This window comes from Salvelinus fontinalis, chromosome 18, assembly GCF_029448725.1.
Source record: "Salvelinus fontinalis isolate EN_2023a chromosome 18, ASM2944872v1, whole genome shotgun sequence".
In the NCBI taxonomy this organism is placed as follows: Eukaryota; Metazoa; Chordata; class Actinopteri; order Salmoniformes; family Salmonidae; genus Salvelinus; species Salvelinus fontinalis.
In genome coordinates, this window is record NC_074682.1 from 45,536,411 (window position 1) to 45,679,972 (window position 143,562).

At 43.6% G+C, this 143,562-nt stretch overlaps 7 protein-coding genes and 1 long non-coding RNA gene across 17 annotated transcripts in view; 1 reads left to right on the forward strand and 7 right to left on the reverse strand.

The window, feature by feature from the left end:
- Positions 1 to 11,607: 11,607 nt before the first annotated feature.
- LOC129815623 (uncharacterized) lies at positions 11,608 to 15,321 on the reverse strand. Its single transcript, XR_008753453.1, has 3 exons — positions 15,238 to 15,321; positions 15,040 to 15,142; positions 11,608 to 14,881 (listed from the first exon to the last, which is right to left on the reverse strand). It is a non-coding gene; the product is annotated as an uncharacterized LOC129815623 (long non-coding RNA).
- Positions 15,322 to 19,211: 3,890 nt separating this feature from the next.
- Positions 19,212 to 21,031, reverse strand: LOC129815994 (uncharacterized). The gene is made up of 2 exons (XM_055870193.1): positions 20,947 to 21,031; positions 19,212 to 20,710 (listed from the first exon to the last, which is right to left on the reverse strand). The coding sequence occupies exons 1-2, from the start codon at positions 20,958 to 20,960 to the stop codon at positions 20,101 to 20,103; spliced, it is 624 nt and encodes a 207-aa protein (XP_055726168.1). The 5' UTR covers positions 20,961 to 21,031; the 3' UTR covers positions 19,212 to 20,100.
- A 19,087-nt stretch (positions 21,032 to 40,118) lies between these two features.
- On the reverse strand, positions 40,119 to 55,055 carry LOC129815624 (transmembrane protein adipocyte-associated 1 homolog). Of its 2 annotated transcripts, XM_055869596.1 has the most exons (11): positions 54,647 to 54,894; positions 54,026 to 54,191; positions 53,489 to 53,621; positions 53,021 to 53,107; positions 49,750 to 49,822; positions 48,893 to 48,972; positions 48,618 to 48,728; positions 48,252 to 48,312; positions 46,824 to 46,926; positions 44,672 to 44,752; positions 40,119 to 44,330 (listed from the first exon to the last, which is right to left on the reverse strand). In XM_055869596.1, the coding sequence occupies exons 2-11, from the start codon at positions 54,175 to 54,177 to the stop codon at positions 44,069 to 44,071; spliced, it is 1,143 nt and encodes a 380-aa protein (XP_055725571.1). In that variant the 5' UTR covers positions 54,178 to 54,191; positions 54,647 to 54,894; the 3' UTR covers positions 40,119 to 44,068. The 2 variants fall into 2 exon arrangements, with proteins under 2 accessions (XP_055725571.1, XP_055725572.1); XM_055869597.1 differs by lacking the exon at positions 46,824 to 46,926 and having other exon boundaries at positions 44,089 to 44,330; positions 54,647 to 55,055.
- Positions 55,056 to 61,848: 6,793 nt separating this feature from the next.
- On the reverse strand, positions 61,849 to 68,082 carry LOC129816045 (E3 ubiquitin/ISG15 ligase TRIM25-like). The gene is made up of 3 exons (XM_055870226.1): positions 68,075 to 68,082; positions 67,503 to 67,615; positions 61,849 to 63,722 (listed from the first exon to the last, which is right to left on the reverse strand). Exons 1-3 carry the CDS (start codon positions 68,080 to 68,082, stop codon positions 62,173 to 62,175), a joined length of 1,671 nt encoding a protein of 556 aa, XP_055726201.1. The 3' UTR covers positions 61,849 to 62,172.
- A 1,954-nt stretch (positions 68,083 to 70,036) lies between these two features.
- Positions 70,037 to 97,610, reverse strand: LOC129815625 (phosphatidate phosphatase LPIN2-like). 2 transcript variants are annotated; one of them, XM_055869598.1, is made up of 19 exons: positions 97,532 to 97,610; positions 94,223 to 94,423; positions 94,008 to 94,103; positions 92,066 to 92,325; positions 90,160 to 90,267; positions 89,296 to 89,404; positions 86,983 to 87,994; positions 86,713 to 86,809; positions 84,869 to 85,056; positions 84,477 to 84,570; positions 84,288 to 84,357; positions 83,977 to 84,075; positions 83,331 to 83,425; positions 83,074 to 83,221; positions 79,838 to 79,986; positions 79,604 to 79,690; positions 79,020 to 79,287; positions 78,035 to 78,138; positions 70,037 to 77,766 (listed from the first exon to the last, which is right to left on the reverse strand). In XM_055869598.1, exons 2-19 carry the CDS (start codon positions 94,412 to 94,414, stop codon positions 77,619 to 77,621), a joined length of 3,324 nt encoding a protein of 1,107 aa, XP_055725573.1. In that variant the 5' UTR covers positions 94,415 to 94,423; positions 97,532 to 97,610; the 3' UTR covers positions 70,037 to 77,618. The 2 variants fall into 2 exon arrangements, with proteins under 2 accessions (XP_055725573.1, XP_055725574.1); XM_055869599.1 differs by lacking the exons at positions 92,066 to 92,325; positions 97,532 to 97,610 and having other exon boundaries at positions 94,223 to 94,309.
- Positions 97,611 to 104,053: 6,443 nt separating this feature from the next.
- On the forward strand, positions 104,054 to 110,370 carry LOC129815628 (myosin regulatory light polypeptide 9). Its single transcript, XM_055869610.1, has 4 exons — positions 104,054 to 104,142; positions 106,643 to 106,844; positions 108,855 to 109,016; positions 109,307 to 110,370. Exons 2-4 carry the CDS (start codon positions 106,661 to 106,663, stop codon positions 109,480 to 109,482), a joined length of 522 nt encoding a protein of 173 aa, XP_055725585.1. The 5' UTR covers positions 104,054 to 104,142; positions 106,643 to 106,660; the 3' UTR covers positions 109,483 to 110,370.
- A 2,644-nt stretch (positions 110,371 to 113,014) lies between these two features.
- Positions 113,015 to 120,913, reverse strand: LOC129815627 (homeobox protein AKR-like). Of its 2 annotated transcripts, none has more exons than XM_055869608.1 (3): positions 119,921 to 120,913; positions 117,841 to 118,091; positions 113,015 to 116,712 (listed from the first exon to the last, which is right to left on the reverse strand). In XM_055869608.1, exons 1-3 carry the CDS (start codon positions 119,937 to 119,939, stop codon positions 115,615 to 115,617), a joined length of 1,368 nt encoding a protein of 455 aa, XP_055725583.1. In that variant the 5' UTR covers positions 119,940 to 120,913; the 3' UTR covers positions 113,015 to 115,614. The 2 variants fall into 2 exon arrangements, with proteins under 2 accessions (XP_055725583.1, XP_055725584.1); XM_055869609.1 differs by lacking the exon at positions 119,921 to 120,913 and adding an exon at positions 119,192 to 119,910.
- Positions 120,914 to 128,709: 7,796 nt separating this feature from the next.
- The window catches only part of LOC129815626 (disks large-associated protein 4-like), a 224,167-nt gene continuing 209,314 nt past the window's right edge, over positions 128,710 to 143,562 (reverse strand). For all 7 annotated transcript variants that reach the window (XM_055869606.1, XM_055869600.1, XM_055869601.1 and 4 more), the window contains 2 exons: positions 133,324 to 133,488; positions 128,710 to 131,185 (listed from right to left, as the gene is read on the reverse strand). In XM_055869606.1, coding sequence (XP_055725581.1) covers positions 130,946 to 131,185; positions 133,324 to 133,488 — 405 coding nt within the window. In that variant the 3' untranslated portion in view covers positions 128,710 to 130,945. The remainder of the gene's footprint in view (positions 131,186 to 133,323; positions 133,489 to 143,562) is intronic.

Here is a 143,562-nt window from a genome sequence, read left to right on the forward strand (position 1 = left end):
CTGCTGCTCTTTAATTACTTGTTACTTTATTTCTTATTCTTATCCGTTTTTTTAAACTACATTGTTGGTTAGGGGCTCATAAGTAAGCATTTCATGATAAAGTTTACACCTGTTGTATTCAGCGCATATGACTAATTAAATTTCATTTGATTTGATTTGACACATTGGAAAGGTTTTAACAAAAAAAACTGTGCAAACTAGAATGCTTTTTGGCCCTGAACAGAGAGTACACGGTGGCACTGCGACTGACGCAAACTTAAGGAAAGCTTTGGCTATGTACAGACTGAGCATAGCCTTGCTATTGAGAAAGACCGCCGTAGGAAGACCTGGCTCTCAAGAGAAGACAGGCTATGTGCACACTGCCCACAAAATTAGGTGGAAACGGAGCTGCACTTCCTAACCTCCTGCCAAATGTATGACCATATTAGAGACACATATTTCTCTCAGATTACACAGACTCACAAAGAATTAGAAAACAAACACAATTTTGATTAACTCCCATATCTACTGGGTGAAATACCACAGTGTGCCATCACAGCAGCAAGATTTGTTTCCTCAAGAAAAGGGCAACCAGTGAAGAACAAACACCATTGTAAATACAACCCATAGTTATGTTTATTTATTATCCCTTTTGTACTTTAACCATGTTCACATAGTTACAACACTGTATATAAACATTATTTTGGAACATCTGCGAGTTTACTGTTCATTTGTATTGTTGTTTCACTTTTGTTTATTATCTACTTCCCTTGCTTTGGCAATGTTAACATATGTTTCCCATTTCAATAAAGCCCCTTGAATTGAATTGAAATTGAATTTACAGGGAAAGAGAGACAGGGAGAGAGACACAGGGAGAGAGAGACACAGGGAGAGAGACACAGGGAGAGAGACACAAGGAGAGAGAGACAGAGAGAAAGACACAGAGGAGAGAGAGACAGGGAGAGAGAGACACAGAGGGAGAGATGTCTAAGGTCTGAAAGTAAAATGTATATGAAAGAGGTTTTTGGGCTGAGCTTATAGTTCTTGAGTGCTTACCCTCTCCTGAAAATAACAGGTACCAGCCCCAGGCACACACAGACACAGTAAGCCCTGCCAAAAAACTCAGTCTTCTCCTTCTCAGTCTCACACACACATATACACCTCCTGTCAGTAAGGACCAGGCACAGCCTTGATTTGTGCTAACACACACACACACACACACACACACACACACACACACACACACACACACACACACACACACACACCGTGTGCACCAAGTCTGGAACCAACTGGATTGTGAACAGCTTCTACACCCAAGCCATAAAATAGTTAGTTAAATAGTTGACAAAATAGCTACCCGGACTATCTGTAATGATCGTTTTTGCACCAACTTTTTTGTCTCATCACATACGCTGCTGCTACTATTTATCATCTATCCTGTTGCTTATTCACTTTATTCTTAGTTGTATGTACATACATACAGTTTTCTTTATTTTTACTATTTTCTACATTGTAGAAGTCCATATTTTGGCAGAACAGCTCAAATAAGCAAAGAGAAACAACAGTCCATCATTACTTTAAGACATGAAGGTCAGTAAATACCGAACATTTCAAGAACTTTGAAAGTTTCTTCTCGTGCAGTCGCAAAAACCATCAAGCGCTATGATGAAACTGGCTCTCAAGAGGACCGGCACAGGAAAGGAAGACACAGTTACCTCTGCTGCAGAGGATAAGATCATTAGAGTTTCCAGGCTCAGAAATTGCAGCCCTGACCTGTTTTCTGTTGTTTTGTATGTGTGTGATGGTCAGGGCGTGAGTTTTGGGTGGGCAGTCTATGTTTTCCGTTTCTATGTTGGTTTTGGGTTGCCTGGTATGGCTCTTAATTAGAGGCAGGTGTTTTGCGTTTTCCTCTAATTGAGAGTCATATTAAGGTAGGAGGTTCTCACTGTTTGTTTGTGGGTGATTGTCGCTGTGTCTGTGTATTTTGCACCACACGGTACTGTCTCGTCTCGTTAGTTCGGTCGTTCCTGTTTATGTGTTCCTCGTTTCATGTAAGTTCATAGTTTAGGTCTGTCTAGTTCGTTTTGTTATTTTTGTTAAATATTTCAAGTGTATTTCGTTTTCGTGTTTTTCCGTCTTGTTAAATAAAACATTATGTATTCATCACCCGCTGCGCCTTGGTCAACTCACTCACCGAAAGAGAGCCGTTACACCAAATAAATGCTTCACAGAGTTCAAGTAACAGACACATCTCAACATCAACTGTTCAGAGGAGACTGTATGACTCAGGCCTTCATGGTCGAAATGCTGCAAAGAAACCACTTCTAAAGGACACCAATAAGAAGTAGAGACTTGCTTGGGCCAAGAAACACGAGCAACGGACATTAGACCGGTGGAAATCTGTCCTTTGGTCTGATGAGTCCAAATTTCAGATTTTTGGTTCCAACCACCATGTCTTTGTGAGACACAGAGTAGGTGAACGGATGATCTCTGCATGTGCGGTTCCCACCATGAAGCATGGAGGAGGAGGTGTGATGGTGTGTCGGTGCTTTGCTGGTGACACTGTCTGTGATTTATTTAGAATTCAAGGCACACTTAACCAGCATGGCTACCACAGAATTCTGCAGCAATATGCCATCCCATCTGGTTTGCACTTAGTGGGACTATAATTTGTTTTTCAACAGGACAATGACCCAACACACCTCCAGGCTGTGTAAGGGCTATTTGACCAAGAAGGAGAGTGATGGATTGCTGCATCTGATGACCTGGCCTCCACAATCACCCGACCTCAACCCAATTGAGATGGTTTGGGATGAGTTGGACCACAAATTGAAGGAAAAGCAGCCAACAAGTGCTCAGCATATGTGGGAACTCCTTCAAGACTGTTGGATAAGTAATCCTCATGGAGCTGATTGAAAGAATTCCAAGAGTGTGCAAAGCTGTCATCAAGGCAAAGGGTGGCTACTTTGAACAATCGCAAATCTGAAATATATTTAACACTTTTTTGATTACTATATGATTCCATATGCGTTATTTCATAGTTTTGATATCTTCACTATTATTCTACAGTGTAGAAAATAGTCAAAAAATTAAGAAAAACTCTTGAATGAGTAGGTGTGTCCAAACTTTTAACTGGTACTGTATCTACCTAAATTACCTTGTACCCCTGCACATGGACTCGGTACTGGCACCCTGTGTATAAAGTCAAGTTATAGTTACTCATTGTGTATTTATTTTTACTTCTATTATTACATGTTTTACTTTTTTTATTATTTCTATTTTTTTTTTTTCTCTACGTTGTTGGGAAGGGCCCATAAGTAAGCATTTCACTGTTAGTCTACACCTGTTGTTTACAAAGCATATGACAAATACAATTTGATTTGACCTGCAAGTTCAGACACAGTCACGCTTGCTTGCTCACACACAAACATACGCTCGCTTGCTCTCACACTCATTAAATGTGTGTTCTCTTACATTGCTCGGGATGCTAAATTAATTATCACTTCATCATCAGCTTATACTGAGAACAGACTGCGGAATAAAAGGGAGGGAGGGAGGGAGGGAGGGACAGAAAGCAAATGAGAGCTTGAGTGCAAAATGAAGAGAAAGAAAGGGGTGAGAAAGAGAAAGCAACAGAGAGCTTCAGAGAGAAAGACAGAGAGAGAAATAAAGGACTGTGAAGATAGGCAAACGACAAGCCTAACATTTGACTAGGTTACTTTCACTAGACAACTGGGTCTTGTTGAGTAGGAATTAAACGGTAGAAAACATTTCGATACTAACTGACATTGTCCAATGAGAATGCCTGTTTATGTTATGACATTTAAAAACATTATCTCTCGCAGAAAAATAGCCATAGGCTGCTTTTCATGGTTTGGGCTAGGTGCCTTAGTTCCAGTGAAGGGAAATCTTAACACTACAGCATACAATGACATTGTAGACGATTCTGTGCTTCCAACATTGTGGCAACAGTTTGGGGAAGGCCCTTTCCTGTTTCAGCATGACAATGCACAAAGTGAGGTCCATACAAAAATAAGATTGAAGAACCTGACTGGCCTGCACAGAGCCCTGACCTCAACTCCATCGAACACCTTTGGGATGAATTGGAATGCCGACTGCGAGCCAGGCCTAATCGCCCAACATCAATGCCCAACCTCACTAATGCTCTTGTGACTTAATGGAAGCAAGTCCCCTCAGCAATGTTCCAACATCTAGTGGAAAGCCTTCCCAGAAGAGTAGCAGCAAAGGGGTGGACCAACTTCATATTAATGCCCATGATTTTGGAATGAGATGTTTGACGAACAGGTGTCCACATACTTTTGGTCATGTAGTGTCTATCAGAAACCAGTTGTGACCCAACTGGGCCCCAAGTCGTCGTATTGCTTGCTTTAAACGGTGGCCATCACTCCACCTGGAGGGCTACTGGGTGTGCATTCCTGCTCAAACACAGCCTGATTCAGCAATCAAGTTCCTGATGAGCAGCTGATTAGTAGAATTGAGTGTATTACAACAGGGCTGGAAGAAAAGGCCACACACCTAGTAGCTCTCTAGAAAGACAGTTAGCTCTCTATGTGGACAGTTAGCTCTCCAAGAGGACAGTTAGCTCTCCAGGAGGAAGGTTAGCTCTCTGGGAGGACGGTTAGCTCTCTAGGAGGACGGTTAGCTCTCTAAGAGGACAGTTAGCTCTCTGGGAGGACGGTTAGCGCTCTAGGAGGACGGTTGGCTCTCTAGGAGGACAGTTAGCTCTCTAGGAGGATGGTTAGCTCTACAGGAGGACGGTTAGCTCTCTAGGAGGACAGTTAGCTCTCTAGGAGGACGGTTAGCTCTACAGGAGGACGGTTAGCTCTCTAGGAGGATGGTTAGCTCTCCAGGAGGATGGTTAGCTCTCCGGGAGGATGGTTAGCTCTCTGGGAGGACAGTTAGCTCTCCAGGAGGATGGTTAGCTCTCTGGGAGGATTGATTAGCTCTCCAGGAGGATGGTTAGCTCTCCGGGAGAATGGTTAGCTCTCAGGGAGGACGGTTAGCTCTCCAGAAGGACAGTTAGCTCTCCGGGAGGACGGTTAGCTCTCTGGGAGGACGGTTAGCTCTCTGGGAGGACGGTTAGCTCTCTAGGAGGACGGTTAGCGCTCTAGGAGGACGGTTAGCTCTCCAGGAGGACAGTTAGCTCTCCAGGAGAACAGTTCGCTCTCTAGGAGGACGGTTAGCTCTCCAGGAGGACGGTTAGCTCTCTAGGAGGATGGTTAGCTCTCTAGGAGAACAGTTGCCACTCCTACCACTACACCACAAACAGGAGCAAATACACATCACATTTATTCAAAAACCTTATTCCCTATCCGTCCCCATATTTGATTGCTATAACCATTGTCTCAGGAACAGAAATAAATTTGTCTAGAACACACAGACAGTGTCCGACGATATGGTTCAAAACGCTTCTTCTCATCCCACTGCCTCATTCAGTCACACAATAAGATCTGAGCCCACGGTATTCCTAGTACGTTTGCGCTGCCAGGATTACAACTCTTCAATAATTACAGAGGCTGTTGTTGGTAGGGGTGGGGGGAGTGGGGGGAGATGGGAGAAGAGCTGAGAGAGAGTGGAGCTTAACGGCTTTAACATGTACAAAATATGTCAAGTCTGATGATTACATAGACTGATAAGGCCCGGGTGGATCTGGAGACCCATTGGTGCTTTTCTCTTCTCTTCTCCTCGCAATGTAGTTCGGTGATGTGTGTGTCTATATGTCAATCGGTCAATCACAAATCAATCCCTGTCCCCCAAACATAGAAAGGATTTCACATACAGTACCAGTCAAAAGTTTGGACACACCTACTAATTTAAGGGTTTTTCTTAATTTTGACTATTTTCTACATTGTAGAATATTAGTGAAGACATTAAAACTATGAAATAACGCATATGGAATCAAGAAGTAACCAGAAAGGTGTTAAATATATTTTAGATTTTAGATTCTTCAAAGTAGCCACAGTTTGACAGCTTTGCACACTCTTGGTATTCTCTCAATCAGCTTCATGAGGATTACTTATCCAACAGTCTTGAAGGAGTTCCCACATATGCTGAGCACTTATTGGCTGCTTTTTCTTCAATTTGCAGTCCAACTCATCCCAAACCATCTCAATTGGGTTGAGGTCAGGTGATTGTGGAAACCTGCTCATCTGATGCAGCACTCCATCACTCTCCTTCTTGGTCAAATTGCCCTTACACAGCCTGGAGGTGTGTTTTGGGTGATTGTCCTGTTGAAAAACAAATGATAGTCCGCCTAAGCGCAAACCAGATGGGATGGCGTATTGCTGCAGAATGCTGTGGTAGCCATTGCTGTTAAGTGTGCCTTGAATTCTAAATAGATCACTGACAGTGTCACCAGCAATGCACCCTCACACCATCATACCTCCTCCTCCATGCTTCACGTGGGAACCACACATGCGGAGATCATCCGTTCACCTACTCTGCGTCTCACAAAGACACAGTGGTTGGAACCAACAATCTCTAATTTGTACTCGTCAAACCAAAGGACAGTTTTCACCGGTCAAACGTTTCTTGGCCCAAGTCTCTTATTATTATTGGGCTGCAATCTGAGGTGCAGCTAATTGACGATTTCTTAGGCTGTAACTCTAATGAACTTATCCTCTGCAGCAGAGGTAACTATGGGTCTTCCTTTCCTGTGCCGGTCCATAGCTCATTGATGGTTTTTGCGACTACACTTGAAGAAACTTTCAAAGTTCTTGAAACTTTCCGGATTGACTGACCTTCATGTCTTAAAGTAATGATGGACTGTTGTTTCTCTTTGCTTATTTGAGCGTTTTTTTGCGATAATATGGACTTGGTCTTTCACCAAATAGGGCTATCTTCTGTATACCACCCCAAACTTATTGGCTCAAGTTCATTAAGATGGAAAGAAATTCCACAAATTAACTTTAAACAAGGCACACCTATTAACCTGTCTAGGATGAGCGTGCCGCTAGCGGCACTCCCCCCCCACCCCCACTGAAAAGGCAGAGCCGCGAAATTCAAAAAAAATATTTTTTTTAAATATTTAACTTTCACACATTAAAGTCCAATACAGCTAATAAAAGACACAGATCTTGTGAATCCAGCCAACATGTCCGATTTTTAAAATGTTTTACAGGGAAGACACAATATGTAAAGATGTAAATCTATTACCTAAAAACACATTAGCATAATCCACCATCTTTTATTTGTCCACCAACACCAGTAGCTATCACCAATTCGGCTAAACTAAGATATTTATAGCCCCTAACCAAGAAAAAAAACTCATCAGATGACAGTCTGATAACATATTTATGGTATGGGATAGGTTTTGTTAGAAAAATGTGCATATTTCAGGTAGATGGCATAGGTTACAATTGCACCCACCGTCACAAATGGACTAGAATAACTACATAGAGCAACGTGTTTACCTACTTACTAATCATCAAACATTTCGTAAAAATACACAGCATACACTAATCGAAAGACACAGATCCTGTGAATACAGACAATATTTCAGATTTTCTAAGTGTCTTACAGCGAAAACACAATAAATCGTTATATTAGCATAGCACATAGCACATAGCAGCCCAGCATTGATTCTAGCCAAAGAGAGCGATAACGTCAACATCGCCAAAATATATTATTTTTTTCACTAACCTTCTCAGAATTCTTCAGATGACACCCCTGTAACATCACATTACAACATACATATACAGTTTGTTCGAAAATGTGCATATTTAGCCACCAAAATCATGGTTAGACAATGTGAAATGTAGCCCAGCTGGTGAGAAAATGTCCGTGCGCCATATTAGACAGTGATCTACTCTTATACATAAATACTCATAAACATGACTAAAAGACATAGGGTGGACAGCGATTGATAGACAATTTAATTCTTAATACAATCGCGGAATTACATTTTTTAAATTATCCTTACTTTTCAATACAGTTTGCGCCAAGCGAAGCTACGTCAAAAAACATGGCGTCCTAAGCCACTAACATTTTTCGACAGAAACACGATTTATCATAATAAAAATGTCCTACTTTGAGCTGTTCTTCCATCAGTATCTTGGGCAAAGGATCCTTTCTTGGGTCTAATCGTCTTTTGGTGGAAAGCTGTCCTCTTGCCATGTGGAAATGCCAACTGCGTTCAGCATGAACTGGAAGCGTGCCCAGCGATTCACAGCGTTTCAGAAATAAATGTCCCAAAATCGCACTAAACGGATATAAATTGCTATAAAACGCTTTAAATTAACTACCTTATGATGTTTTTAACTCCTATAACGAGTCTTAACATGACCGGAGAAAGATTACTCCCAACACTAATGCTTGGAACAGGTGCGGGTCGGTGTCCTCCAGGCGCATGACGCAGCTCCAAAAGAGTGACTAGCTACAGGGTTTTTTAATTTGTAGTGCCTGTGAACGCGCAATCGACCCCATTCAAATCGTCATCACGTAAAGGCATCCAGGGGAAGACGTAAGCAGTGTCCGTATACTCATAGCAATAACAGTGGCCTTTTAACTGACTCCAGATCAGGGGCCAACATTTCTGAAATCTGACTCCATGTCAGGGAAATTGCTGTAGAATGGGTTCTGTTCCACTTAGAGACAAAATTTCAACTCCTATAGAAACTATAGACTGTTTTCTATCCAATAATAATAATAATATGCATATTGTACGATCAAGAATTTTGTAGGAAGCCGTTTCAAAAATTACAAGATTACCATAAATAGTGACAACAGCGCCCCCAGCCTCAACAGGTTAATTGAAATGCATTCCAGATGACTACCTAATGAAGCTGGTAGAGAGATTGCCAAAAGTATGCAAACTGTCATCAAGGCAAAGGATGCAAAATATATTTTGATTTGTTTAACACTTTTTTGGTTACTACATGACTCCATATGTGTTATTTCATAGTTTTGACATCTTCACTATTATTCTACAATGTAGAAAATAGTACAAATAAAGAAAAACCCTTGAATGAGTAGGTGTGTCCAAACTCTTGACTAATACTGTATATATATAATTGATATAAATATACATACAGCCCAATTGCCACCAGGATCTCAATGGTGCCCTGATACCATATTTCAATACACTTAGCTTTCTCACCACCTCTCTCTGTCAATCTATTCCTCATCTCTCTTTCACACTATTCCTCCTCTCTTTTTCACTCTATTCCTCTCACTTTCATTCTATTCCCCCTCTCCCTTTCACTCTAATCCCTCTCTCTTTCACTCTATTCCTCTCACTTTCATTCTATTCCTACTCTCTCTTTCACTCTAATCCTCCTCTCTATTTCACTCTAATCCCTCTCTCTCTCACTCTATTCCTCTCACTTTCATTATATTCCTACTCTCTCTTTCACTCTATTCCTCCTCTGTCTTTCACCTTTTCTTTTTCCCCCACACTCTCCCATACCCACTGACAAGATGCCTCCCGTCCTCCCTTCCCGCTCAAGCCCGGAGCCGTCTCTCGCTAGTGTTCTTCCAAAGACACAGCTAACAAGGAGCGCTACTGCCTAGCGCCAGACGACTGAATGAATTCATTATCATATCGTCTGCAGAGTCTCCTGTAACCTCTTTTCTCAATATCGCTTACTAAACTGCAGTCACAATAATTCCACCATTTTCTTCACAACCGCTGTTTTCAGTCTGCCAACAACGGTAAACACCTGTTTCACTGTAAATGAGGGATTTTTCGTTCAGGTGGCACTCCACACTGATAGATGACGCTTGATATTGAATGGGTGAGGGAATTTCAATATGAGGATTCTGGCTGTACATATTGCAATGTAGTCTGGTCGACACAAAAATTACATCCAAAGCTCTGTCCCCCCATGCCACAAAGAATATGGCTTTTTTTGGTGTCGTCAGCCCTTTGTAACCAACCTACAACCTAATGGTGGAGATAGGAGGTTGGTTGTTATTGTAGGTTCCTTACAAAGGGCTGACGAAGTCAACATTTGTCAAAAAAGCTATATTCTCTGTGGTATAGGGAGGACAGAGCTATTCGATGGAGCCCGCTCCACCTACAGAACTATAAAGTTATGGGAAATCCTATTTTTTGTCATGTGTAGATGATGTAGTCATAACCGGCCCGTTCTCCAGCCTGTAGCAGGTGCGTTAACATGCAGAGCGTGAGCTGCTGATAGATGCCAGCCAGGGTGGGTGGGTCTGTCTGTGTGTCTTTTCCAGCCTTGAATTTAATGAACATTTGGCCTTTCATGACGGCTTTCATCATCATTCTATTGGACAGTGTCAGAAGCACTGCAGTGGCTCATCTTTAGCCGTCCATTTCACACACACACACACACACACACACAAGAGGTGGGGGGAATGAAAAATTAAGTCTGGTTAGCAGACAGCACATGTTGCTGTGTTGGGTACAGATCAATCCTTGCTCATATCCTGGATATGATAAGATCTACTACTGCCATCTAGTGGTGAAGAGCTTACCATTTTTTAAATATGTTTAAAAGGATCATGAGGATTTAATGGACTGTCAGTCCAACAATCACCATCTAATAGAATTGTTACATTTCCCCAGCCCAACCCCCAAACCACGTGACAGGACTGCTGTTGGGGTGAAACACAGGTCCAGGATTGAGGTGTTAAAGCACAGAAGGGAGGATTTTCAGGATTAGGAACTACTAGATAAAGTATACTGGAAATAAATTCATATGGATTACATAGTTATGTACACACACACAGGCATACACACACAGCCTGTCAGCACCAACTAGATTTTCAAACACTTAATGACTCCAAATTGAATAAACATGTGTTTGAAGCAGATGGTTATTCCTGTATGTGAGCTTGTAATGTATTTCCCAATTGTCAGTGTGTGTTTTTCTCTGTGTGTGTGTGCGCGCGCATGTAGTGTCTGTGCGTGTGTGCGTGCCTGCGTGTGTGGTGTCTGTGCGTAAGAAGAAGAGTTTATTTGCAGAGAGGGGTGAAAGGAATGAAAGCATGTGTTAATGAAAGAAGAGTGGTGGAGGAAAGAGGTTTATGCTAATGTACCTTTGTCGTATATTCTTAAAGTGCACTCCTAAGGTTAATATAGTTACATTGAAAGTAGACCTGCTATGCCTCCTCTTCCAATCACTATCTACCTTTCTCTATTCTCTCGCTTGCTCCTCGTCCTCCTCCACCTCTCTCCCCAAAGTGCCCTCCTGGAGTTAGTAAACTCCACTTACAATAAGATTTGCATTTGAACATGGAGGATGTTGTTGCTGACTGGATTCATGGTACAATGGGAGTCAGATGAGACTGAAACTTTGAGATGAGGCAAGAGAGCACCTAAATTATGCATATAGAAGAAATTGAATGTAGATGGGTCTCTTTTTATCACACGAACGTGCACGAACGCACACACACTCCAATTCCACAAACAATCCAAACCAAGAAGCTGTAAACACAGTGTAGTTGTGATAAGGTGAGAAAATGTTTAGAAGGTTTGGAGGTAACACCTTTCAGAAAGACTGCAATTTCCCTGGAGCAAAAGAGGCATGCTGTCAGAATCCCTCCTGTGTGTGTGATTCTTTTAAAATACAAATTTGGCACAAATTCTTACATAATTAAAACATAATTAAGACTTTATTTCATTTGAACAGACTAGAAAGCTAAAACCAAGCCCCCCTCATCCACCGCACAAAAAGAGAGAGCGAAAGAAAGAAAGAGTGAAAGAGAGTAAAAGAAAAACACAAAAGAAAGAAAGAGAGAGAGGGGGGGGGGTATATCAGTTTTCAGACTTTATGCCAACACTACTCTAGGATCTCTCACTTCTGTTCAAACTCTGAAAACAGCAATGGATAACACAACACCTGCTGTTTCTGCACTGAACAAAAATAATTGCAACAATTTCAATCTTACTGAGTTACTGAGTTAAATCAAATGTATTATAAAGCCCTTCTTGCATCAGCTGATATCTCAAAGTGATGTACAGAAACCAAGCCAAACTAAAACCCCAAACAACAAGCCATGCAGGTGTAGAAGCACAGTGGCTAGGGAAAACTCACTAGAAAGGCCAGAACCTAGGAAGAAACCTAGATAGGAACCAGGCTATGAGGGGTGACCAGTCCTCTTCTGGCTGTGCCAGGTGGAGATTATAACAGAACATGGCCAAGATGTTCAAATGTTCATAGATGACCAACAGGGTCAAATAATAATAATCCCAGTGGTTGTCAAGAGTGCAACAGGTCAGCACCTCAGGAGTTAGAGGCAGAGAATCCCAGTGGCGAGGGGGGAACTGGCCAGGCAGAGACAGCAAGGGCGGTACAGTTCATATAAGGAAATCAATCAATTTAAATAAATTCATTAGACGCTCATCTATGGATTTCACATGACTGGGAATACAGATATGTATCTGTTTGTGACAGATACCTTTTTGAAAAAGGTATGGGCATGGATCAGAAAACCAGTCAGTATCTGGTGTGACCACCATTTACCTCATGCTGTTGATTGTGGCCTGTGGAATGTTGTCCCAGTCTTCCTCAATGGCTGTGAGAAGTTCCTGGATTTTGGTGGGAACTGAAACACATTGTCGTACACATTGATCCAGAGCATCCCAAACATTGGGTGGCATGTCAATGGGTGGCATGTCTGTGGAAGAACTGGGACATTTTCAACTTCCAGTAATTGTGTACAGATCCTTGCGACATTGGGCCATGCTGAAACATGAGGTGATGGCGGAGGACGAATGGCACGACAATGGCCCTCAGGAACTCGTCACGGTTTCATTGTGCATTGAAATTGCCATCGATAAAATGTAATTGTGTTTGTTGTCCATAGCTTATGCCTGACCATACCATAACCCCACCGCCATCATGGGGCACTCTGTTCACAACGTTGACATCAGTAAGGAGGTCCTGGGCTGGCGTGGTTACACGTGGTCTGCGGTTGTGAGGCCAATTGGACGTACTGCCAAATTCTCTAAAACAATGTTGGAGACGGCTTATGGTAGAGAAATTAACATGGAATTCTCTAGCAACAGCTCTGGTGGACATTCCTTCAGTCAGCCTGCCAATTGCATGCTCCCTCAAAACTTGAAATGTGTGCCATTGCGTCACATTGGGAATCAATAAACTATGAGCGTCCGTTGCTTTATCAACAGTGTGATGGCCTAATGATTAGAATTTTGGAAATCATTACAGTGTAAAATACATTATTTTCATCATCGTTATGCAAACAAGGCTGAGTTCCACAAAAATGTCACTGTTTAAACAAGTTTTGTTTAGCTAACAAAATTGAAACATTACTTTGAAATACTTTTGGGTACCTTGTTAACATTAAAACATGAAATCCATGTCCTAAACATTGCTACTTTTCAGAAATAGCAAAGAAAACGAGTTATCAACTTAACACATTAATGTTACTTACCTTACAGATCACAAAGTCAGCAAATTGCCACTCCATTCATATGCAAATCCATTTGATTCATACACTGGCTTGTCTGGCTGTCATGTTCTTATTTTAACCTGCGCTTCCCTCATCTATACTGAAGTAATATCATTTCAGTAGTCCTCTAGTATGATTCATTTTTTTTCTATCTCGCATAGCTCATTAGTACACCCTACAACGATGCATCATGTGGAACAATTAAATACCATCAAAGACACCTTACAACTTACAATGATCACCTTGTGAAACAGCTGTGAAAACCAACCTGCCAATATTTAAGATTTTAATACATAAACTTTGATATTTTTTGGTACAGTCACATGGCAATCATAGACTAAAATACTAAATTCTGGTGTATGGAATATAGAGGAGGTGGTTGCTGTGTGGGTGGGAGGTTCTGCCTGTCACTTGTTCTCAACAGGCAGCCAGTCTCGGATGGGGTACTTGAAGAGGGAGACTGCAAAGTCCAGGGACTGCTGCTCTCTTTGTTCTGAGTGTTTGCAGTGCTAGTGTTTTTAGTTAATCAGTGGATCTCACATGATGTGCCCAGTATGATAGTTGTCTTGCTCTTTCTTAGCAGATAATGACATGACAATAACAGTAGCTGATGTAATGAAAAGTTGGAGGGTGGTTGGTAATGGAGGACATCAGGTGGATCCACGTCTGGGTGTTGGGCAGAACCCCTATAGGTCCTGGAGAACAGGTAGTGGAAGACATCAGGTGGATCCACGTCTGGGTGTTGGGCAGAACCCCTATCGGTCCTGGAGAACAGGTAGTGGAGGACATCAGGTGGATCCACGTCTGGGTGTTGGGCAGAACCCCTATCGGTCCTGGAGAACAGGTAGTGGAGGACATCAGGTGGGTCTGGGTGTTGGGCAGAACCCCCAGGTCCTGGAGAACAGGTAGTGGAGGACATCAGGTGGATCCACGTCTGGGTGTTGGGCAGAACCCCTATCGGTCCTGGAGAACAGGTAGTGGAGGACATCAGGTGGATCCACGTCTGGGTGTTGGGCAGAACCCCTATCGGTCCTGGAGAACAGGTAGTGGAGGACATCAGGTGGGTCTGGGTGTTGGGCAGAACCCCCAGGTCCTGGAGAACAGGTAGTGGAGGACATCAGGTGGATCCACGTCTGGGTGTTGGGCAGAACCCCTAGGTCCTGGAGAACAGGTAGTGGAGGACATCAGGTGGATCCACGTCTGGGTGTTGGGCAGAACCCCTAGGTCCTGGAGAACAGGTAGTGGAGGACATCAGGTGGATCCACGTCTGGGTGGTGGGCAGCACCCCTAGGTCCTGGAGAAGAGGTAGTGGAGGACATCAGGTGGATCCACGTCTGGGTGGTGGGCAGAACCCCTAGGTCCTGGAGAACAGGTAGTGGAGGACATCAGGTGGATCCACGTCTGGGTGGTGGGCAGAACCCCTAGGTCCTGGAGAACAGGTAGTGGAGGACATCAGGTGGATCCACGTCTGGGTGTTGGGCAGAACCCCTAGGTCCTGGAGAACAGGAGCAGAGTTAAAGGGAACAGGGTCGGAGACAGAGACATAAACAAGCAAACACACAGGTTACACTTACTGGGAGAAAAGTTGATGGATTAGTGCAGTGTTACAAATGGGAGATATGTACTTTAACACTTTTGGAAGGTATAGCCTACCTCAAGCTGTTCCCCCTCCAACTCAGAGCACAATCAGACTGATTCGAACTCACTGGTTCTGGTGGATGGGATACCTCCTGGGGGGCTCAGACAGTCAATGATCCTGAAGTAATTTGAAGAGGTAAATTGAAGAGGTACATTTTTATAACCTCAAGATAACTACCATTTCATGCTCATGTCAACCAAAGCTTAACATACTTTGTCTATTGGGCTTCACAGATGTGTAGGGCGTTCCATCCTGGGGATTGTGTCCAAGAACCTCCCACTCCGCCTGCCCTGCATGAAGCTGAGCCCCCGGTTTGTGGGGCCGTTCAAAGTCAACGAGGTGACGTATAGGTTACAGCTTCCCAGTGACTACCGCATCTCACCATCTTTTCATGACTCCCTTCTCCATGACTCCCTTCTCCATGACTCCCTTCTCCATGACTCCCTTCTCCATGACTCCCTTCTCCATGACTCCCTTCTCCATGACTCCCTTCTCCATGACTCCCTTCTCCATGACTCCCTTCTCCATGACTCCCTTCTCCATGACTCCCTTCTCCATGACTCCCTTCTCCATGACTCCCTTCTCCATGACTCCCTTCTCCATGACTCCCTTCTCCATGACTCCCTTCTCCATGACTCCCTTCTCCATGACTCCCTTCTCCATGACTCCCTTCTCCATGTCTCCCTTCTTCATGTCTCCCTTCTCGGGGCCGTCCTCCAGTGAACGATTAGCGGTCCGGGTGGCAAAGATGGAAATCACTAATGATGTTGGGATCCAGAATGTCCTCCACCGGAACCCAGCACCGCTCCTCTGGACCATAGCCCTCCCACTCCACCAGGTACTGGTGCTTTCAGTGGCCGACCGTCCAACTGCTCCAACTGTAGAAGATTGTTGGCTTCCACCGAGGTAACCCACTTAGGTAAACCTAGGAAGACTGTAACGTAGACTCTGGGAGTCAAGAAGCAGGTGGTAAGTTTAACCCTCACAAGGCTGCAAGCCCAGACGGCATCCCTAGCCGCGTCCTCAGAGCATGCGCAGACCAGCTGGCTGGTGTGATTATGAACATATTCAATCAATCCTTATCCCAGTCTGCTGTTCCCACATGCTTCAAGAAGGCCACCATTGTTCCTGTTCCCAAGAAACCTGGCATCAATCATGACTATCGCCCCGTAGCACTCACTTCCGTCATCATGAAGTGCTTTGAGAGACTAGTCAAGGACCATATCACCTCCACCCTACCTGACACCCTAGAACCACTCCAATTTGCATACCGCCCCAATAGGTCCACAGACAACGCAATCGCAATCACACTGCATACTGCCCTAACCCATCTGGACAAGAGGAATACCTATGTAAGAATGCTGTTCATCGACTACAGCTCAGCATTTAACACCATAGTACCCTCCAAACTCGTCATTAATATAACAAAGAATGATACAACGTAGCGAGTATCGAGTAGCGTCTCAACATGAAACACAGAAACAATACTGCCTGGGGAAAGAACCTAAGGGAGTGCCAGATAAAGGGGAGGTTAATGGAGATAATGGAGTCCAGGTGTGCCTCATGATGAAGCGCAGGTGCGCATAATGATTGATGCCAGGTGCAAGTAATGATGGTTGCCATGATCGGTGGTTAGTAAACCGGCGACGTCAAACGTCGGAGGGGAGGCATGACAGTACCCCTCCAACGCGCGGCTCCAGCCACAGGACAACGCCGGCCAGAGGGACGGCCCCGAGGACGACTGGCAGGCCGGGTGGCGAAGATTGAAATCACGGATGATGTTGAATGTCCTCCACCGAAACCCAAAACCGCTCCTCTGGACCGTAGCCCTTCCATTCCACCAGGTACTGGAGCCGACCCCCACAACTTCGGGAGTCCAGTAGGGATCTGACGGCATAGGCGGGACCTCTCTCGATGTCCGGGGTGGAGGGGTGTTGTGGGGGACAGCATCAGCCAGGGGACCAGGAACCACTGGCCTGATAAGGGAGACATGAAAAGGTGAGATACAGTAGTCACTGGGAAGCTGTAACCTATACATCACCTCGTTGACCTTGAACGGCACAACAAACTGGGGGCTCAGCTTCTTGCAGGGCAGGCGGAGTGGGAGGTTCCTGGTAGAGATCCAGACACAATCCCCAGGATGGAACGCAGGAGTCTCACTGTGGTGGTGGTCTTCCTGCCATGGCCGGTGCGCTGGTGTCTCACATGAGCCTCGTTCCACACTTCTTCTGCATGCCTGAACCCCTCATCCACCGCAGGCGCTTCGGTCTGGCCCGGGGTCCAAGGAGCCAGGGCCGGCTGAAAACCCAGAACACACTGGAAGGGAGTCAGCCAGGTGGAGGAGTGACGCAACAAATTCTTGCCGAAACTCCTCCCATGGAAGGAATTGGGACCACTGTCCCTGCCGGTCCTGTCAGTGACTCCTCAGGAACTTCCCCAACTCCTGGTTTATACTCTCCACCTTCCCATTAGACTGAGGCCAATGCCCAGAAGTGAGGCTGACCATGACCCCAAGCTTCTCCATAAAGGCTCTTCCTACCCATGATGTGAATTGGGGGTCACGGTCGGAGACAATGTCCTCCGGAAGACCATAATGCAGGAAGACCTGCTGGAACAGCAGTAGGGAGACCAGAGAGAAGGATGAAACGACAGGATTCGGAAAATCTATCCACAACCACCAAAATGGTGGTGAAACCCTCAGAGGGGAGATCAGTGATAAAGTCAATGGATAGATGAGACCAGGGACGCTGAGGCACGGGAAGGAGTTTCTCTGCTGGAGCATGCCGGGAGGATTTGGTTTGAGCACATACGGAACATGAGTTGATGTAGCGAATAACGTCCTGCGCCAAGGTACGCCACCAATACTTCTCGCAGATAGATTGAGTAGTATAAGAAATACCTGGATCTCCAGCGACGACAGCTGTGTGCGCCCAGGTCAGAAACCCCTCCCTTAACCCCATGGGAACGTAGATGCACTCAGGAGGACAGGTAGTGGGTGCAGGCTCCCTCTCCAGAGCCTGGCGAATGTCCACATCTACATCCCAGACCACAGGGGCTACGACTCGAAAGGAAGGGTTTATGGATACATTCTGGACAGCAGCCTCTCCCGAATCGTGGAGACGGAACAGGGCATCGGCGTTCTTTGAACCTGGGCGATAGGTTAGCGTGAGGTCAAATCTCGTAAAGAAAAGAGCCCACCTTGCTTCGTGTGGATTCAGCCTCCTCGCTGTCCGTATGTACCTCAGGTTCCGATGGTCGGTGAGGATGACGAATGGGTCCTTGGCGCCCTGCAACCTTGGACCTCTCGCTAGTGGGGGCTCCCATCTTGTGCACAAAGTAGAGGGAGCACTGTAGTATGAAGCCACGGCATTTCAACGATGTGCCGTCATATTTATCCGGAAGGGACAAACGGGCATTGTTAACCTGGGCGGGTTGCTAAATGGGCTGGCTCGCTGGGTCGACTGGTGCTAGAGTACCCTCCAGTAGTTGAAGGCAACGCGTCTCAGGTATGTTCGAGACGTTGAACACTGTGAAGAACCTCTTCCATAGCCGTCCCGAGTTGTGCCAGCTGGTCTTGGTGTTGATAAAGTAGATATCCTTGCTTGTCGACCATCTGGGAGATCTGATTTCCTGCTGCTTCCATTTTGTGAGGCAGAATTCTGTCGAGAAGCAGGTGGTAGGTTTAATATAACAAAGAACACGGAACGATACAAGGCAGGAGTAGCGTCTTGACATGAAACACAGAAACAATACTACCTGGGGAAAGAACCTAAAGGAGTGCCAAATAAAGGAGTAATAAATGAGTGAGGTAATGGAGTCCAGGTGTGCCTCATGATGAAGCGTAGGTGTGCGTAATGATAGTTGCCAGGACTGGAGGTTGGTACAGTAAACCGGCGAAGTCGAACACCGGGGGGGGGGGGGGGGGGGGGGGGGGGATTAGACGTGACAAAGAGAAAAATATGTGTTAGGGAAACTAAAACTAGCTTCAGGGTATTTTGTGTGCAAATGCAAATAGTTATTATCCGAGATTTTTTAATATTCACTTTAACAGATGATGACCCCAGCTAGGAGCGAAAAAGCAGCAAGGTTTCCCAGGTCTCGCCTTCCTTCCGTCCTTCTTCCAAACCAAGTAATTTCCCTGGATGTCGTAGCACTTGGTCCCCTTCTTGATTCTGCTCTGGTCTTGTCGATGTTCAGTCTCACCTTGATTGATAACAGGAATAAATGCAGTTATATTTCATATTACAAATACATTCTCTCAAGTACAAATCATCCTTTTCTGTCTTTTCATTGTATTTCAAATGTTTTCTTTTGTTTTCTTTAAAGTGTATTTAATAATTTGTCTCAAATCCCTGATATTATTTCATAAACATATCAAAAATACATCAATTCACAAATCAAAAATATTAAATTCCAAACCAATTCAGATCCTAGAATTCTTTACATTTATACCCCATTTACTCTTAACTTTAAATGACCTGTTTAGGTTATAATTATGTAACGTTAGTTGACTGTAGTTGACCCGGAGCTAGCCAAAAGCAAACATTTACAGTACAACAATTACAAAGATCTTAAACATCACAGTTACAACATTACATTTTCTTAATACTTAGGATATTGTCAGGAGTGTCTTTTAAAACATGTTCAGGAGTTAATCATTTGTTTTTTTCTTGATCAAAGGAATGCACCGCCATCATTTCATTTTACACTCGACATGCTTTTTCTGTCTAGTACAAAGTTATACAATTACTATGTTGTTCAAAACCATTACATGTGGTATTCAGTGTATTTTTGCACTTTACTGACCTGTAACGGATGATAAATGATGAAACAGGAAAAAGTGGCTTCTCTTTCAAAGGTACTCTCAATTATGAGAACACAGGGACAGGGTCGCATAATATATAGTCCCAGTGCAAAGCGAATGTCAGCAGTAGTAGAAATGCATTGCAATGGCAAAACCTTGGAGGACTGACATTCCAGTAAATGTATTCTTCCCCAATACAAAGAAACAATACATAAACACAAATGTGACAAGACATTTTGTGTGCGTCACATATACAATTGCATTGTTTGCTTTAGTCAACAGCTGCGACTCCTGTCCGTACTAGGTGCAGGCCTGGATGCTGATGTCGTGTGGAGGCCGGGATGCTGCTGTCGTGTGCAGGCCCGGATGCTGCTGTCGTGTGCAGGCCCGGATGCTGCTGTCGTGTGCAGGCCCGGATGCTGCTGTCGTGTGCAGGCCCGGATGCTGCTGTCGTGTGCAGGCCCGGATGCTGCTGTCGTGTGCAGGCCCGGATGCTGCTGTCGTGTGCAGGCCCGGATGCTGCTGTCGTGTGCAGGCCCGGATGCTGCTGTCGTGTGCAGGCCCGGATGCTGCTGTCGTGTGCAGGCCCGGATGCTGCTGTCGTGTGCAGGCCCGGATGCTGCTGTCGTGTGCAGGCCCGGATGCTGCTGTCGTGTGCAGGCCCGGATGCTGCTGTCGTGTGCAGGCCGGGATGCTGCTGTCGTGTGCAGGCCGGGATGCTGCTGTCGTGTGCAGGCCGGGATGCTGCTGTCGTGTGCAGGCCGGGATGCTGCTGTTGTGCAAAGAGAATTACCTTCAGGTTGTTCTCCCACCCTTCCTGGTACCAATCAAGGGACTTGTCCATGGCAGTCTTGAGGGTCTGGTTGGTCCATTCACCAAACCTGGAAGGGGTAGGAAAGCGATATCTATTGACAATGTAAGATTTTGAAATGTCTGATTATGTACCGTGGAAAAACGAAAACAAATTGTATAAAATAAGTAAACCATACCATTGGTGATATAACATCCGTACCTTGATCCACACACACACGTCTATAATATTAAACTCTGCTGTGGTCAAATAAAGTAACCACTACAAAACAATTAATCAGGGCAAAAGTTGAATTGGGACACTTACCGATCATGTGCCATGGTGAAACAACTTTGATGGGCTTCAGCTCCGGCACAACAGTCTTCACCCTCTCAAACGTCTGGCAGGCTAGACAGTTAAGCAAAAAGTGACAAATTGAAACATTGTGTGCTCTCTGATATGACATTCATTGAAATCATAATAATATCTGATATAATAGAATGTGATTGATAGACAAAAGGTTATTTCACTTGCCCAGCTGTCCACCTCCTTGACAATTCCCCGTCAGAAGAAGCGTAGGATGATTTTGGCATTCATGCGCTTCACTCCGAAATGACCTGCATGCATCTCGGTCAGCACGACCTCCTTCTCCTCCTCAGTAAAAATCACCCTCCTGTGTGACTGGCCACCCTTCCCCCATTGGTACATATGATTGCCTAACAGGTTTGGTAGAGAAGAGTTGTTGAAATACACAAGTCTAAGTACATTTGCACTGCTGTCTTTCTCTCTCTCTGTCTGTCTTCCACTCTCTTCCCACCCCTCTGTGTCTGTCTAGCGAAGACACCTAGTTGAGGCCATTTGGAATTACCATAATTGCTTACACCTATCCATTTGATTCATCAGGTTTAATTATAGCTAAATATCTCAATATGACAGACATTTCACAATATCAGCGGAGAACGGTTCATAATAATGTCTGGAATGGGGTCAATGCAATAAACCACTTTGATACCATTCCATTTACTTCATTCCAGACATTATTATGAGCCGTCCTTCCCTCAGCAGCCTCCACTGAAATACATGTATAGCTAGAAAATGTAGATGTCCAACTAGATAGAAAATGGTTGTTGAAAAATTATTTTACATAGCTAAATCCTTCCAGTTATCTAACAGAAGTTAACTGCGTAACATTACCCTGAACTGTGAATTTCTCTTAATGTTCCCGCCTCTTGTCGAGATCAATGGTACCATCATAGTATTTTTCCTGGTTGGACAGATATATGAAAATCTCCCCGAGAGATGCCATTGAAGTCCAAGCTACATACAAACAGAAAGCTACAATAACAGTTACATGCTGACCAGACCAGACACGTCGCGTGCGCCAGCGTTGCAAAATAAATGTAGAAATCCATGTTATTCAATTATTGCACCCACACTGCTCGCGCGCACCAACGAGTGTCTGCGTTGCCAGCGGGACACTATTTGGCAAGACAAAAACGTTTGAAAAAAAATTATTTAGCAGACGCTCTTCGAGAGACATACAGTACACATTTCCTCACTTTTTCCTACTGGTCCCCCGTGGGAATCGAACCCACAACCCTGGCATTGCAAGTGCCATGTTATACCAACTGAACCACATAGGACAGAGGACTTTCTAAAAGTGATTGTATGTTCTGTCATGCTTGTGGCTGAGGACAATGTACTATGACAGCACCACTGATCTCGACAAGAGGCGGAACATTCAGAGAAATTCACAGTTCAGGGTAATGTTAAGCAGTTAACTTCTCCAAATGCACACTTACAAACAGTATTAACTTATCATACATTTTTTACAAAAAAAACAAGACAATCAAAGGAGACCGTGGAGACTCAGTCCAATACAACGCCATTCAGGTTGGGAGCAAAACCAATGAAAACACAACCAGAAAACCTTCATTCAATATATACATCCATTTTGGGAATTCTATTAATGATCTACACCCACTGATTCATACAGAAACGCCTCATGAGCTTACTTCAACTGTCGTACCCCATCAGAACCCAAAATATAAGCTTGTATTACTCCAATGTTTGTAAAACAATTGTATAGCCATGGTTAGAACTATAATTTTGATATCATGGATGGTCAGTCCTTGCATCAAGGGGCGCAACTTTCACTGGGGACGGGGACATTCTGAAATTGCATTATTGTCCCCCCCAGTTTTAACATTAGAATGTGATACAAAACGAGGCAACAGTGTGCTTTAGGACCAGTGTTTATCTGACTGGATACAATAACAACAACAAAATGTATATATCCATATTATGCCCCCCCCCCCCCCACTTCTAAAACCAAAGTTGTGCCCCTGCTTGCATCAATAGCTCTGTCTATGAATTTGAATGTGGTTACATTTCTTCAGGCCCATCCCTCAACTTTTTACCAAATCAGAGGTGGGGTGACTGCTTTGTTATTGTTTCAATTAAGGATTCTAACTTTAAAAACCCTCACTAAAAGAAGCTAGGAAACAAATCAACTGGGAGATAGGACAGTAAAACAGATGACGAGAGAGTTGGAGTCAGTGTACTTGAGGACTGCTGTGTCTGCTGAATTTAGCTGCTTCCTAAGACTTGACTTAGCAATGAAACGAGCAGGTGCACACACACACACACAAGATGGCGTAGCAGTGTAGGCGTGTTTTGTTTCGTCCTCTCGTGTACTTTTGTATTTTTCGTATTTTTTGTATATATATATTTTTTAAATTCTGTCTCTTTTCGATTTTTAATTCGATTATACCTTCCGGTAACCTACCTCACCCAATGTGATACGGAATCGCTATTATTTTTTAACTTTGGAACACATTCAAGAACCCCCAGTAGCTAACCAGCTAATCAGCTACAAGCTATTTAGTCATTTTTAGCCACTGCTAGCAGCTTTTACCTTCTGCACAGACACCAGCCCTGTTATTAGCCTGGATATTACTCACCAATTTACCAGCATCGGACTGTCTCTCCACAACAACGCCGGATTCCTGCTGTAATCCCTGAGCCACTACTTCTGATCCTCACAGCTAGCTTGCAGCTAGCGCCACTGCCACAAAGCTAGCACCAGTTAGCAAACAAAATTCTACAATACCTCTTTCGCAATCTGGCTTGGATTCTCTGTCGACACGGCGCCCCGCCGCACCACCACGTCTGGTCTGCCGACGAATACCCCATTCGCTGTGCCCTCAACCGGCCTCCGTCTGAGCAGACCCCCTCCGTCTGAGCAAACCACCCCTGGGCTACTAACTTTAAAACGCCGCGTGCTAGCGTAGTGGCGGCTTCCCTGCTCCATCTACGGCTGCCCCCCGGACACTATGATCACTTGGCTACAAAGCTGATGCTTGCCGGACTGTCCATTAATTCACGGTACTCCATTCTGTTTATTTGTGTTTTATCTGTCGGCTCTGTGTTTTAACTCAGGCTCTGTGTGTAGTTAATCCGACCCTCTCTGCCTAGTCATCGCCATTTTACCTGCTGTTGCTGTGTTAGCTGACTAGCTGCTGTTATCTCACCTGTTGTTTTAGCTAGCTCTCCCAATCAAGACCTGCAATTACTTTATGCCTTACTGTATGTCTCTCTCAAATATCAATATGCCTTGTATACTGTTGTTCAGGCTAGTTATCATTGTTTTGGTTTGCAATGGAGCCCGTAGTTCCACTCCCCGTACCTCTGATACCTCCTTTGTCCCACCTCCCACACATGCGGTGACCTCACCCATTGAGACCAGCATGTCCAGAGATACAACTCTCTTATCATCACCCAGTGCCTGGGCTTGCCTCCGCTGTACGCGTGCCCCACCATACCCCTGTCTGCACATTATGCCCAGAATCTATTCTACCACGCCCATAAATCTGCTCCTTTTATTTCTTGTCCCCAACGCTCTAGGCGACCAGTTTTGATAGCCTTCAGCCGCACCCTCATCCTACTATTCCTCTGTTCCTCGGGTGATGTGGAGGTAAACCCAGGCCCTGCATGTACCCAGGCACCCTCATTTGTTGACTTCTGTGATCGAAAAAGCCTTGGTCTCATGCATGTCAACATCAGAAGCCTCCTCCCTAAGTTTGTCTTACTCACCGCTTTAGCACACTCTGCCAACCCTGATGTCCTTGCCGTGTCTGAATCCTGGCTTAGGAAGGCCACCAAAAATTCGGAGATTTCCATACCCAACTATCACACTTTCCGTCAAGATAGAACTGCCAAAGGGGGAGGAGTTGTAATCTACTGCAGAGATAGCCTGCAAAGTTCTGTCATACTTTCCAGGTCTATGCCCAAACAGTTCGAACTTCTAATTTAAAAATGAATCTCTCCAGAAATAAGTCTCTCACTGTTGCCGCCTGCTACCGACCCCCCTCAGCTCCCAGCTGTGCCCTGGACACCATCTGTGAATTGATCGCCCCCCATCTAGCTTCAGAGTTTGTTCTGTTAGGTGACCTAAACTGGGATATGCTTAACACCCCGGCAGTCCTACAATCTAAGCTAGATGCCCTCAATCTCACACAAATCATCAAGGAACCCACCAGGTACAACCCTAAATCTGTAAACATGGGCACCCTAATAGACATTATCCTGACTAACTTGCCCTCCAAATACACCTCTGCTGTCTTCAATCAAGATCTCAGCGATCACTGCCTCATTGCCTGTATCCGCTACGGGTCCGCGGTCAAACGACCACCCCTCATCACTGTCAAACACTCCCTAAAACACTTCTGCGAGCAGGCCTTTCTAATCGACCTGGCCCGGGTACCCTGGAAGGATATTGACCTCATCCCGTCAGTTGAGGATGCCTGGTCATTCTTTAAAAGTTACTTCCTCACCATATTAGACAAGCATGCTCCGTTCAAAAAATGCAGAACTAAGAATAGATATAGCCCTTGGTTCACTCCAGACCTGACTGCCCTCAACCAGCACAAAAACATCCTGTGGCGAACTGCAATAGCATCGAAGAGTCCCCGCGATATGCAACTGTTCAGGGAAGTCAGGAACCAATATACGCAGTCAGTCAGGAAAGCAAAGGCCAGCTTTTTCAAGCAGAAATCCTTGCATCCTGTAGCTCTAACTCCAAAAAGTTCTGGGATACTGTAAAGTCCATGGAGAACAAGAGCACCTCCTCCCAGCTGCCCACTGCACTGAGGCTAGGTAACACGGTCACCACCGATAAATCCGTGATAATCGAAAACTTCAACAAGCATTTCTCAACGGCTGGCCATGCCTTCCTCCTGGCGACTCCAACCTTGGCCAACAGCTCCGCCCCCCCCCCCCCCCCCCCCCCCCCCTCCGCTGCTACTCGCCCAAGCCTCCCCAGCTTCTCCTTTACCCAAATCCAGATAGCAGATGTTCTGGAAGAGCTGCAAAACCTGGACCCATACAAATCAGCTGGGCTTGATAATCTGGACCCCCTATTTCTGAAACTGTCCGCCGCCATTGTCGCACCCCCTATTACCAGCATGTTTAACCTCTCCTTCGTATCATCTGAGATCCCCAAGGATTGGAAAGCTGCCGCGGTCATCCCCCTCTTCAAAGGGGGAGACACCCTGGACCCAAACTGTTACAGACCTATATCCATCCTGCCCTGCCTATCTAAGGTCTTCGAAAGCCAAGTCAACAAACAGATCACTGACCATCTCGAATCCCACCGTGCCTTCTCCGCTGTGCAATCCGGTTTCCGAGTCGGTCACGAGTGCACCTCAGCCACGGTCAAGGTACTAAACGATATCATAACCGCCATCGATAAAAGACAGTACTGTGCAGCCGTCTTCATCGACCTGGCCAAGGCTTTCAACTCTGTCAATCCCCATATTCTTATCGGCAGACTCAGTAGCCTCGGTTTTTCTAATGACTGCCTTCCCTGGTTCACCAACTACTTTGCAGACAGAATTCAGTGTGTCAAATCGGAGGGCATGTTGTCCGGTCCTCTGGCAGTCTCTATGGGGGTACCACAGGGTTCAATTCTCGGGCCGACTCTTTTCTCTGTATATATCAATGATGTTGCTCTTGCTGCGGGCGATTCCCTGATCCACCTCTACGCAGACGACACCATTCTGTATACTTCTGGCCCTTCCTTGGACACTGTGCTATCTAACCTCCAAACGAGCTTCAATGCCATACAACACTCCTTCCGTGGCCTCCAACTGCTCTTAAACGCTACTAAAACCAAATGCATGCTTTTCAACTGTTCGCTGCCTGCACCCGCACGCCCGACATGCATCACTACCCTGGACGGTTCCGACCTAGAATATGTGGACATCTTTAAGTACCTAGGTGTCTGGCTAGACTGCAAACTCTTCTTCCAGACTCATATCAAACATCTCCAATCCAAAATCAAATCTAGAGTCGGCTTTCTATTTCTCAACAAAGCCTCCTTCACTCACGCCGCGAAACTTACCCTAGTAAAACTGACTATCCTACCGATCCTCGACGATGTCATCTACAAAATAGCTTCCAATACTCTACTCAGCAAACTGGATGCAGTTTATCACAGTGCCATCCGTTTTGTCACCAAAGCCCCGTATACGACCCACCACTGCGACCTGTATGCCCTAGTCGGCTGGCCCTCGCTACATGTTCGTCGTCAGACCCACTGGCTCCAGGTCATCTTCAAGGCTATGCTAGGTAAAGTGCCGCCTTATCTCAGTTCACTGGTCACGATGGCTACACCCACCCGTAGCACGCGCTCCAGCAGGTGTATCTCACTGATCATTCCTAAAGCCAAAACCTCATTTGGACACCTTTCCTTCCAGTTCTCTGCTGCCTGCGACTGGAACGAATTGCAAAAATATCTGAAGTTGGAGACTTTTATCTCCCTCAACAACTTTAAACATCTGCTATCTGAGCAGCTAACCGATCGCTGCAGCTGTACATAGTCCATCGGTATATAGCCCACCCAATTTACCTACCTCACCCCCATACTGCTTTTATTTATTTACTTTTCTGCTCTTTTGCACACCAGTATCTCTACTTGCACATGATCATCTGATGATTTATCACTCCAGTGTTAATCTGCTAAATTGTAATTATTCGATTTATTGCCTACCTCCTCATGCCTTTTGCACACATTGTATATAGATTCTCTTTTTTTCTACCATGTTATTGACTTGTTTATTGTTTACTCCATGTGTAACTGTGTTGTTGTCTGTTCACACTGCTATGCTTTATCTTGGCCAGGTTGCAGTTGCAAATGAGAACTTGTTCTCAACTAGCCTACCTGGTTAAATAAAGGTGAAATAAAAAATAAAAAAAATAATAAAACAGTGACATAACCAGCAAAGGAGTCAGATAGCTACCAGAAGCAGTTCGACGGACTGCAAATACTGCTACACAATGGAAATGTATCATGCATTCTACACACACACACAACTCGCACGAACTTTGTCCAGAGCATGGCAAACCCCAGACAAAAGTGTCAGTGATGAGACTCCAACAGTCAAGCAGAGAACAGCTGCTGTGTGTTGTAGAATATACCTACCCTATCTACATCCACACAGATAACTACAAGTACTATTGACTTCAATACAGTGTTTTATCAGAAATATGCTTATTGGCTGGAAAGAACATGTTAACAAAGTATGACTCATCTGTTGTGGTCAAGGTATTTCACATGCCAAACTGTGATTTAATTTTCTAGCCAGCAGAGGGCACTGTTTACTATCGCTCCATAGCACTCACTACTGTCATCATGAAGTGCTTTCAGAGGCTAGCTAAGGATCATTTCACCTCCATCTTGCCCGACACCCTAGACCCACTATAATTTGCATACCGCCCCAACAGATCCACAGATGACGAAATTGCCATCGAACTGCACACTGCCCTATCCCATCTGGACAAGAGGAATACCTGTGTAAGAATGATCATTGATTACAGTTCAGCCTTCAATAACATGGTGCCCTCCAAGCTCATCACTAAGCTCGGAGCCCTGGTTCTGAACCCCTTCCTATGCAATTGGATCCTAGACTTCCTGACGGGCTGACCCCAGGTGGTGAGGGTAAGCAACAACACCTCTGCTACACTGATCCTCAACGGGGGGGGGGCACACAAGGGTGCATGCTCAGCCCCCTCCGGTACTCCCTATTCACCCATGACTGTGTGGCCACGTACATCTCCAACTCAATCATCACAAAACAGTGGTAGGCCTGATTACCAACAACGACGAGACAGCCTACAGGGAGGTGGTGTGAGCCCAGGCAAAGTGGTGTCAGGAAAATAGTTCCCTTAACGTCAACAAAATGAAGGAGCTGATCGTGCACTACAGGAGACAGCAGAGAGGAGCCGCAGTGGAGAGGGTGAAAAGCATCAAGTTCCTCGGTGTGTACTTCACTGACGACCTGAAATGTTCCACTCACAGAGACAGTGTGGTGAAGAAAACACAACAGCCTCTCTTCAACCTCAGGAGGCTGAAGAAATGTGGCTTGGCCCCCCAAGCCATGGCCTGTTCACCCCGAAACAATCTAGAAGGAGACAGTACAGGTGCATCAAAGCTGGGACTGAGAGACTGAGAAACAGCTTTAATCTCCAGCTAGTACCCTGCCCTGAACTTTAGTCACTGCCACTAGCCGGCTACCACCCGGTGGCTACCAACCATGCACCATAGAGACTGCTGCTCCGTGTACATAGTCATTGAACACTGGTCACTTTGATAATGTTAACATACTGTTTTACCCACTTCATATGTTTGTACTGTATTCTAGTCAAGGCTCATCCTATATAACTACTACTGTACATATCTTTTCATTTACTGTCCATAATGTCTATACACACCATTATATACATGCATATTCTGGACTCTGACATTGCTCATTTTAATATTTCCATATTTCTAATTCCTTTATTTCTTTTTCTGAGATTTGTGTGTATTGTAAGGTATTTCTGCACTGTTGGAGCTAGGAACGTAGGCATTTCTCTACACCCGCGATAACATTAGCAAAATATGTGTACGCTGGTTCGAGTCCAGGCTCTGTCGCAGCCGGCCGCGACCGGAAGACCCATGGGGCGTCACACAATTGGCCCAACGTTGTCCGGGTTAGGGGACGGTTTGGCCGGCAGTGATGTCCTTGTCCCATCGCGCTTTAGCGACTCCTGTGGTAGGCCGGGCGAATGCACGTGTAACAGTATAACTTTAGTACGTCCCCTCGCCCCGACCTCGGGCGCGAACCAGGGACCCTCTGCACACATCAACAACTGACACCCACGAAGCGTCGTTACCCATCGCTCCACAAAAGCCGCGGCCCTTGCAGAGCAAGGTGCAACACTACTTCTAGGTTTCAGAGCAAGTGACGTAACTGATTGAAACGCTAGTAGCGCGTACCCGCTAACTAGCTAGCCATTTCACATCCGTTACACACGCTGACACAGTTGCCAGGTGTACGTGTTTCCTCCAACACATTGGTGTGGCTGGCTTCCGGGTTAAGCGGGCATTGTGTCAAGAAGCAGTGTATCTTGGTTGGGCTTTGTTTCGGAGGACGCACAGCTCTCGACCTTTGCCTCTCCCAAGTCTGTACGGGAGTTGCAGTGATGAGACAAGGCTAACTACCAATTGGATACTAGAGGTCGACCGATTAATCGGAATGGCGGATTAATTAGGGCCGATTTCAAGTTTTCATAACAATCGGTAATCGCCATTTTTGGACGCCGATTATGGACGATTATATTGCAATCCACGAGTAGACTACGTGGCAGGCTGACCACCTGTTGTGCGAATGCAGGCAGCAAGGAGCCATGGTAAGTTGCTAGCTAGCATTACATTCATCTTATAATAAACAATCCATCTTAACATAATCTCTAGTTAACTACACATGGTTGATGATATTACTAGTTTAACTAGCTTGTCCTGCATTGCATATAATCACTGCGGTGCCTGAAATTGTGTCACTTCTCTTGCGTTCAGTGTAAGCAGAGTCAGGGTATATGCAGCAGTTTGGGTCGCCTGGCTCGTTGCAGACTGTAATAAATTTGCCAGAATTTTACATAATTATGACATAACATTGAAGGTTGTGCAATGTAACAGCAATATTTAGACTTAAGGTTGCCACCCGTTCGATAAAATACAAAACGGTTCAATATTTGTTTTCGAAATGATAGTTTCCGGATTTTACCATATTAATGACCTAGGGCTCGTATTTCTGTGTGATTATATATTATAATTAAGTCTATGATTTGATATTTGATAGAGCAGTCTGACTGAGCAGTGGTAGGCAGCAGCAGGCTCATAAGCATTCATTCAAACCGCACTTTCCTCCATTTGCCAGCAGCTTTTCGCAATGCTTGAAGCACAGCACTGTTTATGACTTCAAGCCTATCAACTCCCGAGATTAGGCTGGCAATACTATTGTGCCTATAAGAACATCCAATAGTCAAAGGTATATGAAATACAAATGGTAGAGAGAGAAATAGTCCATTAATAACAACTACAACCTAAAACTTCGTAACTGGGAATATTGAAGATTAATGTTAAAAGGCACAACCAGCTTTCATATGTTCTTATGTTCTGAGCAAGGAACTTAAACGTTAGCTTTTTTACATGGCACATATTGCACTTTTACTTACTTTCCAACACTGTGTTTTTGCATTATTTAAACCAAATTGAACAGGTTTCATTATTTATTTGAGACTAAATTGATTTTATTTATGTATTATATTAAGTTAAAATAAAAAGTGTTCATTCAGTATTGTTGTAATTGTCATTGTTACAAATATATATATAAAATTGGCTGATTAATCGGTATGAGCTTTTTTTGGTCCTCCAATAATCGGTATCGGTATTGAAAAATCATACAATTGGATACCCCGAAATTGGGGAGAAAACGGGCTAAACATTTTTCTTTATTAAACATTTTAAAATAAAATGTGTACGTGAACAATACAATTTTATTATCAGAAAATGTTTATCTGAAAAAGGGCTGTTGCTAATCAAGCTAGTTTTCTTTTCTACCTCACTTTGCTAATACCACTGCTTGACTTGGGCAGGAGCTGAGTACTGGCACCTCAAAGTTCTACTGCTTGAGCTCCTGAATATTAGCTTGAAAGTATTGTGGAGCTCCTGCACCTAAAATAAATCAGTACCGGATTTAGGTACGGGCGACATGGGCCAGGGCGCTATACAAGCCAGAACCACCACATACACTTGAAACAAATAGCCAAACCGAAAATTGGATACAAAAATGCTTTCAGCTACTAAGATCCGTGAAATGTAGGCTAAACTGACAACGGAGTTAACTAGCAAGCAATGAAAAACGCTAAGTGGTGAGAATTCTGGCGCTGGGGGAGGGGGGGAGATTTTCGGCACCCAAAATGAGTACTGGAACCTATTTCAGGCTAATACGCTGTAATCTTTATGATGTAACTGTGGCATTTCCCTTTACATACTCAGGTATTACAATTGACACCATTATACTATTTCTATAAGAGTAACGAGCACGCACTCACTTATTATTTGGACATAAGAATTTCTTTAATTTCTATGATAACGGAGTGATAAATGTGGAAGTGAGACATGTCCCTAAAGTAGCTGTAGAGGGCAGCAGAGAGGAACCCACTGACTCACCAGTTTGGCTTTCATCAGGCCATCATGGGTCCTGCTCTTCTCAGGTTTTCGTGGGCCTCCCCTTTCCCCCCTATTGAGGTTGTTGCTGCTGCTGCCTGGCACACTGCTGCGCCTCTCTCCCCCTCTGCCAGCCGAGACAGTTGCTCCTGAACCTGGACATGCTCCCGCTCAAACCTACACACAGAACATATGACACACGTGAAAACCACAGCACATGTGACAGTGAAGATCTGTAGAGCATCGGTGACCAACCTTCCTTTTTTTGTGATTAATTGTTTATTGATTTGAGGAACAGGGGAAAACACAACACAAAAACACACGTAAAATGAAAAACAAAGGATGACCACTAACGTAACAGCACCATATTTTGATGACAGTAGATAGGTTTCCATCCAATTGGCTACAGACTTTCATGCGAATATTCTAAAATCAGCATAAAGAAAATATTCAGCCAGTGATGAGTTTCCACCAAACAGATTTGTTGTGGATAGAAATCAGTGTGTGATGGTGTAGTGCACACAAAATGTACTTTAGCTAAAATTTTCATGTACCGAATAAAAATGTAAATTTCTTTGTGTTTATAGCATTTTCAACTCTACCGATAGTTTTGTGACAAACTGTTGCATTAAATAGCAAATGTGCTTACTGTGATCTTGGCACGTGTACTCTAGCCAACAGCTGGCAGACACAGTGTGGGTAGGCAAGTCTAAGCGATTATTATTATTATGGATAAGCGCGAGAACATTTGTATTTGTCTGTTGGCATTTAGAAAATTGTACCGAAACTTCCTGTTTCCATCACAGCTGTTGTGTTTTTTTTTATACGGTATAACTTTACTCACATAAAAACTGGTTGGAAACATGGGTTATGAGCAAATCTCAAATATACACCCATTTCCTATGTAGGGCAGCACTTTTGTCCTGGGCCCGCTTTCACTAAGCTTCCCAGAGTTAGAGTCATGATCCAGGATCAGTTTAGCCTTTCAACCCATAATGAATAAGAGGGGGAGCTTGATCCTAGATCAGCAGTTCCACTGAGACTCCCCGCGAACACAGGCCCAGGTCAAAAGCACCCTAGTAGACTACGTAGGGAATAGGGAACCATTTGGAACATTTACAAGTTAAAAACAGCCATCACCATCACCTTATTTAATCCCTGAACAGTAGCAGACCTAACTTAATGTGTTCCTCACTTATAGTTGATTTAAAAGACTGTCAATCTCCAATGATATCATAGTAAAGTTCAGAACATTACTGATATACTGAGTGGCAAATTAGGATTCATTTTTCATTGTTTAGTCAATAACATAAAGGACAAACGTGGGGCTTGTTTCCCGGACATCTCCATTAAGAATCTCCATTGATCATCCTTTTTAGTCTAGGACTAGGCTTAATCTGTGTCCGGGAAACCGACCCATATACAGTTGAAGTCGGAAGATGACCTACACATAGGTTGGAGTCATTAAAACTCGTTTTTCAACCACTCCACAAATTTCTTGTTAAAACTTCTCTAGGGTATGTGGTACGGTAGCGTCCCACCTCGTCAACAGCCAGTGAAACTGCAGGACGCCAAATTCAAAACAACAGAAATCCCAGAATTTAAATTCTTCAAACATACAAGTATTTTACACCATTTTAAAGATACACTTGTTGTAAATCCAGCCAAAGTGTCCGATTTCAAAAAGGTTTTACGACGAAAGCACACCAAACGATGATGTTAGGTATGAGCCAAGTCACAGAAAAAGACAGCCATTTTTCCAGCCAAAGAGAGCAGTAACAAAAAGCAGAAATAGAGATAAAATTAATCACTAACCTTTGATGATCTTCATCAGATGACATTCATAGGACTTCATGTATGTTTTGTTCGGTAAAGTTCATATTTATATCCAAAAATCTGAGTTTAGACGGGATGCTACTGTCTCACTTGGCAAAAAGCCTGAGAAAATGCAGAGCGCCAAATTAAAATTAATTACTATGAAAATTACTATAACATCAAACTTTCATTAAATCACACATGAAAGATACCAAATTAAAGCTACACTGGTTGTGAATCCAGCCAACATGTCAGAATTCAAATAGGCTTTTCGGCAAAAGCATTCGATGCTATTATCTGAGCGTAGCACCATTGTAAACAAAGAGAGATACACATATTTCAAGCCTGCAGGCACGACACAAAACGCAGAAATAAAAATATCATTCATGCCTTACCTTTGACGAGCTTCTGTTGTTGGCACTCCAATATGTCCCATAAACATAACAAATGGTCCTTTTGTTCAATTAATTCCGTCGATATATATCCAAAATGTCAATTTATTTGGCGCGTTTGATCCAGAAAAACACAGGTTCCAACTTGCTCAAATGTGACGACAAAATATCTCAAAGGTAAACTTTGCCAAAAAATTTCAAACTACTTTTGTAATACAACTTTAGGTATTTTGTAATGTTAATAATCGATAAAATTGAAGACGGGATGATCTGTGTTCAATACAGGATTAAAACCAACTAAAGCCAGCTTTCTCTTCACACGCTTCGATCCAACAGGAAACCTAGAGTGACTCGACTTCAAGATGGCCGTACTTCTTCATTACACAAAAGAATAACCTCAACCAATTTCTCAGGACTGTTGACATCAAGTGGAAGCCATAGGAACTGCAAGCAGGTCGCTTAGCAATCTGGTTTCCCAATGAAAACTCATTGAAAAGAGAGTGACCTCAAAAGAAAAATATTCGGAATGGTTTGTCCTCGGGGTTTCGCCTGCTAAATAAGTTCTGTTATTCTCACAGACATGATTCAAACAGTTTTAGAAACTTCAGAGTGTTTTCTATCCAAATCCCCTAACAATATGCATATCTTATCTTCTGGGGATGAGTAGCTGGCAGTTGAATTCGGGTATGCTTTTCATCCAAATGTGAAAATGCTGCCCCCTACCCTAGAGAAGTTTTAAGAAACTATAGTTTTGGCAAGTCGGTTAGGACATCTACTTTGTGCATGACACAAGTCGTTTTTCCAACAATTGTTTACAGACAGATTATTTCACTTATAATTCACTGTATCACAATTCCAATGGGTCAAAAGTTTACATACACTAAATTGACTGTGCCTTTAAACAGCTTGGAAAATTCCAGAAAATTATGTCATGGCTTTAGAAGCTTCTGATAGGCTAATTGACATCATTGGAGTCAAGCTTGTATTTCAAGGCCTTATGCTTGACATCATGGGAAAATCAAAAGAAATCAGCCAAGACCTCAGAAAACAAATGCAGACCTCCACAAGTCTGGTTCATCCTTGGGAGCAATTTCCAAATGCCTGAAGGTACCACGTTCATCTGTACAAACAATAGCACGCAAGTATAAACACCATGGGACCACGCAGCCGTCATACCGCTCAGGAAAGAGAGATGTTCTGTCTCCTAGAGACGGACTTGGTTGGTGCGAAAAGTGCAAATCAATCCCAGAACAACAGCAAAGGACCTTGTGAAGATGCTGGAGGAAACAGGTACAAAAGTATCTATATCCACAGTAAAACGAGTCCTATAATCGATATAACCTGAAAGGCCGCTCAGCAAGGAAGAAGCCACTGCTCCAAAATCGCCATAAAAAAAGCCAGACTACGGTTTGCAAATGCACATGGGGACAAAGATTGTACTTTTTGGAGAAATGTCCTCTGGTCTGATGAAACAAAAATAGAACTGTTTGGCCATAATGACCATCGTTATGTTTGGAGGAAAAAGGGGGAGGATTGCAGGCTGAAAAACACCATCCCAACCGTGAAGCGCTGGGGTGGCAGCATTATGTTGTGGGGTTGCTTTGATGCAGGAGTGACTGGTGCACTTCACAAAATAGATGGCATCATTAGGAAAGAAAATGATGTGGATATATTGAAGCAACATCTCAAAACATCAGTCAGGAAGTCAAAGCTTGGTCGCAAATGGGTCTTCCAAATGGACAATGACCCCAAGCATACTTCCAAAGTTGTGGCAAAATGGCTTAAGGACAAGAAAGTCAAGGTATTGGAGTGGCCATCGAAAAGCCCTGACCTCAAACCCATAAACCCACTGAAAAAGCGTGTGCGAGCAAGGAGGCCTACAAACCTGACTCAGTTACACCAGCTCTGTCAGGAGGAATGGGCCAAAATTCACCCAACTTATTGTGGGAAGCTTGTGGAAGGCTACCCGAAACATTTGACCCAAGTTAAACAATTTAAAGGCAATGCAAACCAAATACTAATTGAGTGTACGTAAACTTCTGACCCACTGGGAATGTGATGAAAGAAATAAAAGCTGAAATAAATCATTCTCTAGTATTATTGAAATTTCTCCTTCTTAAAATAAAGTGGTGATCCTAACTGACCTAAGACAGGGAATTGTTACAAGGATTAAATGTCAGGAGTTTAAATGTATTTGGCTAACGTGTATGTAAACTTCCGACTTCAACTGTAGGTTAGTTAGAAAGTAATTACTACTACCTGTTCCTTGACAGCGAGGAAAATGTATTTGTGACAGAGAACCAATTGAGAAAGATATCAATTGTTCTGAATGCTACAGCCAACCAATATACATAAAAAGCATACATCATGATGAATGTGAACATACAAGATTAAAACATTGCATTTGGTAAAATATGAATACATTACATGTTTGTTCATTAAATCTCTGAAGATCAAATGAGTACAGAAAAACAGAACAGAATGAATCATCACAATTGGGGACCGTCACCATCAGCATGACTAGCATCTATATGGCTCCTACCAGTTTACACAGCTCAGCAGTACCACAGAGACGAAACCCAGGATAGAGGGGCTGAGTGAATGTGGTCTGGACTCTGGAGGAGGGTCATTGTGTCAGAAATGCTGTAGGACAGAGTATCTGCCTTATGGTCCAGGTACACTCCTACTCTGGAGGACTGAGGACCTGATACTTTAGTCCCTACATTGTGCCTAAAATGATAACCACCATTAATGAAAACTGAACTTCAGGACTTGTCATTTTGTCCAAATGCATTACCACTCCTTGTTCTGCTGATGTCTTTATATGAGACTGCTGCAAAAACCAACTTCCCACTCCACCTCCCAGTAACATCGTCCAGACAGACTCTCCCAACATAGCACCATCCGGGTGTTTATGAATCTGTCTGGATGATCAGGATAAGGTTGTGCATGGAGTGTAGAGGTCACCTTTCTGTTCCCATCAGACAGAGAGAGTTCTCTCTGTGCTGTGTTTGAGTCCAGAGTAAGCTGACAGGCATATTGTAAGAAGCGTTCTCTGGTCTTGGGCTCTGGAGGCAGTAAACATCATTTTTCAGTCCTCTCTGCTGCAGCTGACACTGCATCATGGCCTTTTTGTTCATCCATTGTACAAATATAACAAACCCACTGCTGATCGGTAGGGCAGTAAATATCCAGCAGTTTGTCATGACGAGAGAAGATCTTCTCCTGTAGATGTGTGGTGGCTTTGACCAGATTGTGTTTCTTTAGTCCAGGAGTATCATAGTGAGGCTGGAGGTGAGTCTCACAGCAGTCACCAGACAGGACATGAGGGCTTTCTGCTTTCTGGTCCCAGTGCAGAAATCACATCCCACATCTCCAGGTCCAGCATAGTGTAACGGATGTGAAATGGCTAGCTAGTTAGCGGGTACGCGCTAGTAGCATTTCAATCAGTTACGTCACTTGCTCTGAGACTTTAAGTAGGGTTGCCCCTTGCTTTGCAAGGGCCGCGGCTTTTGTGGAGCAATGGGTAACGACGCTTCGTGGGTGTCAGTTGTTGATGTGTGCAGAGGGTCCCTGGTTCGCGCCCGTGTCGGGGCGAGGGGACGGTTTAAAGTTATACTGTTACATTGATGCTGTTGACCCGGATCACTGGTTGCTGCGGAAAAGGAGGAGGTTGAAAGGGGGGTGAGTGTAACGGATGTGAAATGGCTAGCTAGTTAGCGGGTACGCGCTAGTAGCATTTCAATCAGTTACGTCACTTGCTCTGAGACTTTAAGTAGGGTTGCCCCTTGCTTTGCAAGGGCCGCGGCTTTTGTGGAGCAATGGGTAACGACGCTTCGTGGGTGTCAGTTGTTGATGTGTGCAGAGGGTCCCTGGTTCGCGCCCGTGTCGGGGCGAGGGGACGGTTTAAAGTTATACTGTTACAATAGCACAGGACTCCAGGCTGCTCCCCGTTCTGCTCTATCTTCTTTAGTTTTTCTACCACCTCAGCAAACATGTTATTTTTCTTTAGAGCAGGCCTTTGAGTGAAGGTCTGTGTGAAATTGGGGCAGCTGTAGAACCCTTTGTCATCATCCTGATCACAGCAGCCTTCAATACAGCTCCTACAGTAATGTGTTCACAGTTAATAGTAACCAGCTCCTTCAGTATATCCAGACAGACAGAACAACAGAACTGGTCCTGGTCCAGCAGAACTCCCTGTTGAGACATTTAAACTGTTGTTGTTCACTCGCAAACAGACAGACGACACAGAGACTCAGATCAGTTTTGTTTGCTCAGAAGAGAGTTTGTAGGAGGGGGAGGGACTTCCTGGTTCTGCCAGAGGAGTAGGGTTAAAGGGCGCGAGTGAGGGAGGTAAGAGAGAGAGAGAGAGAACTGCATGAATCTTCAAGAGAGGACAGAGATTTGTGTTCCTAGGTTAGGACCATTAATATGGAAACAATGAAATAATGAACCTACTCAAATGTGAGTTGTTAGACTGAGCAACACCTACTTCATATATTCTAAGGTTGTGTAAAAAAGGAAACCCTGATAAAATATAAGGGTAACAATTTCTATGAAGTACATGTATAATGATTTATAACATCCTTTTTAATGCCTAATAATACAATTCTAATGTATTCTGAAACTGACTAGAAGGGTGCATAATTACTTATAGGTGGTTATAAAACTGTACAATCTTTTATAGATAATTAAAGGGGAAGTTCACCCTTCGGAGATCTTATATGTTTTGTTCTATGAGAATCTTCATCAGCTAACATCACTTTTTGTGAATTTGAAAGCATTTATGTAGTGGGCATGTTAGCTAACTGCTATTATATCATAGAACAAAACAAATAAAATCTCCAAAGCCTATATTAACCTCAAACCTTATTTTCGGTGTTTATTCCAAAATACTATTCTTTCCCCATTCATTTCCCCCTAGGGATGGCTGAACGAACTAGAGGTAACTCATTTCAGGTTAATAGGACTACAAGGTGGCGAGCTCTATTACGGTTAAAAGTTTCATTTTCTTATTGTAGCTTACCAGCTGCTACAGTGTTGTGTGCTGGCCAGACCACGACGCATAGCGGGCTGGGGGAACCGAGAACACAGTTGGGCTGATGTTGCTTCCAGAGGCAGTTTGGAACTCGGTAGTGAGTGTTGCAACCGAGGATAGAATATTTTTAGGCGCTACGCAGTTCAGCGGTCCTGTTCTGTGAGCTTATGTACCCTACTACTTTGTGGCTGAGCAGTTGTTGCTGCTAGACATTGCCACATCACAATAACAGCACTTACAGTTGACCAAGGCAGCTCTAGGAGGGCCGAATGAGGAACTGACTTGTTGAAAAGGTGGCATCCTATGACGGTGCAGGTTGAAAGTCACTAAGCTTTGCATGGCAGTGTGCTCGATTGTATAGCCCCGTCAGCAAACAGGTGTGGCTGAAATAGCCAAAACCACTCATTTGAAGGGGTGTCCACATACTTTTGTATATATAGTATATATGGCCAATATGCTATGGGCTGTTCTTATGCACAACACAACGTGGAGTGCCTAGAAAAAGCCATTAGCTTTGGCAACATATCACAAACCCACAAGGTGTCTTACTGCCATTATAAACTGCTTCCCAACGCAAAAAGTAAATTTGTCTTACACGTGGTATACGGTCTGATATACCACAGCTTTCAGCCAATCAGCATTCAGGGCTTGAACCACCCAGTGTAACGGCTTCCGTCGGTAGAAGGAGAGGAGGACCAAAGTGCAGCGTGGTATGTATCCATCTTTATTAGAATACTTCTTCAAGACGAACAAAACAATAAACAGACGAAAACCAACGAAGCTACAGTCCTGAACTAGAGAAAATAGAAAACATGAACAGGAACAATCACCCACAAACCAACAGGCCATCTTAATATGGTTCCCAATCAGAGACAATGACAAACACCTGCATCTGATTGAGAACCATTAGGCCAAACAACAAACCCAACATAGACACACAAAACATAGAATGCCCACCCAGCTCACGTCCTGACCAACACTAAAACAAGGAAAACACAAAACGAACTATGGTCAGAACGTGACACCCAGTTTATAAAGTAGAATACGCTACACACAAGTATCCCTCAATCGTGTGTAGTACTTCCTTTAGAATGTTGTAGTATACAATTGGAAATACTACAGTATTATCCCCCCAAAAAACACTAGTAAATACTAAAGTAATGTCTGCAAAAAAAAACGTACATGCCAAGTACAGACCATATATTGTGTTCCCTACGGGTTATAGAAAAGAGCAGAAGCTTTGAACTACCCATTCAGACTCCAGTCCTACCTACAGGTTATAGAAAAGAGCAGAAGCTTTGAACTACCCATTCAGACTCCAGTCCTACCTACAGGTTATAGAAAAGAGCAGAAGCTTTGAACTACCCATTCAGACTCCAGTCCTACCTACAGGTTATAGAAAAGAGCAGAAGCTTTGAACTACCCATTGACTCCAGTCCTACCTACAGGTTATAGAAAAGAGCAGAAGCTTTGAACTACCCATTCAGACTCCAGTCCTACCTACAGGTTATAGAAAAGAGCAGAAGCTTTGAACTACCCATTCAGACTCCAGTCCTACCTACGGGTTATAGAAAAGAGCAGAAGCTTTGAACTACCCATTCAGACTCCAGTCCTACCTACGGGTTATAGAAAAGAGCAGAAGCTTTGAACTACCCATTCAGACTCCAGTCCTACCTACGGGTTATAGAAAAGAGCAGAAGCTTTGAACTACCCATTCAGACTCCAGTCCTACCTACGGGTTATAGAAAAGAGCAGAAGCTTTGAACTACCCATTCAGACTCCAGTCCTACCTACAGGTTTTGGAAAATGTGCTCTTTTAGCATTTGTCCTGTAGGTTTCCTCAATGAGAAAGCACACACATGTCCAAGATAATAAAATAAAAACACTATAGTAAATACAGTAATGTCCACAAACACACTACAGTATACTAGTCATGTCCACAAAAACACTACAATAAAGTTTTAAACTACAGTGAACACGATAGTATAAAATATACCATTCTCTGTATTTATACCACAGTATACTATAGAATTTTGTCATGTGGGACCCCATGGCAAAATGTGTAGAATTACAGGAAATTTACTTAAAAAAAATGTCTCTCCTCACCATCAAGAGGGGGGGCCACTAAAATGCTCTGCTTGCGAAGTAACCCCACCCCCCCTTCAAACCAAATCTTGCTTAGGGCCTCCAAAAGGAAAGGTCACTTTTCCAGGACATGCAGTATTCTCCACAGTATAGGTGGATAAAATAATCTGAATGCAATTACATTTTATCGTGTATCATAGGCGACCATAAAGGGGCTGGGAATTGTACCTCTGTAGTCATCCCCTGCCTCCCAGAAATCTAAATCTCCAAATGTTGTGCATGTTTGTACAAGAAAGATGATTGGTTAGTCCAAAATATATATAAAATTGTATGCCATACATTCAGCTTTGGCTAACCCCAGACAACAGAAACACTGCATGCCATGCACAACTGAAATATTTACTGGGACCGCTTTTCCATTTGCAATACCACAACAAAACAACAAGGGGAGACACGGTCCAAAGAAAATAGATACGGGCAGCCTATAGGAATGAAAAGGAAGCCTATTTTAATAGTCTCTCATGGAATGCTGAAACACATCAACTGTTCTTTTATTTTAATTGAATAGTGTATCATTGAGCTATAAATTGTTCACAAATTGCTGGCATCAAGTATGCTCACTCTTTTTCAAAGTTCTTTTATTTACCATCTTAAATATTTTATTCAATCTTTAACATGACTGTGCTTGCATTTGAAACCCACACCCAGAGACCTTATTCATGATGATTTGAGTATAGTATAATTTTGTACCTCAAATGCAACTCTTCCGACATTTCTGTAGAAATATAAGGCAGTGTTTGAGAGCAAGCAACAGTCTGTTAATGCAGGGCAGGTATTGGGAAGAGCAAAGCAGAAGACTTGTATAAAATACTACAATGACAATATAAAACACTTGTTTTGTGGTGGCTTACGCTTATGAAAAAAATTAATGTCTCTTATATTACGTAGTGATGCTATCACAGTAGGTTAGGGACACCGTAAATTGGGCAGAACGGGCTTGTGGTAATGACTTGAATAAAATACATCAAACACATGGTTTCCATGTGTGTGACGCCATTCCATTTACTCTGCTCCAGCCATTATGATGAGCCATCCTCCTCTCACTAGCCTCCACTGGATGCTATGTCACATGAATAACTTTACCCACTTCACAATTTATCATAGCAAACATAATATTAATCTTTGGGGGAATGAATATAGTGACAAAATCAAGAGGGGCATAAACAAAACTAAAATCAAAAAAGTGACATCGTAATTCACACAAACTGGAATGACATTGTTTTCAGGCACCAATAAAATTGGATTCCCAGCAAGCCATGTGTTGTGGGCTATTAAGTTCACAGCAGACATACAAGTAGGAATTAACACAAGCCATGTGTTGTGGGCTATTAAGTTCACAGCAGACATACAAGTAGGAATTAACACAAGGAAGTAGGGCTTCATGAAAATTGGTATTTAGTTTGCGTTGAGCATCATGAGCAAGCAGATGGACTTTGTTTAAAAGTTGCTCTTTCTTTGTGATGAAATCATGGTTGACTATAAAGAACACAAGGGAAACCCCATAAGGTGACTTCGTCAATCATTTCATATAGTGAAACTAATTTTAAGTCGTTTAAAAAAAAACTCACTTTTGGGTTGAATCCAATGTATATGGGCATGAATATTTCTTGAAATAAAAATGTCCACAAAAAACATTGTTTCGCCACAAGTGCTGTTCCTGCCTTCTCCATCTCATTTGATTGGTGGTTGGAAAGTTTTACTTAAGTCATAAGCACCTTTAATACCAGGAATGATCAGCTGATGGAACTACCTATCGACATAAAACCAAGCAGTCACTAAAATAAATAAAACAGACGGCAAACAATAGCATAAAATAGGTACAGGCGATGCGGGTGCGACATGGCGTCCATTTTGTGTCTCTCCCAGCCCCAGCATCAAGTTACATACATACCAGTTGCACTGCTAATTGTCTGACATGGCATACCAAGTCCCTGTAGACTCAAGCCAAACAGGTCTTGAATTTGTACATGACGTTACACTGTAGGATTTCGATCATCAACAAGAGTGGGGAAAAAAGAACTGATATCAAACATTTAAAAAATAATTAAGCACACTTGATTCATTATGAGTGATGCAATTTAGAGAAGGATCCTAGCGCAATAAGAACACGGCTGGCCTATAGCGAGCGAGGCAGTTATTCAATACAAGACGATTATAAATCTAATACAAGGCCACAGTTAATGGACTTTACCTCAGTTGTAATCCTTCGATGGAAATGTATCGGACATTACCTTTACATTATCTTCTTATCTTGGTCAGCCACACACTCATTTACAGGGGGGATAACACTTGACTGAAGTTGTAGAAATATCCCCTGCAGGTATTGGGGGAAAATGTCATGTTCGAGCCAGAATGGACAAGGCAGCAAGATCCAAAATGAAGAACAGACAGGGGCTGAAATGAGAGTCAATTCAGTGTCTCCAGAGGGAGAGAGAGCCATAGCAAACTCCAACTTCTCCACTCAACAAGTCCAACATCCCCTATCCTGCCTTCTCATTTCCTCTCTTCTCAGGCGTTGATGGCTCTCCAGCGGTCGCTGTTTATGCTACCCGGCCCGAAAGGACCAGAGGCCACATTGTCCAGGTAAGCAACTATGCCGGTGCCCATGGTTGCAGCAGTCAGGCCATCTATCTGGGTGCCAGGGTAGAAGGAGCCCCGTTCCAGCTGCTCCTTGTGGCCCAGGCCTGAGGCGGGGGGCAGGTGGACATCCGTCTGGTCATCAGGCTCGTCCACCTGGCACTTGTAGGAGAAGAGGACCTTGGGCTCTGAGCTGGAGGAAGGATGAAGAGAGATGGTAGAGAGAGGGGCAAGGAGAGAAAGTGAGAGGGATAAAGAGACCAAACACGACAGGGGAGCGCGATTGTATCCCAAGGTGGCAGTAAAACGTGACCAAACAAATTTGAGAACATTGCCGTGTCCTCCATCCTTCTTTCCTCAATTCATCTCAAAGCGCATTGGATCAGAGGATCTAAGACCCCTCCTTTGAACCCCTCCTCAATGAGCCTTGAGAGGAATTGAGAAAAAAAAGACAAAAGGACAGCGGAAGCAAGGATTTGACATCAAGTAACATTTTCAGACAAAGCCATTGTTTTTGGCCTTTGATCTACATACCCGAAGAAGCCTTTGAGGAAGGTGACGTAGATGAGTGGGGCAAACACAGAGAAGTAGATGAAGGTGGTGACATCCACGCAGCTGCTCAAATCACACAGAAACACAAACTTTAACAGGGGGCTGACTGTGACCCCCACGCAGTAGCCGTACCTTAAGGGCGGGCTGCCTTCTGCGAATTAGTAGGTGATCGAATAATCACCCACTTCCCTCCATTCTGCTAGCTAAAGTGCAATCCTTGGGAGAATAAAATATACAAGTTACGCGGAAGATTAAACTACCAACAGGACCTTAAAAACTAACATTTTATGCTTCACGGAGTTGTGGCTGAACGACGACAATATCAACATACTGGTTAGAAGATGTACCGGCAGGATAGAACAGCGGCATCTGGTAAGAGACAGTTTTCATCTGTATTCTTCGTAGCTGTTTTACATACCACCACAGTCAGAGGCTGGCTGTAAGTCAGCATTGAATGAGCTGTATTCCGCCATAAGCAGACAAGAAAACGCTCACCCAGAGGCGGCACTCCTAGTAGCCGGGGACTTTAATGCAGGGAAACTTAAATCCGTTTTACAAAATTTCTATCACCATGTTAAATGTGCAACCTGCCTAAATGACTAACGACCGGTGGCACTCACATCTGTAGCCATGAAGTGCTTTGAAAGGCTGGTCATGGCTCACAACACCATCATCCCAGAAACCCTAGACCCAATACAATTTGCATACCGCCCCAACAGATCCACAGATGATGACACAACAGTGGTAGGCCTGATCACCGACAACGATGAGACAGCCTATAGGGAGGACAGAGACCTGGCCGTGTGGTTCCAAGACAACAACCTCTCCCTCAACGTGATCAAGACAACGGGGATGATTGTGGACTCCAGGAAAAAGAGGACAGAGCACTCACCCATTCTCATCGACAGGGCTGCAGTGGAGCAGGTTGAGAGCATCCACATCACCAACAAACTAACATCGTCCAAGCACACCAAGACAGTCGTGAAGAGGGCATGACAAAACCTATACCCCCTCAGGAGACTGAAAAGATTTGGCATGGGTCCTCAGATCCTCAAAAGGTTCTACAGCTGCACCGTCGAGAGCATCCTGACTGGTTGCATCACTGCCTGGTATGGCAACTGCTCGCCCTCCGACCGCAAGGCACTACAGAGGGTAGTGCAAACGGCCCAGTACATCACCGGGGCCAAGCTTCCTGCCATCCAGGACCTCTATACCAGGCGGTGTCAGTGGAAGGCCCTAAAAATTGTCAAAGACTCCAGCCACCCTAGTTAGACTGTTCTCTTTGCTACCGCACGGCAAGCAGTACCGGAGCACCAAGTCTAAGTCCAAGAGGCTTCCAAACGGCTTCAACCCCAAAGCCATAAGACTCCTGAACATCTAGTCAAATGGCTACCCAGACTATTTGCATTGTCGTCCCCTCTTTACACCACTGCTACTCTCCATTGTCATCTATGCAGTCACTTTAATAACTCTACCTACATGTAGATAACCAGTGCCCCCGCACATTGACTCTGTATCGGTACCCCCCTTTATAGTCTCGCAATTGTTATTTTACTGCTGCTCTTTAATTACTTATCTCTTATCCATATTTTTTTTAAACTGCATTGTTGGCTAGGGGTTCGTAAGTTAGCATTTCACTGTAAGGTCAACACCTAATGTATTCGGCTCATGTGACTAATACAATTTGATTTGAAGAGCTCCATAAGCCGGGACCAGAATAACACTTGGCTTCAGTTAGGCTACACAGAAAACATCAGAACATGGACACGCCAAACAAGCTGCTCCGCTTTGAGGGGAAAGTGAATTTCAGATATGTCCTTTTTACTTGGACCATCAGTTATTATGTACTTGGTCCATCAGCTATAAGGTCTACGTAACACTATCATTAACAGGCCAGCGGATAAAAACCTTGAGAAACCGATTGCTTTGCAGTTTGGCTACAGTTTACTGATTAAACACAGATGTTAAAGAAACGGGACTACGCGCTGTGATAAATGTTTCAAAGTGTGATTGATAAGAATGTTTAAGCCTGTTGTGATCTTCATTAGAATACATCGTAGTGTGATGATTTAGTCTTTTGCTTAAACTCTTGAATCACCAGCACATCCTTCTACACACAGAAGCAGCCACTCACCAGAGCCCCTCTATGATGCCGGCACACAGAAGGGCACTGCCCAGCCCCTGGACCAGATTGAGCAGGGACAGAACGGCAGAGTACACATAAAAACTCTTCTTAGCTGTGGAGGAAGGGGATGAAGAGGAAACAAGGGGTGTGCATTACCTCTGCAGCTATAGAATCTACTGCTGCTGAACTATGACAGACCACTCCTAAAAACTAGATACTGTGCATTTGAACATTGGTCTCTGGATGGCTAAACAATCAAACAATTCTGAATGTGAATACATGTCAATCGATTTTTAGATACATTCTCATCAATGACAACATTCTAGAACTGAGTTACCACTCATCTAAGTCTCGTATCCAGGGTAATCTGGTTAATGATTATATAATGTTGATTATGTGGCTCCTTCCTTGTAGAATGTTGACAGCTGTATAGAAGACTAGGCCACTCTCCAGCTAAACATTAACATAAGAGAGTCAAAAAGAACTGTGGTAGATGAGGAAAGGACCCTGAAAAAAACCCTCTACCATCTATACACGGCATTGCCTAAAGTATGTGGACACCCCTTCAACTTAGTTGATTTAGCTATTTCAACCACAACCGTTGCTGACAGGTGTATAAAAATCGAGCACACAGTCATGCTATCTTCATAGACAAACACTGGCAGTAGAATGGCCTTACTGAAGAGCTCAGTGACTTCCGACGTGGCACCGTCATAGGATGTCACCTTTCCAACAAGTCAGTTGGTCAAATGTGTGCCCTGCTAGAGCTGCGCCGGTCAACTGCTAGTGCTGTAATTGTGAAGTTGAAACGTCTTGGAGCAACAACGGTTCAGCCTCGAAGTGGTAGGCCACACAAGCTCACAGAATGGGACCGTCGAGTGCTGAAGCGAGTAAAAATCATCTGTCCAACCAAGTTACAAACTGCCTCTGGAAGCAACATCAGCACAACGACTGTTCATGGCCGAGGAGCCGCACTCAAGCCTAAAATCACGATGTGCAATGCCAAGCATCGGCTGGAGTGGTATAAAGCTCCCCACCATTGGACTCTGGAGCAGTGGAAAAGCGTACTCTGGAGTAATCAATCACACTTCACCAACGCTACCTGCTCCAATGCATAGTGCCAAATGTAAAGTTTAGATAATGGTCTGGGGCTGTTTTTCATGGTTTGGGCCAGGCCCCTTAGTTCCAGTGAAGGGAAATCTTAACGCTACAGCATTCAATGACATTCTAGATGATTCTGTGCTTCCAACTTTGTGGCAACAGTTTGGGGAAGGCCCTTTCCTGTTTCAGCAGCAAAAGGGGGACCTGTGTTATAGCAGCAAAAGGGGTACATTAATGCCCATGATTTTGGAATGAGATGTTTGACAAGCAGGTGTCCACATACTTTTCGCCATGTAGTGTAGCTTGCTTGGTGAATAAAATGTCCCAATAACTCACATGGCAGAGATATTCTCTCCCTCACCGGGGTTTTGGGAAGGATGACAACCAAAGAGTAGACCTGGAAGGAAAAGGACCAGTGTTTTACTCTCAAACAGTTTATTCAGTTAGTGCTTTGTGTTCACAGTGGTGGATGCATATGTGCTTATTTTCATTCCAATCCAAATGAGACGGCTAAATGTCCAAATGTGTGGGACACGCATGTTCAATTCTACCCTTTCTCAAAACAAGACTGATTAAAATCCTCTCTGTCCGTGTATTATTTGAACACAAGTTAACTTTTTTTTTTATACAATTACATTAATAAGATTTATTTTTATTTTTATTCAAAGCACTGCATTTGCTTTGCAGCCACTAGCCGCTCACCAGGAAGAAGCAGCAGGAGCTGGCCAACCAAAACTGGCGTCCTCCGTGGCCGTAGATGTTGAAGTCCTCGGCGGACAGGTGCTCGTCGGGGTACACGATCTCCAGTGTGCCCTGAGGGTGCAAGGGGAATAGGCCTAGCTAAGAGGAAACGTGGTATCTATGGAGCTGTGATTGGTTCAGCTTCTAACACCCGGGTCTTGGTCCGTAGGGCACAACATAGTAAAAATGTAAAACATCGTCAAACTAAAAATCAGCATTCAGGACTCTAGTCTTACCTGTGTGATTGAGTAGCCCAGTGCCAGTACAGCAGTGATAGCCAGCACACGCTTTATACTGGACTGACTCTCAAGGTGGCCTGTCAACAGAGGAAACGTTTAGAAGCCATGCTTTCAACAGCACCACTAAGGAGTTGAGTGCGTTGGTCCTGAATACTGGAAACGGACACAAAGTGAATGTAATATGGCGATGATTCCACCATGCCAATTCAAATAAAAACAGAATTTGAATTGCTGTAGTAATAGTCAGAGATGGGATTTTTCCTGATGAACCAATAATACAAATCTGTTGTCCTGCTCACACCCCTGGCTATGCCAAAATCTGCATACAGCTTTACTGTTTATACTGCCTATAAAAGAGCCTAATCCCACCCCCCTCTAAGGACACATTCAATTTAAACAACTCATATATTCACCTCTGCTTATACAGTGCATGACTATATGTGTGACTGTAGTCATACCAGTTGCGGTGACCAAGTCATCCCAAGTGTTAGTCTTCCAGCAGAAGTGAGACGGGCAGACAGGAAGAGTTTTAGTTTTGCAGATCATTAAACATTTTGACTGTACATTGCACATTTGTTTAACTAATGTGCTGTTTTTAGTACCCTATCCGGACACACACATTAAGTCATGTACTTCTCCATATTGTCCTAAGAAATCTTTGTATTTAGCATGTGCATGGTAGTGTTTGTTTTCATATCTTTTACAGTTAGCCTGGGTGCCAGTCTGTTTCTGCTATCAAGCGGTTGACATGATAGCATAAGCTGATTCTGGGACCAGGCTACTGTACAGTGGATTTGAGTTGCAGGAGATGTCGTTATGAATCAAAATACTGTGGTGGTTATTGGAAGACCCACCAAAAGCCAGTCCCAGGATAATAACACTGAGCTCCACGGTGAGCAGAAAGAAACGGCTGATCTCCCACAGCACCTAAAGGAGACAACATTGAGAAGACGTAAATCTCAGCCGTCTCAAATCGCCTCTGCGGCTCTTCACCTTTCCTTAATCTGCATTTCTCTTTTACTTATCCGCTCTCCTCATCAGTATCATTTTATATATGCACTTTTCTGCACCACGCTCTTTTTGGGCATCATGACGCAAAAATATTAATAATTTATTTGGACATTTTAGCCTCTGTTTTGGATTTATCCACATTCTCAAAGGTGTGCAGGTCGGCAGGTAGCTGGCAGGTAGAAGCGTTGGGCCAGTAACCGAAAGGTTGCTGGATCGAATCCCCGAGCTGACAAGGTACAAATCTGTTGTTCTGCCCCTTAGCAAGGCAGTTAACCCACTGTTCCCCAGGCGCCGAAGACAAGAATGTCGATTTTATTCATTTTTTATTTCACCGGGTAGGCCAGTTGAGAACAAGTTCTCATTTACAACTGTGAGCTGGCCAAGACAAAGCAAAGCAGTGTGACAAAAACACAGAGTTACACATGGGACAAACAAACGTACAGTCAATAATACAATAGAAAAATCTATATACAGTGTGTGCAAATGTAGTAAGGTTAGGGAGGTAAGGCAATAAAATAGGCCATAGTGGCGAAATAATTACATTTTATCATTAACACTGGAGTGATAGATGTGCAGATGATGATGTGTAAGTAGAGATACTGGGAGACCAACAAAAGACAAAAGAAATAACAATATGGGGATGAGGTAGTTGGGTGGGCTATTTACAGATGGGCTGTGTACAGATACAGTGATCAGTAAGCTGCTCTGACCGCTGATGCTTAGTAAGGGAAATATAAGACTCCAGCTTCAGTGACTTTTGTAATTCATTCCAGTCATTGGCAGCAGAGAACTGGAATGAAAGGCAGCCAAAGGATGTGTTGGCTTTGGGGATGACCTGTGAAATATACCTATTGGAGCGCGTGCTATGAGTGGGTATTGCTATGGTGACCAGTGAGCTGAGATAAGGCGGGGCTTTACCTAGCAAAGACTTACAGATGACCTGGAGCTAGTGGGTTTGGCAACGGATATGTAGCGAGGGCCAGCCAACGAGAAGATACAGGTCGCAGCGGTGGGTAGTATATGGGGCTTTAGTGACAAAACGGATGGCAGTGTGATAGACTGCATGCATCCAATTGTTGAGTAGAGTGTTGGAGGCTATTTTGTAAATGACATCGCCAAAGTCAAGGATCGGTAGGATAGTCAGTTTTACGAGGTTATGTTAAGCAGCATGAGTGAAGAAGGCTTTGTTTGCGAAATAGCAAGCCAATTCTAGATTTAATTTTGGATTGGAGATGCTTAATGTGAGTCTGGAAGGAGAGTTTACAGTCTAACCAGACACCTAGGTATTTGTAGTTGTCCACATATTCTAAGTCAGAACCGTCCAGAGTAGTGATGCTAGTCGGGCGGGAGGGTGCAGGCAGCGATGGGTTAAAGAGCATGCATTTAGTTTTACTAGCGTTTAAGAGCAGTTGGAGGCCACGGAAGGAGAGTTGTATAGCATTGAAACACGTTTGGAGGTTTGTTCACACAGTGTCCAAAGAGCCAGATGTATAAAAAATGGTGTCGTCTGCGTAGAGGTGGATCAGAGAATCACCAGCAGCAAGAGCGACATCATTGATGTATACAGAGAAAAGAGTCGGCCTGAGAATTGATCCCTGTGGCACCCCCATAGAGACTGCCAGAGGTCCGGACAACAAGCCCTCCAATTTGACACACTGAACTCTGAGAAGTAGTTGGTAAACCAGTCGAGGTAGTCATTTGAGAAACAAAGGCTATTGAGTCTGCCGATAAGAATGGGATGATTGACAGAGTCGAAAGCCTTGGCCAGGTCGATGAAAACGGCTGCACAGTTCTGTCTTTTATCGATGGCGGTTATGATATAATTTAGGACCTTGAGCGTGGCTGAGGTGCACCCATGATCAGCTCGGAAACCAGATTGCATAGCGGAGAAGGTACAGTGGGATTTGAAATGGTCGGTGATCTGTTTGTTGACTTGGCTTTTGAAGACTTTAGAAAGGCAGGGCAGGATGGATATAGGTCTGTAACAGTTTGGGTCTAGAGTGTCTCCCTCTTTGAAGATGGGGATGACCGCGGCAGCTTTCCAATCTTTAGGGATCTCCGACGATACGAAAGAGAGGCTGAACAGGCTAGTAATAGGGGTTGCAACAATTGCGGCAAATAATTTTAGAAAGAGGGTCCAGATTGTCTAGCCCAGCTGATTTGTAGGGATCCAGATTTTGCAGCTCTTTCAGAACATCAGCTATCTGGATTTGGGTGAAGGATAAGCGGGGGAGTTTGGGCATATTGCTGCGGGGGGTGCAGAGCTGTTGGCCGGGATAGGGGTATCCAGGTGGAAAGCATGGCCGGCCGTAGAAATTCTCGATTATCGTAGATTTATCGGTGGTGACAGTTTTTCCTAGCCTCAGTGCAGTGGACAGCTGGGAGGAGGTGATCTTATTCTCCATGGACTTTAGTGTCCAAAAGCTTTTTGGAATTAGTGCTACAGGATGCAAATTTCTGTTTGAAAAAGCCAGCCTTCGCTTTTCTAACTGACTGTGTATATTGGTTCCTGACCTCCCTGAAAAGTTGTATATCGCGGTGGCTATTCAATGCTAATGCAGTACGCCACAGTCCTTCGCACCCCTCTGATTCAGAGGGGTTGGGTTAAATACGGAAGACACATTTCTGTTGTTCAACTGACGAGGTATCCCACTTTCCATCACAGCAGCCTATAAAACACATTTTACCCCAAGACACTAGAAGATGACTCAGAAAAGAAAGAAACTCATAGATATCTGCCATGTTTGTCCTGATCATAGCAGACATCTGACTGCCCTCTTTCTGTTCTGAGATAATCATCTTGTGAAATGTCCTGTGATATTATGCTTTTCTGGATCCGAAAGGGTACCCCTTTCCCCTTTTTACGCAAGATGGGCTGAAGCCGAGGACACTCATTGACTTATGATCTACCTCCATATAACGTTCATCTGTGTGTAGTGCATTACACATCCAAAGTCTTTGTGCATCTACAACAGCTGTTGCAAAGAGCCTTTAGCTGTTATGAATGATGACAGAAAGTCTATTTCACACTACAAGTGGGATAGAAGGCACTGTAAACAGCTTGAGCACAGGTGGTTCATAGTGTCACCATTTATGCCCTACATGTTGCCTTACCTTGTCAATGATGGTGGCAGAACTTGATGCACTGATGGTCATGGACACGATGGCACGGGTGATTCCCACCGCTGCCACCACAAACACCTGGGAGGACAAGGGTCAGACATCCATTAAAAAAGAGGGGTTGTGGGCAGTGGGGGCGAACAGGTTCGTCATTATCCATATTTGTCAGTGTCATTGTGTTCATATCAGTGCAAGGTAGAAAACCAATATCTCAAAGACACGTTTGAGATAGCAATTACCATCTGATATTGTGAAATGAATCAATATGAATTCAGTTAACCCACTATGTTATTCCTTTATTTTTGCTAAATTCTATATTCAGCATCTGAAGCATGTCAGAGAGCTGTCAAACTACATTTGCCTTTAAAAAAATCTATCAAGAGCCTACTTTTTGTATATGTCTGGACTTCTCTTATCTGCACAAGTTCTATTTCCAGAGATTGGATATAAGTGGTTACCTACCAGAATGTAGAAGGTAATAAAGATGGGGCTGGAGGTGAGTGTGATTTTGGCCCTGGCTGAGGGCAGTTTCCACATCAAGAACATGAAGAAAACTAGATTGGGAATGAGCAGCATGAGGTCCCAAAACCGAACTCTGATGGGGAGAGACAGGCAAAAGGACATGAAAATGTCTTGGAAGCTTGGGCTGTGAATCTCAACCCTTATTATAGACCAATCCAAACCTTGTCACCTGCTGTGCAGTCTACAGAGTGTATAAAACATTAGGAACACCTTCCAAATATTGAATTTCACCCCCTTTGGTCTCAGAATAGCCTTCATTTGTCAGGGCATGGACTCACAAGGCGTCGACAGCATTTCACAGGGATACTGTGAAACCACACTAAATACACAACTCAACAGTTCCAGCAATGTGAATGTCACACCTGAGCTGACACCTCTTGTCTTACCATGTTTCAAAATGTTGCATTGAGGTAATGCATTACGTTGTAAAGAAACACAATTATAGTGACAGGACCAACACAGCCCTAACTGGCTTACCTTAACTCGCCAATTTCCTCGTATAGGACCTGCAAACATCTGTGAGGCTCTGGTCCCCAGGTTGGTGTTGCTGATGTGTTCTCCACTGAGGTAGGCAATATACTGCCATTGTATTGCGCAATCATCACCACCGCAGTCACAGACTCGAGCATAATACATTCAAAGCCTAGTAGTAGGGGCACATGTGTTACAGGGGATACAATTGCCACAATGGGTTGTTGTCATTCAAGGTCAATTAATAGCGGTTCTCTTGTTCCCTAACGTAGTTATATTTACAGATAGATTGGTAAATTATTCAGCAAGGGTTTCTTCGACACGCTTGTTGTGTCAACTCTGTAGCCACACAACCATAAATTACTGGCTGTCTGTTCAATCGTGTCTTTCTCCACGTCAGGAGGTAAACATTACGTATCGGTAAAAGGAACGGTCAGTGTCACGAAACTTGCTGTTAACTTAGTTGGCTACTAGTAGTATAATGCTGACTGACGCATCTAACAGTAGTAACGTTAGTTACTAAGTTAAATGCTGACGTTAGCTCTATAACTTACAATATTAGTAGATGAGTAAAGTTAACTAGCTAACGTCAAAATGAATAACATAACACGCTAACAATCTTCTTACCTTTTCAGTAGTCTCAAATCCAGGGGGAAATTGTATATTGTGCAGGACCTTTTGCCGACAATAATGTTGGTACAAGGAACCTAGATATCATACTTTTGTCGACTGTTAAATTCATGAATTATCCGAGCCAGCTAGTCACCTGACAAACCGCATTCGCTTCTTTATCCTCGCCTCCTTCTCAAAACAGTGGATGAGAAGCCAGAGGTCCCGTCCCTCTGACCTTCTCCTCCAATGGGGTTTGAGAAAATGCGAAAATTGTGAGATTGAGATTCTCCCTTTCACTTCGATTTGGTTCAGTTTAGGGATAGCCATATGCAAACGTGAAAAATTAAATGGTTTTGGCATACTTCTGCAAATAAGCATCATTATAGCAATTATTAGTACCTATCATGATAAGTAACCAGTAATATGCGATACTTTACAATTCGTATTACAGCTATATGCAGAAACTATAAGTTGCCAGTATTGCATCTTGTCTTTGAAGACAAACTCTAACATTAAGGGACAGATCGAAATGTACTGGGGGGAGGGGTTGGTCCAACGAAAGGTGTCAACAAAAAAATGAACCCCCTCCACGACATAAAACATATTTTCACATGACCCTCCCCTCGTACTGTAAAACAAACTGACCCCCATAGAATTAACTCAAAATAATGTTTACCACCACAAATAACAATAAATGTAGCGACCCTGTTTATAAACATGGATATCGACTTTGCCACTTCAGCATGCTTTTGTGGAAGTGTCGAGCCACATTGGGCTTGTTGATGACACAAGTTTACTGGAGAACTGAGACGAAGTAGAGACTCTGGACAGGGTGGATATTCGTATAATAAAAAGCAGTTTTATTCAGAGGTAAAGATATCTGATACAAGCATGCTTGGACTCGTTCATTCAGCTCGTAATGAACCTGCAGACAGAGCCCAGATAACAGAAATACATAGTCATTTTATACAGCACAGAAAGTAGGTTGAGTCTGGTAGATCTGGTTTTCTGGTTGGTCCTGATCAGGTTGTTGTCTTCTCAGATTGGTCCGGATGAGCTGTGCGTCATCCTTCTGAGTCTTGTATCAAAAGTTCTTTGTTGCCAATGTTCAGTTAAAACAGGAGATTTAGGTGTGTGCGCAGATGTTCCTATCTAATCGGTGTTTATGAAAGGTTTACGTCAGCCCTCAGTCCTTGGTTATGTGTGTGTCTCATTATTTCGTGAAATACAGACCCAAGCACTCTTGCTCAAGGCTTTCCTGCCTTATCAGTGTTTATGAATGTTCTGTGTCAGCCATCTGTCTCTGGTGTGTGTGTGTCTCAGTTTCTGCTTGTGAGAAACCCTGTTTTTTAGAAAGAAGTTAGTTATAACAATGTAATAGCAATATGCTTGTGTTATTTACAATGGTATTTCTTACAGGCTACAGGCCAGAAGGTTGAGGGTTTTCCAACTCCCACAGACAAGCTCACGCTCCCTACATGTGCCATTACACTACAATTAGAGCCGGCTGCAGACAATGGTCAGCTTGGTTGGATATTAGAGATTCAACATTTTGATGCCATATTTATAATTATATAAAACATTTTCCACCAAGAGGTTTCTGTGCCAATAAACAACACAACCAATAAACAAAGCATACTGACTTCGGGCACTTCATTATCATGGTTTGAGTGTTCAACACCACAATAAATAGACTATGTCAGTTTGGCTGGGCAGCCAGCTCTAGAAAGAGTCTTGGTGTTTCCAAACTTCTTCCATTTAAGAATGATGGAGGCCACTGTGTTCTTGGGGACCTTCAATGCAGCAGAAATTCTTTGGCACCCATCTCCATATCTGTGCTTCAACACAATCCTGTCTCGGAGCTTTACGGACAATTCCTTCGACTTCATAGCTTGGTTTTTGCTCTGACATGCACTGTCAACTGTGGGACCTTATATTGACAAGGTTGTGCCTTTCCAAATCATGTCCAATCAATTGAATTTACCACAGGTGGACTCCAATCAAGTTCTAGTAATATCTCAAGGATGGTCAATGGAAACAGGATCCACCTGAGCTCACTTTCAAGTCTCATAGCAAAGGGTCTGAATAGAAATGTGTTTTTTCTTAAAAATATTTGTAATAAAGTTGTAAACATTTCTAAAAACCTGTTTTAGTTTTGTCATTATAGGTAGATTGATGAGGAAAAATTGTTATTTAATCCATTTTAGAATGAGTGTAACGGCTTGTGCTCTCCTCATCCTCGGATGAGGTGAGGAGAGAAGGATCTTCAGACCAATACGCAGCATTTGGGAAATAAGCCATCTTTATTATAAATGCGATGGCAACACGAAACGAAACAAAACACTTTCCAAACTACAAAACAAGAAAACGACGTTGACGAAACCTGAACATAAACTTACATAACTAAACATAAACTTACGTACAGGAAACAGACAACATCAAAACGAAACAAACAAACGCTACAGTCCCATGTGGTACGAACATACATACAGACACAGGAGACAATCACCCACCAACAAACAGTGAGAATGCCCTACCTAAATATGACTCTTGATTAGAGGAAAACGCAAACCACCTGCCTCTAATCAAGAGCCATACCAGGCAAACCAAAACCAACATAGAAACAGAAAACATAGAATGCCCACCCAACCTCACGTCCTGACCAACTAACACACATAACAACTAACATAAATAGGTCAGGAACGTGACAGTACCCCCCCCCACAAGGTGCGAACTCCGGACGCACCAGCACAAGGACTAGGGGAGGGTCTGGGTGGGCATCTAACCACGGTGGTGGCTCAGGCTCCGGGCGCGGTTCCCACCCCACCATAATCCATCCTAGCTTCCTCCCTCCAAAAATGTCCACCCTCTTTTCTCCCCCACAAAATCCTCTTAATAACATACCCAATAAGGACAACACCGGGACAGAGAGATAAATCAATACAGAGGGATAGATAAGAATATAGAGGTAGATAAAGATAGAGAGGGAGATCAGGATAGAGAGGCAACTCCGGACTGAAAGGCAGCTCCGGACAGAGAGACAGCTCTGGACTGATGGGCAGTTCTGGGTATCTAGCCTTTTTAGGCTGAAGGGCAGCTCATGGCTGACTGACGACTCTCGACGCTCATGGCTGGCTGACGGCTCTCGACGCTCATGGCAGGCTGACGGCTCTCGACGCTCATGGCAGGCTGACGGCTCTCGACGCTCATGGCAGGCTGACGGCTCTCGACGCTCATGGCAGGCTGACGGCTCTCGACGCTCATGGCAGGCTGACGGCTCTCGACGCTCATGGCAGGCTGACGGCTCTCGACGCTCATGGCAGGCTGACGGCTCTCGACGCTCATGGCAGGCTGACGGCTCTCGACGCTCATGGCGCTCTGACGGCTCTGGCTGCTCATGGCTCTCTGACGGCTCTGGCTGCTCATGGCTCTCTGACGGCTCTGGCTGCTCATGGCTCGCTGGCGGCTCTGGCAGATCCTGTCTGGTTGGCGGCTCTGGCAGATCCTGTCTGGTTGGCGGCTCTGGCAGATCCTGTCTGGTTGGCGGCTCTGGCAGATCCTGTCTGGTTGGCGGCTCTGGCAGATCCTGTCTGGTTGGCGGCTCTGGCAGATCCTGTCTGGTTGGCGGCTCTGGCAGATCCTGTCTGGCTGACGGCTCTAGCGGCTCCTGTCTGGCTGACGGCTCTAGCGGCTCCTGTCTGGCTGACGGCTCTGTAGGCTCATGGCAGACGGGCGGCTTTGCAGGCTCATGGCAGACGGGCGGCTTTGCAGGCTCCTGGCAGACGGATGGCTCAGACGGCGCTGGGGAGACGGATGGCTCAGATGGCGCTGGGGAGACGGATGGCTCAGATGGCGCTGGGGAGACGGATGGCTCAGATGGCGCTGGGGAGACGGATGGCTCTGGCCGGATACGGTGCACTGTAGACCTGGTGCGTGGTGCCGGAACTGGAGGCACCGGGCTAAGGATAAGCACCTTCCTACTAGTGCGGGGAGCAGGAACAGGGCACACTGTACTCTCAAAGCCTACTCTATCCCTGATGCGAGGTACCGGCACTGGTGACGCCGGGCTGAGGACAAGCACATCAGGATTAGTAGGGGGAGAAGATACAGTTTGTACAGGGCTCTGGAGACGCACTGGTAGCTTAGTGCGTGGGGCCGGAACTGGAGGCACCGGGCTAGATACACGCACTACAGGGAGAGTGCGTGGAGGAGGAACAGGGCTCAGGATACGCACTGGTAGCCTAGTGCGTAGTGTAGACACTGTAGGTACTAGGCTGGGGCGGGGAGGTGGTGCCGGAAATACCGGACCGTGGAGGCGTACTGGCACTCTTGAGCATTGAGCCTGCCCAACCTTACCTGGTTGAATACTCCCGGTTGCCCGACCAGTGCGGGGAGGTGGAATAACCCGCACCGGGCTATGTAGGCGAACCGGAGAAACCATGCGTAAGGCAGGTGCCATGTATGCCGGCCCGAGGAGACGCACTGGAGACCAGACGCGTTGAGCCGGCCTCATGACACCTGGCTCAATACCCAATCTAGCCCTCCCAGTGCGGGGAGGTGGAATAACCCGCACTGGGCTATGCACTCGTACAGGAGACACCGTGCGCTCTACTGCGTAACACGGCGCCTGCCCGTACTCCCGCTCTCCACGGTAAGCCTGGGAAGTGGGCGCAGGTCTCCTACCTGCCCTTGGCCCACTACCTCTTAGCCCCCCCCAAGAAATTTTTGGGAATTACTTACGGGCTTTTTCGGCTTCCGTGCCAGACGCGTTCCCTCATAGCTCCGGTTCCTCTCCCCGGTAGCCTCTGCTCTCCTCAGTGCCTCCACCTGTTCCCATGGGAGGCGATCCCTCCCAGCCAGGATCTCCTCCCAAGTGTAGCAACCCTTTCCGTCCAAAACATCATCCCATGTCCATTGCTCCTTTCTCTCCTGTCCCTTACTCCGTTTAATTTTCCCTTGCCGCTTGGTCTTAGCGTGGTGGGTGATTCTGTAACGGCTTGTGCTCTCCTCATCCTCGGATGAGGTGAGGAGAGAAGGATCTTCAGACCAATACGCAGCATTTGGGAAATAAGCCATCTTTATTATAAATGCGATGGCAACACGAAACGAAACAAAACACTTTCCAAACTACAAAACAAGAAAACGACGTTGACGAAACCTGAACATAAACTTACATAACTAAACATAAACTTACGTACAGGAAACAGACAACATCGAAACGAAAAGAAACAAACAAACGCTACAGTCCCATGTGGTACGAACATACATACAGATACAGACACAGGAGACAATCACCCACCAACAAACAGTGAGAATGCCCTACCTAAATATGACTCTTGATTAGAGGAAAACGCAAACCACCTGCCTCTAATCAAGAGCCATACCAGGCAAACCAAAACCAACATAGAAACAGAAAACATAGAATGCCCACCCAACCTCACGTCCTGACCAACTAACACACATAACAACTAACATAAATAGGTCAGGAACGTGACAATGAGGCTGTAACGTAACGAAATGTGGAAAAAGTGAAGGGATCTGAAAACTTTCCGAATGCACTGTATGCAGCAGCATACAATACATTTTTGGACTCACCTGGTTGTGCTGTGCTCACAAAAACAGAAAGGTGGTCCTCGTGTGCAAATTTTATCATGAAAATTTGTCATCAAAGTCGGTCATTCTCTGGATTTATGGTGCTTTTAAAGTTAACTGGCAACTCAGGGGGGAAAAAAAGTTGAATCATGACGTCAGTGATCTTCAGGTCAGAGCTCTAGAAAGAGGCGCAAGTTGGATGACCGTTCAAAGTGTTTTTTTCCCCCCAGTTGGAACTGATTTTTACCGAGTTCCCAGTTGTCTTGAACTCACTGAAGTCTTCAGATTTTCCAGTTTCGAGTTTCCAGTTGTTTTGAACTGTCATGCTGGGTTGACAGAAACTTTTTTGGCCCATGTTGTTGTGTAATGTTTATGTCCAATGGCCGATGAGCACCGATACGTTTTATCTATAATTTCTCTCCATATGACAAGGATTGAAAAGGATTTTGCCAATAGATTGTCGACGTGATTCATGATGATGACTGCTTGCCTAGCTTGCTAACTAAGATTTATGTATGATGTTGACATGATCAGTCCAATCAAAGCTACGGTAGTTATAATGTGATTTGATGTCATTTTATTTGTGGCCTTCTTGGATGGGCACATCTAATGTAACTCTATGGCAGCACCCAACGGGCTTGAATTGTCGAGCTCTCCCGGTAGATTTTGCGTTGATGTTGTGTCCCCATGAGTAACAGTATACTGAGACAATCACAGCGCAACTAGAGAACATTATCAACCCCTACTGTATTTTCTGCTGGCTACCCCACCACCACAGAAAACACTGAGCTAGGCTGAAACACCTGCATTTTGGATCTGTCTTACTCAAGAAAGCAAAAAACAGACCTTGTTTGCATGCAGCTTTACTAACTCAATTATGTTTTTTTACATTGTTTGCAAACATGCAAAACAGGCAACAAAAAACAAAAGGTGGGGCTCTAGGTATATTGTATATCTTAAATGTATGTCTACATTCAGATATACCCTTCCATTTCTTGTCTGGGACAGGGATGTAGTTCCGATGTGCCACTTTGTGGGGAAGTTCTCTGCATTTGAAGCTACTAAACCCAAGAAACTGGTGTGCGAGATTCTTAATATGTTTAACAAGCTCGGACTCCATGTTATCAGATCAATTGTGTTGTGTGCCTCTTTCGCACAGATAAATATTTGTTTTCTTTTTTTGTGAATGTACCTCCTCTGTGAAATTGTGGAAAAAAATTTATCCCTTGCTGCTGCTCAAATTAACTTCCCTTCCTTGGCTGCGCTCTTAAGAACCTCAAGGGGGGCTAGGCCCCTGCTTGTTTTACACTTGTATACACGGGGTATGATGATATCTGCAACAATAAAAATGCACCATTTTGATTTCATATGGATTGCAAATACACATTGCAAAAATAATATGCATATTATTCATAAAACGGACAAACTGTAATCACCATTTGGATGGGGTATGGTGGTCATTGGCTCAACTTACCCCAAGGCAAACATTTGGACCATATTAGCCCACACAGCTACAAGGATGCACTTTCATGCTGGGTTTATTCCATGCAGCATAAAGAGCACCAAACTGATTTATAAAACAATCTTAAAACGATCTGGTTTAGATACAAGAATCATGAAACCTATAAGACAAAAGATTTATTTGACTTTGTGAAAAGTTTTCTGGACCAGCTTGCTTACTACTTTTCCCATGTGGTTTCCATGTGGTTTCTAGACTCCATTAAATGACAACCTATTATACATTTTGTGTATGGTTTCCTAGAAAGAAGGGGTGGCTCAACTTACCCCACTCTCCCCTACTGCTATTAACAGACCAAAACAACGATGTCTATACAACCATGAACAACATTAAATGTAAATAAGAAAAGTTTGGTATTAATACAGGATTAATAAAAACAAAAGTATGTAATCTTGCATGTTGCATGGTTCTCTTTTGTACCAGTGACCGTTCAAGAGCATACTGTTATGCGTGCCTTCGGTTGGCCTGACATCATCCTATAAGCCAGATGCACCGGCTCCGTGAGGTTCGCCTTAAAGGTGTACACGTGAGTCTTCCCACTGCACTGGCTGACGTTATAGAAGCTCAACCTCTGAGTCTTAAAACTCAGTGTGATCTCCAGTCTATGTACTGCCGGGGTTCTCTTCAATGGGACATCATGGCCCTGCTCAAAGGACCTGAGCAGGTTATCGAACCACATCAGGCACCAGGAGCCACGGCTACTCTCTAGGGCACTCGCTAGCCCGCTGCGTGCTAGCGCCCCGCTGTAGCACACCCCTATGATCCAGGGAGAAGATCCGTCCAGCTCCACCTCCCAGCGATGCTCGCCTCCGTAGAAGCTCTGGGTGCTCAGCACCTGGAGGAAGTTGCTAAACCTTGTTGGCAGGGCCGGGTAAGGTTGCTTTTTGGTGCTGAAGGTCACCGTCTTCAGGTCCTCCGACAGCACCAAGCTGGGGTGGGCAGTGTCCAGGTCAAAGGTCACCTCTGAGGGGTTGAGGGCGTGGCGTAGGGAACGCTGGGCCGTCCCGAGTCCCTCTCTCAGCTCTGCGCTCCTCCGTTCCAGCTCGTCGCAAGCACGGCCTGGGTTAACTTTCGACTCAGGACTGGTGTTGTCGTGGTCCAGCTCCTCTAGAGGTTGCTGGGCCATGAGCTCCATGATGCGCGGTTGTGCCTCCTGAAGCCCCTCACTGAACACCCCACTGTCTTCCTCGGTCAGGAGAGATTTGGCTCGGAGCTGGGCCTCCCTCAACTTCTCTCGGATCTCGGAGACTTGGTGTACTCGGGTGCCTAGGCTCTCCTCGGTGGGGCGCAGTTCCTCTTCAATCAACTCTGTCATCCCAGTAACGTAGTTGATCGTCAGCTCAGTCATCCGCTCCAGCAGCTTGGCTGCCTTTCCTCTCAGAAGGGCATTGGCGGCCCTGATCTCGACCTCCCTCTCCTCCTCCCTCCTCAGCTGGTCCTCAGCCATCTGCAGCCTCACCGTTAACTCCGTTACCTGAGACGCTAATAGAAGTTTAGACTTGTCCATTATCGCCTTCTCCATCTTGGTCAGTTGGTTTTTCAGAGAAGTAGGGGGCGCTGCAGCTGCATCTGCCAAGCCTGTGTGTTGTAACTCCTGTTGCTCTATGTCTAATAGACATTCAGAGGTCTTACCATAATTTCTCTGGTTAGTAGACAATACCCCCTGGTGGCAATCACCACCATCTCCATCTGTGACGGATCTGACCTTTCCTGTTGTGGTGGCTTTATAGCTCTCGATGATGCTGCACATCTTGAAGTTCTTCACAAGGGCCTGGGGGCCCTGGTACTCAACCTGGCATTCGGGACAGCAGTGGTGGGCCGTGTCAGTGTCCATGTACTTCACAAGGCAGGCTGAGCAGTAGACGTGGCCGCAGGGCAGGGACACAGGGTCGGAGAAGAGTTGCAGGCAGATAGGGCAGCTCAGGTCCAGCACGAGGGGTCCTTCAGTCTCAAACAGTGACATGCTGGCAGTGGCAGGCTCTAAAATGAACAATAAAAAAGCAACAAAGAGTTGTAAAAACACATTTATTTATTTTTTAAATTCAGGTAACTTTGCAAGCAATTAGTAGTATATAGGGATTTCTTACTTTGAATTACATTATATGTAGTTCAATACAACTGAAGGACACCTTAATGTGTGAGTCAAGATCACTCCGAGTCATAATACAAGCCAAGATCTACCTGTGAATTTTTTTTACATTTGGGCTTTTCTAATAACCAATTTCTTGTGGTTATTGTTCATGCAATGCCTGGGAGAAATCCTCACTATAGTATCTGCAATTTGGTAGTACGCCCAGACCCTTTTTTGAGAACGATATCTCAGTTTCAATGTCTCAGCTTGGAGAGAAGAAGCTTTGTGAGGTATTGGTTTGTCACATGCATAAACCAGTATTGGTCTGTCACATGAATAATAGAAAACATTAATGAGAATTAATTATGAATAAGCTAAATCATGCAATTATTACTTTGTGTAAGTATATAAGAGAACTAACGGGACTGCCCCGTGAGAGCTCCTGATCGACATGTGTACTTGGAGCATTGAGTTGGTTGGAACCTCTCCAGTGCGCTGATAAAGAATGATTCATTTAAGATTGAATTTGAGTGTCCCAGTGTATGAATTTCCACAACATTCCGCAATAAAAAAAAATGGCTTTAAAAACGTACGCCTATGCAACATTAACCAATTAAAAACAGTTCTGTAGCAATGAGGTTAGTGGAGTAGGCTACGGGCCCAATACATTAGCACGGCATATTGGCTATGCTTGAATTGCCCTGCCAATGTTGTTCTTCTCTGATCATTTTGAAATTATATTTCAACATGTTAGGTATAGGATCACACTGGTAATAGATCATTTGTTGTATTACTTGTGAGGCACAGCTGAGTGAGCATAATAATTTCCAGATTGTTTTTTTTACTGGACTGATGGCCTGCATCTGATGGTCAGTCTGAGGGGAGGGAGGGCGCAGCGGTGAGGCTACCTCTCACCCGACTCATATCCCGCTGCTCACTCTACCTCCCTCCACTGAGCAAAGTGAACACTGTCTTCCAGCTGATGGCGAAACAAGTCGCACTGCATTATTTCTGCCTCATGCACCAATTCATGTTGTTCATCCTATGACCAGAGAAAGTGAAATATTCCTTGATATTACAAAAGACAAGCCGCCAATAATAACAATGCAAGCTTATCGGAACACTTTGCCATACTCACTCATTGCATCTGCAGTGCTGGTTGTAGCATAAGTAGGGAGAATGTTCAACACTTATAAGCCATAAAATGTGCAAAGTGTTACTGATTAACAACTTACATTAAAAAACAGCAGCTTTGTGCTGTATTCGATTACTTAGTGCCGATTTCAAGTTCATAACAATCGGAAATCGGAAAATATATATATAAAAAAAATGTACACCTTTATTTAACTAGGCAAGTCAGTTAAGAACACATTCTTATTTTCAATGACAGCCTAGGAAGGGTGGGTTAACTGCCTTGTTCAGCGGCAGAACGACAGATTTTTACCTTGTCAGCTCAGGGATTCAATCTTGCAACCTTACGGTTAACTAGTCCAACGCTCTAACCACCTGCCTCACGAGGAGCCCGCCTGTTACGTGAATGCAGTAAGTAGCCAAGGTAATTTGCTAGCTAGCATTAAACTTATCTTATAAAAAACAATCAATCATAATCACTAGTTAAAACTACACACGGTTGATGATATTACTAGTTTATCTAGCGTGTCCTGCGTTGCATATAATCGATGCGGTGCGCATTCGCGAAAAAGGACTGTCGTTGCTCCAACGTGTACCTAACCATAAACATCAATGCCTTTCTTAAAATCAATACACAGAAGTATATATTTTTAAACCTGCATATTTAGCTAAAAGAAATCCAGGTTAGCAGGCAATATTGACCAGTTGAAATTGTGCCACTTCTCTTGCATTCATTGCACGCAGAGTCAGGGTATATGCAACAGTTTGGGCCGCCTGGCTCATTGCGAACTAATTTGCCAGAATCTCTCGCTCTGAGACTTGGAGTGGTTGTTCCCCTTGCTCTGCATGGGTAACGCTGCTTCGAGGGTGGCTGTTGTCGATGTGTTCCTGGTTCGAGCCCAGGTAGTGGCGAGGAGAGGGATGGAAGCTATACTGTTACACTGGCAATACTAAAGCGCCTATAAGAACATCCAATAGTCAAAGGTATATGAAATACAAATCGTAGAGAGAGAAATAGTTCTATAATAACTACAACCTAAAACTTCTTAACTGGGAATATTGAAGACTCATGTTAAAAGGAACCACCAGCTTTCATATGTTCTCATGTTCTGAGCAAGGAACTTAAACCTTAGCTTTCTTACATGGCACATATTGCACTTTTACTTTCTTCTCCAACACTGTGTTTTTGCATTATTTAAACCAAATTGAACATGTTTCATTATTTATTTGAAGCTAAATTGATTTTATTTATGTATTATATTAAGTTAAAATAAGTGTAAATTCAGTATTGTTGTAATTGTCATTATTACAAATTTAAAAAATCGTCTGATTAATCGGTATCGGATTTTTTTGGTCCTCCAATAATCGGTATCGGTGTTGAAAAATCATAATCGGTCGACCTCTAGTCAAAATTTCCTTTTCCCGCACTATATTGAAATGCCAATATGCATTCTACAAAAAGGTGGAATAGGCAAAATATGATAACACAACTGATGGCAGTAGCTAACTACTGTAGCTAACTAGCCAGCTAACCTCTGTAGCTAGCCAGCAAGCAAAGCTAAAGAGATTGCAAGAGGGTTAGCATAACTCCCGCCAAACAAAAAAATCGTTTTCTAAATATTAATCTAGCTGGCTAGCATTTATGAGGCCAGCAAATACGTTCCTTATGTCCTCCAACATTATAATGAAAAGGTGCCGGATTTGCGTTTATCGTTGAAGGAATGAGTGTTACACTGAGGCCTGTACTCTGGAGCGGGATTGATTTGGAGGTGGATGGTCTGTCATGGTCTGGGGTGGTGTGTCACAGCATCATCGGACTGAGCTTGTAGTCATTGCAGGCAATCTCAACGCTGTGCGTTACAGGAAAGACATCCTCCTCCCTCGTGGTACCCTTCCTGCAGGCTCATCCTGAAGTTTTTATAACTGTGATCTTAATTGCCTACTGTCTGTAAGCTGTAAGTGTCTTAACGACCATGCCACAGGTGCATGTTCATGAATTGTTTATGGTGCATTGAACAAGCAAAGGAAACAGTGTTTAAACCCTTTACAATGAAGATCTGTCTAGTTATTTGCATTTTTAAGAATGATCTTTTAAAGACAGGGTCCTGAAAAAGTGACTTTTCTTTTTTGTTGTTGCTGAGTTTAGGATAAACTCTGGTTGGCCTGAAATAGTCTTCCTCACGTCACGTTCAACTGTTGGAGACAATTGGAGCACAATGGTCTGCCTTCATATCATAGGCCTGAATTATCTAAAGCTTAATAATAGCCACACCATACCAAACTGTCAAACATTTCTAAATTGTATTAGGGTAATATCAAAGTCAAGCTATTGTTTATATGGGAAAATACGAGCCGAAGAGCAACAGTAAACCAGGCAAAAAACCATAAAACCCTCCCTCCAGTAAATTTCGATCTGTCCCTTAGAGTATGTTTGGTTGGCTGAAACATGCAGTTACGTCTCTCAGGGTTGTAAACTGAGGAAACATACACCCAGTAATGGTTTAATCATTTGATTAATCAAACAGCTACCATCAAACAATAGTATTAAACCTACTTACTCTTGTACAGTAGAGCAGGCCGTATTATATCATGTGGATGTGTCAGGTAAATTAATTTGTCTTGACCTAGTCTAGAAATGAAACAAATCTTACCCGCAAACCCTGTAGCCCTTCTGAATGAGGTAGAACCTATACTAGTTCATAATTCATAAAGAAACTCAGACATTTGTTAATCTTATAACACATCCCAAATGTATACCGCGTGACTAGGCTAAACTTAGGCAACATGTCAGATCTCTCCACAAACTGTGGCCCTTGTGAGCTCAAGGTCCAATATGTCTACGACAGGAGAGTCGCAGATAACTTTCGATTTCCTGGGAATTCAGTTTCTAATTCACGCTGCCGCGCCACATTCACGTAAACTCGCGGGATCAGGTGGCTTTGGAAGTTTCTATTCCCGGTGTCGCTGTAATACAAAACATGGAATTAACCATAATAAAAGTATCTTACCTAAAATGCTGTTTAGTAGGACACGATATTTTCAACGTGGAGACCTTATCGTTGTTGATATCGCATTAAAATCCGACTTTTTCTCGCGCGCGCATTCGGATAGGAACTGCACAGATCAGCACCTGTACATCACCGCACAACTGGGGATGGTAATTTAGTTAGGTATATACTAACAGTGAAGACAAACTAGAAACATGATAGTTGTCTTGAATTAGCCGTAGCCTACTTCCACCGTGACATCAAAAGTGCCTGTCCATGATGAAATGAATTATTAACCTACTTCCTGTTATGTTACAAGTTACCTGGGCGTTCACTGTAATTACAGTCAATAAAATAAGAGTGCAACAGTCCTATTCTGTAATATTAAAAATGGATTGTAAATCCAGATTACATTTCGGTTTCCTTACCCTATAAGCAGTCCATGCTTAGGCGTCCCTGGAACTGTTTTCACATGCTAACGTTTTAGCATTTGTGGCATAAATCCCATTACATCATTTTTTGGGCATCATATTCAAAGTGCCAGGGAAACTAACACAAAGCATAGCTTGCTGCCATAGGTTTTCCATAGACTGCCTAAGCCTTCCGCATGCTTCGAGTTTAAACTCGGCAAGGCGAACGAGTGTGATCATATCCTCCCTTAAAAGACAGTTGGTTAATTTTGAGACGCCATAGCCAGTAATCAGAATTAATCGAAGAACGCAAAAAAATCTGTCATTAAATTTAGACATTTTTGTCAAGGAGATTTTACATCCAACTAAGATGTTTGATGCAGTATTTCTCAAGTGGAAAAATGTGAATAAAAACGATTTGTCAACACTTAATTGAAGAATCCCTACGGTTAACCAATCACCTACGTAGGGGCATAGACTTCGGCTACTGACTTTGGCTTGCCTCAAGACATTTTTGTGTGCGCACTAGCAGCCGAAATAACCCTTGCCAAAAACCAAAACAAACAAAAAAAGTCATAAAATGCTGTTGCCAGATATTGAATGTTCATTTCTCTACCATAAGCCACCAACGTTGTTTTAAATAATTTGGCAGTACAGCCAAACAGCCTCACAACTGCAAACCATGTGTATGGCATTGTGTGGGCGAGCGGTTTGCAGATGTCAACGTTGTGAAGAGTGCCCCATGGTGGCGGTGGGGTTATGGTATGTATAAGGTAAGGTATAATCTACAGACAACAATTTCATTTTGATGGCAATTTGAATGCACATACCATGACAAGGTCCTGGGCCCATCGTCGTGCTATTCATCCGCCACCATCACTTCTTGTTTGAGCAAGATAATGCACGGGCCCATGTCATAAGGATCTGTCCAGAATTCCTGGAAGCTGAAAATATCCCAGTTCTTCATTGGCCTGCATACTCACCAGACATGTCACCCATTGAGTATGTTTGGGATGCTCTGGATCAACATGTACTACAGTATGTTCCAGTTCCTGCCCATATCCAGAAACTTCACACAGCCATTGAAGAGGAGTGGGACAACATTCCACAATCAACAGCCTGATCAACTCTATGCAAAGGAGATGTGTTGCACTGCATGAGGCAAATGGTGGTCACACTGACTGGTTCTGATCCACACCCCTACCTTGTTTTTAAGGAATCTGTGGCCAACAGATGCATATCTGTATTCCCAGTCATGTGAAATTCATAGATTAGAGCCTAATTGATTTATTTAAATTGACTGATTTCCTTTTATGAACTGTAACTGAGTAAAATCTTTGAAATTGTAATTGTTGCATGTTGCTTTTATACTGCCAAATTTTCAAAAACATTGGAGGTGGCTTAAGGTAGAGAAATTAACATTAAACTATCTGGCAACAGCTATTGTGGACATTCGTGCAGTCCGCATGCCAATTGCGTGCTCCCTCAAAACTTGAGACATCTGTGGCATTGTGTTGTGTAAGAAAATAGTACATTAGTGTGGCTTTTTATTGTCCCCAGCACAAGGTGCACCTGTGTAATGATCATGCTGTTTAATTAGCTTCTTGATCTTGGCAAAGGAGAAATGCTAATTAACAGGGATGTAAACAAATTAGTTCACAAAATTTGAGAGAAATAAGCTTTTTGCGCACATGGAACATTTCTGGGATCTTTTATTTCAGCTCATGAAACATGGGACCAACACTTTACATTTTATGTTTATATTTTCTTCAGTGTAGATCATTTGAAAATAACAAGGCTCTTCGGGTCCAATGCAATGTCTCTCTAAACAGAGTAATTGGTATCACTTAGGATGACAAAAAAATAATATATTTCTAAATATAATTAATTAAAGGGATACTTCGGCATTTTGGCAATGAGGCCCTTTATCTACTTCTTAAGAATCCGATGAACTTGTAGATACCATGTCTATAGCTGTGTTCGAATACTCATACTAACAGCACTATTTGTGACGTAAATAGACTATTATAGTATGCTTGTGTAACAGTATAACTTTAAACCAGGGACCCTCTGCACACATCAACGACGGTCGCCCACGAAGCATCGTTACCCATCGCTCCACAAAGGCCACGGCCCTTGCAAAGCAAGGGGCAACCCTACTTAAAGTCTCAGAGCAAGTGACGTAACTGATTGAAATGCTACTAGCGCGTACCCGCTAACTAGCTAGCCATTTCACATCCGTTACAAGGGTTGGTCATAGTTATTATGCCATAAGTTCCCGGTGGTCGCACTACATTTGCCAAAATACGAAGTATAAAAGCAGTGATCACTCTTTCCGTGCTTAAGGGCCTATAATGTAATTATTCAGAAAATGGGCGTGACTTCAACGTTTTCAGATTTGAAGAAAATAAGCAGCCGAAGTCCAACGAGAGCGGATACAAATTCATTGGTTTAACTAATTATGACAAACGTTAAGAAAATGAGAAATGTAATAAAGTAAATACTTTTCAAATAAGTTACCTTACGTTATGTTGGCTGACAATTTGTTAGCTACACCATCCTTACAAAGCGCATATCATTACAGCAGTATGTTAGCTAGCTACCTAACATTAGTTGGCTACTAATACATCGAACTTGCCAGTATATTTACTATCTACCCAACGTTTAGTGACTTGATTACTCCCGTCATTCTTAGTTTAGCTAAGTCGTATAGTCATTGTGCGTTCACAGTGGACATTTGTGCGTTCATAAATTCGCTCTGGCTATCTAATTTCTCTCTCGTCTGAGTGTACCTGTGGCAGAGCGCAGAATAACTGATTAATTTACTAACGCTCAACCCCAGTTGAATATGGCTATTGTCAGTAAACATCGGCAAAAAAAAGCATAATTAAATTGTTTCCAGCAGCACAATCACCAACGCTCTGGAAGACATAAAAACAGCTTAACCAGCTCTGCTAGGGCGAGTAAATGGTCAGAGTGAGGTGTTCTTTCATTTGTGTCTGGAAGTAGCTAGCAAGTTAGCTTGGATGCCATTGCGTGGTCAGAACGGTCCAGTGTGCGCTCTGAATTTATGAAAGGACAATCTGACAACTGTTAGCTATAATATTGTTATAATGCCTTCATTATTAAAGCAGACGTGGTTGTAACACTTTGCTGCACCCCACAGATGAACCAGTTCTGCCTGTGCCAGATACTAACCTTACTCCCACACACACACAGAGAGAGATGGCTGACACAAACCATTTATGAGCTCTGACCTCAGGGGGGCGCTCTGACCTCAGGCGCCAGTTGCTGGTGTCTGCTTCAACATCTTGTCAATAAAAGAGACAACCCAGACCGGCATGGCACTCAACGAGCATGCGCATGCATATACACACACACACACACACACACACACAAACCCCTGTTTCAGGCGGGAGTTCCAAGGACAAAGAACACTACTGAGAACCAATGGAACATTGATATTAGCCTGAAGGGGACCGCCCTCCACTCACAGCGACCAGTCATGAGAGCAGAACTACTAGAATCTACCTACGTCATTTCACTGTATAAAATGTATTGCACAATATGAGTCGGGGCTCCTCCTGCTAGCTCCCTCTGAGCTAAATGGACGAGCCCGTGCACGTGTTGTCAGATATCTTTGCAACTTATTAAACTGCCTTAAATATCATACCTTATCCACCTGGTCTAGCGTCTCAACTTGGTCTCTCTCTTCTAGTAAATATCATCAATCTTTAACACAACGCTCTGAATTTACGAAAGCTCAGAGCGCACTCGGGCACTCCAGATTGAATTTACTCCTAAAATGTCTTGCTAGAAATCCTAAAATGTCTTGCTAGAAATTTGTTATGCTAACAAGCTAGCAAGAGGTTGCATTGCAACAGCAAAAAACTTCCGGTAGACAGGGGAAGCGCTATTACGCTCAACCGAAAGAATACCATTCGTTTACAGTATACTAAAATGAACTAATAGTATATACTCATTAAGTATGTAGTATGGGTATTCGAACACAGCTTCTGTCTCTGTGTCCAGTATGAAGGAAGTTAGAGGTAGTTTTGTGAGCCAATACTAACTTGCATTAGCACAATGACTTGGAAGTCGAAGTACTAGCAGATACCAAGACATCCAGTCAACTGACTACGTGTGCTAGTGCTAGTTAGCAACTTCCTTCAAACTGTACGCAGAGATACAAATTGTATCCATGAGTTCATCTGACCATCGAGAAGTAGATAAAATTCCCTAAGTATCCCTTTAAATATGAAAGCTTATAAATCATAAGCAAAAAGGCACCGTTTCAGACCATGGCCATTTCAATTACCCAAACAGTCAATTTACTCAAACCTGGAATGTATTTGGGATGTTCCCAAATACTGGAAAGGTGGGCCTGGGTGAAAAAGTTTGGAAAACCACATGCTAAACGACTAAAATGTAAATATAACTGGAATTCTTGAGCAGCACAAATGCACATTGCGCCAGTATCATTTAGTTATTGGCAATATGGTATGGCCAGTGCAGTATGTCTTTTTGCAATCAAGTATAGCGTAATATGAAGTATATAGTGTTGCGTAAAATGCAGTGTCATCGGTGCATATGTGTACATTTTTCTCTCTGCTGAAAGCCAGACACTTTAGTTTTTAATTGCATCAGATGAATCGACACAAAACAGAGAATATTAAATGAGAACCTTGCACATCTACAATATTCCAGGCCATCAATGCTTATTAATTAAAACTATTTCTGAACTCCGAAAGGGATCGAATAAGGGAGAAAAGGGGTGATGAGAGAGGACAGATAGAAAGGAAAACCAGTCAGTTGTACAGTTGTCTAGTCAGTTGTACAACTTAAAGGCTTCAACTGAAATGTGTCATCTGCATTTAACCCAACCCCTCTGAACCAGAGAGGTGCGGGGAGCTGCCTTAATCAACATCCACGTCTTCGGCGCCTGGGGAACAGTGGGTTAACTGGCTTGCTCAGGAGCAGAACGACAGATTTTTACCTTGTCAGCTCGGGGATTTGATCCAGCAACCTTAGGGCTAGGCTACCTGTCGCCCCAGACAGTGTGTCTGTGTGTCTAACCCAGAGTGGACAGGTCCAGTGGCGAGTGTGTGTGTGTCTCATCCAGAGTGGACAGGTCCAGTGGCGAGTGTGTGTGTGTCTCATCCAGAGTGGACAGGTCCAGTGGCGAGTGTGTGTGTGTCTCATCCAGAGTGGACAGGTCCAGTGGCGAGTGTGTCTAATCCAGAGTGGACAGGTCCAGTGGCGAGTGTGTCTAATCCAGAGTGGACAGGTCCAGTGGCGAGTGTGTGTGTGTCTCATCCAGAGTGGACAGGTCCAGTGGCGAGTGTGTGTGTGTGTCTCATCCAGAGTGGACAGGTCCAGTGGCGAGTGTGTGTGTGTCTCATCCAGAGTGGACAGGTCCAGTGGCGAGTGTGTGTGTGTCTAATCCAGAGTGGACAGGTCCAGTGGCGAGTGTGTGTGTGTCTCATCCAGAGTGGACAGGTCCAGTGGCGAGTGTGTGTGTGTGTCTAATCCAGAGTGGACAGGTCCAGTGGCGAGTGTATGTGTGTCTCATCCAGAGTGGACAGGTCCAGTGGCGAGTGTGTGTGTGTGTGTGTCTCATCCAGAGTGGACAGGTCCAGTGGCGAGTGTGTGTGTGTGTCTCATCCAGAGTGGACAGGTCCAGTGGCGAGTGTGTGTGTGTGTCTCATCCAGAGTGGACAGGTCCAGTGGCGAGTGTATGTGTGTCTCATCCAGAGTGGACAGGTCCAGTGGCGAGTGTATGTGTGTCTCATCCAGAGTGGACAGGTCCAGTGGCGAGTGTATGTGTGTCTCATCCAGAGTGGACAGGTCCAGTGGCGAGTGTATGTGTGTCTCATCCAGAGTGGACAGGTCCAGTGGCGAGTGTGTGTGTGTCTCATCCAGAGTGGACAGGTCCAGTGGCGAGTGTGTGTGTGTCTCATCCAGAGTGGACAGGTCCAGTGGCGAGTGTGTGTGTGTCTCATCCAGAGTGGACAGGTCCAGTGGCGAGTGTGTCTAATCCAGAGTGGACAGGTCCAGTGGCGAGTGTGTGTGTGTCTAATCCAGAGTGGACAGGTCCAGTGGCGAGTGTATGTGTGTCTCATCCAGAGTGGACAGGTCCAGTGGCGAGTGTGTGTGTGTCTCATCCAGAGTGGACAGGTCCAGTGGCGAGTGTGTGTGTGTGTCTAATCCAGAGTGGACAGGTCCAGTGGCGAGTGTGTGTGTGTCTCATCCAGAGTGGACAGGTCCAGTGGCGAGTGTGTGTGTGTCTCATCCAGAGTGGACAGGTCCAGTGGCGAGTGTGTGTGTGTGTCTCATCCAGAGTAGACAGGTCCAGTGGCGAGTGTGTGTGTGTGTGTCTCATCCAGAGTAGACAGGTCCAGTGGCGAGTGTATGTGTGTCTCATCCAGAGTGGACAGGTCCAGTGGCGAGTGTATGTGTGTCTCATCCAGAGTGGACAGGTCCAGTGGCGAGTGTATGTGTGTCTCATCCAGAGTGGACAGGTCCAGTGGCGAGTGTATGTGTGTCTCATCCAGAGTGGACAGGTCCAGTGGCGAGTGTGTCTAATCCAGAGTGGACAGGTCCAGTGGCGAGTGTGTGTGTGTGTGTGTGTGTCTCATCCAGAGTAGACAGGTCCAGTGGCGAGTGTGTGTGTGTGTGTGTGTCTCATCCAGAGTAAACAGGTCCAGTGGCGAGTGTGTGTGTGTGTATGTGTGTCTCATCCAGAGTGGACAGGTCCAGTGGCGAGTGTATGTGTGTCTCATCCAGAGTGGACAGGTCCAGTGGCGAGTGTATGTGTGTCTCATCCAGAGTGGACAGGTCCAGTGGCGAGTGTATGTGTGTCTCATCCAGAGTGGACAGGTCCAGTGGCGAGTGTATGTGTGTCTCATCCAGAGTGGACAGGTCCAGTGGCGAGTGTATGTGTGTCTCATCCAGAGTGGACAGGTCCAGTGGCGAGTGTATGTGTGTCTCATCCAGAGTGGACAGGTCCAGTGGCGAGTGTGTCTAATCCAGAGTGGACAGGTCCAGTGGCGAGTGTGTGTGTGTGTGTGTGTCTCATCCAGAGTAGACAGGTCCAGTGGCGAGTGTGTGTGTGTGTGTGTGTCTCATCCAGAGTAGACAGGTCCAGTGGCGAGTGTGTGTGTGTGTGTGTGTGTCTCATCCAGAGTAGACAGGTCCAGTGGCGAGTGTGTGTGTGTGTGTCATCCAGAGTGGACAGGTCCAGTGGCGAGTGTGTGTGTGTGTGTGTGTGTCTCATCCAGAGTGGACAGGTCCAGTGGCGAGTGTGTGTGTGTGTCTCATCCAGAGTGGACAGGTCCAGTGGCGAGTGTGTGTGTGTGTGTGTGTCTCATCCAGAGTGGACAGGTCCAGTGGCGAGTGTGTGTGTGTGTGTGTGTGTGTGTGTGTGTGTGTGTGTGTGTGTGTCTCATCCAGAGTAGACAGGTCCAGTGGCGAGTGTGTGTGTGTGTGTGTCTCATCCAGAGTTGACAGGTCCAGTGGCGAGTGTGTCTAATCCAGAGTGGACAGGTCCAGTGGCGAGTGTGTGTGTGTGTCTCATCCAGAGTGGACAGGTCCAGTGGCGAGTGTGTGTGTGTGTCTCATCCAGAGTGGACAGGTCCAGTGGCGAGTGTGTCTAATCCAGAGTGGACAGGTCCAGTGGCGAGTGTGTGTGTGTGTCTCATCCAGAGTGGACAGGTCCAGTGGCGAGTGTGTCTAATCCAGAGTGGACAGGTCCAGTGGCGAGTGTGTGTGTGTGTGTGTGTGTCTCATCCAGAGTGGACAGGTCCAGTGGCGAGTGTGTCTAATCCAGAGTGGACAGGTCCAGTGGCGAGTGTGTGTGTGTGTGTCTCATCCAGAGTGGACAGGTCCAGTGGCGAGTGTGTGTGTGTGTATGTCTCATCCAGAGTGGACAGGTCCAGTGGCGAGTGTGTCTCATCCAGAGTGGACAGGTCCAGTGGAGAGTGTGTCTCATCCAGAGTGGACAGGTCCAGTGGCGAGTGTGTCTCATCCAGAGTGGACAGGTCCAGTGGCGAGTGTGTCTCATCCAGAGTGGACAGGTCCAGTGGCGAGTGTGTGTGTGTGTGTCTCATCCAGAGTAGACAGGTCCAGTGGCGAGTGTGTCTAATCCAGAGTGGACAGGTCCAGTGGCGAGTGTGTGTGTGTGTGTCTAATCCAGAGTGGACAGGTCCAGTGGCGAGTGTGTGTGTGTGTGTGTGTCTCATCCAGAGTAGACAGGTCCAGTGGCGAGTGTGTGTGTGTGTCTCATCCAGAGTAGACAGGTCCAGTGGCGAGTGTGTGTGTGTGTGTGTGTCTCATCCAGAGTAGACAGGTCCAGTGGCGAGTGTGTGTGTGTGTGTGTGTCTCATCCAGAGTAGACAGGTCCAGTGGCGAGTGTGTGTGTGTCTCATCCAGAGTAGACAGGTCCAGTGGCGAGTGTGTGTGTGTGTGTGTGTCTCATCCAGAGTAGACAGGTCCAGTGGCGAGTGTGTGTGTGTGTATGTCTCATCCAGAGTGGACAGGTCCAGTGGCGAGTGTGTCTAATCCAGAGTGGACAGGTCCAGTGGCGAGTGTGTCTAATCCAGAGTGGACAGGTCCAGTGGCGAGTGTGTCTAATCCAGAGTGGACAGGTCCAGTGGCGAGTGTGTCTCATCCAGAGTGGACAGGTCCAGTGGCGAGTGTGTCTCATCCAGAGTGGACAGGTCCAGTGGCGAGTGTGTCTCATCCAGAGTGGACAGGTCCAGTGGCGAGTGTGTGTGTGTGTCTCATCCAGAGTAGACAGGTCCAGTGGCGAGTGTGTCTAATCCAGAGTGGACAGGTCCAGTGGCGAGTGTGTGTGTGTGTGTGTGTCTCATCCAGAGTGGACAGGTCCAGTGGCGAGTGTGTCTAATCCAGAGTGGACAGGTCCAGTGGCGAGTGTGTCTCATCCAGAGTGGACAGGTCCAGTGGCGAGTGTGTGTGTGTGTGTGTCTCATCCAGAGTAGACAGGTCCAGTGGCGAGTGTGTCTAATCCAGAGTGGACAGGTCCAGTGGCGAGTGTGTGTGTGTGTGTGTGTGTCTCATCTAGAGTGGACAGGTCCAGTGGCGAGTGTGTGTGTGTGTGTGTGTGTGTGTGTGTCTCATCCAGAGTGGACAGGTCCAGTGGCGAGTGTGTCTAATCCAGAGTGGACAGGTCCAGTGGCGAGTGTGTCTAATCCAGAGTGGACAGGTCCAGTGGCGAGTGTGTCTAATCCAGAGTAGACAGGTCCAGTGGCGAGTGTGTCTAATCCAGAGTGGACAGGTCCAGTGGTGGTAGGGGCTCTCTCCAGTAGGAGAAGTGACTGAACTCGGGGCAGTCGAAGGAGGACGACCTCCCATCCTCAGAGATCATAGGGAAGAAGTGCTCCACCAGCTCGCTCAGGTGAGTGTACCTGTGGTGCACACACACACACACAATAATGTGCCGGAGCCATCACAGCTCTATAAATTCAGCTGTAATTATTAGGAGTCTGATCTATTCCGCATCTTGGAACAGACATGACAGCATGCTCTAAACCAAAGCATGCTGTTATCAGGAGCATTTTAAAAATGTTATAAAATAATTATTAAATCAAGACAAAAACTGTACTGTATGTATTTAGTGTGCACTTATGAGGAGTGGACTGATGACTGTCACTCCTCTGTGGCTAGTGTACTTACGAGGACTTGCTCCCTTTGTTCTTCTCCTGAATGAGCTCACCCTTGGGGTTCACAGTGAAGATCCTGGTGTCAGGGACACCCACTTCCTTATAAGCATTGGCATCCTGGGAAAGTCCAGACAACACTAAAATCAAGGTTTATTTAAAATACAAAAAAACTCAATCCATCCCCCAGGGAACGGATTGAGAAACAATTGCCAAACACACAGTGAGTCAGTGGTGTGTGTGTGTGTGTGTCTGAAATCTGTCTTACCTACTAAAACTACATACTGTGTACTAATCATTATACATACTATTTAGAAAGTACTGTTTAGTAAAAATGTGGGCCTCCCGAGTGGTGCAGCCTCGCAGTGCTAGTGGCGTCACTACAGACACGGGTTCAATACAAGGCTGTCTCGCAGTCGGCCGCAACCAGGAGACCCATGAGGCGGTGCACAATTGGCAAAGCGTTGTCCGGGTTAGGAAGGGTTTGGCCGGGCTGGGATGTCCTTGTTCCATTGCGCTCTAGCGACTCCTTGTGGCGGGGCCGGTGCATGCACGCTGACTTCTGTCGCGAGTTGTACGGTGTTTCCTCCGACACATTGGTGTGGCTGGCTTCCGGGTTAAGCGAGCAGTGCGTCAAGAAGCAGTGCGACTTGGCAGTGTCGTGTTTCAGGACGACGCATGGTTCTCGACCTTCGCCTCTCCCGAGTCCGTACAGGAGTTGCAGTGATGGGACAAGACTAACTACCAATTGGATATCATGAAATTGGGGAGAAAACGGGGTAAAAGTACAAAAATATGTTTGGTATACAGTGAGCAAAAAATATCAACATACTTGGCTCAAATGCATAATTTTGTCGTTTCCCGCCATTTGTTCATTTGGTACAGCCCGTCCCCTATAAAATGTTATATTTTCCCAAAGCGCCTACTACTAAAAATGCAAGTCAGGGAATCGGACAAGGCCTGTGTGTGTGTGTGTATGTGTGTGACTGTGTGTGGCTCACATTGGTTCTGTTGCCAAAGGCTGCATAGAAAGGCTTCCTCTGGGGGTTGAACAGGTCTCGGATGTCGGTGAGGCAGGCGATCTTGAACACCTCCGGCTTCTTCTCTACCACCTCTCTGTGCAGGGCAGAGAAGAAACTGCTGGGGGCCAGCAGCACGGGGCCCTTGGGGAGGACGGTGCCTTTGTCGTTCACCCACTGCAGGTATCCCTTGGTGATGTCAGCCATGCCGATGGCCCGCGCCGAACAGTAGAGGAACTTGTATCCGTTTCTAGAAGGGAGAGCGAGAGGGAAGAGGGGTTACCCATTAATAATAAAGCAACAACTGAATACAAGCATCTTGTAAGTTATCACTGGCTTCCAATGAGAGGCACATCATGGCACATTCATTTAGAGCAGGAAGTGTTGTTTCACAATGTTGTCATTTTGGCTCAAAATAGAGTTTTGGAACCAACACATGCACAGTAAATACTGATGGTGGAGGGAACAGCTGCATCTTGTTCATTATGAACCTAACAGAAGAAAACAGACTGAAAAAGAGAGGGACTATCTAGACATCTACTGAACAGGACCCTGGTGTGACTTACTGGTGGATTTTGTGGTAGAGACGGGCAATGCCGTGGTGTGTCCAGTCTTTCCCCAGCTGAGGTAAGATATGACCCAGGGCATCAGACCTGTAATTGGCAAGGAGAGAGGTCATATAGCATTGAACACACATTCACATGTACATACAGATTGGATCACACTGGGCCATGATGGTGCTAAACTGTCTCTAAAAGCACAGGGTAGTACCTTTCTTATACACACAAACACACACTCACTTTGTGATGGTGCCATCGATGTCTGAGATGACGACGTGGTCGTCCCAATTCCACAGGTAGATGGCGGCTTCGCAGCGACAGGTGCCCTGGTACTGAGTGGTTACGCTGAACATAACCTTGTTGGCCCCCTCACGCAGTTTCAACCGCTCCTGATCACAACACAGGGTAGGGATTATGAGGCAGTGTGTATGACTGTGTGCAGGGTTTTTTCTGGATCAAACGGGCTTAGGTGGTGGGCGTGGCAGGGGGGCACAGTCGGCTCGTCTGCCTTGCCCAAATTTTAGAGGCCCCCCATCTTGGCGGTGTAGAGAACGTTTAGCATTTTTAAGACAATTACCTGCAATTCTACACATTTCTCCATGGACCTGAGAAATGTTTGCAGTTTTAAAGCAAATGTCCTGCGATTCTACATATTCTGCCCTCGAGCTGAAAGAATGTGGCCGTTTTAAAAAGGTGATTTCCTACAATTCTATGCATTTTGCCATGGCAAATGCTGTGTTATTTTGCTCAAACTTAACAAAAAAATGTACTGCTAAATAAATTGCTTTCCGAATGTTCAATTCTTCCTGACTGTCTAACTTTTATTTTTGTGATAGTTAACAAAACACACACACACCCCCCATTCAAAAGTTTGGACACCTCATTCCAGGATTTCTTTATTTTAAATATTTTCTACAATGGTCGAATAATAGTAAAGACATCAAAACTATGAATCATGCAGTAACAAAAAAAAAAAAAAGTGTTAAATAAATCAAACAATATATTTTAGATACTTCAAAGTAGCCACCCTATGCCTGGATGACAGCTTTGCACGCTCTTGGCATTCTCTCAACCAGCTTCATGAGGTAGTCACCAGGAACGCATTTCAATTAACAGCTGTGCCTTGTTAAAGGATAAAGAATTTTAAAGAATTTCTTTCCTTCTTAATGAGTTTGAGACAATCAGTTGACAAGGTAGGTGTGGTATACAGAAGATAGCCCTATTTGGTAATAGACCAAGTCCATATTATTGCAAGAACAGCTCAAATAAGCAAAGAGAAATGACAGTCCATCATTACTTTAAGACATGAAGGTCAGTCAATGCGGAAAATGTCAAGAACTTAGAAAGTTTCTTTAAGTGCAGTCACAAAAACCATCAAGCGCTATGATGAAACTGGCTCTCATGAGGACCGCCACAGGAATGTGAGACCCAAAGTTACCTCTGCTGCAGAGGATAAGTTTATTAGAGTTACCAGCCTCAGACACTGCAGCCCAAATAAATGCTTCATAGGGTTCAAGTAACAGACAAATCTCAACATGTTCAGAGGAGACTGCGTGAATCAGGCCTTCATGGTCGAATTGCTGCAAATACACCACTACTAAAAGACAACAATAAGAAGAGACTTTCTTGGGCCTAGAAACATGAGCAATGGACATTAGACCGGTGGAAATCTGTCCTTTGGTCTGGAGTCCATATTTGAGGTTTTTGGTTCCAACCGACATGTCTTTGTGAAATGCAGAGTAGCTGAATGATGATCTCTGCATGTGTGGTTCCCACCGTAAAGCATGGAGGTGATGGTGTTTGCTGGTGACACTGTCAGTGATCTATTTAGAATTGAAGGCACACTTAATCAGCATGGCTACCACAGCATTCTGCAGCGATACGCCATCCCATCTGGTTTGCGCTTAGTGGGACTATCATTTGTTTTTCAGAAGGACACTGACCCAACACACCTCCAGGCTGTGTACGGGCTATTTGACCAAGAAAGAGAGTGATAGAGTGCTGCATCAGATGACCTGACCTCCACAATCACACGACCTCAACCCAATTGAGATGGTTTGGGATGAGTTGGACTGCAGAGTGAAGGAAAAGTAGCCAACAAGTGCTCAGCATATGTGGGAACTCTGTTCGAAAAGCATTCCATGTGAAGCTTGTTGAGAGAACGCCAAGAGTGTACAAAGCTGTCAAGGCAAAGGGTGGCTACTTTAAAGTATCTCAAATATAAAATAGCTAAATTAGATTTGTTTAACACTTTTTTGGTTACTACATGATTCCATATGTGCTATTTCATAGTTGATGTTTTCACTATTATTCAACAATGTAGAAAATAGTTAAAAAAATAAAAACTTGAAAGAGTAGGTGTGTCCAAACGTTTGACTGGTACTGTTGGTCCATTACCTTTTCTATACAAGTTAGTGCTGTGAAAAAGTATTTGCCCCCTTTCTGAATCTCTATTTTTGCTACAGAATGCTAAATTGGATCTTCAAACAAAACCTAATATTAGATAAAGGGAACCAGAGCTTACAAATAAAAAAAGTATTTTATTTAATTAACAAAGTTATTCAACACCCGATTCCCCTGTGTAAAAAAAGTAATTGCCCCCTTACACTCAATGACAGCAACCAAATGCTTCCTGTAGTTGTTGATCAGTCTTTCACGTCGCTGTGGAAGAATGTTGGCCCACTCTTGTAAGCAGAACTGCTTTAACTCAGCGAAATGTGTTGGTTTTCAAGCATGAACTGCAACATCTCAATTGGGATTAGTTCTGGACTTTGACTAGGCCATTCCAAAACTAAAAATGTGTAGTTTTAACCATTTAATGTTGACTTGATTGTGTGTTTTGGATCACTGTCTGTCTTGTTGCATGTTCCAGCTGCGCTTCAGCTCACACATGGATGGCCTAACATTCTCCTGTAGAATTGTCTGATACAGAGCAGAATTCATGGTTCCTTCTATTAAGGCAAGCTGTCCAGGTCCTGAGGCAGCAAATAATCCCCAAAGCGGCACACTACCACCACCATGCTTGACCAAAAAGTTGACTCAAGTTTGACAAAAATAACCTGGATGATCATCAAGACTCTCGGAAGATTTTTATAGACAGATTAGTCAAAATAATAACTTTTTGGACGACATGGGTCCCATTATGCCTGACGAAAATCAAACACTACATTCCACAGTAAGAACCTTATACCAACAGTCAAGCATGGTGGTTGTAGTGTGTTAATTTGGGGATGCTTTGCTGCCTCAGGACCTGGACGACTTGGCTTAATAGAAGGAACCATGAATTCTGCTCCGGGGACAAATACTTTTTCACAGCACTGTATATCGGGTTTCAGTCATTTAAGTTTACAGGGAAAACATTTTTCGATCCCAAAAAAGGAATGGACTTAGGCGATCCGACAAATTGCTTAGGCAGCCCGCCCAAGGATATCAATGGCAGAAAAATGACTGGTGTGTGTGTAGCAGTGATGACGTACTATCTGTTCGGAGGTGAGGCGTAGGGACTTGCGGTACATTTGGCTAAAACACTGGGCAGTGTTTATGGTCTCTAGGGTCTCTGATGATAGGTTGCCCACTCTGCCTAGGCCCGCCTCCTCGTCACTAGTCAGGTCATCCAGAGTCGCCCTGAAAAGTCACATATGGCAGAATTACTAGTCCATCAGCTAAAATAAACTACAATCGGTCATATGCGTTACGCATGAGGAACAGTGTGTGTCTGTGTGTAATCACTCACAGTATGGTTGTTGAGGGACCAGTGACAGACACAGAGGTTGAGACATCATTCTTGGTCTGTGCCTCCTCTTGGTCCTGCTTAGAGTTCTCTCCAGTCTGCCGTAGGGAAAGACAAAGAAACATGTTGTTGTTAGGCAGCTCTTTAACATTATCCTTCATTATAAAACGGGTAGTTGGGATCCATCGATGCTGATTGGACGAGCAGTGTTCAAAGCTGTGGCGTATTTGCTGAAATTGGCACACCTATGCCTGCTAACAGTTCCTTCAGCGGTATCACTGCGCCGCCATTAGAATATCATCATGTCCACGATGCTGTCCGAACCTTCTCTTGAATTTCTCTCAACAGCATTTATCTGTGACTATATTCATGATATAGTACAGCCTTTTGTGCCTTATTGCTTAAATACAATGATGATTCATGAAATTCCAAACTGACTAAAATGTTAATTATAAGGTCTGCTGGACAGGAACAACATGTGTAATGGCTGGGGGTTCCCAGAAAACCTGGGTTGTGTTAAGTGACACGCTAGCAAAACATGTTGCAACTGAAAACAAAAAAGATTCAGATAGTACCTTCCTTTTTTCTTCCATTTTGTGCCTACTGAACACAACCCTAGCATGGATTGAGAAACCCTGTGATAGGCTACCTGGTTTGAGTTAGTGTCCATGTCCTTCCTCCTCCAGGAGAACCACCAGCGGCCAGACTTTTTTGGCATCTTGTCCTTCACCAGCTGGTCAATGGCACTCTACATTCGGGTACAAGGTTAAAGATCATATAGCACACCTGTCACCACTGTCCCTACTTCCTCCTGAAGTGTGCACTCGTACACTACTCCCCATACATTGGTGTACAGTAAGTATGAGCTAGAGGGAAACTTCTCTTCATATTTATTTATACTCGTCATTTAATTTCAAATCCATGAAGGGAAGTGAACAAGGGTAGAGATTAGAGATATACCTTTGGTATATTCTTTTGAAAAACTTGCATTGACAGAACCATAGGGGCAGCCACTGCCCAGTTATAATACCTAAAAGAGCACAAAAAAAAAACATTAATTTGTCAATGGACAGACACATTTAAAATATGATGGCAGAACCACAAGCAAGCAACGTATTGTACACTACCAAATGCAACTCTAACACTTACTTTGAGTTGATGCAGATAACCAGGTTTGGATCTTCGATGATTCCAGGGTTGCTCACCAAATCCTGGTAGTTCACAACGTGCTCCATAAACTGATCTGGAATAGAGGCAAATGGCAATAGAGAAAGTCAAGAAAAAAATCTCATCAATCCAACTGTTAGAAATGGGTAAGAATGCATAGGTTACCACGTGTTAATATTTCATATTAAAAAAAAGTCAGTCTTCATTGTTCTCTCTAGCTTGTTAAAGATCATCACTAGAAGCAGCTAATGGTGAGCGGATGTGGTTCCTTCCATCTGACACATACACAGCTGCACAGAAATAGACATTGCAGGAAAGTTCTTCTGCAACAGGGTGATCAAATTAGGATCCTACATCTGTACACACACACACACCTTTGTTGATATGACTGGTGTGGCCGGTGCGACCGCAAAGGGACATGCTAACGTCCATGTGGTTGGTGGTAGAGTCGGACAGGTACTCTGTGCCGCTGTCCATGGCCCCACTGCCCACCGACTGGGGAGACTGGTTACCAGAACCGGACCCTTGCTCCGCACCGAGCCGCGAGCATCCTTCTGCCTCACTGAGTGGAGAGGCATAACCATTAGCAAAATCTTCTACCACTATGCCTTTTATGTATTTACTTGAGAATTGAATTGCCTGAGTTGAAATGGAATTGATCCCCATGCTGATTCCATGTACATAATGGATAATCTAACACTAATATTTCATCACTATGAGGGAATAGAAAGTTCCAAGCTGTTGCATTTATCAGGTGCTATTCAGGAGTGGGATCAATAGGTTCTAACTTTGAGAAACACTCAGAAATGACTATTGATTTGGTATAGGATGTGATACAGTCTATGATATCTTATGTCTGCTGATGTCCATGTGAGTCCCTACCAGTGTGACCTGCCTTGTGAGGACACAGTCAAGTCTAAGATAACATTACTCATGATCTGGTTAGGGAACGCATCCTGCTACATTATACACAGACTTAACTGATTTGTGTCATCCTTGACACTGAGTAAGTGTGGAATGCGGAAGGCATGCCAACTGGGAACTTGGCTCATACCTAGACAGAAGTGGGGGAAAAGTGACATATTTTGGGCTAAATATGATGAAATCCATTGCCTGTTGACCTCCATTCCATGGGAAATACCAAAGCATAATTATATGGGGCATGAAAACCCCAGTTGATAAAGAGTAATGTCCATTCTAACTTTAAGTAGCTCCATGTTAAAATCCATGCACTCACCTACTATGTAAGCTCACTGGCCGTGTCCGAATACCTGTACTTGCATTCTAAATAGTAGGCATCTTTAACCGTCTAGAGGGAACATTGAATTTTGCATTACTGCTATTAGCCAATAGAAATGCACTGAATAACAACAGATAGTCCCCCAAAACAATCTAAAGGAAGTTTGTTCTGAAATGTCGGTCCTATATCTGAGAGACATAAGAAAGACTTTTATTTTACATGCATTTATCTCCATATATACACACTTCCATTCTTTTTTAAACTAGTACTGGGGACCTTCAGAGGAGTCCCAAGAGGCTTGTGGGGGTCGTAGAGTAAAACAGAGAACACCATTTTGAGAGTCTCATCTGTCAATAGAGGGTTCATAATAGTTTTCAGGCCAAACAGTTCAGACGTTTTCGTGAGAAGACCGATTTTTGGAATGTATCATGGTCTGACAAACACTGCTCTAGTTCTACCTCATTTCACCGCTGATGTGGAAGGGCGATATCAGCAGATGTGGTGGATTGAGAAGCAGACAATGCAACAAAAAAACATCTCTCTAGCTTAAGCAAATGGATTCTTAATGGAGATTTTATGATTTGATTTCCACGGGGTGGGGAGAGAATTGTAGGACAAGGGTTAAACGCAGGTTGACGTTCACTGTCATGAATCTTGCCCTGAAGGCAGAACTGAACAATTTTCACTAGATGGGCCAGCAAAGTCAAAATTGGCTATATAAATTCCTGAAAACAAAAAGGAGCTTTTTTGGTCTTGGTTAGGGTTAAGCTTTAGGGTTAGTAATGTGGTTAAGTTTAAAATCTGATTTTCTGACTTTGCAGAACTGCCTCCAGTGCAAGATGCATGACAATAAATGCCAACCTGCACTTTAAATGCTGGGATGTCATACTTGTTTCGACTTTATCTAATATGAATTCTCTATATGCTATTGAGGAAGAAAGGGAAGGACGGAAGGAAGGAGAGCTGGGAGCCCTTTACCTTTTAGGTGGGAAGTAGAGAGCTGCCACCTCTGGGTCCAGGTTAGACAAGTCATCCAGGTAGATGTCGGAGGGTCCAAGGTGCTGACTGCGTTTACCTGTGTTCACACAGCACAGCAGCAGAGACAGACCACACAATTCAATGTCATGTCAAAACCAACACTCAAATCCTCTTGAAGATATTACTATAATGCGTATACCTGTCAAATCCTCTCAGATCTACAGGATGTGTGCACAGGGTTTAGGGATTGAGACGAGATCGGTTTCTCACCTTTCTTCTTGTCCTGGTGCTCTGCTGAGCTAGACTGCTCCTCCCCCAGAGCCTCAGTGGCTAACAAGTCTGTCACTCCGACACTCTCTGCAGCCTGATTGGTCAGGGAGCCGTCTGTGGCTTTGTCCGTCATTGCAGAGCCGTTCTCTGTCTCCTCCCCTCCCTCGGTGCAGGGCTCAATCCCGCTGTCACCCTCACTCAAGACAACTTCTGTCCCTTGTCCATTGTGTTCTGGAAAGGCACTGTGCTGTTCTGGTTGTGCTCTGCTACCCAGATACTCTGTGGTAATGAGACCTAAGTTGGCTGCACTGGCATAGCTAGTTGTGTTAGCCAAACTAGCCTTGTTAGCTAAAGCTGCTGTGCTGTCGCTAGCTAGCCTGTCTGCGCTGATTGTGCCAGCTTTGCTACCTTTTATGGATGGGATGTGTGTGTCTATACAGTTTTCAACTTGGCTAAAAATGTTGTTAGCTACACATTCAACATTTGCTGTGCTTTTTTCGCTAGCTTGTCTATCAGTGTTGTCTACATTAGCCATGCTAATTGTGTTAGCCAGGGAGTTTCTGGAGTCTTCCAGCTCCGGGTTGGATGGGGACTCCTCGGCTACTTCATCCCCTGCCTGCTGGGTCTCTACTTGTGGCTGCGTTTTTGTTTTTCTAGGCCCTGGGGCTTGAGGCGATTCTATGCTAGCCATCGCTAACGATGCCAATGTTAGCGGTTCTGAGAAGAGCTCTGAGGTGTGGTGATTCGGGGTGGAGTGGGTCATATTGGAGGCTCTCTCCAGGTCTATGCGGGAACTTTCTGTGGGTTGGACCGCTGGTCCGGTCCTGGGCGTGGGCCTGACCACCACCGTCACGCTACTGCTCGGACAAAGCTGGACAAAGCTGACCCCGGGCTCCAGGCCCATGTCGAAGGAGTCCTGCCGCTGGATGGTGCGGAAGTGGGAGCTGTCCGAGCAGTGGATGCCAGCGGAGACATGCTGCACCTCCACCCTCCCTCTCTCCGTTGGACACATCTAGAGGGAGCAGGGAAAACAAAGCAGTGTGGTGATGGAGCTACTGAACAAACTTTTTATGACACCTGTATGTCCAGTTATGTCAATTCTATGTCATGTAGGGATGTGCCTTTCAAGCACGATTCGATTCGCATCTAGATACATGGGCTCTGATACAGTACTGGAACGACTGTACTGTGTGAGTGTGTGGGAGGGGGGGGATCCCCATCACCCACCAATTAACTTGGCATTTTAGCAGCACATTTTCGGGGGCGCTAGTAATATGTCAATATTTATCTGTAGAAATTAGCAATTAATATAGAACAGCTTTGGATTTCACCCCCGTCTTAAAAGCGAATGGTTTTGACCATTTGGGGCGGTAGGTAGCCTATCGGTTCAGAGTGTTGAATCCCATGAGCAGACTTGGTGAAAAAAATCTGTCAATGTGACCTTCAGCAAGGCACTTAACCCTAATTGCTCCTGTCTAAGTCACTCTGGATAAGAGCATCTGCAAATGACAAAAAAAAAATTGAACTTTGAGAGCTGCTCTACTCCGACTCCCGCTCAGACCATAGGCCTACAGTGCAGCTCAAAATAAGTACAGCAGAAATTACAACTTTACCCTGTCCATGTAAAAATGACTATTTAAAGCAAAACTACCTTCATCATTTCCTATGGTGAACCTGGCAATCGAAAAGCCCCAATCAGCAGCGAGTTGTGACCACTCCGGTAGCCTACACACCTCTGTCGGTAAAACGATTTTCTACAGTGTATTTGGTAACAATGACCAAGCAAATAACATTGGTTGTCACCCAACTAACAAAGCCTATAATTTGACATAGCGAAAGCCATTTTACAAACATTTGAATGCTGAAGATGCTAAGAATATTAGATCAGGGAGGCTCTGGTTGGCGTGAGCAGCTGCACTCTGTATGCACAGTTGTTATCAGACTTAGAGATCAATGACTCATACACATTTACATGCGTAGTTAGTTAGGCTACTGAAGGAGAGGACACATCAACTCAGTCACAAAATATTAGATATTTTTGTAGGGGGGGGGGATACAATTATATGAGTAAGAAAAACATTAGTGAAGCGGCGGTTCATGATTTTTGAAATAATTTTCAGACCAATTCATGCCACTTTTGAACCGGGGATGGATGCCCATCAGTGAATTGTTACATCCCTAATGTCATTTTATGTCACCTGTACTCCCTGTTATGACCTCTATGTCCCATTATGACGTGTTATGCTACCCATATGTCCTGTTATGACACCTGTACACCCAGTTATGGCCTCAATATGCTCTGTTATGTTATACCTCAGGAAAGCCACCCCAGTTCCACTGCATCTGAGGCCCTGAAGACTCCGGAGGCTTCACCAGTAGCTCAGAGTCACTCTTGGGGGAGGAAGGACGACTATAGAACACACTGGAAATAGAAGACACAGAGAGAGGCTAATTAATTGAAGGAAAGAGAGAGAGAAACTGTTGAAAAAGAGAGACAGATGGATGGGGGGCAGAAGAAGCTCTCAGAAGGCTCTGACGAAGGTCATGCATACGTTAACTAAGCTAGATAAACAACTGATAGCGGCAAGCGGAGCGTGCAGGATTCTTTTCTTATTTCAACAATAGTTCCAAATAATTCCCACACACCTGCAACAATTAACCTCAGATGTGTGAGTGTTTTTCCTAATTAGAGAGCAGGAGAAAAAAAGACAAGAGGGAAAAAGTGACAGAGAGGGTTCATAAACTGGAGAAAGAGGGGGACAGACAGTAAAAGAGAATGAAAATACAAACTTATTTTAACTGACTACCAGGGGCGGTTTCTAGGACACAGATTAGACTATCCTAGTCCTGGATCAAAAAGCAAACTCATTGGAGAATTTATGCTTAATCTGTGTCCAGGAAACTGCCCCTTAAAGTGCAGGTAAATTGCCTGACCTGTTGTCTGGCCTTAATGTCCAAATGTACTCTTAAATCTCTAATCGGTACAGCCAGAAGAGGAATGGCCACTCAGAGCCTGGTTCCTCTCCAGGTTTTTTCCTTAGTTCGTGCTTTCTAGGGAGTTTAGCGTGGCCACGGTGCTTCTGCCTGCATTGCTTGCTCTTTGGGAGTTTAGGCTGGGTACAACTGCTAATCTAAAAAGGGATTTATAAAATACATTTGATTGATTGATTGTCTGACCTCTCTGAGGGGGACCACTCTCCATCAGAGTGAGGGTGGACGTCCCTGGTCTGCACGGCCACCAACTCTTCCATCGGCTCCTCGGACAGCGAGAAGTACACAGACTTACTGTTAGGGAGACAAATTGTATTTATTTTTTAAAGTCAGCCACAGGGTATCAGAACACTAAAGCTGATCACTCAAAGCCACATACCGGATGCTAAATTTAACAATTAGACCTGGGTTGAATATGTATTCGCCTTCCACCTAACACTCAAGGTATGCCTGATTTAGCTTGGACGGCACAATGAAACCGATAGAATAGTAATTTTCAACCAAAGGAATTAATGTTTTCAAATTGTAGTTGATGGGTTGTTCAACGAAGAGTACATTTTGCATCCCTTTGATATTTTAAGTAGAATTTGTGCACCAATATTTAATTTTAAAAAGCCTGTTATCTTACATTAAGTGCCCTTTATTATAGACCACATGTAAAATTCAATAAATTAGGTTTTTAATATGAATAAAGACTTGCTAAATTGCCAAAAATCTGTCTCTCCTCTAGTTTTTCAGACTTCTAGCAAGATTTTAACCCACTTATCGCCACCATTTGTCCACGTTTTCACCATCATTGTAAGGCCCTACTTACGTTCTGGCTTTGACAATCATTTGTGAAGATTATCATTTATTTCATGTGATTACTTTACTTCGGTCCCTCATTTTAAGGTCAACCCTGATATGTGAACTTAACTCTCTTTTTAATATGGTTAAATTATACCTTTTAAAATTATATTTTCAAAAGAAACATTGAACATGGAATCAAATTATACTGTAAAAGCAGGTCAGCTGGTTGTCATCTTTTTGTCCATATTCTGGTGTTTTGTGGTGGGAAACTGAGCCCGTCGAGCATAACATGTCAACTGTTACCCACAGATAGTAGTGAAGTCGGCTCGGTTTGAATATTCAAAAAGTTTTCGATTATATAAAAGTCCCATGACAGTAGTGACTGCTTATCAATTTTTAACCATCAGTTATTTACATTACTAAAATATTTCAGTTGTTGTGTATATTACATTTGTTTTATTTGTCGTTTACCTTGACTAACCTGTGCCCCCGCACATTTACTCTGTACTGGTATCCCCTGTATATAGCCTCGCTACTGTTACTTTGTTGCCCTTTAATTATTTGTTATTTTTCTATTGTATTTTTTAAACATATTGTTTTGTATTTTTTTTTAAGAGTGGCTACTTTGAAGAATATCAAATGTAAAATATATTTTGATTTGTTTAACACATTTTTGGTTACTGTAGGATTTCATAGTTTTGATGTCTTCACTATTATTCTACAATGTAGAAAATAGTAAAAAAATAAGAAATATCTTGCTGCGTTTTGTAAATGCAGATCTCATTGTAATTTCTGCTCAGACTAATTTTGTGCTTCAGCTGCACTCGGATGAGAATTCACAACTGGGCCTTCTATCAGCAGAGATGTCTAGCTACTTTCTCAGTGTAGCCTACTTTTCTCGGGTAAAATGCCAGACTAATTTCAAGCAAACATTTGGAAATGTAGCTGGCTACATTCTTTCTATGATAAACATTCAAAATATGCATCGTTTTGGCAAAAACATACCTTGCTTTTTCATTGTAAGCTCAATTACTTTTGTGGCTGCTAGCCAAATTGCAAAGGAACTTCTGTTGTCATCTGATGAATGAAGCTATTTCCTGCCAAATGTGTTGCAACAATGTATTTACTGCGAAGGAAAATGATAGTTGCACGCCCCTGATCATTCTATCGAAGCAACAAAAAAAGTGACTTTCAATATAAAATGCAGGTGAAAAAGTTTCAAATGCTGATTTCTGAACTCTAAAACGACACCTGTTACACTACCCAAAATGTACTCTATTCGTGGAACAACCCTGATAGTGACCTGGCGAGCATGGGCGTGCTGGGCTCTTCTTTGGAGGGGCTCTCCTGTTCTCCTGACTGCTCCCTCTCTCTCTCTCTTTCCCTCTCGTCGGACGAGGAGCTACCATCTTCTCTTAGGTGGGAGTCGGAGCGTATGCGTACTCGCCGCCTCTTTTTCCTTCGTGTGCTTCCGGAACTGGGGAGCCCCTCTAAGGTTTCCTCAGCCACCTCCAGCAGCTCTATGTGGATGGGCGACGTGCAGAGGTGGGCTGGCACTCTGGACTGGTTGGTGTGGGGGGGGGGGGGGGAATGCATATTTCAAACTAAGGTAAAGAAAGGTACTTGCTAGGCTACACATACAGTGCATTGGGAAAGTATTCAGACCCCTTGACTTTTTCCACATTGTTACGTTACAGCCTTATTCTAAAATTAATCAAAGTTATTCCTCATCATAAAAAAACAGAAATACCTTATTTACATACGTATTGAGACCCTTTGCTATGAAACTCAAATTGAGCTTAGATGTTTCTACAACTTGATTGGAGTCCACCTGTGGTCAATTCAATTGATTGCCTTTACAAATCATGTCCACACACCTGTCTATATAAGATCCCAGTTGACAGTGAATGTCAGAGCAAAAACCAAGCCATGAGGTCCAATGAATTGTCCGTAGAGCGCCGAGACAGGATTGTGTCGGGGCACAGATCTGGAGAAGGTTACCAAAAACACAGCAGCATTGAAGGTCCCCAAAAACACAGTGGCCTCCATCCTTATTAAATGGAAGAAGTTTGGCACCACCAAACTGAGCAATCGGGGGAGAAGGGCCTTGGTCAGGGAGGTGACTGACAGAGCTCCAGAGTTCCTCTGTGGGGAGGGGAAAAACTTCCAGCAGGACAATCATCTCTGCAGTACTCCACCAATCAGGCCTTTATGGTAGATTGGCCAGACGGAAGCCACTCCTCAGTAAAAGGCACATGACAGCCCGCTTGGAGTTTACCAAAAGAAAACTAAAGACTCTTAGACCATGAGAAACAAGATTCTCTGGTCTGATGAAACCAAGATTGAACTATTTGGCCTGAATGCCAAGTATCACATCTGGAGAAAACCTGGCACCATCCCTACGGTGAAGCATGGTGATGGCAGCATCATGCTGTGGGGACGTTTTTTACCAGCAGGGACTGGGAGACTAGTCAGGATCGAGGAAAAAATGAACAGAGCAAAGTACAGAGAGATCGTTGATGAAAACCTGTTGCTGAGCACTCAGGACCTCAGACTGGAGCAAAGTTTCACCTTCCAACAGGACAACGACCCTAAGCACACAGTCAAGACAATGCAGGAGTGGTTTCAGGACAAGTCTCTGAATGTCCTTTAGTGGCCCAGCCAGAGCCTGGACTTGAACCCGATAGAACATCTCTGGAGAGAACTGAAAATAGCTGTGCAACGACGCTCCCCATCCAACCTGACAGAGCTTGAGAGGATCTGCAGAGAAGAATGGAAAAAACTCCCCAAATACAGGCGTGCCAGGCTTGTAGCGTCATACCCAAGAAGACTCAAGGCTGTAATCGCTGCCAAAGGTGCTACAACAAAGTACTGAGTAAAGGGTCTGAATACTTATGTAAAATGTGATAATTCAGTTTTATATTTGTAATAAATTAGCTAAAATTTATAAAAACATGCTTTTGCTTTGTCATTGTGAGGTATTGTGTGTAGATTGATGAAGGGGGGGGATAAAAATTCTGCCAATTTAGAATACGGCTGTAACGTAACAAAATATGGAAAAATTCAAGGGGTCTGAATACTTTCCGAATGCACTGTACAGCATCAATAAGCTACAGAAGAAACTAAATAGGTTACATCATGTCACCTTCCCTATTAGCTCAACACAACTATAAAGAGAGGTTCAACTCCATGACTGAACAAACCTATAGGATCAGATAGTCAAAATAAAATGTTTAAAAACATACCTCACAATCCTCATTTTCCTCCACAAAAAAAGCTTCTCCATTGTCCCCCAGTTTCATTTGCAGGTGAACTTGCTCCCCATTGATCTCTATGTCCACCTGCAACACACGGTCACAGGCAGTGTGTGTGTGAGAGGCTATCCGCGTATATACAGTACATGCACCCTCCATTTGTAGACAACACCACACACTCCAATCTTCTTCTTCTTCATACTCACCACTTTCTCCTTGGAGCGCAGCACACCGAGCTTGCCAAAGCGCACATGGAACGGAGAGCACTGGAGGCTGCCGTCGGGCTGACGCACCACGATAACGTCGATGGCCCCCGTGAGCGTGGCTGGGTTCAGGCCCCGGTATAGTTCTTTGACCGTCACAAACACAGTCTCCGCCAGCTGCCCCACATAGTTCATGGTCTGGGACTGGAGGGGAGAGAGCAGGTCAAGGGGTAATTCTTGTCCTATGTTTACACAATTCTTTACCAATCTTATTGATTTGAGAAATATAATATACCCTAGTATCATCCAAGTTTGTTGGCAAAGCAGAATATATACATACACTGAAAGTACAAAACATTAAAAATACCTGGTCTTTCCATGACAGACTAACCAGGTGAAAGCTATGATCCCTTATTGACGTCACTTGTTAAATCCACTTCAAAAATCAGTTTAGATGAAGGGGAGGAGATGAGTTAAAGAAGGATTTTTAAGCCATGGATTGTCCATGTGTGCTATTCAGAGGGTGAATGGACAAATCAGAACATGTAAGTGCCTTTGAATGGGGTATGGTAGTAGGTGCCAGGCGCACCGGTTGTGTGTCAAGAACTGCAATGCTGCTGGGTTTTTCCTTCTGAACAATTCCCATGTGTATCAAGAATTGTCCACCAACCAAAGGACATCTAGCCAACTTGACCCAACTGTGGGAAGCATTGGAGTCAACATGGGGCCAGCATCCCTGTGTAACACTTGACACCTTGCCCGATGAATTGAGGCTGTTCTGAGGGCAAAAGGAGCTCAATATTAGGAAGGTGTTCCTAATGTTTTGTGTACCAGGATCAAGTCCACTGTCAAATCTTTTGTCATGCTAAACCAAGATGCCAATAGGCTAGCCTAAGTGTTTCGAACAAGCTTTATTGACCTTTGGAATGAATGTGTCAAAAAAGAAAAAGGTTAAAGATACGCTGCTCTGATGAAGATCAAGGTTCAGCACTGCAGAACACACAACAATCTAGTGATGTGATTTAATTGAACTACTCATGATGAATCAACACACCTTATATAGAGTTCCTATTCATTGGGTCAAATATGATGGATCCCTCTTTATTCAAAGGGGATAGCTGCACTTGCTACATCCATTTTTAGACACTTAAATGTATTATATATTTGCCCATTGAAATCAGTGGTTGGTTGACACTTTCTTATTGTTTGAACTGCAGATTAACGCTAACTATTTTGTTACTAAGACAGGTCTGAGGTTATGACAATGTAACAGGCTCTAGGCCTAACAAATCAATACATTTAGAGATAGTGGTACTCTGCTTAGACCTATTACCTGAAATGCTATGTTTAAACAGCTTAGGCTAAATAGGGCTACTTAGAAATTACGTCAATTTGTTCTGATTTAGAAATGTTGAGATTAGTCTAAATCAATTCATTCTGACAACATCTAGGCCTATCCGAATTTCATTTTGAATTGTTTCAAAGTCAAATCTATACCAGACTGACTACAGTAATAGTGTAGAGCGGGGATCATAAACTAGATTCAGCCATGAGCCGATTGATTCTTGAGCAGATAGGTCAGGGGGGCGGAACATAATTACAAATAAATTGTAGACTGCAAAATCTGATTGATCAGAACTGTTCAATGAGAATTACTCAGTGATTTGCATATAAGTTTAGAAGAATCCCCACAAAACTAAATAACAAAAACTATCAAAACAGGGAGACCGAGGCAATCAGGCTGTTCTAGCTTCATTCTGATGATCAACAGTTATCAGGCTAGCCTATTAGAATGAAGGCCTCGAAGAAAGAGAACATTTAGAAGGCTAAAGGCGTCAGTATGCTTCAGTTCGGAACCGAACAAGTGTGTTCGTATACTCCCTTAAAAGACCTTTGCATGAAAAACAAGAAAAAGTGGCAAGAGTACCGTTTGTCCATTTTGAGATGCCGTAGGCAGTGTACACTTCCTCAAAAGTCCAAATTAATCTAAGTTAACTCAAGGAATCTCTCATTAGTTTTGATGTTTTTTCTGAGAACATCTTAGTCGTACAATTTTACATCTAAGATGTTAGATCTAAGATGTTTGGTGCAGTATTTCTCAATGAAAAGATTTGCACGAAAACGAGTTGTCTCTTGTTGAAGGACAACAAATATTTAATTGAGAATCCCCACTGTTATCCAATCACTGTAGCCTAATGTATCACAAAAATCATCAACCGCAACTAGAAAAGCCTGAAATAGCAAAGAGAAGAACACAATCACACCTGCTGCTGATCCGTTCAAGCGTTAGACAAAGCGTGCGATTCCTACATGTCCTGATGTGTCAGACAGGCTACAACATGCTTCTTAGCCACGGCATGCATCATAGCCATGGAGAACCATTCATTCAGATTAGCCTAAGTGGTAGAGATAATTCAAAGGCAAACAAGCCCAGAGGCAAAAAAATAAAGACTCATCCCATCTGTTAAAATGTGTGTACCTCTGACATATGTGCTACCAGCATGCCCCTGATGTGGAGCAAATAATGTCATGTGATGGCCATGACCTGTAAAACAGGTGTAGGTGGAATTTGCCATGGTCACGTGATCTAATAGCATCAAATTTGATGCCAAAATCCTCACTCCCTCAATAGTGAGTTTATTAATTTATGGGATGGGTCAGATTTCAAACAAGGCATTATTTGGACAAAAACTGTGACATGCCTAACTGGAGGAGAACGTCAGATGTCGTGAACAGAATTTACCTTGAGGCAGGCAGCCCAATTCTGATTAGTTTGCCCATTGTTGGCAAAATATCTAATCTGATTTGTGAAAAGACCAATTTGTGGGGAAAAATATCAGAATTGGGCTGCCTGTGTGAATGCATCCATAATATTCCAATAATAAATGTGACATTGTGGCTGTGGTAACTAGCTATAGTAACTAGTCAGACAAACAAACTGCGCTTCCAAATTATGATTAATTTATTAATTTTATAATGATGAACATCCAGACACTTAGCCTGGCAGTCTGCATGTTTAAAACAAATTACATTCGGTAACTATCTATCGTTTTCAAACCAGTTGCGTAGTTAAAAGCAGTTGGTGGTGGGCTACCAGCTAGCCAGCCATTTTAGCTAACTTAGATAGTTGTCAGGGAATTCATATTCTGGATAACAACAGGATCGACCCAGCCAGCCAGCGACGCGGCTGGCTGAAATAGCAACTATTAGGTTCACTTTACAAAACAAAACTTTATAACATATCAACGTTCTATTGACATTTTTGAACTCTTAAACAACGCTAAAGTAACGATTCTGTTGATTTTATCTTACCTGGCAGACGGAGTTTCAGAAAAAAATATTAGGTGACTTCCTACTTCAAGCGCTGCGCACACGATTCTATGAATGGAAGAAGACGCAAGTCAATCATTCGAATAACCAATTAAAATATATGGGGAAAAAGCAAAGAACACGCCTCTGGTTTGTTTTGCACCCAGAGCTACGTATTTAGACGTAAAGGGTTCATCTGGGGCAAACGCAATAAACATGCCGTAGTTTAATAAACTGTATTAAACTACGGCATCAATAGTCTTTATTTACACTTGTAAATGAAAGCAATTCTTATTGAACTGAGGATATAAAGGTTAAATAAAACATATATTATCGAATGCTGGTTGGGGAGTAACGGATTACATGTAATTCCTTACATGTAAGGGATTACAAAAAACTGTAATCCGTTACGTTAACAGAAAAAAATATTGTTATCAGATTACAGATACTTTTGAAAAACTAGATGATTACTTTGAAATTCAGAAAATATGTTTGTGAAAAAAATCTTTGACAATTCTTTATTTTCTCAATGACATTCAAATCAGCATAGAAAAAGGGGAGAGGTAGAGACAGAGGTGCATTTCCTACTACACTGTGACAAATACTCAGACCTAAGAGCATATTTCTTTCCCAAAATTATAACTCAATACAAAAAGAATTTGAATCTATAAAAGATGAAGAAAAAATCAAATATTTATTGGGTGAAAAGCCAAAATGTGCAGTTTTGGCAGCCAAATATGTGTCCTCCTGCCACAACCTGAGGGACAGCCAGTGAAAAATGCAAAGTAATGTTGACAATATTTCCCATTTGTTTTGTCTTTCATACCAGGTCATATGTCTTCTCAAGTCATATTGACACTGGTCTACTACCGTTGATTTAATGTATTGTTGTTCTGAATAATATTGTTGTTGTAGTTGCTGTTAATGGTAATCCCATGTCCACTACTACTATTATTATTACTGTTGGTCCCACCATTTATTTATATATAAATATATATATATACATTGTATATATATACATATATATTTTATTTTTATTTTTCGATATGTATACTTTGACAATGTAAGTAATAATGAACTTGCCATGTCAATAAAGTCAATTGAATTGAATTGAATTGAATTGAAAAAGGCACAAATTTAAGTTTGTTCCACCTGAGCAAATCTGACCACAAATCAAAGTCCACTATAATAACACACCACGGATCGCGGAAAATAGCAGGAATAGGTTTTTGTAAGCTAGTCCAAGCAATGTCTTCCAATGGTGCGACTGCTGTCGGCATCCAAAGATTAACCAAATTGAATAAATGCTTGGAGGTCAGGATGACAGCATTGGTGTCGTCTACGGCGATAAGGATGTCACTTATTATTGTGCTGTACATATTGTGGTTGTTGTGGATGGCTGTTCACAAATCTAAATGTGTATTTGAACCCAATAATGGTTCAATTTAAGAAGTTGTAGCTGCCTATCAATCATTGTTTTTGAAACCAGTGGACAGCCAATGAAAAATGCGCAGCATAGTGCGGATCCAAATCTATGGAATAAAAACGGGGCTTTTATTGCTCAATCAAATTCATACGGATAAAAACAAAATCCATATGCCTAATGGACACATGCTCAAACGTGCACACTTTTGATAGACTTAAAGGGCCAATCTGTAGTTGCTACATCAATTTTTGGACAAAAATATGATATATACCCTACTATTCAAAAGTTTGGGGTCACTTAGAAATGTTCTTGTTTTTGAAAGAAAATCATTTTTTTTGTCCATTACAATAACATCAAATTGATCAGAATTACAGTGTAGATATTAATGTTGTAAATTACTATTGTAGCTGGAAATGGCAGATTTATTTATGGAATATCTACATAGGCATACAGAGGCCCATTATCAGCAACCATCACTCATGTGTTCCAATGGCACGTTGTGTTAGCTCATCCAAGTTTATCATTTTAAAAGGCTAATTGATCATTAGAAAACCCTTTTGCAATTATGTTAGCACAGCTGAAAACTGTTGTCCTAATTAAAGAAGCAATAAAACTGGCCTTTGGACTAGTTGAGTATCTGGAGCATCAGCATTTGTGGGTTCGATTACATGCTCAAAATTGACAGAAACAAATAACTTTCTTCTGAAACTCATCAGTCTATTCTTGTTCTGAGAAACAAAGGCTATTCCATGCAACAAAAAAATGCCAAGAAACGGAAGATCTCGTACAACGCTGTGTACTACTCCCTTCACAGAACAGCGCAAACTGTCTCTAACCAGAATAGAAAGAGGAGTGGGAGGCCCCGGTGCACAACTGAGCAAGAGGACAAGTACATTAGAGTGTCTAGTTTGAGAAACAGACGCCTCACAAGTCCTCAACTGTCAAGTTCATTAAATAGTACCCGCAAAACACCAGTCTCAACGTCAACAGTGAAAAGGCGAATCCGGGATGCTGGCCTTCTAGGCAAAGTTGCAAATTAAAAGCCATATCTGAGACTGGCCAATTAAAAATAAATGATTAAAATGGGCAAAAGAACACAGACACTGGACAGAAGAAGATTGTGGAAAAAAGTGTTAAGGACAGACGAATCTAAGTTTGAGGTGTTCGGATCACAAAGAACAACATTTGTGAGACGCAGAAAAAATGTAAAGATGCTGGAGGAGTGCTTGACGCCATTTGTCAAGCATGGTCTGGGGGTGCATTGGTGGTGGTAAAGTGGGAGATTTGTACAGGGTCAAAGGGATCTTGAAGAGGAAGGGTATCACTCCATTTTGCAATGCCATACCCTGTGGACGGCGTTTAATTGGAACCAATTTCCTCCTACAACAGGACAATGACCCAAAGCACAGCTCCAAACTATGCAAGAACTATTTAGGGAAGAAGCAGTCAGCTGGTATTCTGTCTATAATGGAGTGGCCAGCACTGTCACAGGATCTCAACCCTATTGAGCTGTTGTGGGAGCAGCTTGATCGTATGGTACATAAGAAGTGCCCATCAAGCCAATCCAACTTGTGGGAGGTGCTTCAGGAAGCATGGAGTCAAATCTCTTCAGATTACTTCAACAAATTGACAACTAGAATGCCAAAGGTCTGCAAGGCTGTAATTGCTGTAAATGGAGGATTCTTTGATGAAAACAAAGTTTGAAGGACACAATTATTAATTCTATTAAAAATCATTATTTATAACCTTGTCACTATTTTCTATTCATTTTGAAACTCATTTCATGTATGTTTTCATGGAAACAAGGACATTTCTAAGTGAACCCAAACTTTTGAACGGTAATATAAATATATGTCTTCATTGATTCTTGAAGAATATAACTTAAATGTTTAATGAGCTTAGTTCAACTGTCACACTCATGAGAACCAAAAATATAAGCTTGTTTTATTCCAATGTTTGTAAACATTGTGAATGTAAACAAACACTGAATAGCCTCATAACATGGTTAAAACAAAACAAAAATATATATCATCGATGGTCAGTCCTTGCATCCATACCTCTGTCTATTAATCTGAGAGTGGTCACATTTCTCCAGGCCCATCCCTCAGCTTTTTACCAAAAGAGGCAGGGCAACTGTTTTGTTATTGTTTTATCTGTGGATTTGCCCTTTAAAACAGCTGCATATTATCAAGTGTCACCAACAAAAAGGTAAACAATAGGTCTATAGCAAATGCAGCATATGGCATTCATTTTTCACATGCAAATAGCCCTTTTCAGTAGTGCTCAAAGCATGCCATTCCACGAGTGCAGCATTTTTCAACTGGAATCAATCAGTCCTCCATGACAACAAAATCATAAACAACAGTAGGGCTGGTTAATATGTCCTTAGTTTTGGGGTCATGCTCAGGTAAAACAATTTGGCTAATCTATACTTGAAGATAGCAGATCAAGGGGCATCACATTTATTGGAATGACTGGAATTCTGTTAGACTTTGGTTTTTAATGTAAAGATATACTTTAATCATATTATTATATGTAGTAGAAAGCGACGGGTTAGAAGAAGCCTACATAACCAACCCATAAAGTAAAATGTATCATCCATATATAGCCAGCTATGTAAACTTTAACATTGATTTATCCTGCAATAGATGTCGTTCAATTGGTAACATGCATTTGTCTTCTTCTAATGCCTCTTAAGGGGAAAGTCACCTAAAATAAATGGAATGTAATCAGATTACGTTACTGAGTTTGGGTAATCCAAAAGTTACGTTACTGATTACAATTTTGATTGAATGTTTAATAATGCAAAAACACAGTGTTGGAGAAAAAAGGAAAAGTACAATATGTGCCATGTAAAAAGGCTAACGTTTAAGATCCTTGCTCAGAACATGAGAACATATGATAGCTGGATGGTGCAAAGCTGTCATCAAGGCAAAGGGTGGATACTTTGAAGAATCTCAAATGTAAAATATTTTTTATTTGTTTGACACATTTTTGGTTACAACATAACTCCATGTGTTATTTCATAGTTTTGCTGTCTTCACTATTATTCTACAATGTAGAAACGAATAAAAATAAAGAAAAACCCTGGAATGGTAGGCGTGTCAACTTTTGACTGATACTGTTTATATTATGGACTCTGACATTGCTCAATCTGATATTTCTTAATTCTTTCTATTAACATTTTTGGATTATGTGTTTATTGTTTTGTATTGCAAGGTATTATTACTGCACTGTTGGAGCTACAAACACAAACATGTCGCTGCACCTGCGATAGCATCTGCAGATATGTGTATGCCAATACAATTGTATTTTATTTGGCAGAAAATATAATTTATGAATGATGGGATCGATTAATTAATAAGATGAAAAATTATATAACAGATCAGAATTGTCACACAATTCGTTGACGTCACAATTATAGTACTGTATTGTTTATGTCAGGGTTTCCCCAACTGGGTCGGGTGCACGCTTTGGTTGTTGCCCTAGCACTACACAGCTGATTCAAATAATCAAGTAATCATCAAGCTTTGATCATTTGAATCAGCTGTGTAGTGTTTGGGTAAAAACCAAAACGTTGGCGTCCCGAGGACAGAGTTTGGGAAACAGTAGTCTGTGTTAGAATCAGAAAACGATCATTATTATTGTAGATTATTTAAAAAAACTCTAACTTTCTCTGGCCACCAGACGGCATCCTTTTCTTGTTTACAGGCCAGGGTATGCAATGGACTCCAGTATACTCTGCACACAGTAGTAGCATAGGCAATATAAAGCAAAGCATAGGAGTTTCATAGGAGCATCATTCCAGGCAGACATTTATACCCATTGCATGTAAACAAATCAAATGTGTATTTGTCACCTGCACAGGATACAGCAGGTGTGAACAGTACAGTGAAATGCTTACTTGCAAGCTCAATACACACATACATTATTTATTTGTACATATGAACTACCAGTTATTCTGCAAATGTAAAATGTGGTCAAAGCAAAACTCTTATTGCAAATCTATATTGATAAAAAACACAATTTCCATAAACACATCATTTGCATAGGTCCACTGAAAGAGATAACCTGAAAAGTCATTGACAAACCCTTCATAAACTTTAAATTTACATCCATAATACACTATTTTATACTTCTCTTAAAGATGTCCTCCAGCCATTTTTTTACTTCTCCTGTTGAAAAGCAATATCCCAAGTATTAGTACAGTAAAGTACACACACTAAAGCAAAATAGTGTTTTTTAGACAACTGCAAACTTCCAAGGAGTAGGGCATTCAAGGAGTTGGTCTAATGGTCAAATGTGAAGTCATCAGCCTTCCCCCTTGGTTGAGGAACAATAGAGGAGGATGGAGAATAAAGAGGAAGCCCCCCCCCCCCCCCGACCTAGACCACCTATTAGATTTGCCATTTGTTAAGTAAATCAGGTGTTAAAAGGTGAAAAGTAAAGGACATTGACCAAATTATGTTAACACAACTACTGTGTAGTTACAAAAAGTGCATCTGTGCAACTCAAATGACCAGATATTTTGTTTCTTGGTAGGTATTTGCAAGAACAATAACACAATATAAATGTGTAATTTCATTGGAACAGCACAACAGTTTTTCTCAATATGGCAGAGAACAGTACCACAGAAGAACTGATGCTACTGTACAGCAATGACATGATAAAAGGTGTTCCCTAGAGATCCAGACAGTAGCTTGGCCAGACAAACTGCCTTATTAAGGAGTCCCCCAGGCAGCTTTTCAAACAACTGGGAGCTTCAGAACACCAGAGAACACGGCTCCTATCATCTTCTCCCTCCCTCCCAGATGTAAAACCAGAAACCATAGACAGCTCGTCCGCACAGCGGCCCTTTAGCTTTTTCTCTAAATAAGGCAGCTTATCAGAGTTCCTGTCATTTCAGCCACATTCCCATTGCCAACCTTGGCTCCGCTGTGGCAGTGGGGAGCTGCAGGCCTGCACATTCTTTTCCCTTGTATGGGTAAATGCCTGAGCAGGGCTGGCTCTGTTTGGGACAGCCGGGCAAGGCGATTGGCCAATGGAGGAGTGGGATGGGCCGGTTGAAGACTTTCTTTAAACAAACTTTTCAGTGGGGCTGCCTGCTTCCCTTCCAACTAAGCACTGAGACCCAGACAGAAGGCCTTAGAGAACTCCCTAAAACAACTACAATTCACCTGAAGCCAAGGTGAGATGTATATATATATTTTTTTTAAATTTTCCTTAATGTTTATCTTATAGGGATTTTATGTTGGTATCAGATATGGCACTTTTAAAGCATTAGTCAGAATTGTATGGGAAACTGTCAACATTGGTAAAAGCGGCATTAAAGGTGAGGGCTGGATAGGGTTTCTGAGTTCTTCTTGCATGTCTAAAGCGACCAGTCACAGGTCTAGGGTCATCTGGTGTAGCTTCTCATTACGGTGGTGCTCTGTAGCCCAAACAACTGTGTTGTGGAATTAAGATTTGACCAGTTGTCACCACTCTGTGACCTGTATAGAACTTTCTAAACTCTAGAACAGGGGTATTCAACTCTTACTCTACGAGGTCAGGAGCCTGCTGGTTTTCTGTTCTACCTAATAATTAATTGCACACACCTGGTGTCCCAGGCCTGAATCAGTCCATGATTAGAGGGGAACAATGAAAAAACGCAATGGAACTGCCTTCAAGGTCCAGAGTTGAGTTTGAGGGCTCTAGAGCCTCACTTCTAATCTAGAGCCTTATGTTTATCTGTTTTTAGACAACGAGAGATTGGTTTGGTCTGTTGAAGTATGTCACATTTAGGAACTTCCCCAGTGCTGACCCCTCAGAAGTAGTAGTGGTGTCCGTGATGTCGTTAGGTGGTTAGGTCAAGACAGTGATTGACATAACTGTGAGTGTGTGTGTCTGGTCAGTGGGGCCCTGACCGCAGAGATGAGGTGTGGTTGGTACACTGATAAACACACAGTACATCCAAGAGAATAACAAACCAATGATGATCTTGAAATGTTTTCTAAACCTAATCGGTGAGTCAGCCAGTCGAGAAACCTGAGGAATTCAATTGGTTGCAGAAGCAGTGAAGTAATAAGGGCCTAGAAAATAATTCTAGAGTGAAGTTGGGGGAAACAGATTTCCAAGGTGGCTTCAGACTAAAGATCTAGTTAGTTAGAATGAGATGAGGGTTTGAACAAGTCTAATTGATACGTTTTAAATGGTTGTGCAAGGTGTGCTTACAATGACATAGGGATCTAGTCATCTCTCTACAAGAATGTGAAATATTACAGGAAATCATGCAACTCAACCCTGAGAAATTCCCTTCTAACATTCTCATTTTTGAACAGCTCCCTAGTCATGGTGATTTGTTATAAACACATGGAAAAGAGAAGGACTGAGAACTTCTGAGAAGAAACATTTGCCCCAGGCCCAAATCCTAATCTTAAAATTCCTTCATCCTTTGAAATGAAGCTGGACAATGAGCAAGCAGTTCGCCAGTGAAAACTCCCTTACATCTCTGTTACCTCCAATAGCAAGCGGAGACACACTGAGTGAGAGAGACTTGTCGTTTGCCTAACATTTGACTAGGTTATATCACTGGACAACTGGGTCTTATTCAGTAGGGATGAAATAGTAGAAAACATTTTGGTACCAACTGACATTGCCCCAATGAGAACGCTTTGACGTTTAAAAACGTTCTCCAATTTTGTGCCTGCTGAACACGGCCATGATTTTGTGATCTACCTCTATCACACTCATGCAAATACACACGTCGTTCCCATCTATGCTCAAATAAGGCTTGCTAAATGATAAGGTAGCCTGCTTTATATCTTGGTTACCAGTGTTTATATCTCCTGTACCACATGCCAGTGGAGAGAGAGTATATTTTGTTTCTCTGTCAGTCATCCAACATGAGGAAGAGATTTTGTGTGGAGAGCTTCCCTGAGTCTAAGCGAATCATTGATATGAATAACATGCTTCAGTGGCTCTCAATGCATTATGTCATAGTCTGGCAGTCAATGAACTCATTATACCTCTAAATGACTCAACCTTAATGACATGTTACTTCCTGTATGGTATTGGCTCTCGCTCAGTCTGTATTCTGATGTGCCACCACCCAGCAGCACTATCACCGCCTGTGCACACATCGTCAATGACGCACACTGAGTGACGGGTATAAGTTTGGCCCGTTCTCCAGGATACCAGGTGCCATCTTGTGACATCTTCACACTGTTCACTGCAGATGACAGTTAGCAGTGGCACCACCTGAATCTTTAGTGCGGAGAGAAAGTGTAATTTGGAGTTCGATGGCATCTGGCACCAATGCAGAGACTGAAAATTGAATAATTGAGACTAAGTAATAACCAATTTTCTGGCACCAAGTGAAGTCCCTAGCCTTACCTAGACAATTTATGTACAATTGTTGCTCATGTATGATCATATTCAATGCATATCGCAATCACGCTGATGAGGGTTGACATGTAGGCCTAACTAAATCAGCACTGTCCGGCTTTTGCATATTTTACATATTTTGCTTTTGCATATCTTGTGCCATGATAAATTAAGAGCATTTTTCTTTATTCAATCTTTTTTGGTGGGGACATTTCCCGTGGGAGAGATGAGAACCATCCTCTTCCTCAATACAACAGCCTACTTTGGGGAGTCGTATCTTTCATCCAACCGTAACCATCCATGTCCTATTTTACACGCCTTAGGCCCATCCAACCACCATCATGTCCAGCAAACGTGCAAAGGGGAAGACCACCAAGAAGCGCCCCCAGAGGGCCACGTCCAACGTGTTCGCCATGTTCGACCAGTCTCAGATCCAGGAGTTCAAGGAGGCCTTCAACATGATCGACCAGAACCGAGACGGCTTCATCGACAAGGAGGATCTTCATGACATGCTGGCCTCACTGGGTAAGACATAGGAACCTGTTGTTAGTGGGTTGACTATATTCTATATACAAGACCTAACCAGCGTATACTCACCAATTCTAGACTGAAACATCCTCCCCAAAAACAACCTTATAGATGTATAGCAACGGAACGTTTCCCAGCTAAATACCAGTACTGTCAAATAGAGAGCTAACAATAAGCATGCAGACAGGTAATAAACGTCCAACCGGGCACATGAGTAAATTTAACGTTGGTTCAACAGACGTCGAAACGACATTCATTTAACAAGTACAGTGAGGGAAAAAAGTATTTGATCCCCTGCTGATTTTATACGTTTGCCCACTGACAAAGAAATGATCAGTCTATAATTTTAATGGTAGGTTTATTTGAACAGTGAGAGACAGAATAACAACAGAAAAATCCAGAAAAACGCATGTCAAAAATGTTATAAATTGATTTGCATTTTAATGAGGGAAATAAGTATTTGACCCCTCTGCAAAACATGACTTAGTACCTGGTGGCAAAACCCTTGTTGGCAATCACAGAGGTCAGACGTTTCTTGTAGTTGGCCACCAGGTTTGCACACATCTCAGGAGGGATTTTGTCCCACTCCTCTTTGCAGATCTTCTCCAAGTCATTAAGGTTTCGAGGCTGACGTTTGGCAACTCGAACCTTCAGCTCCCTCCAAAGACTTTCTATGGGATTAAGGTTTGGAGACTGGCTAGGCCACTCCAGGACCTTAATGTGCTTCTTCTTGAGCCACTCCTTTCTTGCCTTGACCGTGTGTTTTGGGTCATTGTCAAGCTGGAATACCCATCCACAACCCATTTTCAATGCCCTGGCTGAGGGAAGGAGGTTCTCACCCAAGATTTGACAGTACATGGCCTCGTCCATCGTCCCTTTGATGCGGTGAAGTTGTCCCGTCCCCTTAGCAGAAAAACACCCCCAAAGCATAATGTTTCCACCTAAATGTTTGATGGTGGGGATGGTGTTCTTGAGGTCATAGGCAGCATTCCTCCTCCTCCAAACACGTTGAGTTGATGCCAAAGAGCTCCATTTCGGTCTCATCTGACCACAACACGTTCACCCAGTTGTCCTCTGAATCATTCAGATGTTCATTGGCAAACTTCAGACAGGCATGTATATGTGCTTTCTTGAGCAGGGGGACCTTGCGGGCGCTGCAGGATTTCAGTCCTTCACGGGGTAGTGTTACCAATTGTTTTCTTGGTGACTATGGTTCCAGCTGCCTTGAGATCATTGACAAGATCCTCCCAGATTATTGACAAGATCCTCCCGTGTAGTTCTGGACTGATTCATCACCGTTCTCATGATCATAGCAACTCCACGGGGTGAGATCTTGCATGGAGCCCCAGGCCGAGGGAGATTGACAGTTATTTGTGTTTCTTCCATTTGCAAATAATCGCACCAACTGTTGTCCCCTTCTCACCAAGCTGCTTGGCGATGGTCTTGTAGCCCATTCCAGCCTTGTGTAGGTCTACAATCTTGTCCCTGACATCCTTGGAGAGCTCTTTGGTCTTGGCCATGGTGAAGAGTTTGGAATCTGATTGATTGATTGCTTCTGTGGACAGGTGTCTTTTATACAGCTAACAAGCTGAGATTAGGAGCACTCCCTTTAAGAGTGTGCTCCTAATCTCAGTTTGTTACCTGTATAAAAGACACCTGGGAGCCAGAAATCGTTCTGATTGAGAGGGGGTCAAATACTTATTTCCCTCATTAAAATGCAAATCAATTTATAACATTTTTGACATGCGTTTTTCTGGATTTTTTTGTTGTTATTCTGTCTCTCACTGTTCAAATAAACCTACCATTAAAATTATAGACTGATCATTTCTTTGTCAGTGGGCAAACGTACAAAATCAGCAGGGGATCAAATACTTTTTTCCCTCACTGTATGTCCCCATGGGGATTGAACCATAATATATATCTTTACTCAATGTCTACCTTTGAACAGAATTCATATTTTACCACTTAATGTTGACTATGGTGTGAGTGTTCTGTTGTGGTCCCCAGGTAAGAACCCGTCAGATGAGTACCTGGAGGGGATGATGGCGGAGGCGCCGGGGCCCATCAACTTCACCATGTTTCTCACTATGTTCGGAGAGCGTCTCAACGGCACCGACCCCGAGGACGTCATCCGCAACGCCTTTGCCTGCTTCGACGAGGAGGGCTCTGGTGAGACACACAAGTGCACGCACACTCACAAACACTCTCCAATGTCAACCACTAGCATCCACCTTCACAGTAATGTCAAACACTTAAAAGGAAAAAAAACAGACATCTTATCCTCGATTCTTCTCAGCCTCTCTTCTTACCTCCTTCTCAACCGTATTGGAGAAGGTTCAAGGTCCCCCCACTTGGACCTTCTTCTCCAATGTTTAGAGAAGGAGAGCGGATGAGAAGAATCGAGGAAAGATAATTGAGAAAGAGCCAGACAATGACCCGCCTCACTCTCCCGTTTGTAGGAGTGATCCACGAGGACCACCTGCGAGAGTTATTGACCACAATGGGTGACCGCTTCACTGATGAGGAAGTGGACGAGCTGTTCCGTGAGGCTCCCATCGACAAGAAGGGCAACTTCAACTACGCAGAGTTCACCCGCATCCTCAAACACGGTGCTAAGGACAAGGATGACATGTAGGGAGAGAACTGCTTTGCGGCCCGCACACAGTGCTTTTTAGATGGAATGGACTTCTCTTTTATAGTCAATGGTGATTATCCATTGAAGAGGAGTGTATCTCAGCTAAGTGCATCTCAATAAGTCTGTAGTGGCTTCCTCTGTATCCTTTCTGAAATTCCCAGTGATCTGAATATTGCTTTACTCTAATCCATTCCAGGAAAGGTGAAAGGAAGCAATATTAGACTCTTGAGATGCAATAAACACCCCCCCCCCCAAAAAAAAAAAGCATTCAGCACTAGATACCAGCCAAGTACCTCTTCTTGCCTCTCACACCAGCACCGCCTCTGTAAGAAACTGCACCTTCTATCCAGGAGCTGTGTTGGAAAACCACATTGTATTGGACTCTCTTCTATTCTATTAATGTAATGTTTTTGACGGGTTGTATGGTACCTTCATTGCTTAAATGCTTATCATTCCACCCTTCTTTCGTTGGACATGTTTCCCAGTGCTAGTCATATCTTGTCATCTGGTCAGGTCTATTCTAACTCTGCCTGCATTGATGCACCACAACCTCATTCAAGATAAAACACTCAACATGAAGGGTCAGACCTGTACAAGAAAGCGAGGGATGATGTCGTGAAGAAAGTCAGCCTTTTGAAATTGTTTCTTACTCATTGCTCTTTCATAAGAGAGAACAGAAGGAAGAGGTTGGGCTTGGTTGTGTTTGGGTTGAATTATTGTTTAAGGAAATGTATCATGCCTGTACAGGACTAACGAAGGACCCTGAAGTGACATATTCCACTGTGTCCCTTTATTCCAGATGAGTCATTTCAATGTCCTGCTGCATTCAGTACAGCATTCAAAACCTTATAATATTCTATCTGAGAAAATAAAATATATACTGATTGATATTCTCTTAAATTGCAGTTGTGAAACTTCACACCACTTTGAGAAGAATACTTAATTTCTATATGTCTTTAACTCTGCATTGTAGGATAAGGACACGCAAGGAAGCATTTCATTGTTAGTTTACAACCTGTCATTTAAGAAGCATGTGACATAAAAATGTATGATCAAAAGAAGTGGTCCAGGTTAAAGCACTAGCACCAGATATAGACTAGGCAGTATTTCAAGAGTTAATGGGTCTTAGCTGAAATCAGTAGTGGTGAAACTGCCACACCCGTTTGCGATATTACAAAAATATGTCACTTCAAACAGTGAACAATTCCCCCCCCCCTCGGACATCATTGCACGTGAGAGAACAGTCTTGTGTACAGATTTTTTTTTATAACGATGCAGGATGCAAAAACAAAAATGTGCCTGGGGCGGCCAGTGGCGACATTTCTCCTAATGCAGATCTCAGCTTTAAAGGTCATTAATGTTTCACCTCATGCATCAACAAAAAAACCTAAATATAATAAAGGAAAAATATAAACTAAATAACAAGGCTATATACAAGGGGCACTGGTACCAAGTCAATGTGCAGGGTTATGGGTTGGTTGAGGTAAAATGTAGCTAGGGGTAGTGACTGCATAGATAAACCTAGAGTAGCAGCAGCAGGTGAAGGAATATGAATGTACAGTGCATTCGGAAGTATTCAGACCCCTTGACTTTTTTCACATTTTGTTACATTAGCCTTATTCTAAATTAATTAAATAAAAAATCCTCAGCAATCTACACAAAATGACAAAGTGAAAAAGGGGTGATATTTTTGCCAATGTAAAATAAAAGATAACTACCTTATTTGCATAACTGTTCAGCCCCTTTGCTATGACACTCAAATGAGCACAGGTGCATCGGGTTTCCATTGATCATCCTTGAGATGTTTCTACAACTTGGAGTCTGCCTGTGGTAAATTAAATTGATTGGACATGAGGTCCCACAGTTAACAGTGTATGTCAGAGCAAAAACCAAGCCGAGGTCGAAGGAATTGTCCGTAAAGCTCCGAGACAAGATTGTGTCGAGGCACAGATCTGGGGAAGGGTACCAAAACATTTCTGCAGCATTGAAGATACCCAAGAACACAGTGGCCTCCATCATTCTTAAATTTAAGTTTGGAACCACCAAGACTCTTTCTAGAGCTGGCTGCCTGTCCAAACTGAGCAATCGGTGAAGAGCTTTGGTCAGAGAGGAGACCAAGAACCCGATGGTCACTCCGACAGAGCTCCAAAGTTCCTCTGTGGAGATGGGAGAACCTTCCAGGACAACCATCTCTGCAGCACTTCACCAATCAGGCCTCTACTATTCAATAAAAGGCACATGGCAGCCCACTTGGAGTTTTCCAAAAGGCATCTAAAGGACTGACCATGAGAAACAAGATTCTCTGGAATGATGAAACCAAGATGGCTTAAATGCCAAGCGTTACATCTGGAGGACACCGGCACCGCTCATCACCTGGCCATTACCATCCCTACGGTGAAGCATCATGCTGTGGGGATGTTTTTCAGCAGCAGGGACTGGGAGACAAGTCAGAATCTAGGGAAAGATGAACGGAGCAAAGTACTGAGAGATCCTTGATGAAAACCTGCTCCAGAGAGCTCAGGACCTGAGACTGGGGCAAAGGTTCACCTTCCAACTGGACAACGACCCTAACTACACCCAAGTAGACTCGAGGCTGTAATCGCTGCTTCAAAGTACTGAGTAAAGGGTCTGAATACTTAAGTAATAATTTCTTATAAACTAGCAAACATTTGTTTAAAAAAAACATTTTTCTTTGTTATGGGGTGTCGTGTGTAGATTTTTTTCCCCTCAAGCGAATCAATTTTTTATTACAGCTGTAACATACGGAGAAAGTGAAGGGGTCTGAATACTGACCAACTGCACTCTGTGTTTGGCATCAATATAAATTAATTAGTGTTTATCCAGGTATTGTGTGGTTAGAGTCCAGTGAGTGTACATCAAGCCTTTGCTAGTGTAAGTGCAAAAAAATAAAGGGGGGGGGGTCTATGCAAATAGTGCAGGTAGTCATTTGATATTTTATTTTACTATCCAAGTCAGTTAAGAACAAATTCTTATTTACAATTACGACCTACTCCGGCCAAACACAGACGACGCTGGGCCAATTGTGCGCCGCCCTATGGGACTCCCAATCACGGTCGGTTGTGATACAGCCCAGATTCGAACCACAGTGTCTGTAGTGACGCTTCTAGCATTGAGATGCAGTGCCTTAGACCACTGCTCCACTCAGAATCCAGATTAACTGTTCCAAGTCTTATGGCTTGGGAGGTAGAAGCTGTTCAGGAGCCTTTTGGTCCCAGACATGGTGCTCCGGGACAGCTTGCCATACGGTAGCAGAGAACAGTCTAAGACTGGTATAGAGGTCCTGGATGGCAGGAAGGTGACCATCAAAAAGGTTCAGTAGACCTTTGGACTCAACTTAGATGAAAATTGTTGTCTTGGATAAAACTGGGGGAGGGCATCCATGGTACAATATCTTGCTCATGTAAATTCTTTGTCATTAATTGTTGTGCTTCGAGACAAAATTGACAAAAGGACATGGTAATGTGATAGTTCAGTTATATAAATAGAAACAAACAGCACAAGGATCAGCAAATGAAAAAAAAAAAAAGTTTTATTCTCTGAAATGCTTGTACAAAACACATTTAAAGTTTAAGGCATATATTGCACAGACTATTCAAAAGTTTCTATGTAGAAGGGGTATGTTCCCTCAATCCCGGGTTTAAGGCACGATAGCCAGTTATACTTTCAATACATCAGCCATGATTCATACAGTGAAATGGAAAAACATCTTTAGGATGAAATTGGTCATATTGAGAAGCTACACATTGCCATTTCAGCTACAACTCATGCCAAAAGAAAAACACCTGACCTTGATGAATTTACATGCATTTTCACATTGGCATCTACGACCCAAGTTTCATTCTGCATCCAAAATCTGATATATATATATATATCTTTCTAAATAATGTCCAGTATCCAGCCGTTTCCAGTATTGCAACATGTGGTCAGTGGCGTGTAGTAATGAATAAACCACATACCCGCTTAATTGTACTGTATATCTATTTCACACCATTATTTCTTACAAATCACTATGACCCCGGAACCCTTCCTTCACCCAAACTGTTTAAGGAGGTGGTAAGGGCTCAGACGCACCAATAGTGTTTGCTGGCCGAGAATACTTAGCACCTGTGAGTATAATTTGCCAACGAGTGCGCACCGATTTTACACGTAGAAACGCATTAAAATGTTGGCAGTCAATATACAGCAGGTCCCTAAAAGACAGCGTGCTGAATGACAGGCAGAATGCTAGATCCACATTGGGTGCGGCGTGTGCGAGCCTTAAAATCTTCAGCACATCTCCGTTATTGGAGTACCTGTACGATCTACCTTTCCCAATGACAAATCAGGAAACAGTGCCGCCATCCATCCGTATGAAAGAAATCGAGGGGTAGCCTACCTATCTGGGAGACATGACGGAGAGAATGGGATCAGTGCGTGTCACAAACCCAGGCTAATAATAACAAAACTCCATATCAGCTCTTCTCATGCTTCTTTCTAGCTGGAAGATAACCATGGTATTTTCAAAGCTTAAGAGTTGAAAAGAATAGAGAAAAGTTTGACCTGACAGAATATAAGACTTTGCAGCAGCACAGTGTGTTCACCTAGGGTCTCACTAATGTTTGTGCTGCGTCTAAAGTTAGGATTTGGCCATAAAATGTGGTATATGAACTAAGACCGTTTCATGGAAACTACAACCGTATAAGAATGAGTAACACTGAGGAGAGGATATAGTCCACTAACACAGAGGGAAAATACAGAGAGGAAAGGAGTCAAATTTTCCAGACAGTTTGCTTCTCAATAACCTCAACATTGATCAATGACTTCAATACAACACTGACCAGACTTTGTCATCCAAGGGAACAACTAAGAGTATTTCAATTAAGACATTTTGGTTTGAAATACAAGGACCAAATCTTAAGGCTCCAATGATTTGCTACTTGGGTCAAACCCTCTCCAAACAGGATGACCCAAAAGCTTGAAAATGTTTGTAACAGTCTTCAGCCATCAACTACGGCATACTAGGGCACTAGCCTGACGGCGTCACCTGACTAAGCCTTCAGCGTCGACCACAAAAATTGAGTTCTGTTACATGACCAATGTTACCTTACGTTCACACACACACACACGAATGCCACCTCCTTCACATCCACATTAAAAACACATCCCAGGAAATCATACACAATACATAAAGATAAGAGCAATACAAAAAAACATTCCTCTTTTTTCATATACACACACACACACACAAATACTGCTTACCTGCTGAGATACTATTTTGGAAATGGGTTTAAATGAATATTTTTTAAAATATATAACAAAATGGTAGTGTTCATATGTGTGTGTCTTAAATATAGAATCCCTGGTGGCCACACGTTTACAGTAGCTTTAAGGCAAGGAGAGAGAAGGACATTGGAGCTGTGCAGTCAGGCACACTGCAGTACAATCAATTTCCCTTGCGCCTGTCTCCCGGCATTGTGAGGGGGAAGGGGGCGTTGGAATGCTCCAGATTGTGAAGGCCGGACTAAAAAATGAAAATCTAAAGTGCATAAACAGTACTGGAGGAGCACGACACTAGCGCTTGAAACAAACAAACACGGTTGTCTCAGCCCCAAGTCCGCCCTTGTTTAGCCTTGGTGAGAATGATTGACAAGCTAGGCAGCCAGGGTTTAAAGTCATCGAGTCCCGCTTTATACATTCAACCAAGTCCGGTACTGCTACTGATGAGGCTAGATCTGCTGGTGCTGGCTTCAAGACAAAAAAAAAAAAGGAAATGTCCTCCTTGCCCTCGTTTGGAAATGGTTGAGATAGTAGAGTTCAAAACTACATAATAGAACTTTGTTGTCACATTTGACCTATACTCTGGAATGTTGACAAGTTGACAGCTTCTGCCCAGCAACAGGCTCTATTGGATAAAATATTTTGTTAAAGTCCTGATAAAAAAAATGCTTTAAAAAAGCACTCTTTAAAACACTTGTTTTTCCATCCCAGTGTCTGATGTATATGACAGTTCTGTCATATTCAAACTGCAGAGCACAGACATACAGGATCAGTGGGTTGATGAAAGGAATATGTTCTCAGATATATACACAGTTTGGTGCGCCCCCACATACAGACCAGGGTGTGGCCGTGGCTCTAGTTGACTGTCTCGCTGACAGCATGCAGGGTGTGCTGCGCCCCCCACACTGTGGCTATGGGAGTCTGTGCCACGGGACCAGGCTGTCGGACTGGAACATCGCTGTGAACCATGCTCCACACACTGGCCACCGACTGAGCCCTCTGGACACTGCTGCTGCTGGAGGAAGAAAGGCCTAGGAATGGGGTGAGGGCTGGCAGAGGTGCTTGGACTAGGGCTAAAGTTGGGGATGAGATTGGGACAGGGGATAAAGTTAGTGCAGGGGTGAAGGTTTGAACAGGGCTTAGGGCTGGCACAGGGGGTTTGGTTGGTGCAGGGATGAAGGTTGGGACAGGGGTTGAAACTGGCACTAGGACTGGAATTTGGGCAGGGCGAGGAGGCAGACTTGGAGCAGGAATGAAGGCAAAGGCTGGGGTGAGTTTAGGTGCTGAAGAGACCGTGACGGGGCTTGGGACTGAAACTGGGGACACCACAACCTTTTCTGTGGGACTCTGCTCTCTGGGCGAGTTCAGTGCAGCTTGGCTCGGCTCTGGTGGAAGGGTTGGACCCATAGCACTGCTGCAGACCGTGGCCTCTGTAGTGGCCTTCGTCTGACTCTCATGCTCAGCGGCCCTCTGGAGAGCTGCGTCCACCAGCAGTCTCAGGTCACTGAAGTCCTGGCCGGGGCACAGTTCCGGAGGGGTGGGGGGTGGCGTGTTGAATAGCCCGCCAGTGGGATTGGCGCTGATAACCGTAGAGCCCTTCTCCTCGGCCTCCCCCAGGAGAACGTGCATGTCCAGCTGCATCAGGGCCTGGACGCAGCAGCCCTCTTGGCCTGGGTAGCCGGCACCCGTCAGAATGGCCGTGGCTGTGTTGCCCAGGAGGCTGAGGTCCAGCGTGGGGGCTGGCCGGATGACCGTGGGCCGGAGTGGGGGCAGGGCTGGTGAGGGGACCGAGGAGGTGGGGCTTTCAGGGGAGCTACCTCCACCACCGGTGGATGAGCGTCCCTCACTTTTTCCTGCCCGCCTGGAGATGGTGAAATGGGTGGGGTCTTTGCCATCCTTGCGGAGTAGGTCAGGGAGGAGGCGGCGACGGGCGTTGATGAACCAGTTGCATATCTGGAAAAGTGGAGGAAGTTACTTTAATAACAATGCCTGCATGACTGGGAAAACAAACTGGGTGCATCTCAAGGGCCCAACTAGGCTTCCGTCAAAAGCCAAACTACAGATATAAATCTCAAGTCACTTAGAAAGTATTTTTTTTGTTTAGTGTGCCAAGTCAACTAGAAGACCCTATAATTAACTCAACTGACGCGTATAAAATGTTAAAACTGGGCCGAGGCCAGTTTGGGAATAGACTTCCGCCCATATATTCTCAGTCTCCCTCGACTTTAGGCCTGGTTCACACAGAGTGAGATGAGGGAGCTCAGACTGTTGGCATTAAAGAAGTCTCGGGTGAAAAATTTGCCACAGAGAGGTGCACAGCCAGCTAGGGGCACAACACTGCAGCCCGGCTGTCTGCTCCACTTTGCTCTAGCCTCTTGCTCTGCTCAAGTCACCAACTCCTGGGGTGTGAGAGTGTGTGTATTGGAGGGAAGAGGAAACATCACATGGTTGGCCTACAAGGGCTGCTGTAACGGTGTCAAATTAATCTGTACAGTAGTACATCAGTCATGGGACATTTTCTACACTGTTGTGAAACACTCAAGGGCTGAAGTACGATGATAAGTACGAAGTAAATACCATGGGATGGATTGCGGTTTATAGAACACTTAGCAACGGCCTGAAGTAGGCCTATCGGTGCTGCGGCGTTTATCGCCCCGCACACGAGGCCAATAGAGAACACAATATCTGATAAACAACTATCTTCGACAAGGCGAGTAGGTCTACCCCCAAATGTGTGCTGTGATCAACTGTTTACACTGCATCAGGAGCTAATCAGCATAGCTGGAACCATTCAACTGGAGGACATTGTAAATCATTCATGTCAACACTACACTTGTCAGGGGAGCATGCTGAAACCGAACCCAAAATGTATAAAAATGTATAACAGTTCAAATAGTGTGAACTTAAATCTATCCAGCCTTGTTAGGGTCAGTGTGAGATCTTCCCCACAGCATAATCAGAACTTACCACAATGATTAATAGTAACCACATAGTATAACCCTACAGGAACTTGGACATTTTACCACGTGCAGGCTTCCCTTCATTCATTTTACTTTGACAATGTTAAGCCGGTCCACTCACCTGTAGCACGGAGAGGCTGGTCTGATCTGACAGGCTGAGTTTCTCCTGCTCTGAAGGGTAGGCGTTGTAGCGGTGCTCGTACAGCCAGGTCCGCAGCACAATCACCGCCTCCTTGGGCAGGTTGCCGCGGCGACGCCGCTTGCCCGAGCCCACGCCGCCTCCTGACAGGTCAAGGGGAAAGCCGTCATCCTCAAAGGGGTCGCTGTCAGACATGGCTGACGACAGCTCCTGTATCTGCTCCTCTTCCAGAGCTGAGGACGGGGAGGAAGGGGGGTCAGTTTGGCAGTGCTAGTGTTTGTATGGTGGACACTGTTCACAGGGTTGGACATTCACTCATTTGTTATGGAATGTATTGTGTTCCCTCCAAATCAGATTGCCATGTTACGCATCTACTTACTGTGTAGGCCTGTTTGTTATTGTACATTCACCAACCTTTAAAGAAATAGGTTTGATGAAGGGTTAAATTGAGACGCTTGTTTACGGAAAACAGATGGAAGACAAGTGGTGACCTGTGCCAATTAGCCATCTAGTATGCTCTGAACACCTGTGTGTAAGCTTAACTCTGAAGTGTAGTGTTGTCGGATGGAGGCACCCATTGCTGTATGCATCTGTCCAAAACTGCTACAGTAAGTGCATATTTTTTATTTGAAGGATTCTTTCACTGATGTACAATAAGGGCCACAATAAGTGCCATTAATTGAAATAATACATTCAGAACAATATATTCATTCCCCAAATTACAATATGTTGCGGGTGGCAACTCAAAATGGAGCATGCTTTCTCCCAGGGTATAGAATGCAGTAAATGTATTTCCCTGGTTGAAATCTGACCCCCGGGGGCAGCCTGTCCTTACAAAGGAGATTGTGTGCATATCACGATCTCCAGCGGCGGGCGATCTACAGACCGTGCAAGGGACCATTTTCACCTCTTGCCAGGGGAATTCAGGGTCCTGGAGACACTTCTCACTTGTTTGTATGCCCAAATTGAATGTGCTTCCAATTGTTTACAGTACGTTGCGGCTATAATCTTTTAAAAATGTTTTAGGTGCATGAAAGGGCAAAACTGATAATTGATTATAGCGAACTAAATATGCCAACGACTTAAAATTGGTAAACTAGTTATTTTTATACTGTCTAAAACACTGGCATGTCAGTGGTTTGAGTTGTGCTGTCAATATTTTGTCCATTGAACAGCTTGAAAGTAGCAGCTAAAGTTACTAGCGATCCCGTTACACAGCTGGTAATGACCTGTATCTTAGCTAGTAGCTAAAGAATGCACTCCAGGTGGGTCATAAAACGTGGTTAATTTGAGCTAACTAGTTTTGAGGTTAGCTTGAAGTCAGTTAACTTACATGTCACACGCTGCTCCTCTTATCAAACCTCAACTGTCTACAAAGCAAAGGCCGTTCTTATCTTAGAGCTAATATGATATTTTCTAAATTACTCAATGCGTTAAACTTCAAAAGGCGTGAGCAGAAATCAAGTTGCTAAATCCACTAAAATCCTCAAGGCGAAAAAGGCATTGCAGCCAACGTAACTTAGCTAGTTAACTAGCTAGCTAGTAAGGCTAGCAGGCTACAAAGCAAACAATGAAGTTCGCGTCAGTGATTGGCATTCTGTTTTGTTCCATTCAATCTCGTCTCGTGCAGTTATCTAACATTGTTCCAATGAAATCAAAATATCTAGCTGAAAGCTATCAATTCCCAAATGCAAAAAAAAAAAACGAAAATAAGAAAATCCTGTTAGAGCTCGAAAAATGAGCAAAGAAAACATTGACTAAGTTTGCTAGCCATCTTCCCATCGTCACGTAGCAAACGTACAAAGAACCCTTTGAACGCACGCCATAGCGCATGTAGGACTGTTCTGTCGCTCCGCCAGATGGACACCATGCTTGCTTCCAAAGAAAACTAGCTGGTTAGCTGTCCCTCCAAATTCAAACAAACACACGCTGCATTTGCTCGCAACAAAAAAACTGCATTCCATTTAACGCCAACAGGCGAGCACACCAGGCAAACCGTCAGACGCGGCCAGGGCAACAATTAAGACCTGGAAATAAAATAACACGGCTAATTTCTGCCTACCTCGTTTTAGGGGTTTCATTCTTTGTTGATGGCTTGCTCGAAAACACGCAGCTGTCGAAGTTCCCTGTAAAATGCGTGCGTGCCCCGGCTAAATGTTGACAAAGCGAGATTTTGTTTCCAAGCGCTAAAGGTGTTGCACGCTTTTACTTTGCTTTTCAAGGCTTCAAATCTTTTTTTCTTGCGACATAAGCGTGCTGTTTTTCTATCGCGTTTCTATGTCTAGCTAGAACAAATGTTTCATAATTTGTCGCTCAGTTCCTTTTACCTGCAGAAGCAAAGCCAACTCTATACCAATCTGACAGTAGAAGATGGAATGATCCCGCCTCCTGTATCTGCGCGATCCAATCACGGCTCTTTCTTTCCAGTAGACATGCCGTGTCATCATTCCTGAGTGACTGACACGGCGAAGCATTTAATTCAAAATCCAGTACAACATTTTATTGAATAATGTTGTTTTGTTTCCGACATTATTGAAATTAACACAGACGACCTCTTTTTTTGCCAACATATTATAGTGGCCACTAAACCAAGGGGATTTCCTTATGTACTCGGAATATGCGTTTATTATGTAACCGAAACGATCATGTTTTCTTGTTACATAAACGGGATCAAAAATCTTAACAGCAACAGTGGGCCACGGCCACTAATGGATGCAGTAATAAAATAGTAAAAATTCTAGTCAATAGAACAGCAGAATCTTCCCAACAAGTGCTGGAGAAAGTCGAGGCTTTCTCACCTTGCTCCCATCCTCTTTCATATGCAGCAAAATACTGTTGCCACTGCAAATTATCTACATGTCAGGCATTATTATTTTAGTATTTTAGTTTTTGTCTCGCACGTAGGTAGGAATTTGCATTATGTGATAATACAATGTGACAAGACTGTAAACAGTCACTGGTGTGGAAGACTAATCAAATGACGCACTAGACGGACTACAATCTCTAGATTGTCTAGATTAGATTATAGACAAACCTGTATAGCCTTGTGTAGATTATAATAATCCCATTACTCACTATAATAAAATCATCTCTGACACCATCAACCCGATAGAGGATTAACAAAATAACCATTGTGAACGTTTTGAGAAAGTATTGTGTGCATTTTATTGAATGATATTATCTCTTCATAGTATTTTACAGTACATATTTTAACAAATGAGATCATTGTAATTGTATAAATTAATCTACAGCATTGTAAAAGATGGAGTGGTTCTCTGCATTCAGATTTCATTCTTATTTACAACAGAATGTGATTTGACTTGATTTGTTAAATAACGGTTAAATAAAAAATTAAATAAATTGATTAGCACATGGGGAATTACTAGCTGGTCTCAGATCTGTTTGTGCTGCATGACAATGACCATAGTAGTTGGCAAGCCAAGACACAGCACGAACAGATCTGGGACCAGGCTATGGAATTGCTTTATCATAAAATGTTCATCTTAACATATACCAATTTTACTTAATTTAGTATTCCACAATATGCTTTAATGTTACCAGAGTAGATATAAATACTAGAATCATAGTAAATCTAATTTTATGAACAAAACAACCACTCATTCACATTTTATATCAACCCTTTATACTAAACCGAAACCCTGACATACACAGTCTAATTTGTAAAGCATTATCAATATTGAACAAATCCTAGTCAATAAAATATATGCTTGTTTCATAAAAAATGTCATTATTGTTTGTTAAAGTAAAAATGTGTTTTGCTACATATCTCTTCTGCTAAGAGTGTTGGTTCTTCTACACTCCCAACCCTTGTAGGCCAAGGGTACAAACCAAAGTGCACAGAAAATTCAGGAGGGGGATTCTTTTTGCTTTGTAGGCCTTTGAACCAGGGGAGTGGGTTTGACAGGTACCCTTACCTTGTGCTTCCCTTTCCGGCATGCTGTGACCTAACAACCCCTCAAAAGTCTTGTTAAAGCCTAGCGTTGAGAGTAATGTATTGTAAATCAGTTCAAAGGGACTTCAGTCTCACAGAAATTAGTTTGCTATTAGTTTGCTGTATTGTCCAAGCGAGTATGGCAAGTGTCCACCACCACAGTCATGTCCTCTAGAAGTTCGAAATTGTGAAAAAATGTACAGGACATTTTTCTGCAGTCAGAATTCCATAGTGAACACATCCAAAAAATATTCTTTCCTCCCCTAATATTTCACACTTACTAACAGCAGAGGTGAGTTGGGTCAAAACAGGCGCAGTGAAAACTCCTAAAAATAAACTGAGAAAAAACCCTGCTGAAGTATAGGGAGTTCGGGTGTGAAAGGGGAACAGCAACACTAAAGAGGACCCAGACCATGGCCACACATTACACATTTTGTAAGTCTTGAAAATATAAGAGCTATGAATTATACAAGAGCTATGAATTATAAGACAGTCTAAAACATCTCTTCCTTGTCAGGTTTGCTACAAATGTATTGTTTGGTAGGCCTGTAACGCATAGGAATATCAAGTGAATACTTAACGCATAGAAACAACATGGCCAAATGCAATTTCATAGAACACATTAAGTCAATATACAGTACACACATCGTGTAATCCACACCAAAGACACCATGATGAAATTGTTGTTGTTGTTGGTTTTAGAGTACTTCCAACTGCCCTTTATAAATTCCACAGCCACTTCACCTGGAAACTAGGAAAGTGAATAAATAACCTTGTAATTTTAAGCAAATGCGACAGTAGGTGAATAAATTAACCAATCCAATGCTCTTAGGCTAGGCATATATCTCCAAAACAATAGCATACAACAACAAAATGAAGGGGTACTGTATGCATGTCACTATGGTTTAAAACACTTCAACAGTGTGCCACAGGATATGATCTTTCACAGAGAGTCAGGACCTTGATGAAATAGGCCTAGGTGTGGCCCTCTGGTTTGTGTATTGGACCAGGGCCTTGTTAAATGTATGAGACAAGCCCCTTTGCTTCCCATAGTCTCTCAGTGACAGATAGTTTCTGTAATTTACGTATTCATGTCTTTGCAGATTAGAGCAGCAGCGGACTATCTCTCTGTCACCGTGTAATAGCTTTCTGTCCTTGACATACCTCTCTCTCTCTCTCTCTCTCACTCTCCCCATATGCATATTGAATTATTTAAATTCCAGTCAGGCACAGACTCAAATCAAAATACAGCTGGTAGGGTCGACCGATCTCTTTCGTCTGAAGCTAAGCAGGATTGGGCCTGGTTAGAGCTTCAATGGGAGACCACCTGGGAACAGTACTTCCAACTGCCCTTTATCAATGTGTGAGAGGGTTTTTTGAGGGCCAGAAGGGGACCACCAACTTTTTATATATTTTTGTTTATTTAACTAGGCAAGTCAGTTAAGAACAAATTCTTATTTACAATGATGGCCTACCCCGGCCAAACCCTCCCCTAACTTGGACAACACTGGGCTAATTATGCGCCACCCTATGGGACTCCCGTTCATGGCCGGCAGTGATACAGCCCGGGATCAAACCGAGGTCTGTAGTGACACCTCTAGCACTGCGATGCAGTGCCTTAGACCACTGCGCCACTCAGGATCCCTGAATTCCCCAGGTTAGTGATGGGGACATCCAATGCTATCAATATGGATACAGTCTGCTTTTCGACTGGAACATCAGTGTTACACTAGTGTATGCACCCTTATGTTATACTAGGGAAATTGTTTCCATAGCTAGGGCTGACATTGAGGACATGTGAAGAGCAGAATCAACAGCCTCTGCATAATCAAAACAGTTGCTTTGTGAGAAGGTGTTAAAGTTCACAGTTAGCCATTGTTATGTAAATGACAGCTGAGAAGTACCAGTGGCCTGGCTTTGGCCTCAAGTGAGAGCAGGTCCGCTGGAGCCATAACTCAGTGAGACACGGGTGCTGGCCAACGTAGATGGAAACAGAAAGGTCTGAGCCTTTTGGGTAAAACACTGGGGTAAATCCTGTATGGAAATTACAATATTTTCTATAATCTCCATTCAATGTAAATCATCTCTTTGCAATCTAGCGGGAATCCTATATATTGTTAAAAAAGAGCATGTTATATGTTATAACAGATTGTGTCCAAATCCTAGTACATGTCGTTGGACTACAAGAACATCAGAAAATAGTTAGGACTGTTCCAGAACTAGCAATGGAAAAACAAATAGCCAGTACTAACTTCATTGGTCACAACAGCAAATCAAGAACACAATTTAACAGACGCAGTCACACAAACCCCCTCCTTGGTAAACGATCATACCAACGACAAACCACTGTCACACAAAGCCTGGAGGCGCTAACGATTGGAGCCATGCTCAAATGGAGGAGCATTCAGATGCCTCAACCAGGGAGTGACCAGAGCCATTGACACCCCACATTTTACTAAGCAGAGTAAAGGAGCCATCAGCAGCTCAGGCAAACACACAACAGCAAACAATAGCCTGCAATCAAGAGAGATCTCTTCCCAGGAGGTAGTGGATGATGGCCAATACAGCCAGGCCTTTCCAATGCAAAGCCTCAAGCTCACTGTGGAGGTGGGTTGGGAAAATACAACAACAATTTTTAAAGAGACATGGAGCAACTAGGTAACAAGCAACCCGACATATGGTTGAGTAAAAGTGAATGTCCTTTTTATTCAAGTGAACACATAGTATGTGTCCCATGCAGAGACCCTCGTGTTGCAAGCACCAACTTCCAAACGACGGAGCCATTGTAACATAAGAACCACTAATTGATTAGCAGGGAAAGGTAGTGTTCATTTGCTGGCCATTTGATGCAGCACAACAAATGTGGGGGGAAAAGGAGAAGAAATGTAAAGAAAACAAATTATGCTCAGATGAACCAGAGTAAATTGGTGAAGCAATAAGGCATGAGAACCCAGGGATTATCGCGTAAATAACTCAACTAAGTGCTGTTCTAAGGCCTGACGAGGAGCAAACAACCTGTTTAATGAAGTTGACTTTGACCTACACAGTACAAACGTAGGTGGAGAGTTCCCTCCCTATCACTACCGTATGCCCTAGCCATGTGTATGTCCTAGCCACTACTTTATGCCCTAGCCACTACTGTATGTCCTAGCCATGTGTATGTCATAGCCACTACTGTATGCCCTAGCCACTACTGTATGTCCTAGCCATGTGTATGTCCTAGCCACTACTGTATGCCCTAGCCACTACTGTATGTCCTAGCCATGTGTATGTCCTAGCCACTACTGTATGTCCTAGCCATGTGTATGTCCTAGCCACTACTTTATGCCCTAGCCACTACTGTATGTCCCAGCCATGTGTATGTCCTAGCCACTACTGTATGCCCTAGCCACTACTGTATGTCCTAGCCACTACTGTATGCCCTAGCCACTACTGTATGCCCTAGCCATGTGTATGTCCTAGCCACTACTGTATGCCCTAGCCATGTGTATGTCCTAGCCACTACTGTATATCCTAGCCACTACTGTATGTCCTAGCCATGTGTATGTCCTAGCCACTACTGTATGCCCTAGCCACTACTGTATGTCCTAGCCACTACTGTATGCCCTAGCCATGTGTATGTCCTAGCCACTACTGTATTCCCTAGCCATGTGTATGTCCTAGCCACTACTGTATGTCCTAGCCATGTGTATAACCTAGCCACTACTGTATGTCCTAGCCATGTGTATGTCCTAGCCACTACTGTATGTCCTAGCCATGTGTATGTCCTAGCCACTACTGTATGTCCTAGCCATGTGTATGTCCTAGCAGCTACTGTATGTCCTAGCCATGTGTATGTCCTAGCCACTACTGTATGCCCTAGCCATGTGTATGTCCTAGCCACTACTGTATGCCCTAGCCATGTGTATGCCCTAGCCATGTGTATGTCCTAGCCACTACTGTATGTCCTAGCCATGTGTATGTCCTAGCCACTACTGTATGTCCTAGCCACTACTGTATGCCCTAGCCACTACTGTATGCCCTAGCCACTACTGTATGCCCTAGCCATGTGTATGCCCTAGCCACTACTGTATGTCCTAGCCACTACTGTATGCCCTAGCCATGTGTATGTCCTAGCCACTACTGTATGCCCTAGCCATGTGTATGTCCTAGCCACTACTGTTTGCCCTAGCCACTACTGTATGCCCTAGCCACTACTGTATGTCCTAGCCACTACTGTATGCGCTAGCCATGTGTATGTCCTAGCCACTACTGTTTGCCCTAGCCACTACTGTATGCCCTAGCCACTACTGTATGTCCTAGACATGTGTATGTCCTAGCCACTACTGTATGTCCTAGCCATGTGTATGCCCTAGCCATGTGTATGCCCTAGCCATGTGTTTGTCCTAGCCACTACTGTTTGCCCTCGCCACTACTGTATGCCCTAGCCATGTGTATGCCCTAGCCATGTGTATGCCCTAGCCACTACTGTATGCCCTAGCCACTACTGTATGCCCTATCCATGTGTATGCCCTAGCCATGTGTATGTTCTAGCCATGAAAACTGCATGCGTTTTCTCATACGACCAAGAAGGTAATACAGAAATACACTGAGTATACAAAACATTAGGACACCTGCTCTTTCCATGATATAGACTGACTAGGTGAATCCAGGTGAAGCTATGATCCCTTATCGATGTCACTTCAAATCAGTGTAGATCGGGAGGAGACTGGTTAAATAAGGATTTTTTAAGCCTTGACACAATTGAGACATGGATTGTGTATGTGTGCCTTTCAGAAGGTGAATGGGCAAGACAAAAGATTATAGTGCCTTTGAACATGTAGTATGGTATGGTAGTATGTGCCAAGGTTTGTGTCAACAACTGGAACGCTGCTGGGTTTTTCACGCTCAACAGTTTCCTGTGTGTATCAAAAATGGCCCACCACCCAAAGGACATCCAGCCAACTTGACACAACTGTGGGAAGCATTGGGCCAGCATCCCTGTGGAACCCTTTTGACACCTTGTAGATTGTAGAGTCCATGCCCCGACAACTTGAGACTGTTCTGAGGGCAAAAGGGGATGGGGGGGTTGCAACTCAATAGTAGGAAGGTGGTCCTAATGTTTAGTATACTCAGTGTATATGCCATTTAGCAGACGTGTTTATGAAAATACAATGGTTAGTCATTTGATGTCATAATTTTATATAAAAACTACTATTGGTTGGAAATATATGTTAAAAATGCTGTTTACTGTTAGTATACAGTTCACTCTGCGAGTCTGGCAAGTGAGATCTTTTTAACCTGACTGTGGCACTCCAGGCTGAAGTTTCCGCTAGGTACAGATCTAGCATTAGCTTCCACCCTCCAAACTTAACTTTAACCATGTGGGGGAAATGCAAAACTTACCCAAAATCAGCGTCTAGGGGCAACTTCACCCTACACCACTTTGGACAATCAAATACCTACAGTGAGACTCAAACTTTCTTGATCTCTCAACCACAAATAGAGAATATGTTATGATCATTTGATATTTGACAATTTTAATATTTATGCTGCAGTAGTTTGTGTCGGGGGGCTAGGTTCAGTCTGTTATATCTGGAGTATTTCTCCTGTCTTATCCGGTGACCTGTGTGAATTTAAGTATGCTTTCTCTAATTCTCTCTTTTTTTCTTTCTCTCTCTCGGAGGACCTGAGCCCTAGGACCATGCCTCAGGACTACCTGGCATGATGACTCCTTGCTGTCCCCAATCCACCTGGCCGTGCTGCTGCTCCAGTTTCAACTGTTCTGCCTGCGGCTATGGAACCCTGACCTGTTCACCGGACGTGCTACCTGTCCCAGACCTGCTGTTTTCAACTCTCTAGAGACAGCAGGAGCGGTAGAGATACTCTCAATGATCGGCTATGAAAAGCCAAATGACATTTAGTCCTGAGGTGCTGACTTGTTGCACCCTCGACAACTACTGTGATTATTATTATTTGACCATGCTGGTCATTTATGAACATTTGAACATCTTGGCCATGTACTGTTATAATCTCCACTCGGCACAGCCAGAAGAGGACTGGCCACCCCTCATATCCTGGTTCCTCTCTAGGTTTCTTCCTAGGTTTTGGCCTTTCTAGTGAGTTTTTCCTAGCCACCGTGCTTCTACACCTGCATTGCTTGCTGTTTGGGGTTTTAGGCTGGGTTTCTGTACAGCACATTGATATATCAGCTGATGTAAGAAGGGCTATATAAATACATTTGATTTGATATGTTTTGTTAGATAACATTTTTTTATCACTTGCCTGGAACCATTTTCCATTCCACTTTCTTTTTTATTTGTAATTTTTTTCTCCTCAATTTTGTGATATCCAATTGGTAGTTACAGTCTTGTCCCATTGTTGCAACTCCCCTACGGACTCGGGAGAGGCAAAGGTTGAGAGCCAATGCATCCTCCGAAACACGACCCTGCCAAGTCACACTGCTTCTTGACACACTGCTCGCTTAACTTGGAAGCCAGCCGCACCAATTTGTAGGAGGAAACACCGTCCAGCTGGTGACTGGGGTCCGCTTGCAGGCGCCTGGCCCGCCACAAGGAGTCGCTAGAGCGCGATGGGACAAAGAATTCCCGGCCAGCCAAACCCTCCCCTAACCTGGACGACACTGGGCCAATTGAGCGCCGCCTCGTTGGTCTCCCGGTCACGGCCGGCTGTGACACAGCCTGGTATCGAACCCAGGTCTGTAGTGACGCCTACGATGCAATGCCTTAGACCGCTGCGCCACTTGGGAGGCCCCCATTCCACTTTCACAGGCCTATTAAAAGAGTGAATCAGCTTTGATATCACTATACTTACTTTCCATAGAGGCACAATGGTGATGCATTTCTTTTTTTGTACCAATAACAGCATTTTCAAAAACAAAGGATGGCAAACAAATTACATTTATGTATTGTAATAGAGATTTAATGATTTGTCTCAATTTAAAAAAATTGTAGGCATTTGGGGATGATATTTAACAAAAACAACAATGGTAGACAGCAATATGACAGGGCGCTTGGTTGAACAAATAAAAAAAACAATGTGCTTCTTCTTCATTCCAGGATGAATTTGTTCCCTCCAAAAGTGTCATGGACAATTGAGATGTAGTGCAAAATATGACCAGTAGGAGGATAAAATAACAACTTCCTGGTTTCGCACAGTGTCACTGAAGCATCTCAATAGTCAGACAGGGTTTCCTCTCCTAGTACCTTCCCTTGTCTCCTATCCTTTCCTTTCTCTAGCCATCTCTTTTCAAGAGGGTGTCTGGTCAAGATCCATGATGTGGAAAAATATATTACACTTACATGATTTTAGTCATTTAGCAGACACTTATCGACTTACAGGAGTAATTAGGCTTAAGTGCCTTGCTAAAGGGCACAGACAGATTTTTTTCCCCTAGTCAGCTTGGGGATTCAAACCAGCGACCATTCGGTTACTGGCCAAATGCTCTTAACCGCTCGGCTACCTGCCGCCCCATACAGTAGCAAATACCTATAGTAGTACTGAATATTCAGTGTAATGTATCAACAACAAATTCCCATTGCCGAGTGCAGTCATTAGTCAAAGTTAATTAATGCTTAACTACAAGTCCAAATTGGGCTTAATTCCATTTAAATTCTCTATAGGAGGGCAATTCAAATCATGGTTGGAGTGAGTGGAATTTCACGGTGGAATGGACCACATGTTTTTCCATGTATATTGAGTGATGGTCCCATGTGGGAAACGCACCTGCATCTGTGCCAACTAATTTACTCATTGAAATACAGCGACGACAAAACAACAAAAGGTTCATTGCAGAGAGAGACGCTGGGGCAGAAGTTGGGAGAAAGAAACCCCTCTAACCTTTCAATTCCTTTGATATTGCTGCTGCAGCAACCCAGCTTGAGTTGCTGAAAGTACCTACTTTAAAAACCTACTGGCTTTTTAAATGTTCAATGAAATAGCCACAATGATGCAACATCATTACGCTGGTAAAGTATCTTGAAACAACGAGGAAACAATTCAGACTTAAACACATTTTGCACAGTGGGATTGTCCTCAATGGTGGTCCTGGTCCTTCACTCTAACCTGAATTATGTTCAATTGCTCTGATATACCCACACCATTATATTATTCATTAGGGCACACTGTAGCAAAAGGTGAAACTGATTAACTGCCTAATGAATATGACCTAGAAATAAATTCACAGAGCAATACAAAGAAATGAAAGTACAAAGCGTGGCCATTGTCATGGGACTGTGGACATTGGCTGATGAATACATCCTAAAACCAAAATGGCAGAAAACAATATAATCTCAATGAAATAGTAGGATATTCAAATTACATTCCAGAAAATATTGACTTGTGAGTGTGTTTTGAGTCAGTTAAAAAGTACCTAAAATTTTATATTTAAAATAAAAAATCATATGCCTTTTTTTTTTTAAACAAAAAATGAACTAAGTAAACATCAATTGTGCTTTCAATAGATCTCACTTATACAAGTGGTGATACTTGTCATTTCCACCCTTAGTTCTTGGTTCCCTGCTCTCCAAAACCTCTTAAGAATCTAGAACTGCTTTGAATGCAGGCAAGGGGCTCTTACAAAACAAATAAAAACAAACATAAAAGCACCAGGAAGACATAGATAGCTGAGGGTCTGAAGCATGTGTGTGTGTGTGTGCTCCTCTGAGTAAGTCTGTACATTAAACCACATGGTGGCGTTGTGCAAACTACGGGTTGGCCAAGGCATGGGGGGAGGGAGTCAGGGAGGGCCGGCAGAAAGCACATATGTTTACTCTGTCCACTTCTTAGATCTGTTATAGCCAAGATACAGGTACATCTAAAACACTCTTGATATAGTTTCTTTAGGAGATCATAATATCATCATCAATAACTATTTTTATAATTTTCGTAATAATCAAGAGTACTAACAATAGTAACAAAGTTTGTGGTTGAGGTTTTTCCATGGCAGCCTTGTGAGAGGAGATGAGTTCCCCATAGTCTATAGCCCAATCATTTTTATTTCTTGTTTCCTCTCTTTCTCACTTAATCTAGATTTGCTGCCACTAGGACCAGCCTACCCTGTGTGTGTATGGCGAGAAGACCCCAACCCTCCATCTCAGAGGCAGTTCCTCCTATCTCCCTCTCCCCCTCTCTCACTCAGAGACGTGTTTGGGCCTCGGGGACGTAGATCTCGATACTGTCGGCACTCTCCGTGGCTGAGTTCTGCCGAACCGAGGCGGCCCTCTTAGCGGCCAGCAGTCGCCTGCGGGCCTCCGTCCGGTGCTTCTCCGCTGAAGAGGTGGAAGAGGCGGAGTCGACGCTCTTCTCACGTCCCAGCACCGGCCTCCCCTTAACGGGCTTCTTTGGCACTGGAGGAGGGGGCTCTTTCTGGTCCTCCTGGTGGTGTTGGTGGAGGGCCGCAATGGACAAAGTCAACCGTCAACCACAAGGAAACAGAAGAGATATGTGGGGGGGGGGGTAAAGTGAGAGGATGCAAGGCGTTGTTGCTGTTGAAAGAAAACCTTTTTTTGTTGATGAATTGAAAGGAGTAACTCCTCACTTTGGAGATTTTATGACTTTAGGACAAAGAAAAATGATTCGAAACAACTTCTGAAGTTTTGTGCTTGTATGTTCATACATGGTAAAATATAGATTTTTTTTTTCCTGAAAAGCATCAGTTTTGGAGATGCAAGGTTTTCTTCCGAAAGCAACGAAGCAACGAAAGGTAATACAGAGGTTATAAAAAAGAGCATAGTGAGTTTCATTTGGTAGACATGGATCTTTCACAGTGACTTTGATTATGGTTTCTTCAAAATATGCACAAGGTAGGCTTGACATGGACAATCTAGACAAATTACGGACAAGATAGACATAATATGAACAGTGTAGCCAAATATAGGACATTGATGGCAACTCTTCCTTGGACTAGACACTGAATTAATATTGGATCCCTGAATCCCAAACTAACAATAACCTCTTCTCAAATATACCTAGTGCCTAGTGGGTATGGGCTAGGGGTTGGTTTGGCACTCAAATAATTCATTTTATGATGAGGACATTGGATGAACCACACTTAATTCACTGCAGTCATAGTGAAATAGTGGCATGAAGTCAAAGTAGTTGAAGCACACATCCACCAAAACATCCACTACTACTCAAAAGTTTGGGGTAACTTAGAAATGTCCTTGTTTTTGAAAGAAAAGCTATTTTTCCCCCCCCATTAAAATAACATAAAATTGATCAGAAATACAGTGTAGACATTGTTAATGTTGTAAATGACTATTGTAGCTGGAAACGGCAGATTTTTTAAATGGAATATCTACATATAGGCATACAGAGGCATACAGAGGCCCATTATCAGCAACCATAGCGCCTGTGTTCTAATGGCACGTTGTGTTAGCTAATCCAAGTTTATAATTTTAAAAGGCTAATTGATCATTAGAAAACCCTTTTGCAATTATGTTAGCACAGCTGAAAACTGTTGTCCTGATTAAAGAAGCAATAAAACTGGCCTTCTTTAGACTAGTTGAGTATCTGGAGCATCAGCATTTATGGGTTCGATTACATGCTCAAAATGGCCAGAAACAAATAACTTTCTTCTGAAACTCATCAGTCTATTCTTGTTCTGAGAAATTAAGGCTATTCCATGTGAGAAATGGGCAAGAAACGGAAGATCTCGTACAATGCTGTGTACTACTCCCTTCACAGAACAGCGCAAACTGTCTCAACTAGAACAGAAAGAGGAGTGGGAGGCCCCGTTGCACAACTGAGCAAGAGGACAAGTACATTAGAGTGTCTAGTTTGAGAAACAGATGCCTCACAAGTCCTCAACTGGCAGCTTCGTTAAATAGTACCCACAAAACACCAGTCTCAAAGTCAACAGTGAAGAGGCGACTCCGGGATAATGGCCTTCTAGGCCTACACAACCAGGTGATGGGAGTTCTTTACTAATTAGATACCATAATTCATCAATGAAGTACAAGGGAGGAGCGAAAGTCCGAAGACACTCAGCCCTCCGTGGAATGAGTTTAACATAACCCTAACCGTAACCCTAAAATAGCCTTTTTCCTTGTGGGGACCAGCCAAATGTCCCCTCTTGTCTGAATTTTCCTTGTTTTACTATTCTTGTAAGGACTTCTGGTACACACACACACACACACACACACACACACACACACACACACACACACACACACACACACACACACACACACGCACACACACGCAGCTCTGCCATTACCATACTTGAGACATCAGAGCAGAGCATGTCTTGTACCCCGACATGCATTCTCAAAGGAGGGGCTTAAACCGCAGAAACAGTCATAAACTGTCCTCTTTGAGATTGAGCCCCATGCATGTGTAAAGGGAGGTGCCTTCTCCCAAGCCCCTTCACATTGGGCTGGGAAGCCCCTTTTAGTGTTCACTTCACATGGGGAGGGGGGAAGTGAGAGGGGAGGTGGGGAGGGAGGAGAGGGGCCGGTTTCGGCGGCTTTCCTACCCCAGCCTGTGCACTGGGCAGCAGGGGTGGGAAGTACCTTCCGCTCGGGTGGTGAGTGGGCCACGGCAGGGGGCTGCCAGTCGCTGGACTTGAGGTGGTAGAGCTCATCAAACTTGAGGCTGATGTCCTCGATGGAGAGTTGTAGCAGGTCCCAGAAGCCTGCCAGGTCCTGGGCTGTGGGCCGCAGGTTGGCGTTCACATTCTGAAGGGAGGGAGAAAGGAGAAAATGGGGGAGAAAGAGAGGTGTGGGAAAGTGGAAGAAAATAAAGAAATAGTGAAGAGAGAGGATGTAAGAAGGGGAGAAAGGGAGAAAAGGAGAGAAGCATGAAGAGGAGATTGAAAAGAGGAGATTGAAATTAATTCAGTGTTGCTTTTTCCACTTTTGACACTAGAGGGAGCTGTCTTACAACACAATGACAGGAGACCTCATCAAACTGATTAGTTGAATTCCATCAGACTATTCTGGGTAAATACTGTGTATGTTGGAAGGTGTGGATGTTGATGCTACTGTATTATCGTTTAATGTATGCCTGTAAAAAACTTATACTGCTTTATTGGGACTATTCTTAGATTTTTGTGAAGAAAAAAATATATATATTTAAAAAAAGGTGGACTGACCACTTCACATAAACCGTAGGGAATTGGGAGGCACTCTGTTTTGCCTCTTCTCCTTTTAAAGTATGTAAAATAAGTCAGTCAGAGCATATGGAAGGGTTGAACGTCACACTTCGACTTGTTCTCTTTCAGTCGACTCGGTGTGACATCTCATTTTGGGACACGCCCTCTCTAGCATTCCCCATAGTGAGATAACGCCCTAATTTCCTTCAGAGAACCGGGGCTACATACGGTAACCCATAGTTTTTCTTCCCACCTGACTCACTCATTCTCTTACTAATGCTCTTTGTTATGGTTGGGTCTGCTTGTGTTTCTTGCCCACACAGCATCTTTGCAGCTGCAACTAGACTGGGGTTTGAGCCCTTATCCAGAGCCTTTTGACTCAACTCTCCGCCATGTTTTTATCATGCTAATTCTGCATTCTGGATCTTCAAATAGGAGAACACACAGAAAAAAACACACAACAAAAGATGGTAGCACTAGCATGCAAAAACTGACTTCCTGTGTAATGATATGAAAAGCATCCATAGGAAATTGTCCATAAATATTAGGGTTTTTTACATGTAGGAAAAAAATGTATTCTGGATGTCAAACTCTTTTTGAAATGGTACAATGGTTCAACTTATTTTTGATCAGGGTGCCCTTTCATAGAATTTTATCAGGATAGCACATCATTTCACAATTAATCGCAAACCAAAAAGGTTCACTACACAACCATTAATACAAAACATGAGTTCAATAATATGGCTGCATTAAAATAGACTCCTATTATAACCGACTCAATCAACACAATCAGTAGCCCTTGCTACTCTGATACTTACACTGAGCTTCATAACGAGATTATCATTATTCATTAAAACTGCATTAACAACCATAGATTGTCGGTCTTCTGTCTGAATAACTGCTCGTCTCTCTCTCATTTGAGAGAACATAATACATTCCGAATATGATGACACTGAATTTCCACTGAGAAAAGCTAACAGTCAGAGAATGCTACCAACAAAATGCAGGCGTTTGCAGACCATCAACCTGAGGTTAGCCTTGTCCTAATAATTGGGGATGTCAGTCTGAGTACCCTGTACTGAGATCAGTAGAGTGACGTGATACAAAGAGACATGTCTACACAGCATCACATTAGTGTGAACCAAGACTGTTCCACGGGCAGGCCTGGTTGTAGCAAGATATGTTTGAGTGGTGTCTGCAGCAATTTTAGCATTTTAGCTAACCCTAAACATTCTCCTAACCTGCCATGTTAATTCTCCTAACCTGCTACGAAAAGTTATTTAAAAAACCGGCAGACCTGCCCTGAGAACGATACAGCCATGTCCACCCCTTTCAATAGTTTAACCACTCAGGTCTGGAAAAAGTCCCATCAATCACTTCTCCATTGACCTTACTGTCTGATAGCATTCAGCTTGTCACTTAGCTAGCCACATTTAAGCTCTGTGTCTTTCCATTTGGCATGTGATTGTCTAGTGAAGTGATGAAGTGTGCCCAGAGACTGTAGTTGAAAATTAGCAGGCCTGGCTAAAACTAGCACTTTTTCAGAAATGTTGATCAATGTGCACTGTCCATGTAAAAATAAACTTAACAAAGTAAAGTAAACAAGGGTGTGGGATGGATGATTATCTGGTAAAGTAAGTGTGTGGGGTTGATTATCTGGTAATGTAAGTGTGTGGGGTTGATTATCTGGTAATGTAAGTGTGTGGGGTTGATTATCTGGTAATGTAAGTGTGTGGGGTTGATTATCTGGTAATGTAAGTGTGTGGGGTTGATTATCTGGTAATGTAAGTGTGTGGGGTTGATTATCTGGTAATGTAAGGGGTTTTCTGGTCATGTACAGTGCATTCGGAAAGTATTTAACATTTTGTAAACGTTACAGTCTTATTCTAAAATGGGTTAAATTGTTTTTTCCCTCAACAATCTACACACAATACCCCATAATGATGAAGCAAAAACAGTATTTTAGAAATTTTTGCAATTGTATTAAAGTAAAAAACTGAAATATGACCTTTACATAAGTATTCAGACCCTTTACTCAGAACTTTGTTGAAGCACCTTTGGCAGCAATTACAGCCTCGAGTCTTCTTGGGTATGACGCAACAAGCTTGGCACACCTGTATTTGGGGAGTTTCTCCCATTCTTCTCTGCAGAGCCTCTCAAGCTCTGTCAGGTTGTATGGGGAGCGTCACTGCACAGCTATTTTCAGGTCTCTCCAGAGATGTTCAATCGTGTTTAAGTCCGGGCTCTGGCTGGGCCACTCAAGTACACTCAGAGACTTGTCCCGAAGCCACTCCTGCAATGTTTTGGCTGTGTGCTTAAGGTTGTTATCCTGCTGGAAGGTGAACCTTCGCCCCAATCTGAGGTCCTGAACACTTTTGAGCAAGTTTTCATCAAGAATATACTTTGCTTCGTTTACCTTCCCACAATCCTGACTAGTCTCCCAGTCCCCGCCACAGAAAAACATCCCCCACAGCATGATGCTGCCACCACCACGCTTCACTGTAGGGATGGTGCCAGGTTTCCTTCATACGTGATGCTTGGCATTCAGGCCAAAGAGTTAAATATTGCTTTCATCAGATTAGAGAATCTTGTTTTTCATGGTCTGAGTCCATTAGTTGCCTTTTGGCAAACTCCAAGTGGGCTGTCATGTGCCTTTTACTGGGGAGTGGCTTCCGTCTGTCCACTCTATCATAAAGGCCTGATTGGTTGTCCTTCTGGAAGGTTCTCTTATGTCCACAGAGAAACTCTGTCAGAGTGACCATCAGGTTCTTGGTCACCTCCCTGACCAAGGCCGTTCTCCCCCAATTGCTCAGTTTGGCTGGGCAGCCAGCTCTAGGAAGAGTCTTGGTGGTTCAAAACTTCTTCCATTTAAGAACCATAGAGGCCACAGTGTTCTTGGGGACCTTCAATGCTGCAAAATGTTTTGGTACCCTTCTCCAGATCTGTGCCTCAACACAATCCTGCCTTGGGCTCTACGGACAATTCTTCCACCTCATGGCTTGGTTTTTGCTCTGACATGCACTGTTAACTGTGGGACCTTATATAGACAGGTGTGTGCCTTTCCAAATCATGTCCAATCAATTGAATTTACCACAGATGGACTCCAATCAAGTTGTAGAAACATCTCAAGGATGATCAATGGAAACAGGATGCACCTGAGCTCAATTTTGAGTCTCATAGCAAAGGGTCTGAATACTTATAAACAAATAAATAAATAAGTATAAATATTTAAATAAGGTATTTGTTTTTTATTTGTAATACATTTGAAAAACATTCTAAAAACATGTTTTTGCTTTTTAATTATGGGGTATTGGTGTAGATTGATGAGGAAAAAAGTTTGTTTAATCAATTTTAGAATAAGGCTGTAATGTAACAAAATGTGGAAAAGTCAAGGGGTCTGAATACTTTCTGTATGCACTGTAAGTATGTGGGGTTGATTATCTGGTAATGTAAGGGGTTTCCAGGTAATGTAAGTATGTGGGGTTGACTATCTGGTAATGTAAGTGGTTCAGGTAATATAAGTATGTGGGGTTGATTATCTGGTAATGTAAGTGTGTTGGGTTGTGGTAACTATTGTTAAGTCTGGTTATTTGATGTGTGTGTAGAGTATGGAATAGTATAGTTTTGTCTGGTGATGTGATGGTGTTGTAGTATAGTTTTTTCTGGTGATGTGATGGTGTTGTGGTAGTGTTGTTTTGTCTGGTGATGTGATGGTGTGATCGAGTTGTAGTATTGTTTTGTCTGGTGATGTGATGGTGTAATGGTGTTGTGGTGGGGTAGTATTGTTTTTTCTGGTGATGTGATGGTGTTGTGGTAGTGTTGTTTTGTCTGGTGATGTGATGGTGTAATGGTGTTGTGGTGGGGTAGTATTGTTTTGTCTGGTGATGTGATGGTGTAATGGTGTTGTGGTGGGGTAGTATTGTTTTGTCTGGTGATGTGATTGATGGTGTAATGGTGTTGTGGTGGGGTAGTGTTGTTTTGTCTGGTGATGTGATGGTGTGATGGTGTTGTGGTGGGGTAGTATTGTTTTGTCTGGTGATGTGATTGATGGTGTAATGGTGTTGTGGTGGGGTAGTGTTGTTTTGTCTGGTGATGTGATGGTGTAATGGTGTTGTGGTGGGGTAGTATTGTTTTTTCTGGTGATGTGATTGATGGTGTAATGGTGTTGTGGTGGGGTAGTGTTGTTTTGTCTGGTGATGGTGTTGTGGTGGGGTAGTATTGTTTTGTCTGGTGATGTGATTGATGGTGTAATGGTGTTGTGGTGGGGTAGTATTGTTTTTTCTGGTGATGTGATGGTGTTGTGGTAGTGTTGTTTTGTCTGGTGATGTGATGGTGTGATCGAGTTGTAGTATTGTTTTGTCTGGTGATGTGATGGTGTAATGGTGTTGTGGTGGGGTAGTATTGTTTTGTCTGGTGATGTTGTGGTGGGGTAGTATTGTTTTTTCTGGTGATGTGATGGTGTAATGGTGTTGTGGTGGGGTAGTATTGTTTTGTCTGGTGATGTTGTGGTGGGGTAGTATTGTTTTTTCTGGTGATGTGATGGTGTAATGGTGTTGTGGTGAGGTAGTATTGTTTTGTCTGATGATGTGATTGATGGTGTAATGGTTTTGTGGTGGGGTAGTATTGTTTTGTCTGGTGTTGTGATGGTGTAATGGTGTCGTGGTGGGGTAGTATGGTTTTTTCTGGTGATGTGATGGTGTTGTGGTAGTGTTGTTTTGTCTGGTGATGTGATGGTGTGATGGTGTTGTGGTGGGGTAGTGTTGTTTTGTCTGGTGATGGTGTTGTGGTGGGGTAGTATTGTTTTGTCTGGTGATGTGATGGTGTAATGGTGCTGTGGTGGGGTAGTATTGTTTTGTCTGGTGATGTGATGGTGTAATGGTGTTGTGGTGGGGTAGTATTGTTTTGTCTGGTGATGTGATGGTGTGATGGTGTTGTGGTGGGGTAGTATTGTTTTGTCTGGGGATGTGATGGTGTAATGGTGTTGTGGTGGGGTAGTATTGTTTTTTCTGGTGATGTGATGGTGTTATGGTAGTGTTGTTTTGTCTGGTGATGTGATGGTGTAATGGTGTTGTGGTGGGGTAGTATTGTTTTGTCTGGTGATGTGATGGTGTAATGGTGTTGTGGTGGGGTAGTATTGTTTTTTCTGGTGATGTGATTGATGGTGTAATGGTGTTGTGGTGGGGTAGTATTGTTTTTGCTGGTGATGTGATGGTGTTGTGGTAGAATTGTTTTGTCTGGTGATGTTGTGGTGGGGTAGTATTGTTTTTTCTGGTGATGTGATGGTGTAATGGTGTTGTGGTGAGGTAGTATTGTTTTGTCTGGTGATGTGATGGTGTAATGGTGTTGTGGTGGGGTAGTATTGTTTTGTCTGGTGATGTGATGGTGTTGTAGTGGGGTAGTATTGTTTTTTCTGGTGATGTGATGGTGTTGTGGTGAGGTAGTATTGTTTTGTCTGGTGATGTGATTGATGGTGTAATGGTGTTGTTGTGGGGTAGTATTGTTTTGTCTGGTGATGTGATGTGATGGTGTAATGGTGTTGTGGTGGGGTAGTATTGTTTTGTCTGGTGATGTGATGGTGTAATGGTGTTGTGGTGGGGTAGTATTGTTTTTTCTGGTGATGTGATGGTGTTGTGGTAGTGTTGTTTTGTCTGGTGATGTGATGGTGTAATGGTGTTGTGGTGGGGTAGTATTGTTTTTTCTGGTGATGTGATTGATGGTGTAATGGTGTTGTGGTGGGGTAGTATTGTTTTGTCTGGTGATGTTGTGGTGGGGTAGTATTGTTTTTTCTGGTGATGTGATGGTGTAATGGTGTTGTGGTGAGGTAGTATTGTTTTGTCTGGTGATGTGATGGTGTTGTGGTGGGGTAGTATTGTTTTGTCTGGTGATGTGATTGATGGTGTAATGGTGTTGTGGTGGGGTAGTATTGTTTTGTCTGGTGATGTGATTGAGGGTGTAATGGTGTTGTGGTGGGGTAGTATTGTTTTTGCTGGTGATGTGATGGTGTTGTGGTAGTATTGTTTTGTCTGGTGATGTTGTGGTGGGGTAGTATTGTTTTTTCTGGTGATGTGATGGTGTAATGGTGTTGTGGTGAGGTAGTATTGTTTTGTCTGGTGATGTGATGGTGTTGTAGTGGGGTAGTATTGTTTTTTCTGGTGATGTGATGGTGTTGTGGTGAGGAAGTATTTTTTTTGTCTGGTGATGTGATTGATGGTGTAATGGTGTTGTTGTGGGGTAGTATTGTTTTGTCTGGTGATGTGATGTGATGGTGTAATGGTGTTTTGGTGGGGTAGTATTGTTTTGTCTGGTGATGTGATTGATGGTGTAATGGTGTTGTGGTGGGGTAGTATCGTTTTGTCTGGTGATGTTGTGGTGGGGTAGTATTGTTTTTTCTGGTGATGTGATGGTGTAATGGTGTTGTGGTGAGGTAGTATTGTTTTGTCTGGTGATGTGATTGATGGTGTAATGGTGTTGTGGTGGGGTAGTATTGTTTTGTCTGGTGATGTTGTGGTGGGGTAGTATTGTTTTTTCTGGTGATGTGATGGTGTAATGGTGTTGTGGTGGGGTAGTGTTGTTTTGTCTGGTGATGTGATGGTGTGATGGTGTTGTGGTGGGGTAGTGTTGTTTTGTCTGGTGATGTGATTGATGGTGTAATGGTGTTGTGGTGGGGTAGTGTTGTTTTGTCTGGTGATGTGATGGTGTGATGGTGTTGTGGTGGGGTAGTATTGTTTTGTCTGGTGATGTGATGGTGTTGTGGTGGGGTAGTATTGTTTTGTCTGGTGATGTGAATGATGGTGTAATGGTGTTGTGGTGGGGTAGTATTGTTTTGTCTGGTGTTGTGATGGTGTAATGGTGTCATGGTGGGGTAGTATGGTTTTTTCTGGTGATGTGATGGTGTTGTGGTAGTGTTGTTTTGTCTGGTGATGTGATTGATGGTGTTCTGGTGTTGTGGTGGGGTAGTATTGTTTTGTCTGGTGATGTGATGGTGCTGTGGTGGGGTAGTATTGTTTTGTCTGGTGATGTGATGGTGTTGTGGTGGGGTAGTATTGTTTTTTCTGGTGATGTGGTGGTGTTATGGTAGTGTTGTTTTGTCTGGTGATGTGATGGTGTAATGGTGTTGTGGTGGGATAGTATTGTTTTGCCTGGTGATGGTGTAATGGTGTTGTGGTGGGGTAGTATTGTTTTTCTGGTGATGTGATTGATGGTGTAATGGTGTTGTGGTGGGGTAGTATTGTTTTTTCTGGTGATGTGATGGTGTAATGGTGTTGTGGTGAGGTAGTATTGTTTTGTCTGGTGATGTGATGGTGTAATGGTGTTGTGGTGGGGTAGTATTGTTTTGTCTGGTGATGTGATGGTGTTGTAGTGGGGTAGTATTGTTTTTTCTGGTGATGTGATGGTGTTGTGGTGAGGTAGTATTGTTTTGTCTGGTGATGTTATGTGATGGTGTAATGGTGTTGTGGTGGGGTAGCATTGTTTTGTCTGGTGTTGTGATGGTGTAATGGTGTTGTGGTGGGGTAGTATTGTTTTTTTATGGTGATGTGATGGTGTTGTGGTAGTGTTGCTTTGTCTGGTGATGTGATGGTGTGATGGTGTTGTGGTGGGGTAGTGTTGTTTTGTCTGGTGATGTGATGGTGTTGTGGTGGGGTAGTGTTGTTTTGTCTGGTGATGTGATGGTGTAATGGTGTTGTGGTGGGGTAGTATTGTTTTTTCTGGTGATGTGATGGTGTTGTGGTAGTGTTGTTTTGTCTGGTGATGTGATGGTGTGATGGTGTTGTGGTAGTGTTGTTTTGTCTGGTGATGTGATGGTGTGATGGTGTTGTGGTAGTGTTGTTTTGTCTGGTGATGTGATGGTGTTGTGGTGGGGTAGTATTGTTTTGTCTGGTGATGTGATGGTGTAATGGTGTTGTGGTGGGGTAGTATTGTTTTGTCTGGTGATGTGATTGATGGTGTAATGGTGTTGTTGTGGGGTAGTATTGTTTTGTCTGGTGATGTTATGTGATGGTGTAATGGTGTTGTGGTGGGGTAGTATTGTTTTGTCTGGTGTTGTGATGGTGTAATGGTGTTGTGGTGGGGTAGTATTGTTTTTTTATGGTGATGTGATGGTGTTGTGGTAGTGTTGCTTTGTCTGGTGATGTGATGGTGTGATGGTGTTGTGGTGGGGTAGTGTTGTTTTGTCTGGTGTTGTGATGGTGTTGTGGTGGGGTAGTGTTGTTTTGTCTGGTGATGTGATGGTGTAATGGTGTTGTGGTGGGGTAGTATTGTTTTTTCTGGTGATGTGATGGTGTTGTGGTAGTGTTGTTTTGTCTGGTGATGTGATGGTGTGATGGTGTTGTGGTAGTGTTGTTTTGTCTGCTGATGTGATGGTGTGATGGTGTTGTGGTGGGGTAGTATTGTTTTGTCTGGTGATGTGATGGTGTAATGGTGTTGTGGTGGGGTAGTATTGTTTTGTCTGGTGATGTGATTGATGGTGTAATGGTGTTGTGGTGGGGTAGTATTGTTTTGTCTGGTGATGTGATGGTGTTGTGGTAGTGTTGTTTTGTCTGGTGATGTGATGGTGTGATGGTGTTGTGGTGGGGTAGTATTGTTTTTTTCTGGTGATGTGATGATGTTGTGGTAGTGTTGTTTTGTCTGGTGATGTGATGGTGTTGTGGTAGTGTTGTTTTGTCTGGTGATGTGATGGTGTTGTGGTAGTGTTGTTTTGTCTGGTGATGTGATGGTGTGATGGTGTTGTGGTAGTGTTGTTTTGTCTGGTGATGTGATGGTGTTGTGGTGGGGTAGTATTGTTTTGTCTCTTGATGTGATGGTGTAATGGTGTTGTGGTGGGGTAGTATTGTTTTGTCTGGTGATGTGATTGATGGTGTAATGGTGTTGTGGTGGGGTAGTATTGTTTTGTCTGGTGATGTGATGGTGTTGTGGTAGTGTTGTTTTGTCTGGTGATGTGATGGTGTTGTGGTGGGGTAGTATTGTTTTTTTCTGGTGATGTGATGATGTTGTGGTAGTATTGTTTTTTTCTGGTGATGTGATGATGTTGTGGTAGTGTTGTTTTGTCTGGTGATGTGATGGTGTTGTGGTAGTGTTGTTTTGTCTGGTGATGTGATGGTGTTGTGGTAGTGTTGTTTTGTCTGGTGATGTGATGGTGTTGTGGTAGTGTTGTTTTGTCTGGTGATGTGATGGTGTTGTGGATATTGTTGTTTTGTCTGGTGATGTGATGATGTTGTGGTAGTGTTGTTTTGTCTGGTGATGTGATGGTGTTGTGGTAGTGTTGTTTTGTCTGGTGATGTGATGGTGTTGTGGATATTGTTGTTTTGTCTGGTGATGTGATGGTGTGATGGTGTTGTGGTAGTGTTGTTTTGTCTGGTGATGTGATGGTGTGATGGTGTTGTGGTGGGGTAGTATTGTTTTGTCTGGTGATGTGATGGTGTAATGGTGTTGTGGTGGGGTAGTATTGTTTTGTCTGGTGATGTGATTGATGGTGTAATGGTGTTGTGGTGGGGTAGTATTGTTTTGTCTGGTGATGTGATTGATGGTGTAATGGTGTTGTGGTGGGGTAGTATTGTTTTGTCTGGTGATGTGATTGATGGTGTAATGGTGTTGTTGTGGGGTAGTATTGTTTTGTCTGGTGATGTGATTGATGGTGTAATGGTGTTGTGGTGGGGTAGTA

What these genes read in the sequence shown, in the direction of transcription:
- LOC129815624 (XM_055869596.1), bottom strand. Translation starts at nt 54,177, where the DNA reads ATGCTCGAGTCTGTGACTGCGGTGGTGATGATTGCGCAATACAATGGC. An exon ending in TATCCTGGGACTGGCTTTTG is followed by an intron (nt 48,973 to 49,749) that starts GTGGGTCTTCCA and finishes CTCTGTTGACAG; the next exon opens with GCCACCTTGAGAGTCAGTCC. An exon ending in TGGGCTACTCAATCACACAG is followed by an intron (nt 48,729 to 48,892) that starts GTAAGACTAGAG and finishes TTGCACCCTCAG; the next exon opens with GGCACACTGGAGATCGTGTA.
- LOC129816045 (XM_055870226.1), bottom strand. An exon ending in GCCTGCTCTACTGTACAAGA is followed by an intron (nt 63,723 to 67,502) that starts GTAAGTAGGTTT and finishes TGTTCATTTTAG; the next exon opens with AGCCTGCCACTGCCAGCATG.
- LOC129815625 (XM_055869598.1), bottom strand. Translation starts at nt 94,414, where the DNA reads ATGAACTATGTGGGGCAGCTGGCGGAGACTGTGTTTGTGACGGTCAAA. An exon ending in CACCAGTCATATCAACAAAG is followed by an intron (nt 84,571 to 84,868) that starts GTGTGTGTGTGT and finishes CCTCTATTCCAG; the next exon opens with ATCAGTTTATGGAGCACGTT. An exon ending in AACAAAGGGAGCAAGTCCTC is followed by an intron (nt 77,767 to 78,034) that starts GTAAGTACACTA and finishes TGTGCACCACAG; the next exon opens with GTACACTCACCTGAGCGAGC.
- LOC129815628 (XM_055869610.1), top strand. Translation starts at nt 106,661, where the DNA reads ATGTCCAGCAAACGTGCAAAGGGGAAGACCACCAAGAAGCGCCCCCAG. An exon ending in TGACATGCTGGCCTCACTGG is followed by an intron (nt 106,845 to 108,854) that starts GTAAGACATAGG and finishes TGTGGTCCCCAG; the next exon opens with GTAAGAACCCGTCAGATGAG. An exon ending in CTTCGACGAGGAGGGCTCTG is followed by an intron (nt 109,017 to 109,306) that starts GTGAGACACACA and finishes TCCCGTTTGTAG; the next exon opens with GAGTGATCCACGAGGACCAC.
- LOC129815627 (XM_055869608.1), bottom strand. An exon ending in CCAGCCTCTCCGTGCTACAG is followed by an intron (nt 116,713 to 117,840) that starts GTGAGTGGACCG and finishes CCACTTTTCCAG; the next exon opens with ATATGCAACTGGTTCATCAA.